Source organism: Schistocerca piceifrons, chromosome 3, assembly GCF_021461385.2.
Source record: "Schistocerca piceifrons isolate TAMUIC-IGC-003096 chromosome 3, iqSchPice1.1, whole genome shotgun sequence".
Classification (NCBI taxonomy): Eukaryota; Metazoa; Arthropoda; class Insecta; order Orthoptera; family Acrididae; genus Schistocerca; species Schistocerca piceifrons.
The window spans coordinates 500774295-500885597 of record NC_060140.1 but is presented as its reverse complement, the minus strand read 5'-3'; the positions used below and the strand labels follow the sequence as shown (position 1 = coordinate 500885597).

General features: G+C 42.4%; 1 protein-coding gene across 1 annotated transcript; it reads right to left on the bottom strand.

Annotated features, from left to right (window-relative positions):
- Window positions 1–10560: 10560 nt before the first annotated feature.
- Window positions 10561–85922, bottom strand: LOC124787787 (tetraspanin-33-like). Its single transcript, XM_047254690.1, has 7 exons — window positions 85440–85922; window positions 85128–85331; window positions 75028–75201; window positions 58771–58902; window positions 42124–42171; window positions 16854–16970; window positions 10561–15373 (listed from the first exon to the last, which is right to left on the bottom strand). Exons 1-7 carry the CDS (start codon window positions 85524–85526, stop codon window positions 15302–15304), a joined length of 834 nt encoding a protein of 277 aa, XP_047110646.1. The 5' UTR covers window positions 85527–85922; the 3' UTR covers window positions 10561–15301.
- Window positions 85923–111303: the final 25381 nt, after the last annotated feature.

Here is a 111303-nt window from a genome sequence, read left to right as displayed (position 1 = left end):
ACTGTTGAAATATTGTAAAATGGATGCTCGTCTTGGACTTGTAGAGGATAAGACGTGTATTCAGATTCAGGATGAGATTGGATTTGGTTTTTAAGCCAACTTTCTCTTATGTTTAAGTGAACTTTGTTTCTAACCTTTGGATATGTGAGGAGACTTACTTGACAGTGTTTATGAGGAGAACGAGATTCGTAAAAGTTTTGATGTTTGAATATACATTGTTAAGTGAAGCAAAAGAAACTGTATATGTCTGCTTATTTTTTTATAAGTAGAAAGAATCTTGAGAAATTCCTGTTCCTAGCAAATATACTTCGGAGAAGAAGAGAAAAGGAGGTTGCAGAAGCTAGCTAACCAGCAAGGAAAGTTGGCTGACAATCTCAAGTAAGTCTTATTGCTAAAGAAGTGGGAGTTTATGCACATGACACTTAAAGTCGTCCAAAGTGTTAGAACGTGACCCTCAGATAACCATTCTGAACATTTTCCCACTGCACCAATCACAACCTGGGAACTACAATAACATAAATGGCTCAAGCTTTGTGCAACTTGTGCCAACAAATTCAATTTTTTTCTGAATGTTTGGCCATCTGGAGCTCTTACTACTGTCACTTCATTTGTTACCAAGCACACCATATACAATAAATTTGGACGGAATTAGCCATGATGGGTAGGCACGGTCCCCATGTTAGTTCATATAGTAGAAAAATCATACACACCAGTTTACCATTCAGATATTTCACAGGCTCATCCCATGAGAGTCTTTTGTCTGTTATAAGTCCAACAATTTGACATGCTGATTCTTTTCTCTTTATATCTTTTGATTAAAATAAATTTGCTCTGTTTTTGTTTTATTTACACATAACTGGGCAGCTTTATACTACAGACTACATTTTTCATATATTTCCTTATTTATCTCTATCACTAACTACATTTTCCAATCAACTTCAGCATATGAGACATTTTTGCAGGCCATATAGTTGGAGAAGTCATTGACGTATAAAACAGAGGTCAGAATGGTCTAAGAACAGAGCCTTGTGTGATTCCTCTCTCTTATTTTCATTAGTCTTGACCTTTCCACGCTGACAGACACTAATTGTTGGCTGTTGCTCAGGTAAGGAGCAACTAAATTATAGCTTTTTGGCAAAAATATCACATGGCGGTGTACTTAAGACTGTAAATGTAGCACAGGTCATCAGTTTCCTTTCACAACTAGTGGGAACTGTAGTTAGCAGGATTTCAGTAGCTTTTATGGTTGATACATTTTTTATAAATCCAAACTCGGTTTCATTCAGTAATTTGTTACTATCAAAATACATGTAAAACTGTATACCCTGACAGTCGAAAATGTTTTGAGACTAGTTTCATAAAAAATAGAATAATATTAAGATGATGTTTTTAATGCTTCAGCTGTTCTTCATAGTCTCCCCCATTTGAGTAAAATGTGCAGAATGTTCATACAATCATGTGAAACAGTTGGAAAATTCCTTTTGCAGTACATTGTTCAGCCTGCATGTCACATTGACCTGAATGTTGGTTATGTTATCAAAACACTGACCCTTAATGAGAATTTATGCAGTCTGTCATTTTGTGGAAGATTTGTATTTATAATACCCAGTCTCATCTCCCATGAATATTTTTTACAGAAAATAATTTTCCGTATTTTACATTTCAATCAAGTTGCAGCACGCATCCACAAATTTCAAATAACTGAAATTCTGTAGTAGTGTTCTAACAATAAGCTGATCAGTCATAAACACAACTTTTCTATTTTCTGTGAAACCAATGGTGAAGAAATACTTTTTGGCTGAAATTATATAAGGAAAACGACTATATATGGAAGAAACAATTTCTTTGATGTTTTACATGCCCTCCTTTTGTAGTTGAAACTGACTCCATGAGCACTTCATTTGCATCCTTTTTGATACTGAGAAGGCCTATGCCACTGTTTGGGTGCAAAGTATTCTTAAACATATTCTGCATTTGCAGCTTCCAGAAATGTCTTCCCAGTTTTACATAGACCTCCCGTCACCTCAGTATTTCACATATCGAGATGATGAAACTGTCTCCCTAAAGGGAGTGCTTTAGAAATATGTCCCGTGCAGTCACTAACAGCACATTACTATGATTAGCATACAACCACAGGCCTCACTACTCGAGATTCCCCTCCAACAACAACAGTTACAGTTGATGAGCAACAGTTTCAAAGAGTGGATAGGGTATGTTGGTTTCAGGTTCCTACCAGAGTAAACGATGTATGTGTTTCCTTTGTTCAAAGAACATTTAAAATACACCAGCACTGCTTATGAGGGGCATTGCACTGGATGTGAATGATTTGGTGAGGTTCTTGGGATCCAGATTTGACAATAAGATGTATTGGTTTTCCCGTCTGAGGGATCTGAAAGCAAGAGGGTTATTTTGATCTCTTGAAATATAAGAGGAAAAATACCATTTTATGTTGGCACCATAATTATAAGTGAATTACATTAATACATCTAAGCAGTCCGATATCCAAGAAAACTGAATATATGGAACAATCACTTTCAGAAGTTTGGTCTCAAAGCCAGTGAATCCACAACTGTAATCATGAAGGTAAGCAGACAATGATAGCCCAAGTTAGAGACGAATAGCAACAGATTGCTGAAGAATGTGCTGCATGACGAATTTTAAAAATTTAACGCAAAGTGAAGTCCAAACCGTACACTCAAAGCCACCTAGGTTCAGAATCACGTAATGTGCCACCTTTGTGAGAAAACCAGATGCCACAAAAGGCAAAATAACCATCTTTAATACCTACTATATTCCTACCATTTTGACCTACTCTCTGGAGACCTGTGTTCAGAGAGAGAGAGAGAGAGAGAGAGAGAGAGAGAGAGAGAGAGAGCCAAATTTCTAGAAATGACTACAGATGCCAAAAGACATGTTAGACAGCCAAGGAGAAGATAGAGTGACTAAATTACAAGCAACATCACTGGAAGTGCTCTTCTTTGGGATAAAATCCATCAGACAGAGCTACACAAGAATAGAGGATACAAAGATAGAGGAAGTTGGAAGAGGCTCATCCCCATCAACCGCAAAATTGGAGGTGCGAAATGACAATGATGACATCAAAGCACGGGGAAAACCTTGCCTGCTAAGTGGTTTGCTATGATTGTGCCCTCCAAATCTGATGAATTCAGCACCTGTGATACATAGACCCCTGCAATTTCGAGGGCACTGGAAGCGGATTCAACATATCGGGACTACAAAACGCAACAGGACACCAATTCACCTACAACATTCAAAAAGGTGGTGATTTATCCTAGATACGACAACATATGGGAATTCTGGACACTGAGGTAGTGGATGAAGCAATCAAGGTGATTTGCAGAATGTCTACCATTGTGCAGTTCTCTTTGAAAGGACGAATGGTTGGAAGTGAAGGAAAAGAAGCTATGGATGATGAAATGTTTCACCCAGCATGTAGCTTCTACAACTTACTGAGGCAATGTGAGTTTCATCAAAAATTTGTAAATAACTGTTGTTGTTGCTGCTGCTGTTGTGGTTTTCAATCCAAAGACTGGTTTGTTGCATCTCGCCATGCCACTCTATCCTGTGCAAGCCTCTTCATCTCCAAGTAACTACTGCAACCTACATCCCTCTGAAACTGCTTACTACATTCATCTCTTGGTCTTCCTCTACGATTTTTCCCCCCAAACTTCCCTCCTATATTACATTGACGATCCTTGATGCCGCAGGATGTCTCTTACCAACCAAACCCTTCTTTTAGTCAGATTGTACCAAAAGTTATTCTTCTCCCCAGTTCTATTCAGTACCTCCTCATTAGTTACATGATCTATCCATCTAATATCCAGCATTCTTCTGTAGGACTAAATTTCAAAAGCTTCTATTCTCTTCTTGTCGAATTGGTTTATTGTCCATGTCTCACTTCCACACATGGCTACACTTCCAGAAAGGACTTCCTGACACTTAAATCTATACTCGATGTTCACAAATTTCTCTTCTTCAGAAATGCTTTTCTTGCCATTGCCAGTCTACATTTTATATTCTCCCTACTTCAACCACCATCAGTTATTTTGCTTCCCAAATAACAAAACTCCTTTAACACTTTAAGTGTCTCATTTCCTGATCTAATTTCCTTATCTAATTCCCTCAGCATCACCTCATTTGATTCAACTACATTCCATTATCCTCATTTTGCTTTTGTTGATGTTAATCTTATATCCTCCTTTCAAGACACTGCTCTTCCAAGTCCTTTGCTGTCTCTTACAGAATTACAATGACATCGGCAAATCTCAAAGTTTTCATTTCTTTTCCCTGGACTTTAATTCCTACTCCAAATTTTTCTTTAGTTTCTTTTACTGCTTGCTCAATATACAGATTGAATGACATTGGGGACAGGCTACAACCCTGTATCACTCCTTTCTCAACTACTGCTTTCCTTTCGTGCCCCTCGATTCATAACTGCCATCTGCTTTCTGTACAAATTGTAAATAGCCTTTTGCTCCCTGTGTTTTACCCCTTCCACCTTCAGAATTTGAAAGAGAATATTCCAGTCAACAGTGTCAAAAGCTTTCTCTAAGTCCACAAATGCTATAAATGTAGGTTTGCCTTTCCTCAACCTATCTTCTACGAGAAGTCATAGGGTCAGTATTGTTTTGCATGTTCCTACATTTCTCTGGAATACAAACTGATCTTCCCCAAGGTTGGCTTCTACCAGTTTTTCCATTCTTCCGTAAAGGATACGTGTTAGTATTTTCAACTATGACTTATTAAACTGATAGTTCGGTAATCTTCACAACTGTCAGCATTTTCCTTCTTTGGAATTGCAACTGTTATATTCTTCTTCAAGTCTGAAGGTATTTCACCTTTCTCATACAGCTTGCTCACCAGATGGAAGAATTTTGTCATGGCTGGCTCTCTGAAGGCTATCAGTAGCTCAAGCGGAATGGTATCTACTCCCAGGTGGTTGTTTTGATTTCAGACTAAGTGCTCTGTTAAATTCTTCACCCAGTATCACATCTCCCTTCTCATCTTTCTCTATGACATCTTCCATTTCCATAACATTGCCCTCAAGTACATCACCCTTGTATAGACACACTATATACTCCTTCCACCTGTCTGCCTTCACTTCTTTGCTTAGGACTGGTTTTACATCTGAGCTCTTGATATTCACACAGGTGGTTCTCTTTCTCCAAATGTCTCTATAATTTTCCTTTGGGCAGTATCTATCTTATCCCTAGTGACACATGCTTCTACCTTCTTACGTTTGTCCTCTAGCCATCCCTGCTTAGACATTTTGCACTTCCAGTCAATCACATTTTTAGACATTTGTATTCCTTTTCGTGTGCTTCATTTACTGCATTTTTATATGTTATCCTTTCATCAATTAAATTCAATATCTTGTGTGTTACCCAAGGACTGCTACTAGCCCTCATGTTTTTACCTACTCGATCCTCTGCTGCCTTCACTATTTCGTCTCTCAAAGCTACCCATTCTTCTTCTTCTGTATTCTTTTCCCCTGTTCTTGTCAATAGTTCCCTAATGCTCCCTCTTAAACCCTCTACAACCTCTGGTTCTTTCTGTTTATCCAGGTTCCATCTTCAATTCCTGCCTTTTGCAGTTTCTTCAGTTTTAATTTGTGGTTCACAATCAATAAATAGTGGTTAGAGTCCACATCTGTCCCTGGAAATGCCTTAATTTAAAATCTGGTTCCTAAATCTCTGCCTAACCATTACATAATCAATTTGGTGTCTCCAGGCCTCTTCCAGGTATGAAACCTACTGCCATGATTCTTAAACCAAGTGTTAGCCAGTGGCAGTTCATATGTATACATTCTGCATGTTCACAAATTTTTTAAATTCAGATAAATATGAGAGTGCAAAATTAATAGCGTCTGCTGTATAGTTACGCTAACAGTATATTTATACATCTTCAGCCCCTGTCAATAACAACAACAACAACAACAACAACAACAACAACAACAATAATAATAATAATAATATGCATAACATGTCTGAACAAAAGGAAGAATTGTTTGTGCGGATTTTTTTTTTGTTTTTTTGTTTTTTTGTACATAATTAAGTACAGTTTATGGTAAGGATGAAATAATGTTTATAGTTTTGCTACTCTCCGTTTTGCATTTTTGTGTAAGTGGGTGTTTTCATACCTTTCTATTTTTTCGGACAAATGTACAAGATTCCTAAATCCTGTATTATTTAACAAATTAACTTCTGGGCTGAAAATCAGACAACATTATGTTCCCCCACACAAAAACATATGCTTATTACTCACTTTTTTGTTAAATGTTTGCTTGTAATCATGCTTATTTCATTTCTTCACTTTCTCAGACAATGAATCTGGTCAGGAATGCCCTAGTTTCTTTGTGGCTAATTTTTCCTGGTAATTTTATTTTCTGGTGGTGCTTAATACAGATTCAACAGAGTTCATGTTGACACTCTACAGGATACCTGATTCCTGCACAGTAGACAACCAACTCAAAACACAAACTGCGTTTGCGGAAATGATTAAGTTCAAGTAGTACTATCCACCAACAAGGGCATTTGACTAGAGTACAGATGATGCACTGAGGGCCGTAAGGGCCAATAGCACACCATCTTTGACCCCTGTCCCCCATATTTAAGTAAATATAAGAGAAACTAGTGAGATAGCTTTTCATAAATGTTCAGATATATGTACAATGTGGGCTTACAGTAAAGATAAACCTCACTCTCTGTAAGTTTAACAGATGTCTGAAGCATGAATAAATGCTACACTCTCATAATCGACAATGTGCTTTACAACTCTTAGCACCTCAAATGGATTCCTCTATGATAAAATCCAAAGCTTGATGTACTATGTCTCATTCAGAATCCCACAAAATAAGTTTGTCTGTCAGTATAACTGTAGTGAATTCACACCTCTGTGGATTGTGCTGCCACCTGGTGGCATTGACATAAACTTTCAGTTGAGTGGTATGACACCATGACCCGTGCACATTGTTTTATCAAATCTATATGTATTTGGCCCGTAAGACAATTATGTCACACCAGTTGTGCATGTGCAAAAGCTCCTTAACATGTGCAATTAATGAAATGCTGCAGGTCTTTAGAGACTGCTGTGGATTTGTACAGTACATTCCAAATAAGCTTGCAAAGTATGCTATCAAAATATATGCACTTCATGATGCAAAGGCATTTTACACCCTAAATTTCAAAGTGTACTATGGCAAACCATTGGCTGGGCCATACTGAAACTCAGATAAACCTGAAGATGATGTCAGAAGACAGACAACTGTTATTGGAGGCACAAATAGGAATGTTACAACTGATAACTATTACACCAGCTACAGTCTAGCTCAGAATACAAGGGAAATCAAAGTGACACTCAACGGTTTTTGTACGATTTCTGCTTATCTCTCTACAATGCACAATACAAATGAAATTTGCAGCGAATGTGGAAAATTGTCAGTAAATTTAGATTACAGCAGAACTAAAGGAGGGTTGGATAGATAATGTGTATCTGATGTGTGCATCTTATAAAACAGCTGGAATAATCAGGAGACGGCTGCCCACATCTCACATCACAGTATTGCATGTTTTAATTCGATCATCATCATTGGACACTGCAATACAGATTATAAAGATAGGTGACAGCTTTTTCTAAAAAAGCTATTGTATAGTCTTATGAAAGCTGATCTAGAATGAAGAGCAAATTAATGAACCTTCTGAAAGACATACAAATATTTCTAAAAAGATTCAGAAAAGCGCAGGCCAGTTCACAATGAACTCAAACCTGGAATATGTCGCTTACATGGACGACTCAGAAATGTCAGAACAAAAACATTGTACAACAGCTGTGGAAAGAAGTGTCTGCAAAAAGCCATTCTCATCAGAATGTCGTGCTTCTCCTGTGATGCTAATGACCAGCAGACGGAAATTCGTTTTGATTGAAGATGTTTATTGATGTAAACTATTTTAATAATATGACTGATTTTTATTTTACCTCAAATAAGAAATTAATGAAATGACAAGCTATTTTATTTTGGTCTCTTGTTATCCTAAAAACAATAACTGCGTAATACAAAATCACAGTGTAAATGCCGCAACACGCCCACAAAAGTGTTAATTTCAAATCCCATTCAAAATAATTGCAAGAACTTAATGATTATTACTGCCAGTGTGGGAAAAATTTGGATTTACTTACTTATTTATTTTTATAAAAAATATTATTTTTATATTCTAAATCATTCTATAAGCTGGGGATACTTACTTGAAGACACAGTCTGACACGAGATTTGTTACTGACATGCATATTTGAAAGGGACATCTGCATTTATTTAGTGAACATAAGACACAAACTACTGAAAGCAGTGAGCCCATTTTTGCTTATCACTCAGACAAATGTGCATAGATTTCCAACACACTTCACCATGAATTTAACCTTTTAATGCCAAGGCCTTTTATAATATGGACCCAAGTGAGCATGCGCCTGCTGTGAATACTTTCATATAATGGACCAATGAAACAATGCCCTCACTACAAGATGAAATAACTTTTTTAAGCTATTCAGTATTATCAACATATCCAGTACTAAAAAATGTAACCCAACTAATCAAAGCCCATTTCTTCATTTTTGGATGATACATTTTCAGCGCAGCAATGTATAAAACACACTTTGATTGAAATGATCATCTCCTGACATACTTCTGATAGTTTTTCTTCTGTTTCTATACTGTCGATTAAGAATGAAATGAGAAATAATATATTTATAGCCATAACAGGTCATACAATGGTGATGTATACACAAAATAATTTCAACAATATAGAAAAATAGTAATTCAACTACTGACCATGTATGGAAAATCCTATATTATTCTTTAATAATGATGATGATGATGATTTTGTTGTTGTTGTGTCAGTAGTCAGTTGCATGTGTTTGTCATAAAAACAATGATAGTTAATTTGGGACATCATGATGCCATTCAGTTGAAACATGTGATGAAATGTTGGATTAATAACTCTGAAGAGACCAGATCTGCCCTCAAGCGGAAAGCAACAGGATGACCAAGAAGTGTATGTTCTCCAGCAAACCTTGATGTCGTATGCAAGTCTGCCTTATGGAGCCCACGGTGTTCACTTCATAAGCAAGCAGCAGTGGTTGGAATGTCCCAGGAGACTGTTCACAGTATTCATCTTGATTTAAAATTTCATTTGTACAAACTACAGGTGGTGCCAAAATTTAAGGACAACAATTACAGGTTACGATTAGGATTCTGTCAATAAATCGTAACAAAAATAAACATGATGAATTTCTAAACAAGTTATGCAAGTCACATGAGGCACATTTTCATCTCACAGGTTACGTGACATGGGATTATCAAAACTTATTTTTTTGCAACAATAACTGTCAATGCCGATTGTTGAGTGGAGATGTTATGAACTTTCCTTACACCTGCAACTTTCCAATTGTTCAAGAAGCCTGGTTTCAACAGGGCGGAGCAACTCCACGCAATGCACAGCAATTAATGGCATATGTGTGAGAATTGTTTGGCAAACGTGTGATCTCACCCTAGACTGCCAGATTTATCTGTTTGTGATTTTTTTCTTGTGGGACTACCTCATGAGCAAAGTCTACGCAACTCAACCAAGAACCCTGGATAAGCTAAAACAGAGAATTTGAGATGCAGTTCACAGTATCCCAGCTGAGATGTTGCAGCTGTCAATGAGGAATCTCAAAAGCAGATTTCATGAATGTATTTGTACAGGAGGACACCATCTAAAAGATGTAATTTTAAAAAAATGACAAATGCCATCAATATTTTGTAAATGGCAAAGTTGTAAGGTTTCAATTACTATGAATGCAATTTATTTCCTTTTTCACTTCTAGTTTTATCGGATTGTGGAAATGTTTCCATTGCTCTGTGTCACCCTGTACTTCTGGCATAGCTGCTGCTGATGTTCTGCCCATAGCACCAAAAACAATTTTCAGCATACAGCACACCCTTTTTCACCAGGTTAACTTAATGACTGAAGGAAAAATGCAAGCATGAGTTGATGACATATCACGACAAGAGGAGAAGAAGGTCGTTTTAAGCAGATACACAATGGCGCTTTGCTCCAATGCACAGAAGAAACTCATCCCACCCCCGGTCCCCGTTCATTCCTCTGTCCCTTGCCAATAAATGTAACAGTTGGAAGGTAAATTTGAAGAGGGGGGGAAGGGGAGGTGTGTTACCATGTGCACGATAAGATCTTGCATACAGCTTGTGCCAGATCATTATATAGCGCGAACACTGACTGGCAGTTCGCAAAAACTCCATGAATGCATCAGTGGGAAGTAAATCTTTGTAACATTTATGCATAACCAAACTCCCTCATAAATGAATACTTTCATCGGTGTTCATTGCTCTGTTGCTCCTGCCACAGCATAAATGGTACTCATTTACATTGACAAAAGTTCTTGCCTATAGGTAACAAAGTCACCGATGAGACAAAATCTCAGAAAAATGCCATGAAATATCATAGTGGAATAACATGAGTGGCACATTCTGGAAATAACTACACAACATTTTCAAAAGTTCCTTTATTGTACCAAAAATGATTATTCTTACAAATATTTGATGCATAAAATTTGGCACAAAGCTACTTGTAATAGTTCCAACTAATAAGGAATGTTAATTTACAACAAAAATGCCAAGGGCTTTACAGAGCCAAGAATATTTCAACAGATATTGTTTGTGCTTATCAGTATCCTGTTGCACTGTACTTGTATATTTTTATAAAATATCATCAAGAGATGAGTGTTATCACATCTACAAAACTTGCAAAAAGTTTTTACTACAACTATAAATAAAAATAAAATTATTTATTGAGCTCATAATCATCACTTTGTAAGTACTAACAAATATGATACTCAGTATGTGAAAAATTAGAACCTGGGAACAACTAAGTTTGGGCTGAACCTGTGTTATTTTCTACAAGTCAAATATGAGAATGTTTTGGGAATGTTCACAGTAGTTAGCAATAAACATTGTAATTTAATTTAAAAATCTGTATATATTGCAACTGCATCACTGTGAAATGATAGTACAGCAGTTAGAGGCAAATTGTATGTATTTTGAACTCCCCATGGAAAACTAAGTTTAAGAATTCGGCCTCATGATGTCAACTTGGTGCTCAAGTTGTGTGTTAGGAACCTCAAGTGTGGGGAAGACTAGTGTTGGGTGTGTCCAACTGCCTTATTTAGAGTGGTGTATGACGGAAGTGGAAACAAAAACTTATGTCCAGGCAGGGTTGAACCGAGCACTTCAGTTTCATAGCAGTAGATGTGCAGCACTTCTCTCAATGGAGTAAATCTCATTGGAGCTTCACAAAGTACTGCCATTCAACCTGCCTCAGTGTTAATGTGAAAAAAACACACACACACACACAAAATAACAAAATATCAGAGCTGCTTTTGACTCCAACCACCAGTCTTCTCATCACCTGAAAGCACTAGATGGTTCATAGACCAAGTAACTTGAAGGGAAATTTATTTTAAATCACAAAATATAGCAAAGCATCAAAATAAAAATTGATTTGGAGAAGACCAGAAAGAAGATATATTACACTCTTCATTGGTGGACAAAGACATCTTACATATAATAATGTCTCTAAGTAGGTAATCATACAAAGTTACAAAGCAGTCAGTGTGATTCTGAACGATCAGATTTCATAAATACAGAACAGTCCTACAGAATGCTGACCAATTTCAAGCATGAGCAAACACCCCAATAGAAATGGAGTGAAACTTTAGTAAGAGAACTGCTAACAACAATTACAGTATCAAATGTTCCACAAATAAGGAGTTCAAACAATGGAACAAATCCAATATTATGAAAAGGACAGACTGCTACTCATCATATAGAAGATATGTTGAGTCATAGACACAACAGAAAGACTTATATAAAAGTGAGCTTCTGGCCAAAAGGCTGACTTCTACTTTGAAAAACAAACAAACACACACACACACACAAACACACACACACACACACACACACACACACACACACACACACACACACTGTCTCTGGCCATCAAGGTCAGACCTGGTGGCCAGAGACAGTGGTCATGTGTGTGTGGATATGTGTGTTTTCTATGTTAGACAAAGCACTTTTGGGCAAACGCTCACTTTTGTAGCAGTCTTTTTTGTGCCTTTCTGTAACTCAACACCTCCTCTGTATGGTGAATAGCAATCTATCTTATTCACAAACAAGGAGCTGTCAAATGAAAGTTGTTTTTAGGAATCAAAGTGAACATATTTCTTTACCTGAAAAAAGAGGAGAAATTTACAATATATTTAGTACCTAAATTATTATATTTTGTACATGACTGTCCTAAAATTACCACTCCTCCTCTGTAATTACTGTTTGTCTTTAAAGCATCTCATTAAAAATAACTCTGCTCCCAATATAGCTAAGTTTGTTTCCTCCTCCATTTTCAGACCCCCTATTTTTCTTGTAATTTTGATGAGGGAGGAAGGGGGAGAGGGGGGGAGAGAGAGAGAGAGAGAGAGAGAGAGAGAGAGAGAGAGAGAGAGAGAGAGAGAGAGAGAGAGAGAGAGAGAGAGAGAGAAACATCGGCTGTATCTTCTCTATTGCAGCATTGAGCTGAGTCAGACATAGCCAGAATGAACTGCAAGAGACAAATCACCCAATGTGTTTCAGATAATATGGACCCTTAAAAATGTGTTTCAGATAATACAGAAAAAAGATCAATTTCAAGTGTTCAGAAACTTAAATCTGTTAGTTATGGAAACAAGCGGTGAAACGTAAGATCGACACATGAAGGATTATTACCCTAACAGATGTTAGTTGAAATGTTGTTTGAAGACTAATACTGCAGTTGGAGTAGTGCAGAAATTACTGTAACTGCTTAATGATGTTTGAATTTGTGCACTTTTTGTAGCAGAATATTTTCACACTCAACAGCGAAAGTTTTAATACTTTCGAGACTTGAAGCTATCTACTGGAATGTTAAGAGTGAAACTAGTAAAATATTCTGTAAATTAATCAGAATTTATTTACTAACACATATTGTTGCAGTCATGTACAAAAATGACACACAACATTTAACGGGGACAGTTAATTTTGACTCCAAATGCTTTTACCATGTGATATGTATCATCTTTATAGTAACAAGCCAACAGTCAATGATTTCCCAAGGATCTTAAAAGATTTTGAAAATTTGCAGTGAAAAGCCTCCAGCCAGATTGCTGGTTCCTTGACAACTTGAAAATGCACATGCCTTTATCAGAATGGCAAAGTATTACACATTTCACCGCAGTAAACTATTTGATGATATTCCAATTAAGAAATTAACAATGTTTTATTGATGACATGGTAGCCTATAATGAAGAACAAAAAAAGGACAATATTTCAATTTTTTTAAAAAATTTGGAAATAATTCACAGTAGAAACCAGAGAAAGACAGGTAGGGAGGAGACATTCACTTTCAGACAAAGAGAAAGTACAAGTAGATACTTCATTTAGTGTAATACTGTACTATTATTATTTATATTTCTGCAATGTGGGGACTTAAGGAACTATCACTTTTTTCTAATTTATTTGAAACAAACATTAAATTTTTCAGGGTTTTTGATGAGAATGCTGATACTAAAAGTGAGTCATTCAGCCAGACAACTTTTGAAATGAACTACTGAAGGGAAAAAAGTCATCTATTATGAAAACAAGTCAAGCAATATTTGTACATTACCACAATTAAACAGCAATAGGAAAACAATATTACCCTTTACTAAAGCTGGTTGTTCTTATCAAAACAAACAATTTTAGTAATAATTTAAATTGAAGTCTCCAACAGAAAATGCAAGACTTGCAATAACTAACACTCCATAATATTCAATAAATAGGAAGTTTTGGATAAAAGTTTAAAAATATATTACAAAAAGTGGCTGCAGAGCTCAGAGTTTGTATTTTTAATTTTTGTATTCTTTTATATGTGGTAAAGCAAAAACATACTGGAATGCTTCAAAACACATGAAATTTTATCCACAGCAGATACAAGTTTTCAAAAATAGATCTATTTAATTTTAAAAATTAATTGCAACATAGTTGAGATTCTACAGAACATGATTCTTAAAGTCAGTGACTAAAAACTATGTAACTGTTTAAGAGCATAGTTCTCGAAAACAGTTCTTCACAATCAGCAACTTCAACATTATCAGGATACAGATTCTTTCTTCAGACATGAATAAAACAAGTAAAATGTACTGAGATTCTAAACAACAACTGCCACTTAAAGCAAAAAATTTCGAAATTACACAATTTAAACTGACTTCCTCACTTTCATACTGACTATCTTGTCTTCCATTTGCAAGGATACAACATTTTTCAGGAAGACTGATAGTTTCTTAACATACAAAATGTGCAAATATAATACATTTCATGGTATACTTAAGTTCTTACATTTATGAAGCCAATCAACAAAATGGTATAGACAGAGTTTAAAAAAATGTTCAGTCAATAAGACAGTAACTGTCCGAGTCCCAACGAAATATTGAATAATTACCCAGCTGTCAGAAACATTAGGTGGCTATTTCTGAAATGCTAAAGAATCTGGGTTAGAGGCACATTATGTAGTTAACTTTTGAGTTTAACAGGGCAGTATGTCTTGCTATACGAGATATCAAGAAGTTCCACCATTTCATACCTTTCCCCTACAGGTCAATCACAAGGACGTTTTATCTTCTGTGCATTTCTAATAGTAAAATAATAAGACTTAGTTTTCATTTCCGTCCCATAAACACAAGCAAACACACACCCTTTCTCTTAAAAAAATTTAATATTGGAAATTTCTTGTGATCCTCTCGTTTCATTCTTCTTTCCTTTCTTTGTGTGCACTATCTTGTAAACAACTAATCTTAGTCATGCAAATCTCAAGTTTTGCTAAACTGGATTCAGTCAAGTCACTGTTTCAAACTTTGTTAACAAGGATTCTTCCATGGGTCTATGTGCTTATTAATAATACAATGCTTTTCAATGCAAACATAGTACTTGAAATTTTACAAGCTTGAAACAGTTTAGTCTATACACAAAAATGGATCATCATATTTACAAGCTTACTATTATTTTTCACTTTTCAGAAGAAGCACACAGCAGATGCTACGGCAATTAACTTCTTCCAGTATTGTCCACACAGTTACACAGGCAAAGTTTTATGGCCGGCATAAATGGTCCTTGCAAATAGATTTTTGGTGTTTTATAACAGAGATATACCTACCGAATATTTCATCCGAGGCGGTAGGCAATATTTCATGTATTCCACTGAGATTTCTGCATTTCTATTTGTCCTTCCAATGTTTTTGCCAGGTATATAACAAACAGCTGTATATGAAAAAATTTGAAACAATAAGTATATATCACACACACAAGCTATCACATCTCTACACTGTCATTCTATGCTATCATTATGCAACCAAACTTATTATAGTACCAACAACAGTAACAAATCATCAGAAAATATCACATTCTGCCAGTCAAGATTGACAAGTAAATTTCGAAAGCGCTAAATGGAAGAGTCATGTAGCTGGTGCTTGATGCCTGAATGTTTTCTGAGTAGTCCAAAGAGCCAAATCCGGTGCCAATCTGTATCCAATGACCTGGGAAATGTATCAGTACTTTTTAACTGCACCAGGTTTAAAAAAGGATTTTACCATGACATGTTGACAAGTTCATTATCCTCGATGGGTGGTGTTAAACATTAAAGTCCAGTTCATGCATGCTTATTAGATTCTCCAATATCTTGATAACATTTTATCCAATGTCCCACAATGAGCTCAGGAATACCATACCGTGTTCCAGGCTCTGATACCATCAAAGTGGTTACAAATAATCTGTTAAAAATGTTGCCTGCTTGTTTGGAAGCCATTTTTGATAGTGATGCACTTGTGCAAACTATGTAGTCTTTTTTGTTACCTGTAATTTATGGTGCCTTTAAGCATGCAGACATTCATGAAGGGTTATAATAAAAGGCAAAGCTGAAAATCATGCCTATGTCATAAATCTTCAGTTGAAGGATCATGATTGTTTCTATTATTAAACATATAATCAAGCTTAAGCTACATCTTGCCAAAAGTAACGCCATAAGCATTTCTATTTCCTTTTGCTTTCATCATTTCCTGGAATTAGACTTACATACACTGCATCAAATCAATGCTAGTATGCTTGCAAAGTTTTATTTTCATTGTATAACATATTCCAAAATAAACCAAAGCCTACCTCCCTCTACTTATATTTCAATTTTCAGACTGTCGTCTGGTGCAGTTAAACTTCAACTCGCCACTTATGTTTTACATGTAAGTTTAACAGAAATAGAACTATTACCTATATACAACTTGTAGTTTCTGCAGATTCAAAACTGGTAGAAAATATGTCTCTTCATCTGTTCAGACATTATATTCAATTTGCTGTCTGTCTTTACAACTGAGATTTCACTCGTCATCAAATGGACTTAAATGACAGACTATCAATGTAGACTCATTGTATTAAATTCATTCATTTGTACTTCAGTGATTTATGCTAATTGCATTATCCCTTTTAACTTGCATTATAAAAGCAGAAGAAGAAACTGGAAATGACTTCCACACTTGATAAATTGCCATTTATGAAGAGTACATTCCAGAACTGAATAGGGACCGACAACAGTAATAGTAATAGTAGTAGTAGTAGTAGTAGAAGACTGCTCTCACTGTCAAAATGGGAAAGACAGGGCAAGAAAGGCAACTAAGAAACTCCATGTAGTCTTTAACAATATACTGTTCTTGAATCAAACAGTTTCAGAACACTTAATTAGCGTAATACCAACCTGGGATAAAGCTATGCCCAAAGCAATGCCTGCGATGGTGTATAAATTTCTTTCTGCCCAGGAACGCACAATTTCTATGCAGCCACTTGTCCACACTTTCTTACTAGCTTCTGCAACCTGTAAATGAGTGAACCAGATTACAGTACAAACATTATTTTACACCCTTTACACTCTCTCTCTCTCTCTCTCTCTCTCTCTCTCTCTCTCTCTTTCTCTCTCTCTCTCCTCCTCCTCCCCTTTCGTGAAGATACTTATTTATCTGCTGGACCTTGCAGATGTACATGTGAAGTGTAGCAGTTCACAGAGCCAGACAGCAAAGTACTTACACAGGCATTCTACTTATTCAGTTTTGGACATACATCTTGGATAGTATTATTTCTTCTTCTGGTATTTCAGCTGATAACCTTACAGCCATCTTCAGGCGTGAAATTTCCTGGCAGATTAAAACTGTGTGCCAGGCCAAGACTCGAACTCGGGACCTTAGCCTTTCGTGGGCAAGTACTCTACCTTCTGAGCTACCCAAGCATGACTTCGAGAGCTTCTGTGGAGTTTGGAAGGTAGGAGACGAGGTACTGGCAGAAGTAAAGCTGTGAGGACAGGGCATGAGTCGTGCTTAGGTAGCTCAGATAGTAGAGCACTTGCCTGCGAAAGGCAAAGGTTCCAAGTTCGAGTCTCAGTCTGGCACACAGTTTTAATCTGTTAGGAAGTTTCATATCAGCGCACACTCCGCTGCAGAGTGAAAATTTCATCTTCAGGTGAGTTGCTAGCCTAATGTAAATCACTTGGTACAATGCTGTGCAGTAAATATGTGTGTGTGTGTGTGTGTGTGTGTGTGTGAGAGAGAGAGAGAGAGAGAGAGAGAGAGAGAGAGAGAGACAGTGTCCATCACAGATTAAACTTTGTGTGTTTAAGCGTAAAACAAAGCAAGTGCAAAGTCAGCAAATCCACAGCACTTACAAATCATATGTTCAATTATTATTACTAGTGATGCCGTGCTGTAATGCCAGACAGTGAAGACTGAACAATAATTCCTCTTAGAGCAGTGTGGTTCCCATGATTTGTCAAGCTGGAAATCCTAATCTCAGTTGAGTAGCCTGTGTGATAGTTGTTTTTACACAGCTGCCTTAACAACTAAATCCCAACAGGATGAGGCTGGGATCCTGAACACTATTCCCCAGGCCACTCCATGGATTATGGAAAGGTCAAGGTATTTGTGACAGCCTCATCCTACTGAGATTCACTGATCAAGGAAGCTATGGAAACACAATTAGCAGACAATGTGCTTAACCAAGATAAGAATTTTCAGCTTGACAAATGGTTTTCAGCTGGACAAATTGTGATGAACTTGTTTCATGTCTGCACTCTCAGAGAAATAATTGTTCCGAGTCTTCACTGTCTGGCAGTCCAGCACAGGAAACCAATTTTAACAATAAATCACATTAATTTTAAGGCACCATGGATTTGCTGACTCGGCACTTGTTTTATTTTAGTTTTACAAGCATAAATTTTTATCTAGGAGTGATACTTTTGTTACCAATTTCTCTGACGCATGCATGCTTATTCTACAGTATTGGGTGAAGTAGTTTAAATTCTGCTAGCAGACAACCTTGAAGATGACTAAGGTTTTCAGCTGAAATACCAGAAGCAGCAATAATACTTTCCCCAATGCATACCTGAAAGGTGACTGAATATTCTACCTTCTCTGCAGGCTTCAAAAAACACAGGCGTCATTATAAAAAAAATCATCACTGTGGTTAGAAACTTACAGGGAACTGGTCATAGACAGCAGACCACAATTCTAAACAAAGAATTGCTTGCACATACAATTTAAGGAGAGGATTTTAGATCGTATACAACAAATCTCATCAATAAACACGTGTCTAATTGTCTTGGAAATGTACCCTCCAAAGAATAAAGTAGGAAGTGTACTATCAGTGATACAAAATATTCAATCTTATCATTACTGGTCTTTCCAGCAGCAACAATGTAAGTCAAATTCCTATTTTAATGAAAGTGTTACTTATAATCTTCTGTTATTTACTTTGGATTATTCACATGTGACCACAAAAGATGTTAGTCTATTCTGATTCGTAAGCGGCACAACAAGAAATTGGCAGCGAGGGCAGTCTTCACATTCGAGAAAACAGTTAATGTGCTGGACACATTTTCAATCAAGTCGGCAGCCAGAAGGACGAAGATGATGTCAATAGTGTCAAATTCTTGCTACGCCTATTTTTTGTAACAACATTAAAAGAAATGAACATATAATTTGTATTACAAAAACTCCGAGTCAGTCTTGACATCTTGAAAAACCAAGGGTTGTATTCTGATCTTGTCATTATTGTACTCGAATCTGTACACATTGTGCACAAATAAAACATTTGGAAGTTGTTGAAATTAATTTGACAATAACAGTGTTTCGATTTATTTTGCAAATCCCGTGAACAGAATTTTTGGATGACATGACATTGGAAACAGTAATGGCATTTTATGAACACACTTTATTGAACACAAAATTCAATTTGTCGCTCATGAAAAGATAAAATTAATCTTTGTTCCTTAGTTTACACCAGCAAACAAATAGATTTTCTTAATATGTTTGGTGGAAAGAAATCAACCCCAATTGATAACTGAGGCTGAACTTTTGTTGAGTTGGACTGTTTTAAACTGTTCATTGAAGTGAATGATGGGATTTAAATACAATTTGCATTTTATATGGAAGCAAGATATTATGTACCAGAGACTATTTTATTCAGCTGAATGGAAGTAATGATGATATCTGGTGAAAACATAACTCACAAATTATAACTAAAAGGTGCAAATTCATGAAAATTTCATTAGGTTATAGGCCCATATCTCTTATAAGTGAATATTTAAAACTGAAGGGTCAATGTTTACAGACAAACAGGTGGTACACACTAATTAAATGTTTTTAAAGAACAAACACACTATGACTATCTGAATTTACAGATAGTACAGAATACAGCGGAACATAATCTTTGTTTTAGCCTAGTAATGAGAAATTCAACTATTCTGGTTGTAACTGGTTTCAGAATTGGTTACAGAAATAACAGAATTTAACTGGTATATAACAGATTTACACCCACTTTCAGGACACGAAAGCATACAAGAACTTGTCAAAAATAAACTATATTCTATATCTAAAAACAAAGATGATGTAACTTACCAAATGAAAGCATTGGTATATTGATAGACACAAAAACAAACACAAACACACACAAAATTCAAGCTTTCGCAACCCACAGTTGCTTCATCAGGAAAGAGGGAAGGAGAGGGAAAGACGAAAGGAAGTGGGTTTTAAGGGAGAGGGTAAGGAGTCATTCCAATCCCGGGAGCGGAAAGACTTACCTTAGGGGGAAAAAAGGACGGGTATACACTCGCACACACACACATATCCATCCACACATATACAGACACAAGCAGACATATTTAAAGACAAAGAGTTTGGGCAGAGATGTCAGTCGAGGCAGAAGTGCAGAGACAAAGATGATGTTGAGTGACAGGTGAGCTATGAGTGGCGGCAACTTGAAATTAGCGGAGATTGCGGCCTGGGGGGTAACGGGAAGAGAGGATATACTGAAGAGCAAATTCCCATCTCCGGAGTTTGGATAGGTTGGTGTTGGTGGGAAGTATCCAGATAACCCGGACGGTGTAACACTGTGCCAAGATGTGCTGGCCGTGCACCAAAGCATGTTTAGCCACAGGGTGATCCTCATTACCAACAAACACTGTCTGTCTGTGTCCGTTCATGTGAATGGACAGTTTGTTGGTGGTCATTCCCACATAGAAAGCTTCACAGTGTAGGCAGGTCAGTTGGTAAATCACGTGGGTGCTGTCACACGTGGCTCTGCCTTTGATCATGTACACCTTCCGGGTAACAGGACTGGAGTAGGTAGTGGTGGGAGGGTGCATGGGACAGGTTTTACACTGGGGGAAGTTAAAAAGGTAGGAGCCAGAGGGTAGGGAAGGTGGTTTGGGGATTTCATAGGGATGAACTAAGAGGTTACGAAGGTTAGGTGGACGGTGGAAAGACACTCTTGGTGGAGTGGGGGAGGATTTCATGAAGGATGGATCTCATTTCAGGGCAGGATTTGAGGAAGTCATATCCCTGCTGGAGAGCCACATTCCGAGTCTGATCCAGTCACGGAAAGTATCCTGTCACAAGTGGGGCACTTTCAGGATTCTTCTGTGGGAGGTTCAGGGTTTGGAGGGATGAGGAAGTGGCTCTGATTATTTGCTTCTGTACCAGGTCGGGAGGGTAGTTGCGGGATGCGAAAGGTGTTTTCAGGTTGTTGGTGTAATGGTTCAGGGATTCAGGACTGGAGCAGATTCGTTTGCCATGAAGACCTAGGCTGTAAGGAAGGGACTGTTTGATAAGGAATGGGTGGCAGCTGTCATAACGGAGGTACTGTTGCTTGTTGGTGGGTTTGATGTGGACGGATGTGTGAAGCTGGCCATTGGACAGATGGAGGTCAACGCCAAGGAAAGTGGCATGGGATTTGGAGTTCCGGAGATGGGAACTTGCCCTTCAATATATCCTCTCTTCCCGTTACCCACCAGGCCTCAACCTCCGCTAATTTCAAGTTGCCCCCGCTCATACCTCACCTGTCATTCAATAACATCTTTGCCTCTGTACTTCCGCCTCGACTGACATCTCTACCCAAACTCTTTGCCTTCACACGTCTGCTTGTGTGTGTGTGTGTGTGTGTGTGCGCTGGGTGTGTGTGTGCGCGGGTGTGTGTGCGCGCGGGTGTGTGTGTGTGTGTGTGCGTGTGCGTGTGCGTGTGCGTGTGCGTGTGCGTGTGCGTGTGCGTGTGGGTGTGGGTGTGCGTGTGTGTGTGTGTGTGTGTGTGTGTGTGTGTGTGTGTGTGTGTGTGTGTGGGTGTGTGGGTGTGTGGGTGGGGGTGGGTGGGTGTGTGGGTGGGGGTGGGTGGGGGTGGGGGTGTGTGTGTGTGGGTGTGTGTGGGTGGGGGTGGGTGTGTGTGGGTGGGGGGGTGGGTGTGGGTGTGTGGGGGGTGGGGGTGGGTGTGTGGGGGGGTGGGGGTGGGTGTGTGGGGGTGGGTGGGGGTGGGTGGGGGTGGGTGTGGGTGTGTGGGGGTGGGTGTGTGTGGGTGGGTGGGGGTGGGTGTGGGTGGGTGGGGGTGGGTGTGGGTGTGTGTGGGTGTGTGTGTGTGGGTGGGTGTGTGTGTGTGTGGGTGTGTGTGTGTGGGTGGGTGTGTGTGTGTGGGCGCGCGGCGCGCGAGCGAGTGTTTACCTGTCCCTTTTTCCCCCCCAAGGTAAGTCTTTCCGCACCCGGGATTGGAATGACTCCTTACCCTCTCCCTTAAAACCCACATCCTTTCGTCTTTCCCTCTCCTTCCCTCTTTCCTGATGAAGCAACCGTGGGTTGCGAAAGCTTGAATTTTGTGTGTGGGTTTGTGTTTGTTTGTTTGTCTATCAACATACAAACACTTTCAATTGGTAAGTTACATTATCTTTGTTTTTAGATATATTTTTCCCACGTGGAATGTTTCCCTCTATTATATTTATATCATTAATCCTTAACTACTATGGTCATTCACAGGAACACAATTACTATGGAGGGGTCTCTCAGACTGCATTTTTCTGTTTATATATCAAACCAGAATTTTGCTGAATATATATAGTTTCTTGAGTTCCAGTCATTCATTACGCTTCTTAGAGGTGGCTTTTGTAGAAATTTGATTTTTTTTTAACACTGCGGTATTTTAAACACTTCGACAATTAAAACAAAGCGAAATCTGGAGTATATTTTTATTTTATGAGTTATGAAAATAACAGCAAATAGTTAGCTCTCTACTCACACATAGATTTTCATGAGAGGTATTATATTACAAATTGGCAATGTCACTAGGTGGAAAAAATCCGACATGACTTACGATAAATTGTGTGCGAAGTCAGCTTTCAGTTTACAACTCACTTTGCAATGTACAGCGAATATTTCAGTCCATAAGTCTATGAACGGAGAAACTTTGCCACCATTTTACTTCTAAAATTACAAGTACAAACTAAATACTTGTTCTCATGTGCCACTGAATCATACTTAGTCAATTTCCACCTGCAAACACTTCACGCAGACCTTCCTGGAACACTCCACACAAATAGGAACACCACGCTGTTGACATGGATACCTTGTTTTCCTCTTCAGGTGAGGAGGGCAAAAGGTGAATGTTTTTCGATTTTCAAATTCTTCTTTCGGTGTCTGAGGCTCATCTTGCAAGGTGAAGATATCTGTCTCACATAACACACTTTGCACAGAAGGCCCAGCTTTCCCCGCCATGGAGAAACAGTGGTATGCAATAAAAATGCGGCACGCAAAGACTATGGTACGTCTGTGAGACCTCTCAAGGCTAATAATTACGAAACAAAGAGCAGCAACAATGCAAGAATACTGGCACGTGTAGCTTGACAGCCAATAGGAAGGTACATGGAAGAGACCATTTGGCTTTGCAGGGGTGTGAGAAATATCTCAACACAAAAATAGTAGTGGTCTGAGAGGACGGTCGATAGTAGTTAAGGGTTAATTTGAATCCAACAATTACGTTGTTATTGTCATTGTTGCATTTCGAAATCTTTTCTGTCATCTTACTTTCTGTTTGTGCAAGTAGTTTCACTTTGTATTCACCTTCTCCTTTTTTACCATAATCCACAATACAATTTTATCCTGCCTATATATACTCAATAATACGTAACTCACTTCCAACCACAACCAAAAAAATTTTTTTACACTTTCAACACTACCGCTGCTATAAAATCCACCGTTCCCAGTTCACAAACAGTTCCTTTCACCTATTAAACAACCATTTCGGCTAGTTCTAACAACTTTCGCTTTATTTCCATTTTTCCCACATCACTGATCATTTTTAGCCGCTTCCCACAGGTTTTAACGTCATTATTTCTTTGTCATACAATTGTTAGCCTCATTTTCATAATCTGCCACCACAAAACCACTCCTTTTAATACATTTACACGCAGTTTTTTTCGAAATTTTCCCAAATTTCTCCACCCTTTAACGAGCGGGGGCGTGAGCGGGTGCGGGTGCGGGGGGCGGGTGCGGGGGGCGGGTGCGGGGGCGGGTGCGGGGGCGGGTGCGGGGGCGGGTGCGGGGGCGGGTGCGGGGGCGGGGGGCGGGTGCGGGGGCGGGGGGCGGGGGCGGGGGGCGGGTGCGGGGGGCGGGTGCGGGGGCGGGTGCGGGGGCGGGTGCGGGTCGGGGGCGGGTCGGGGGCGGGTCGGGGGCGGGTCGGGGGCGGGTCGGGGGCGGGTCGGGGGCGGGTCGGGGGCGGGTCGGGGGCGGGTCGGGGGCGGGTCGGGGGCGGGTCGGGGGCGGGTCGGGGGCGGGTCGGGGGTGGGTGCGGGGGTGGGTGCGGGGGTGGGTGCGGGGGTGGGTGCGGGGGTGGGTGCGGGGGTGGGTGCGGGGGTGGGTGCGGGGGTGGGTGCGGGGGTGGGTGCGGGGGTGGGTGCGGGGGTGGGTGCGGGGGTGGGTGGGTAGGTGGGTGTGGGTGGGTAGGCAGGTGGGTGTGGGTGGGTAGGGCAGGTGGGTGTGGGTGGGTAGGCAGGTGGGTGTGGGTGGGTGGGTGGGCAGGTGGGTGTGGGTGGGTGGGTGGGCAGGTGGGTGGATGGGTAGGTGGGTGGATGGGTAGGTGGGTAGGTGGGTGGGGTGGGTTGGGTAGGTAGGTGGGTGGGTGGGTGGGTGGGTAGGGTGGGTGGGTGGGTAGGTAGGTGGGTGGGTGGGTGGGTAGGTAGGTGGGTGGGTGGGTAGGTAGGTGGGTGGGTGGGTGGGGGGGGTGGGGGTGGGTGGGTGTGGGCGCGCGCGGCGCGAGCGAGTGTATACCTGCCCCCCCCCCCAAGTTAAGTCTTTCCGCTCCCGGGATTGGAATGACTCCTTACCCTCTCCCTGAAAAACCCACATGCTTTCCCTCTCCTTCCCTCTTTCCTGATGAAGCAACTGTGGGTTGCGAAAGCTTGAATTTTGTGTGTATGTTTGTGTGCCTATCAACATATCAACGCTTTCATTTGGTAAGTTACATCATCCTTGTTTTTCGATATATTTTTCCCACATGGAATGTTTCCCTCTATTATGAACTATATTCTGACGAATTTGGGGTACAATCTTTGTGGGCGTACCTTCCTCACTGACGAAGATCAAGTAAGTCACCTTAGATGTGTACTGCTGGCTACATTATGAGATTATACCATATTAATAACGTCTTATCACTACATGGAGCAGCAACTGCATCCATACCATAAACAATGTATGTAAGCAATGGAGCCAAATGATTTTGAACCCAGAGTTCGATCCTGTCAATGGATGACATGCTGTAACACAGAGATTGGCAGTTGTTGCTTTGAACATCTGTTATGAAACCAAAGCATTGCTATCAGTAGAACAACAATAAAAAAATTTATTAACCATTTCTGACCATTAGTTTCCTCTCACAAAGTCAGATTAGTATCCTCTACCATTTGTACAATTCTGATGCCAAAACTTTAGGGTACACTGTGTACATGAACTTTCATCAATGTGATGGCACCCGAAGAATCAAACATATTACAGTGGTAAAGCCTAAGGACCAATTCATGTGAACTGGAAGTGGTCACTACTTTTAGCATCCCTCAAATTAGATTCACATGTATGTGCTTAAAATAGTTAAAAAACACACACAAATTATTTACTGTCAGTTAGTAGAAAGTGTGAACTACAAAACGACATTGCCTGTATGAAACAAGGAAAAAGAAAATGGCAAAAGAAACAATTGTTTGCACATGAAATGGGATATTCATGCAAATGGTAACAGTGTGTAAACATACGCTGTATACTGATGTATCCATCAGTAGTTCTACTCTCTATGATATCTGGTAAGATAATTTTGTAATTTATTTTGTGTTTGCTAATGAATTTATAGTAGTAATATGTTGTGACTTGGCAAGACAGCCAAGCCACTAGGAGGAAGCCGAAAGGCACGCGTTTAAGATCACACAGGCCGGCGTGAGGTCTGGAACAGTTAAAGGAGTTGAGTCTAGTAAAAAAAGTACATAGCCTCTGGAATACTTAACTTTAATCCATAATTGGTGAACATCGGTCTGACGGTACATACATCACAAGATAAATAGCAAATGATAATGGCGCCTTGCTAGGTTGTAGCAAATGACTTAGCTGAAGGCTATGCTAACTATCGTCTCAGCAAATGAGAGTATAATTTGCCAGGGAACCATCGCTAGCAAAGTCGGCTGTACAACTGGGGCGAGTGCTAGGAAGTCTCTCTAGACCTGCCGTGTGGCGGCGCTCGGTCTGCAATCCCTGACAGTGGCGACACACGGGTCCGACGTATACTACCAGACCGCGGCCGATTTAAAGGCTACCACCTAGCAAATGTGGTGTCTGGCGGTGACACCACATAACAACTTAAAATCTAAACACTAAATACGTTTTTTATATGTATGCACACTGTGTGAGCAATGCAGCAATGTAGTGGGTGCAAAAAGCAGTTCTTCGTGCTGCATAAGGTAGTTTTTTGTTGCTGGATGAAATTTTCACCAGGTCAATGACTATGTATTGCAAGAATACACCAGAGGCAGCACTCTGTTTCTTTGTTCATTACTTTAACAACGTAAAAAATAAATGAAACCCCCTATATAATGAACTATATTTAGTTCTCGTTCATGACACACTCGGGTTAACGTATGTATAACGCACTGACTAAGTTTTAAGTACGTGGTATACATTGTATTCTGTGTTAATAACAGATCTGCATGAAGCTGTGTGATGGTTGACGTATTTAGTGTTCAGATTTCTGAAAGTAGACAGAATTCAGAACCTTTGTTTTCCTTGTGGAATCTAAATACATGGCAAAATAGAATTAAAGAGTCATTTTTCAAACCTTCATTTTCCCCCACTGAGATCTAAAACTGTGAAATTTGGCTCAAAGGCGCCTACAACTTTCTTCTAATTTAGTGCTAAAGCAAGGTGCCCTGTCACGTCAACCTCAGGCTTGGTGATACTTCAAACAGCAAGGAATCTGAACATGTGAGGAAAGATCGTTCACAGAATTTCATGTAAGTGTACGGGGCTAAAGATGTCACATTGGTGCCAAATTTTACCACAATTCTGCCCAATGTCACTTTGGACATGCCACACAATAGGAAGGTTGTCACGCCCTTGTTACCCATATCTCAACCATACTCTTGATGCCTCTGAGGTCAGAACCACAATACACAACACTGAAATCGCACAGTTTTCTTATGGGTGGCCGAGGAAAACATTTCTGACATACGAGGAGGTATTGAATAGAACTGGGGAGACGAGGAGTTTGTGACACAACTTGACACGAAGAAGGGACCGGTTGGTAGGACATGTTCTGAGGCATCATCAAGGGACCACCAATTTAGTACTGGAGGTAGGCGTGGAGGGCAAAAATCTTAGAGGGAGAGCGAGAGATGAATACACCAAGCAGATTCAGAAGGATGTAGGTTGCAGTAAGTACTGGGAGATGAAGAAGCTTGCACAGGATGGAGTAGCATGGAGAGCTGCATCAAACCAGTCTCAGGACTGAAGACAACAACAACAACTCAAAATCAACATCAAAAGGATTTAGGATGTGGCATAAAGGGTGTCTATGGACCCACCCATTCCCTTAGGGCATTCATTTACGCACATTTCGTGATCTAAATGCCAGTTTGCAGTGTGATGTGCAACATAACATTTTTGACAGTCTTGCCAATGCTCACACCATCCACATGATTCAAACCTCCTCTAAAGACATCATGGCCTGAAACCCCACTGAACATGATCTGACCCCTTTGGAGCATAGTGCAACTGCAATTTTCATTCTGGTATACAAGGCGGAACCACAAGTGACCATTCAAAACTATATGATGAAATTTTAATGGGATGTGAAGCAGCAAAGAGTGTGTATGCTTTTTCAGCCTTCTTATTTTGTCCCTCCTGTTGCGATATCACTGGTGGGGGGTGACCCTGACAGATGCATTAACAAAACAGCAAAGTGTCCCTGTAAAACCTGGAGTTCGGCAACCCCACTGTGCCATTTGCATGCACACTTTGTTGAGAACTTTAAAAATGTACCTTTACAGAGAGAACACTTGCCCGATTCTTAAGTGCCTGTGAGCAGGCAACCCCTTTGACACACTACAGAAGAGTAGCACTGCACTGCTGCTCTAGAGCCTGGTTGTAGGCATGTGGAATGTGAAGAATGTTTAAAGGGTTGCCTGCTTAGGAAAGTGCTCAGGTGGTACAGAAGGTGCTGACAAACTGAGGGGAGGGGGTCTTTAAGGGAATCTTTGCCATTTTATTCAAGCATGACCCCCCCCTCCCCACAGGGTGATCATGTCACAGATGGCTGCAACAAAACAGGAGGGTTAAAAAGGCATAAATACACTTTACTGCTTTGGATCATGTTCAGTTTTCATTGAATGGATTTGAACAGTCCCTAATTGTTCCAACCTGTACACCAGTGCAAAAATTGCAGCTCCACTCTCCTCCAAAGAGGTCAGGTCCCATCACATTCAGTGTGGTTGCAGTCCCACGATGTCATTAGTGCAGGGTTGAATCATCTGGTCAGTGTCAGCAGTATCAAAGACTGTCAAGAACATTGTACTGTTGCATGTCACTGCAAACTGTCATCCTGAGCGTTAATTGTGTGTGAATGAATGCCTGAACAATGGGATGGTTTCCCAGGTGCTCTACATGCTTCCTCAAGAGGCCTTTTCATGTCAATTGTGAGCAGCAGTGTGCCTGAAATGTTTTCCTCAGCTGCCATAAGAAAACTGTGCGATTTCAATGTGAGTCCCGCATTATCTCTGACACATCCACAATAGCACTGAGCACAACTGTGGTGAAATTTGGGATCAATATGACATCACCAACCCATCTCACATGAACTTCTGAGTTCTGACTTTTTTTTAAGTGACGACAGTTAGTCGTTTGAAGCAACACTGAGCCCACGGGTGATATTGCAGCACGCAATGCTTTTGCACCATTGCAGAAATAGGTTGTGGACACCATTGAGCCAAATGTGTGTAACAATGGGGAAAAATGACACAGTTTAAAAAAGTGACCCTCTAATTCTTGTGTGTAGTGTATTTAAAATGACAACCGCTGATATGAAGTAATGGGAAATAAAGCTATTGTGAATATTATGGAAAATGGAAGTTAATAGTATCTCCAGCTCTGATTCTGTAATATTAACTCAAAATTGTGGCAGATAGGTACTTTCTGAATGGATAAGACATATGTAATCCAACACTGAAAAGTATAAATACTATTACTGAAAGTGATCAGAGTGAAAACAAAATCTTTACAGTACAATATCTATCTATCTCATTAAAGAGTTTTTATAAATTCTGATTTCATGAGATTACTACAAAATATGTATTGTTTGTTTCATGTTCTCACATACGGGGACCGGAGCAACTCTGCCACAAATACTTTGTGGAGGCAACCTCCACACTGGTCAGAGCAACGGTGTTAGTCGACAGCCACCTGCTGGTAGAATATATTGCCATTTTGTTTAGAGGACATGCTTAACTTTTTTTTTAATTGCCAGAAATGAATACTTCAAACATGTCAGTCTGTATGCTGTACATCATAATGAGTGGTTGTCTGTTAGAAAGACTGTATACTGTGATTTTAATTGCCGGCTGGAGTGGCCGAGCGATTCTAGGCGCTACAGTCCTGAACCATGTGACCGCTACGGTTGCAGGTTCGAATCCTGCCTCGGGCATGGATGTGTGTGATGTCCTTAGGTTAGTTAGGTTTAAGTAGTTCTAAGTTCTAGGGGACTGATGGGCCTCAGAAGTTAAGTCCCATAGTGCTCAGAGCCATTTGAACCATTTTTTGTGATTTTAATTATGAAATACTTCAGTTATTTGCAGTTTCTGATTACTATGATTACTGTGGAAAGTGAAGATCAATATTTTGTTGGTGGAGTGTTCAGTTAAACTACGCTGGCTGAATAGTTCATTTGATAAACGATTACCCTGTCTTACTGGAAACTTGAAGGAAGGTTTAATGAAAAAGACATATTTTGTATAATTATGAAAAGTGAAGCAGCCAATGATAATACAATTTACCACTATTGGTAAATGAAATATAATCAACCTGAACAAGAATTACTAGTTTCAAAATATTACAGTTTTGTTAACTGACATATTTGAAAGCCATGAAAGTTACAGAAACACTTTAACGGATCTTTAGTGAGAGAAAATCACGATGAATTAGTAAACAGTAATGCAATCTTGTTGATAGTACAGACATGAAAATAAATAATACTCTCAGGTGTTTATTGTATGTCATCCAAAACACAAAGACTATCTTGAGTGTATGTGGGGGTGGGGGGGATGTGTGGGGGGGAGAGAGTGCGAGGCGGGGAGAGAGAGAGAGTGCGAGGCGGGGAGAGAGAGAGAGTGCGAGGCGGGGAGAGAGAGAGAGTGCGAGGCGGGGAGAGAGAGAGAGTGCGAGGCGGGGAGAGAGAGAGAGTGCGAGGCGGGGAGAGAGAGAGAGTGCGAGGCGGGGAGAGAGAGAGAGTGCGAGGCGGGGAGAGAGAGAGAGTGCGAGGCGGGGAGAGAGAGAGAGTGCGAGGGGAGGACAGAGCGTGGGGGGGGGGAGCGCGGGGATGGGGGGGAGAGCGTGAGAGCGGGTGGGGGGGAGAGCGGGGGGGGAGAGCGTGAGAGCGGGCGGGGGGGGAGAGCGGGCGGGGGGGGAGAGCGGGCGGGGGGGGGAGAGCGGGCGGGGGGGGAGAGCGGGCGGGGGGGGAGAGCGGGCGGGGGGGGGAGAGCGGGCGGGGGGGGGGGGAGAGCGGGCGGGGGGGGGGAGAGCGGGCGGGGGGGGGGGAGAGCGGGCGGGGGGGGGGGGAGAGCGGGCGGGGGGGGGAGAGCGGGCGGGGGGGAGAGCGGGCGGGGGGGGAGAGCGGGCGGGGGGGGAGAGCGGGCGAAGGGGGAGAGCGGGCGAAGGGGGAGAGCGGGCGAAGGGGGAGAGCGGGCGGGGGGGGAGAGCGGGCGGGGGGGGAGAGCGGGCGGGGGGGCGGAGAGCGGGCGGGGGGGGGAGAGCGGGCGGGGGGGGGGAGAGCGGGCGGGGGGGGGTGGGGAGAGCGGGCGGGGGGGGGTGGGGAGAGCGGGCGGGGGGGGGGGGAGAGCGGGCGGGGGGGAGGGAGAGCGGGCGGGGGGGGGGGGAGAGCGGGCGGGGGGGGGGGAGCGGGCGGGGGGGAGAGCGGGCGGGGGGGGAGAGCGGGCGGGGGGGGGGAGAGCGGGCGGGGGGGGAGAGCGGGCGGGGGGGGAGAGCGGGCGGGGGGGGAGAGCGGGCGGGGGGGGAGAGCGGGCGGGGGGGGAGAGCGGGCGGGGGGGGGGGGGGGGAGAGGGGGCGGGGGGGGGGGAGAGCGGGCGGGGGGGGGGAGAGCGGGCGGGGGGGGGAGAGCGGGCGGGGGGGGGGAGAGCGGGCGGGGGGGGGGGAGAGCGGGCGGGGGGGGGAGAGCGGGCGGGGGGGGGAGAGCGGGCGGGGGGGGGGAGAGCGGGCGGGGGGGGGGGGAGCGGGCGGGGGGGGAGAGCGGGCGGGGGGGGAGAGCGGGCGGGGGGGGAGAGCGGGCGGGGGGGGAGAGCGGGCGGGGGGGGAGAGCGGGCGGGGGGGGAGAGCGGGCGGGGGGGGAGAGCGGTCGGGGGGGGAGAGCGGGCGGGGGGGGGGGGAGCGGGCGGGGGGGAGAGCGGGCGGGGGGGGAGAGCGGGCGGGGGGGGAGAGCGGGGGGGGAGAGCGGGCGGGGGGGGGGAGAGCGGGCGGGGGGGGGGAGAGCGGGCGGGGGGGGGGGGAGAGCGGGCGGGGGGGGGAGAGCGGGCGGGGGGGGGGAGAGCGGGCGGGGGGGGGAGAGCGGGCGGGGGGGGGAGAGCGGGCGGGGGGGGGGGAGAGCGGGCGGGGGGGGAGAGCGGGCGGGGGGGGGAGAGCGGGCGGGGGGGGAGAGCGGGCGTGGGGGGGAGAGCGGGCGTGGGGGGGAGAGCGGGCGTGGGGGGGAGAGCGGGCGTGGGGGGGAGAGCGGGGGGGGGTGAGCGGGCGGGGGGGGGGAGAGCGGGCGGGGGGGGGGAGAGCGGGCGGGGGGGAGAGCGGGCGGGGGGGGAGAGCGGGCGGGGGGGGAGAGCGGGCGGGGGGGGAGAGCGGGCGGGGGGGGAGAGCGGGCGGGGGGGAGAGCGGGCGGGGGGGAGAGCGGGCGGGGGGGAGAGCGGGCGGGGGGGAGAGCGGGCGGGGGGGAGAGCGGGCGGGGGGGAGAGCGGGCGGGGGGGGAGAGCGGGCGGGGGGGGGAGAGCGGGCGGGGGGGGGAGAGCGGGCGGGGGGGGGAGAGCGGGCGGGGGGGGGAGAGCGGGCGGGGGGGGGAGAGCGGGCGGGGGGGGGAGAGCGGGCGGGGGGGGGGAGCGGGCGGGGGGGGGAGAGCGGGCGGGGGGGGGAGAGCGGGCGGGGGGGGGAGAGCGGGCGGGGGGGGAGAGCGGGCGGGGGGGGGGAGAGCGGGCGGGGGGGGGGGAGAGCGGGCGGGGGGGAGAGCGGGCGGCGGGCGGGGGGGGGAGAGCGGGCGGAGGGGGAGAGCGGGCGGGGGGGGGGGGTGAGCGGGCCGGGGGGGGGAGAGCGGGCGGGGGGGGGAGAGCGGGCGGGGGGGGAGAGCGGGCGGGGGGGGAGAGCGGGCGGGGGGGGAGAGCGGGCGGGGGGGAGAGCGGGCGGGGGGGGGAGAGCGGGGGGGGGGGGAGAGCGGGCGGGGGGGGTGAGCGGGCGGGGGGGGTGAGCGGGCGGGGGGGGAGAGCGGGCGGGGGGGGAGAGCGGGCGGGGGGGGAGAGCGGGCGGGGGGGGAGAGCGGGCGGGGGGGGAGAGCGGGCGGGGGGGGAGAGCGGGCGGGGGGGGAGAGCGGGCGGGGGGGGAGAGCGGGCGGGGGGGGAGAGCGGGCGGGGGGGAGAGCGGGCGGGGGGGAGAGCGGGCGGGGGGGGAGAGCGGGCGGGGGGGGAGAGCGGGCGGGGGGGAGAGCGGGCTGGGGGGGAGAGCGGGCGGGGGTGGAGAGCGGGCGGGGGGGGAGAGCGGGCGGGGGGGGAGAGCGGGCGGGGGGGGAGAGCGGGCGGGGGGGGAGAGCGGGCGGGGGGGGAGAGCGGGCGGGGGGGGAGAGCGGGCGGGAGAGCGGGGGGGGAGAGCGGGCGGGAGAGCGGGCGGGAGAGCGGGCGGGAGAGCGGGCGGGAGAGCGGGCGGGAGAGCGGGCGGGAGAGCGGGCGGGAGAGCGGGCGGGAGAGCGGGCGGGAGAGCGGGTGGTTGTACCTATAATATGGCTATATATATCACCAAGGCGGTCAAATCATCATACCATGGCAATGTCAAAGTCTGATGTGAGCATAAGAAATGAGACCTTAAAATTTCAGGTATTTGTCTTTTGAAACATTAAAAAACATGAATTTCATTTGTGTAGCCAACAAGGAGAAGTCCCCCGCAGGACCAACTTTTTGAAACTATCTATACGGTGATGTAGGATAAGATCCTAGGCATCCCACACTGTAGCCACTGGGCCCTTGTTTGCAAGCAATTGTTGAAAAATAAAAATAAATGAATTCAGATTTTTTGCGAACTATCTATACGGTGATGTAGGATAAGATCCTAGGCATCCCACACTGTAGCCACTGGGCCCTTGTTTGCAAGCAATTGTTGAAAAATAAAAATAAATGAATTCAGATTTTTTGCGATACTCAATAGCATTAAAATGGTTGTATAATATAGTCTGGTTGTGTGACTAAATGGATAGTATAATAGTTTCACCTTTATGACGTGTGTTCAAATCTCATCAGGTGCACAAACTTTATTTTTATATCTTTATCAAAATTACTTTGATCATTATTTTTATTTAATTAGATACGTGGACAAGGAAAAAAAAAAATTCCCGGATTTTTCCCGGTTGAAAACACGTTCTCCCGGATGAAAATGCACTTTTTCCATGTTAAATGACAGTATACTTTTCCTCGGTACTGTAAAACTTATCAATCCTTAGAATGTTTATGGTTTTCTACACAGACGTAGAATTTGCCGACACTTTAGAAAATGAAACGCAGGGGGGAAAAAAAAAACACGTTTTGGAAAGATCTTTGATGTGCAGCAAAATGTACACTGCATTTCTTCATTTTACCGAGGTATAAATTCAAATTCCACCAAACACAGCATGTTACTTTCTGAAGCAGTGAAATCGAGATTGTGACGCGCTTTTGTGAGTCAGCTCATGTCGCGTGATCTCATGTGATCTTAAGTAGCGCGAACACACAAAAAAAAGTTAATGGTTTAAATTAATATACATAGTTTTGCTAGAAGAAAAACAAACCTTTCACAAACAACACTGATCTCTAAGATTAATAAACTGCAAGAGAAGCTAAGCTTCCACATATAATGCTGATCATTTTGCGCGGGTTACGCTTTAAGATACATCACACAAATGTGCCAGTAAAATTTTTAATAACGACGTAAATGTCTGATCTTCTGGGCTCGAAATTCTTCTAGATGGTCATCCTCAAAGAGTTGATTTTTAAATGAGAGTCAAACGCTCTGATTTAAGAAATTCATCGTACGTTCTCGCACATAGTTCATCTTGCGTACAAGGAAATTTACTTTGAAAGTAACACTTTTCAAACCACCATTCGCAGTATTTTCCCGTGACCTGTTAGAAATTTGTTCGTTTCAGCAGTTGCTAAATAACAGGCGTCACTGCGCCCGCGCAGCTACGATGACACAGGAAGCCCGCATGTTCGTACGTGTAAAATATTAAAAGATCTTGCTCTATGTCATAAAAGAAACAAGGTATCAGAGGATACTTCAGCAGCATCGGAATTTCGTGAACCATACTAAAATGCATAATTTGGCTTAAAGTGAGCAATCGTATGTCCAGTTTCGGATGTAAATTTTCTCGAGTAGTCGTACTGTATTATCTCATGTTTGGTTATTTATTATGGCATAATGTCATAAGAGCTAGAAGATGGAAAACGTGCACTTGAAATGCAGCGAACAGTTGAAACTAGCAAACAGTGTGAAATTAAACCCTTCGTTCGAAATAAATTGACTGCCTCAGTGCAAAATATTAATAAAAGCCAAATCTCTTTAGCAAACTGACAAAAATAACTTAATTGTTCTGCAAGGTGATTAATGCTTGACTGTCAGAAAGGTGGAAATAAAACCTGAAACTAACAACATATTTTAGCCTTCCGTAATTATGCGAACGTATTTTAATTGATTTGGTAGCTCCCGGCCACATAAATCCGTTTTGTTTTCATTTAATGTGAGAGCAATAACCGAAAAGGAAACAGCAAAATCACTAAATGTAAACACAGGTCACGTGGAGACTACCCACCTCCCCACTACAACTCAGACTGCTCTGTGCATCAGCCCCGGATCTACGATATTTCCGAACCGGAGCAATTTAGATAGTGGCGCCCAGCGACACATCTGTAGCCAGAAGCGGGAAAAGGTACCACTCATAGGCGACTCAACTGCGCATGCGCAAGAGCACACCCGCAACTGCTCAAATAAATCAAATGTAAACAGCTGTCATGTCACGCTCATCGGAGGCAATTTGTTGTTAGGAAGCACTGCATGTTCTTCCTAAAGCCTTTGACATACTTTGGTTGGCAGACACTTGTATGAGCACTGTGTTTTGTTGTTGTACATGACCCATTTCCTTTGCAATTTATGTTTTATTTTCGTTATTTTTTCTCTCGTTCATGTTTCTTTGCTGCAGCATTATTCTGCAGAAGTGGGATACATTAATATTCTTCGTTAGAGTATTGGTTCTTACCAGTCAAAATCACAAAAATTTAACTGGTAACTAAAACAAGGGAAAGTTCCCGGAATTCTAAAAAATTCCTGGGTTTTTCCCGGTTTTCTCCCGGACGAAAAAATTCCCGGTTTTTTCCCGGATTCCGGGTCGTATACACCCTGTTATATCATTCTTATTTCAAACAGAATTTTTGTGAATATGAATTTAATTATATTTATTTATCATAATATTCAATTATTTGAATATTCCATTCTATCAGTTAAAAAAAGAAGAAATCTATTTATATTTGTGATATGGCATGAAAAATGTATTTTTGTTACCAGATGTGCAATTTTTTTTGCACAGTGAACATTTAAAACATACCTCAATGCTTATTACATTATGGACAAAACAATGCAAATGAAAACTTCAATGAAAGATGGGTTCATAAGTAAAATGAAATTCAAGCAAAATGAGAAATACATATAATGAAAGCAATAATGCAGACGGATAAACAAATAAATAAATCTAAATAAATACATAACATTTTAATTAAAAACACATGAACAAAGATTCAAAGAGAAAGAATGATAGGCAGAAAAATGGGACCGATCAAAGAAGTGATACTATGATTAAAATTATGTGACAAAGTAATGGAATTAAAAAATTACATTTAAATCAACTAACTGAATGAAAATGATGATCAAAGTCATTTCGATATAAGGGAAAGAAACCTGAGGAGATCTGAATCCCCAACCTTCTACACATGAAGCTGTTATTCTATCCCATTACACAGATAATGAAACTTTTTAATGCTATTGAGCACCACACAAAAGTCAATTACTTGCAAATGAGGGCCTGCCAGGATAAATAGCTGCAATATGTCATACTTGGGATCTTAATTTACATCACCGTACAGAGTGTTTCAAAAAGTCTATCACACCGTTGAGGATCTCTCCCTGTCAGTACTATCTTACAGGCAGTAAAATTTGCTAACACACACTACCAATTCACTGTATTATTGATTAGGTTTACAGAATTAGACGATTTTCCAGGTCCTATGTAATAGGACCTGAAGGCATTAGCCTGGTCAGATTAAATGAAGTAACAACTAACTAAATTTCGTCTGAACAGGCCTTGCAAAGCCCAATGGCTGACTGGCCGCCCTATCATCCTCAGCCCATGGGCATCATTGGATGCAGATACAGAGGGGCATGGGGTCAGCACACCGCTCTCCCGGCCATGTCAGTTTAAGAGACCAGAGCTGCTACTTCTTAATCAAGTAGCTCCTCAGTTTGCTTCACAAGGGCTGAGTGCATCCCGCTTGCCAACAGCGAACAGCGCTCGGTAGACCGGATGGTCACCCATCACAAAGTTAGCCCAGCATGACAACGCTTAACTTTGGTGATCTGACGGGAATCCGTGTTACCACTGCGGCAAGACCATTGGAAAAATGAAATAATAAATAAATAAAATTGAAATGTATGAAAAGATTTAGTTTTTTATTATTACTTTCTCCTTGTAACAAAAGTAACTTTTTCCATGAAGTTATTTTACATCACTTGAATGTTCCAAATATCTCAATTCTTTTAGGACACAACAAAAAAATGACCTATATGGAAAAATTTCGCTTATGCATTTTCCCTGAAGAATGCTGCACAAGATACTGACTTACACAGAGACAATGAGTAAGTGCAAAATACTAGACAAAATAACAATATAAGGAAAGGGACTATAGACTGCAGGCCTAGCGGCGGAAGGTGGGGAGTGGAGGATGGGGGCAAATAAAAAGAAAGGGTAGCAGAAAAGGCGGGGGAGCAGAAAAGGAGAAAGGATGTACAGGTACATTGGCAGAGAGCAGCACACAACAAGGATGTGGGAATGTGAGAGGGAAGACGGTGATGGGGCAAGGGGGCAGAAATTGTTGGGTGGAAGGTGTGGAGGCAGTAGGTTACTGTAGGTTGAGTCTGGTATAATTTTGGAAGTGGAGAATGTACTGTAAGGGTAACTATCATCTGTGCAGTTCAGGAAGACCGGGAGTTGAGGGTAGGATCCACGTCACATGGATTGTGAAGCAGCCACTAAAATCAAGCATGTTATGTTCTGCGGCTTGATGTGCAACAGTGTGGTCAACTTTGTTTCTGGCCACAGTTTGACGGCGGCAGTTCATTCTGATGGGAAGCTGTTTGGTAGTCATACCAATCTAAAAAGCTGTGCAATGGTTGCAGTAGAGATGGTAAACAACATAGCTGCTTTCACAGGTGGCCAGGCCTTTGATGGGGTACGACAAGCCTGTGACAGGACTGGAATAGGAAGTGCTGGGTGGGTGGATTGGACAGGTCTTGCACCTAGGTTGATCATCCCTGTGGGAAGGGGTTGGAATTGGGAGTGGCACAGGAATGGACTAGGATGTTGTGGAGGTTGGGTGTGTGATGGAACGCTACTTTAGGAGTGATGGGAAGGATCTTGGGTAGGATGTTCCTCACTTCAGGGCATGATGATAGATAATCAAAGCCCTGACAAAGGATGTGGTTCAGTCATTCCAATCCAAGACAGTACTGGGTGACAAAGGAGTCACACTTCTGTAGCTGGCTCATGGGGGCTGGTGGGAGGATTGGGGAGGGGGGGGGGGGGAATAGGTCTGATGAGTAGTACCTGTCTGTGAAGGACATGGTTAGATCTTCAATATATTGGGAAAGGGGATTCTTGTCACTGTAGATACACCATCCCTGGGTAGCAAGGCTGTCAGGAGGGAGTGACATTTTGATGTGGAATGTATGGCAGCTGCCAAAATGTAGGTTCTACTGGTAGTTGGTGGGTTTAATGTGGACAGAGTTGTGGATGCAGTCACCAGAGAGTAGGAGATCACAATCTAGGAAAGTGGCATGCTGGGTTGAGGAGGACCAGGTGAAGTGGATGGGAGAGAAGGTGTTGTTGTTGTTGTTGTTGTTAAGGAATGAGGATAGGGTCTCTTATCCTGAAGTCCAGATCACGAAGATACCATCAATGAACCTGAACCAGGTCAGGGGTTTAGCATTCTGGGAGACTAGGAAGGGTTCCTCTTGATGGCCCACAAACAGGCTGGCATAGGGGGGTGACATGCGAGTGCCCATTGCTGTGCCATGGATTTGTTTGTATAGTTTCCTTTCAAAGGAGAAGTAGTTATAAGTTAGGATAAAGTTAGTTAGGTGAATGAGAAATGAGGTAGTGTGTTTGGAGTCTGAAGGACATTGGGAGAGGTGGTGTTCAATTGCGTAAAGACCATGGGCACGAGGGATGTTGGCATATAGGGAAGTGGCATCAACAGTGACCAGTAGGGAACAAGGAAGAAAAGGGAGTGGGGATAGTGGATAGTCGTTGAAGGAAGGAGTTTGTATCTTTGATGTGGGAGGCTAGATTACAAGCAATTGGTTGGAGGTGGTGGTGGTCAATGAAGGCTGAAACCCTTTCTGTGGAGGTACAATAACGAGCTACAATGGGGCATCCAGGGTTGTTGGGTTTGTGAATTTTGGGGAGCATGTAGAAAGTGGGGTATGGATGGAATGACTGGCAGAGTTTACAGCTGGGGAAAATCATACAATTGACGGAGGCCTTCTGCCTGGCAGTCACTGTGTACTCAACACAGCAGTGGTGGAACCTTTGTCAGCAGGGATGATTAGGTCCGAATCTGTTTTGAGACAGTGTATGGCTGTTCTTTCCTCTGCTGAAAGGGTGGGATTCTTAGAAAGGGAACTAGGGAAGGGTGGTGAGGCCATGTTGAGGGTAAGGAATTCCTGGAAGGTGATCGGAGTGTGGTTAGGTGGGAGTGGAGGAGGATTATAATTGGATGGTGATACGAACTAGGAGAGGCAGGATTCAGTGTTGGAATTTGGTCAGCTTTGGTTGAAATTTCGACTGCTGGGATCGGGAGAAGGGGAGAAGGTCTCCAACACATCCAGCATGGTTAAATTTGGAAGTAGGGCTAAAGGTGAGGCTTTGGACAGGACTAAAATTTCTGTGGGGCTAAGAATTTTGGTGGAAAGGTTAACAAAAATATTCTAGGGTTGTTTGGGCTCTGGATTTGAAGTGTTGGTAGGGAGTTTTAGAGGATGTGGTGAGTAGAAATGGTCCACTAGGCAGGGTCTGATGGCTATAAGGGTGATGATCAGGGAGGAGCACTATGAGTACGATAGGGGTTGGACAGTGGTGACCCAAGACGGCAGTAGGACATCAGCAGGTTGGATAATTTATAGAGGTGCTGTCTGGAATGTTCTTCCAGGTGCTGGAGAGCAAGGGATTTAATTTCAGAAATGTGACGTATGTGGTAGCGATTGTACAGCAGCAGTATATTGCGGAGCGAGCAGAGGTGGCTCTGGGATGCCTGTGCAATGGAAACGAGCTTTTGCAATACCAGGTTTGTGAGGGACAGTGACTGGCAGAATCTGAAAAGGTGGAAGCCACTGTGAAAGGAGGGGTGGGACCCACACAAAGGAAGTTTTATGTTTAGACCATTAGGGGAGGAGAGTCCATGGTTTAGGTAGCATTTAAGGACTATGATGTGGGACTGGGTTTTAGTCAAGGAAAGGGATACTTTTCTGAACTGGTGCAGAAGCATACAGCAGTGGTCCACTGTGGCAGGGATGGCATTGGAAAAATATGAAATGATGTACAAAATGGATAAAAGAGCACTGAGTGATTGGGAGCAGCTGGATAACAGAAAAAGGTCAGTAAAATTGCATAACAGGTGTGCAAAGACACACACAGATTGGGGGGGGGGGGGGGGGAGGAAAATAATTTATATAGATGTGGGAGTTCATGTGGTACAGGTATGTGAGGAAAATAAAATGTGAAAATACATGAGGATGAAGGAGGTAGTAGTATGATCAATGTGAATAATTATAATTATCGGTGGGACGAATTTGGGGCATGAGATGCTGCACCAACAATCTGAGTGGTCACACAGCTATTTGTGGTGTTTGGACAAGATCATTGACACAGTGTGGCTCTGAAGTCAGCACATGTGCAGTTTGTAAGGTGATGAAAATATACATGAAGGAAGAGAAAGAACGCACAATGAGAAGAGTGGTGCTTTACACGTAGTAACAAAGGAAAATAACACAAGGTTGTGGGATGGAAGAAAAGCTGTTAGGCAAAATCAAACAATGGAAATTCCACGTTGGAATACCAACAATGTAAGGAATAGGACAGATTGCTACTCATCTTACAGAGGACCTGCTGAGTTGCAGACAGGCATAACAGAAAGACTGTTGTTACACATGCAGGTATCAGCTAAAGCCTTCCTCAGCAAAGGGAACATACTCACATTCACAGAAACACACCTAATGCACATTCGGCTGCCACTGCTGGCAGCTCCAACCAGGATGAGACTGTCACATGAATAGTAATCCGGAGAGGGATGGGCAAGGGAGAGGAATAGCTTGGTATGGCTGTGTGGAGAGAAGAGTACTCTTTGACAGGGTGTGCAGGGATTACAGACGCCAGGTGCAGGGGGAGGGAGGGGGGGGGGGGGGGGGAGGAACAGTTACTGCATGTGCAAGTCTACCAATTTGAAGAAAATCTTCAGACTAGTTCTAAAGGCAGCAAACCAACCTGAGTGGTTTGTGGCCACTGTATAAACACCTTACCGCTACTAACAGAAGTAGTCAGAAGTTAACGTGTATATAAAGAGAATACCAGGAAAAGATTTACTTGTCTGTGCAATTACAATGTCGTGAGGAAAAGTGACACTTAACTCACTGCTACACAACCTTGTGCAAGAAAGGTACACATTATGCAGAAACAAAAATGTTCATTTGTTTACCTACACATCAACTCTGTTTCTGAACTTAGCTTTGGGCAAAATTTGTAACATTATACTTACTGCACAATCTTACAGTAAGTCATGTGTCCTAATGTATGACTAGATTATTTACGAACACAGTTAACTTTTTTAAGTGTATGTTAACCAATCTGTTTTAAAACATACAAGTTGTTAAATGAACATGTAAATAAATTTTATGTCCAAACAACAAATTTACTGAAAAAGATCTATATAAACAGCCTTACACAAAATTACTTTTGTTGAAAAAATGTTACATTTCATGAAATTGGAATATTCTTCTGCAAGTTGAATTTACAAAAATTAAGCTGAATGATTTATTAATAACTGCAGTTAACACAAAATAAACAGCCCTGTCTCTGAAAATGTGTATTTCATGAAACAGGTAGCAAATCCACTTTAAAAATGTTCACTGTCTGGAACTGGTCCAAAACAAATACAAGGCGAATGAAATCTAAACTGTCAACACATTTGTAATAAACAAATAACTATCAAATGTGTCCATTATTTTGTTCATCACTTAAATTTCAGACCAGGAAATTTTGTCCACTTGCCTTCTCCTCTACACAACTTCACATCATCTTTTGAAATCCTTCTGATAGATTAAAATGACAAGTGATCATAACCTACAACAAATGATATGATAAATGAAACTCACCGAGAGTTCTTGGACGCCATAGCCACACATTATGTTAATAAGCCCACTCTGAAATAAACATAAAACAAAATCCTATTAGTCTTAATGTTATAATTAATATACTAAAATATGCAAGCAAAATTTCTAGACAATGAAATAAGATCCCTACAAAAGATGTTAGTTTACTTTTAACCTGATAGCTATCACAAAATTTCTCCTTTGTGCCACATAACACTGTAATTTTATTTTATTAAATTGCCTTTTTTTGGGAAGAAGTGATTTCAGTTTAAATATCTAATCCACATGCTTAAACTAAAATATGTGAATTCTGCTTTTAGCATGCAACAAAGGGGACATTTAGTATCATTTTCATCTGTGTCACAAATATGAAGAGAAATTTCATTTTTATGGCACTGATTATTGGAGGAAGGACAGCACAATCAAAACTGAAGGGTGGAAATTTAAATTACTGTTACTTTTAATTTTTTGGGAAGTATTGTAAACACACAATTTTTACCCACGTCCTTCCTTCCAAAGGGGAAATTCCGGCAAGCAGCTGATCATAGAATAGCATAAAGAAATTAACTCCAATCGAGTTGAACTCTGAAATCGTTTTGTATAAAGAAAGATCACACATTAATTTTACTGTGATATGGAATCAACTTTGACTAGCAAAATTTTGTGCATCAAATCAAGTTCAGTTGCAGTGGTCAGTTCATAATTTAGTGGCATTACAAAATGGATTTCATTTTGCACAAATAAAAATAGAAAATAAGTTGTGCCATGTTCAAACACCTTAACTGTATTTCAGTTTGGCCATACTCCCCATTAATGCTGCCTGTGACCTCTCTAACATTGAGATTTATCTACAGGATCACAGGGGCGAAAGAGGTGGTGACAGCAACAGAATTGGAATCTGTAATGCAAGCAAACAGAAAGTCATCACTTACTGAAAGAACACCCGACACGGATAGACTGTGTGTTTACTCGGCTGTGTCTAAGCGGAAGGGACCATGGTCTATCAGCCAAAGGACTACCTTTGTGTATGCCTGGCACAAACACACTGGACACTTATGGAATGCCAATAAGCTGGATGCATAGAAACTGTGTCATTAACGTGCTGGACATTCAGTTCATTCAGGTACTGTGTACTTATGGTTATGTCACCATTTCACATTTCATAAGCTACATGAGCTGTAGAGATTCAACACTTCTGTGTACATTTATTACAGAGGCATTTGCCAATTTAAATTGTTCAGTGTTATCCGCTTTCTGTATGTCTTTCAGACATTTCATTTAAACATGTACAGTCTTTGCTTGGTTATTCCTTAGTTCATAGAACACTTGTGCAGGGCGCATATGGCAGTGAAAATTTGTAGTGCCTGTTTCAGGTACACTATAAGATACTGTATTCTATTTGTCATATGAAGGAACTCTAAGGTTATCGATATTAATGCTGTATGTAACGGCACAGCATCATGAACCTAATCAAGCTGCACTCTATGCGACAAGATGTGATATGACCATGGAAGTCACCATACATTGCTCCAATATTCTTGGACCACAAGCTAATGGCGGACATTGACTAGTTGTGGACTACAGGGACTTAAATAAGGTGGTGATATTATCTATATCTATGATGGATGGTTTAAGAAGGCAAAGATATTTACCACAGTAGATCTTAATCAGGCATACTATCAAATGCCATTAGAAGGAGAGTCTAAGCATGTAACAGCATTTCTGACACAGATTAGAACCTGTTTGAATTTAATCATTTACCATTTGGGTTGACTACAGGCACAGCTGTGCTCTCATAGTTAATGGCTGCAGCATTTTCCGATATAAAGTTTCAGTATGTCTCTCATTATCTTGATGAACTGGTCCTACATATTGATTCAACACATAAGAGAAGTTTTTCGTAGATTGAGGGGGGGGGGGGCAGAGCATAGCATTAAGTCACAAAAGGTGACTTCACCTGTCCTACCATGAAGTTTTTAGGCCGTATGGTCTCCAACAGAGATTTCCATCAATCTGGAAAGAGTTGAAGCAATCAGACGGTATCCCATCTTACGAAATGTGAAGGAAGCACCCATATTTGCCAGGATACCCATTTTTTCAGAACACTTATTTGCGAGTCTGCAGAGAAAGAACATACGCTTGAAGGGGTTTGAATGATTTACAGAAATTTTATTAAATCTCTTAATTATAAACTCTGGACATACTGCACATGTGGTAAGGAGAAAATTAAGTACTACATTGAGCATAGGCAATTCACCCTAGAAACTGACAAGCAGGTGCTCAGCTGTAAGCTGGTCATGCCCAGAAAGATCAGTCATGTAGCCAGATGGGTGACCTCAATATTAATGCTCAAGTGCATGACACAAGTCTTGGCAGCTGAAAACTGAAAGCCATGGGCGAGAGCCAATGACTGAGCCTTTCATATGGCATCCTGTAGGTGATGCTCAGCAACATCCACATTAGAGGAGCAATAATAAAAGCAAAAATTGTCAGCATATAAGGAGGGCGATGCCAAAGACTCCACAGCTGCAACTAGACCATTGATGGCCATCAGAAAGAGGGGGATGCTCAGTACAGATCCCTGCAGTACGCCATTCTCTTGGCTGCTGGGGGTACTGAATGAAGCACCCAGCTGAACCTGGAATAAATGGTGCAACAAGAAGTTCTTGACAAAAATCAGGAGTGAACCTGGAGATCCCACTCATTTAACATAGTAAGGATGTGGTGACCATGTTGTGTCATAAGCCTTCTGTAGGTTGAAAAAGAAGTTATGAGGTCCTGAGGACATGCAGAGGCCATCCGGAGGGTGGAGTCCAGATGAACCAAATTATCAGCAGTAGAGTGGCCTTTGCAAAAATCACCCTTAGATGCAGCCAAAAGGCCCCGAGACTCAAGCAGCCAACACAGCCGCTTGCTCACCATGCGTTTGAGCAACTTACACAGAATGTTGGTACAGCTGGCTGGGTGATAACTGCCCATCTTTAGGGGGTTCTGACCCTGTTTTAGCACCGGAACTATGCACTTTCCTGCCACTGGGAACTTGTCCTAGTTTCAGATACGATTAAAGAGGGCAAGGACGTGACACTGACAATCCACTAAGAGACATTTCAGCATTTGGTTGTAGATGCGGTCTAGCCCTGGAGCAATATTAGGGCAATGGGCTATGGCACTGGAGAGTTCCCATTCAATGAAGTGGGTAGTGAAAGATAAGCGCATCTGCTCCACCTACAGTTTAATTAGCCGAAAGGTGGGGTGGTGGTTCTCAGACATAGGTGCACAAGCATAGCCCTCAGCAAAATGGTTGGTGACTGTGTCTGGATCAGTATAAATGGAACCATCTAAGGAAGTATTTGGTACACCTGCAGCAGACTGGAAGCTATAGAGACATCTAATCTTTACTCATACTTGCAGTGGAAAAACACGTGGTGGAAACACACTGTTCCCAAGATTCTTGCTTTCAACGGTGGTATCCTGAAAAAGACATGATGCCTCAGTTAGCTGTCAAAAGAGTTGCCATTGTATGCTGAACAGCTGCATTGATACTGCCTTGCAGCTTACGACAACAGCAGAAGTGAACCTATCCCAATCAGCATTGCAGAGAAGCCATCTGGGAGGATGTCCTGGGGAGAAACACTGAAGGAGTGGCAGAAGATCATGGACTCTCCAGTGGATAGATGGTGAAAGTCCAGGGCTGCAAAAGGAAGATCAATGGGTGAATAAGTTCTGTGTGCCACACTGAAGTGTGTGTGTGTGGGGGGGGGGGGGGGAGGGGGGGGGCACAAGTTCATATGGAAGAGATCGAGCTGTGCCAGGAAAGTTTCAATGTCTTTACCATGGCCAGTGATTACTGCTCCACCCCACAAATGATTATAGGCTTCGGAGTTGCCCAACACTAGGAAAGGTGGGGGGAGCCAAGAAAGTAATTGAGACAGTACATTCTTGGACACAAGATCATCGGGAGGCAGATAAACATTACAGATGGTAAAATCCTGATGTGTCCTTACCTGAACAGCCACAGCCTTCAAAGGCATATCAAGAGGCACAAGGTAACTATATATGAGTCCAGAATACACATACAAACTCCACCCAATGCCCCCCTCATAGTCAGTATGATTCTTAAAATAACCTCAGTAGCCATAGAGGGCAGGGGTCCGAGTTCCTGGAAATGCATGTTTCTTGGATGGCAATACAGAATGAAGGGTAAGTTCTTAAAAGCTGCCATAGCTCAGTCAGGTGGTGGAAAAATCTGTTACTATTCCACTGGAGGATCAGACTGCATACTATGGGGGCACGAAGGGGCCTGGAGACTGGGGTTGGTCAGGTTACGACCACAGATCACGTGCTGCCGCCACTTGAGACATCAGGAGATCCACTGACATATGTTCTGCAGCACATTGCCTGAGGAGATATGGTGCCTCAGTGGCCATTGGGATCTCCACCTTGGGCATAGGAGGAGTGCATGCAGAGTTTGGTAGTGTGAGGACCACCAGTGTTTTCTTCTTCTTACAGAACTTCCTTTTGTCCGCCTCCGCAGAAAATGAGAACTGAGAAGGTTTTCCTGAATTGGTTGCAGGGATAGAGGAAGAACTAGGAGTCCAACGGCCAGCAGCCTGTGGTTCCTTCAGCCATGATCTGGCATCTAGTTGTGGACCAGCAGAAACCGTAGGAGGGAGAGCCTTGAGGGACCTTTTACTAGCCAGAGAAGCCACAGGAAGATGAGGCACTTCCAGCTGGGGGATGGGGATCAGTGTCCCCAGCAGGCAGGGAGCCAATGCTCCCGAACTGGGTGCAGTGGAAGCACCAGGAGGGCCCCCAACTGCCTCAATGGGAGGGGAAGGAGAGGCAGTCATTAGCAGGTGGCTCCGAGAGCCCACTGTAATAGGCACAAAGCAGGAAAGTACCAACAGACAAGGCAACAACACTGAGGATGTAGCATAAGATTGTGTCATTTGTATGGTATTAAGACACTCACACCTTTCCCGACCTTTTCTGAGCTTGTTGAGAGTCTTGTACTTGTGGATTTTCTCCTCATGCTTAAAAACTGAGTCATTTGGTGAGCAGGGGGGATGGAGCATGCCAGCAGCTTACATAGATGGGGGAAGGGGCACAAAGAACATTTGCATGCAACGGATGTCTACATCCCCACAGAAAGGGGTAGTAGTGGTGCAATGGGAATACATCTGTCTGAACTTCATACACTTGAAGCATCTCGTAGGAGGAGGAAGATAAGGTTTCACATCACACTGGTAAACCATCACCTTGACCTTCTCAGGTAAAGTATCATCCTCAGAAGCCAAGATGAAGGCCCCAGTAACAACTCTGTTTTCCCTTGGTTCCTTGTGGACACGACAGATGAAATGCGTACCCCATCGCTCTAAGTTGGCCCAGAGCTCATTGTCATGTTGTAAAATAAGATCACGACAAAAATGGTGCCCTGGACCTCATTGAGACTCTTGTGGGGAGTGACAGTCACAGGAATGTCACCCAACTTTTCACAAGAGAGCAGTGCTTGTGACAGGCTAGGAGATGACGTTTTAATCCAGAGAGAACTGCTTGTGACCTTAGAGATGCCTGCAACTTCCCCATATCTGTCTTCAATGTGTTCAACAGAAAATAAGGGCTTTGTGGCCAAAAAGGTGTCCCCTTCAGTCCTGGTACGGATCAGGTATCAGAGGGAGTATTTTTCTCCTTGTCATTTCATCCTATGTTCCTCCCACAGTATGGCCGAAGAAGGGAACACGTTGGGACTATATTTAGTTGCACAGTACGAGGTCTTTCCATTCAAAGAGACTGCTGGGGCCACGTGATGAGGAGCGGTAGAAAGCGTTAAGTCGCTTCATGTGTGAACTATCCATCACAGTGCCACCTACTTCAAATGGGGGCTCTCCCCATGGGTGTCACCCAGCCTCAGCAATGGCTACCTGGCCAGTAATCAATTGCTGGGAGCCTTCGTACCCCAAACATGATGGACACAATCTCCATGGCATACATGGGCAGTGTAAAGTGCATGCACCAACAGTGTGGTTCCTGTGTGGTCAGGCGGTTACCTCTGCACAAGTACTTGACAACCGCTCCACGCTGGGATGGCTACCATGCTGGGCCAAAGTGGTGAGGCCCCAGAGGGTAGGGGTGTTGAGATAGTTGTGCTTGGGTAACTGGTCCCATTACCACTCAAATATTTTCAGGAGCCTCCGGTGGGGTATATAAGACAAGTAGGAAGGGTGGCAGGGTAAAGACATTGAGCATACAATGCAGTGCGCAACCTTCCCTGCACAATACGCACTTATGTAAAATTTGGAAAAGATGGCAGGTCAAACCCAATAATGGACCATATAATTGTTAATGGAAGACACTATGGCACTATGGCCAAACCAAGGCAGGGTCTGCACCAAAAGGACTATTTGAGAGAAAGTCAGAGGAAGTAAGAGATAAAGTGTAGATTTGCACCACAGAAAGAGGAAGTAGTGCTGTAAAGGCTAGTGCCCCGTGTAGCCAAGCATGTACTCACCACAAAGTGGTGAGGCCCCAGAGGGTAGGGGTGTTGAGATAGTTGTGCTTGGGTAACTGGTCCCATTACCACTCAAATAGTTTCAGGAGCCTCCGGTGGGGTATATAAGACAAGAGGATAGATCGTACAATAATTTATATGGCCAGATGTGGATAACAAGAACTGAAATGTTCGTCCCACACATCTGTGTGTGGGACGAGCAAACCCAACCAATAAAATAAGGTTGGATATTTAGCTTCCAAGATGGTGGACAGACACTTCCAACAGGTGTAAATTGATTTGGTTAGGTCTACCTACATCTAAGGCCAGCAACAAGTTCATTTTGGTGTGTGTGGACACGTTTACCTGGTTTGTCTAGTTGTTACCAACTGGAAGAGCAACCACACAAGATGTCATTCAGAAACTGCAAGATATATTTGGTACCTTTCTCCCACCACAGTCCACATTACTGACAGTGCAACTGCATTCACAGCACAATAATTCAAGCAATTCTGTGGTGCAGTGGGTGTACGATATAACACCACCATGCCATATTGTACCAACCCCTCATACATGGAAGGGATTGAGCGTAAGATCTGTGCCCTTCAGGTGCAGTTGAAAAACGCACAGGAGGAGCTAGATAGAATGAGGAGGGACAAGGGGGTTGGGGAATGGGAGCTGGCTGTTGGAAAGAGATCTGCTAGGAGAAGATGATTTTCAGATAGTTTTACTATTGGTGTTTACAATAGATATGACCAACTGTCAGAGTCTAGTGGAGAGGAATCTCTTGTAGCTGTAGATGTAGGAAGTATGCAGCAGACCTCAGTAGTTACGGTGGCTAGAACAGTTGCAAAGTCGAAGAGGAAGAAGAAGGTTCTGCTGTTAGGCAGTTCTCATGGCAGAGGTGTTGGCCAGCAGTTGCAGGAAGTGCTGGGGAGTGAGTACCAGGTCACCAGCATTGTGAAGCCTAATGCAGGATTGGCTCAGGTGACTGTTATGTAGGGATTTTACTAAAGAGGATCAGGTAGTGATTGTGGGTGGGGCTGGTAATAGTATTGATAGGGATGGGGAGTATGACATAAATGGTGACCTGGAAAAGATAGCCACTCAGACTGGCAACACGAATGTGGGACTGTTTCAGCGTCACGATCGGCCTCATTTTAATACAGCCGTCAAGCGTAATAACATGAGATTTGGGGGTACGCTGATGACAGAAAGCATGGGTCACATTTCAGTGGCATCGGTGGACTATCAGCAGGACGGGTTTCACTAGACATGGCCTGCACCTCAACAGGTATGGGAAGGGGAGGTTGGAAAAGCTTATAGGTGACAGCATAGGTGGGGTTGGTGGGATCACTCATGGGAAAATTGCTGCAGTAGTGGGTGTTAGAGCTGCACCTTTTTTAGATTGAAGTCAGCTGATAGAGAGACTTCCCTTAAGCAGGAATACCTAACACAGGAACCACTTTTGAAAAAGCTTAGGTATCCGAGTAATGAGGGAATTAGTATATTTCATCAAAATATACAAGGTATTAAAGATAAAGTTAGTGAACTGCTTATAGATGCTGACTCTGAAATTATTGGTATATCTGAACACTTCTTAAATAAGGAGATAATTCAGAGGCTTCCTTTACCAGGATACAGGTTGGCTGGCAGCTTTTCGAGGAGCTCTTTGCGGTGTGGGGGAGTAGCCATGTATGTGAAAAACGGCATCCCATTTGAGTCAATTCATGTTTCAAAGTACTGCACTGAAAAGGTGTTTGAATGTTGTGCAGGTGTGGTTAAATTTAATGGAGCTAAACTTCTAACTGTTGTTATTTATAGATCCCCAGACTCTGATTTCACAACATTTTTGCTAAAGCTAGAGGAGGTTCTTGGTTCACTTTATAGGAAATACAAAAAGTTAGTTATATGTGGTGACTTCAATATTAATTGCATAAGTGATTGTGCAAGGAAGAGGATGCTGGTAGACCTCCTTAATTCATATAATCTTATGCAAACCGTTTTCTTTCCAACGAGAGTGCAAGGGAACAGTAAAACAACCATAGACAACATTTTTATTCATTCCTCATTACTAGAAGGGCATACTGTTGGCAAAAAGGTGAATGGCCTTTCAGATCATGATGCACAAATTTTAACTCTAAAAGATTTTTGTGCTGCAACACATGTTAAATATAGTCATCAGCTGTTAAGGAAAACTGATCCAGTTGCTGTAGAGACATTTGTAAACCTTATCAAGGAACAAGAGTGGCAAGATGTTTATAGCGGTGATACAGCAGATGATAAACATATAATGCTTTTCTCAAGACTTTTCTCGTGCTCTTTGAAAGTTGCTTTCCGTTAGAACGTTCAAAACAGGGTACTAGCACAAACAGGCAGCCTGGGTGGCTGACTAGAGGGATAAGAATATCTTTTAGAACACAGTGGCAATTATATCAAAACGTTAGAAACAGTCAAAATCTAAATGCAGCAGCCCATTACAAACAGTATTGTAAGGTGCTTAAAAGCGTTATTAGGAAGGCAAAAAGTATGTGGTATGCAGATAGAATAGCTAAGTCTCAGGATAAAATTAAAACCATATGGTCAGTCGTAAAGGAAGTGGCTGTTCTGCAGAGACAGGTCGAGGATATAGAATCAGTGCATTGTGGGAATGTCCGTGTTACTGATAAGTCGCATATATGTACAGTATTTAATAATCACTTTCTGAATATAGCAGGTGAACTAAATAGAAACCTAGTCCCAACAGGGAATCATAAAGCGCTCTTAGAAAAAAGTGTTCCGAGACTGTTACCTGAAATGCTCCTCCATGATACTGACAAGAGGGAGATTTAATTATTAACTCAATCACTAAAGACCAAAAACTCTCATGGATATGACGGGGTATCTAGCAGAATACTGAAGTATTGTTCTATGTATGTTAGCCCAGTACTTAGCCATATCTGTAACTTTTCCTTTAGGAGTGGTCGGTTTCCTGCCCGATTAAAGTACTCAGTAGTGAAGCCACTTTACAAAATGGGAGACATTGATAATGTTGACAATTTTAGACCTATTTCTATGCCATTGGTGTTTGCTAAATTTGTTGAGAAGGTTGTATATACAAGGTTCAAAATGGCTCTGAGCACTATGGGACTTAACAGCTGTGGTCATCAGTCCCCTAGAACTTAGAACTACTTAAACCTAACTAACCTAAGGACATCACACACATCCATGCCCGAGGCAGGATTCGAACCTGCGACCGTAGCAGTCTATACAAGGTTACTGGAGCATTTAAATTCACATAATTTGCTGTCAAATGTTCAGTTTGGTTTTAGAAATGGTTTAGCAACTGAAAATGCTATATTCTCTTTTCTCTGTGAGGTTTTGGACAGATTAAATAAAAGTTGCGAACACTAGGTGTTTTCTTTGATTTAACGAAGGCTTTTGACTGTGCTGACCACAAAATATTACTGCAGAAGTTGGACCATTATGGAGTAAGGGGAGCAGCTTACAATTGGTTTGCCTCTTACTTTAAGAACAGAAAGCAGAAGGTAATTCTCCGCAATATTGAGAGTGGTAGTGATGTTCAGTCCCAATGGGGCACTGTTAAGTGGGGCGTTCCCCAAGGGCCGGTGCTGGGGCCACTGCTGTTTCTTATTTATATAAATGATATGCCTTCTAGTATTGCAGGTGATTCAAAAATATTTCTGTTTGCTGATGACACCAGCTTGGTAGTGAAGGATCTTGTGTGTAATATTGAAACAGTATCAAATAACGTAGTTCGTGAAATACACTCCTGGAAATGGAAAAAAGAACACATTGACACCGGTGTGTCAGACCCACCATACTTGCTCCGGACACTGTGAGAGGGCTGTACAAGCAATGATCACACGCACGGCACAGCGGACATACCAGGAACCGCGGTGTTGGCCGTCGAATGGCGCTAGCTGCGCAGCATTTGTGAACCGCCGCCGTCAGTGTCAGCCAGTTTGCCGTGGCATACGGAGCTCCATCGCAGTCTTTAACACTGGTAGCATGCCGCGACAGCGTGGACGTGAACCGTATGTGCAGTTGATGGACTTTGAGCGAGGGCGTATAGTGGGCATGCGGGAGGCCGGGTGGACGTACCGCCGAATTGCTCAACACGTGGGGCGTGAGGTCTCCACAGTACATCGATGTTGTCGCCAGTGGTCGGCGGAAGGTGCACGTGCCCGTCGACCTGGGACCGGACCGCAGCGACGCACGGATGCACGCCAAGACCGTAGGATCCTACGCAGTGCCGTAGGGGACCGCACCGCCACTTCCCAGCAAATTAGGGACACTGTTGCTCCTGGGGTATCGGCGAGGACCATTCGCAACCGTCTCCATGAAGCTGGGCTATGGTCCCGCACACCGTTAGGCCGTCTTCCGCTCACGCCCCAACATCGTGCAGCCCGCCTCCAGTGGTGTCGCGACAGGCGTGAATGGAGGGACGAATGGAGACGTGTCGTCTTCAGCGATGAGATTCGCTTCTGCCTTGGTGCCAATGATGGTCGTATGCGTGTTTGGCGCCGTGCAGGTGAGCGCCACAATCAGGACTGCATACGACCGAGGCACACAGGGCCAACACCCGGCATTATGGTGTGGGGAGCGATCTCCTACACTGGCCGTACACCACTGGTGATCGTCGAGGGGACACTGAATAGTGCACGGTACATCCAAACCGTCATCGAACCCAGCGTTCTACCATTCCTATACCGGCAAGGGAACTTGCTGTTCCAACAGGACAATGCACGTCCGCATGTATCCCGTGCCACCCAACGTGCTCTAGAAGGTGTAAGTCAACTACCCTGGCCAGCAAGATCTCCGGATCTGTCCCCCATTGAGCATGTTTGGGACTGGATGAAGCGTCGTCTCACGCGGTCTGCACGTCCAGCACGAACGCTGGTCCAACTGAGGCGCCAGGTGGAAATGGCATGGCAAGCCGTTCCACAGGACTACATCCAGCATCTCTACGATCGTCTCCATGGGAGAATAGCAGCCTGCATTGCTGCGAAAGGTGGATATACACTGTACTAGTGCCGACATTGTGCACACTCTGTTGCCTGTGTCTATGTGCCTGTGGTTCTGTCAGTGTGATCATGTGATGTATCTGACCCCAGGAATGTGTCAATAAAGTTTCCCCTTCCTGGGACAATGAATTCACGGTGTTCTTATTTCAATTTCCAGGAGTGTAAGTTCGTGGCTTGTGGAAAATAATTTGATGCTGAATCACAGTAAGACTCAGTTTTTACAGTTTCTAACTCACAATTGAACAAGAACCGATATTTTGATCAGACAGAATGGGCATATTATAAGCGTGACGGAACAGTTCGAGTTCCTAGGCGTTCGGATAGATAGTAAGCTGTTGTGGAAAGCCCATGTCCAGGATCTTGTTCAGAAACTAAATGCTGCTTTATTTAACATTAGAACAGTATCTGAAATAAGTGACACTTCAACACGAAAAGTAGTCTACTTCGCATATTTTCATACGCTTATGTCATATGGTATTACGTTTTGGGGTAATTCTTATGATTCAAAAAGGTATTTTTGGCTCAAAAGCGGGCTGTTCGAGCTATATGTGGTGTAAGTTCGAGAACCTCTTGTCGACCCCTATTCAATAGTCTGGGAATTCTGACATTGCCCTCACAGTATATATTTTCTTTAATGTCGTTTGTTGTTAGCAATATTAGCCCATTCCCAAGAGTTAGCAGCTTTCACTCAGTTAATACTAGGCAGAAATCCAATCTGCATGTGAAATGCACTTCCTTTACTCTTGTGCAGAAAGGAGTGCAGTATTCTGCTGCATCCATTTTCAATATGCTACCACAAGAACTCAAAAATCTTAGCAGTAGCCCAAACACTTTTAAGTCTAAACTGAAGAGTTTCCTCATGGCTCACTCCTCCTATTCTGTCGAGGAGCTCCTGGAAGAGCTAAAAAAATTAAGCAAATTCCAGTGTTACATTGTTGATTTTCTTTATTTAAACTTACGACTTGTCATCTGAATATGTTTTTTTATATTTCATTTTATCTGTTTCTAATATCGTGTTATAATTTCATGTATTGACTTGTTCCATGACCATGGAGACTTCTTAATTTGGTCCCACGGAACAATAAATAAATAAACAAATAAATAAAAAAAATGAGAGAACCTCGCATCTGCCCTTGTAGCACACCACACCAAAGACCAAAGTCAATGAGATCATTCGTTGCTTTGCTTAACCATGAAATTTAACACTGTGCGCCACCAGAACTACCAGACCACAGTCAGAAATTTGCTTCTATGTTACCAAATCTCATCTCCAGTGAAAACTTTAAGGTCCATGAGTACTTATTGCCTGAAAGAAAAAGTGCTCAGCAGGTGGCTGTACAGTGGAGGAAAGTCAAGAGGAATATTCAGAAGGGTTATATGAGGGCAGCCACATAATACAATGAGGGGGCGACAGCCGAACAGCTACCAAATTGGGGACAAGGTATTTGCCCAGAATTTCAAAAGAGTGAGCAAAGCTTCAGAAAAAATAAGCTAAAATTGTTGCCCAGATTCTATGGACCCTTTGGAATTCAAGAATTTTTAACACACTCATTTGAAGACACTCCAAACAGGGAAGGAGATCTGGCCACAACTAACTCCGGTAAAGCCAGGTCTGTAAGGGCTGATTCTGGAGTTTGCTCAGCAGGGAGTGCAAGAGGGAAGAGGGGTGGTGGTGGTGGTGGTGGTGGTGGTGGTGGTGGTGGGTGTGTGTGTTGGGGGGGGGGGGGGGGGAGTACGAGCTGTGTTCAGCACTATGGCCAAGGTCGGCAACACCAGAACTGTAATTCAATGTTGTTCATACTCCCTATCAATGCTGCTTGTGACCTCTCTCACACAGGGAAGGGTTTATCTGCACGAGCACGGTGTGGAAAGTGATGGTGACAATGATGGCGAGTTGAAATCCGTAATGCCAGTAAGCAGGAAGTTGTTGCTGACTGACGGAATGCCCCACTCAGACAACCAAAGTGGAAGAGACCATGGTCTGCCACACAGAAATTGTGTGTTGTCATTCAGTTCTTTCAGGTACTGTGTACTGAAGGTTTTGATGCCATTTCATGGTTTCCATTTTTATGATGTACTATTATTTGCTCACGAAAATGCCTGTATATATTTCATGTGTTAGGTGACATGTAGAGATTAAGCACTTTTTTTTCCATATACACACTATTACAGAGGCCTGATTTAAACTGTTCAGTGGTATCTGCCTTCTGTATTTGGTATTACAGACATTTCATTTAAACATGTACAGTCTACGCTTGGTTATTCCTTAGTTCATACCACACTTGTGCAGGGCGCATTCAGCAATGATACTTTGTAGTAACTGTTTCTTATATGCTTGGCTTTTATACGCCCATCTTCAGATGTTGTAACTTGGTGCTGTGACCCCAGAGCGACATGTATGAGGCGCGGTGTGCTACCTGTGAGCACAAAGCATGCTTTGCTATGTAGGTAGCACACTGTGCCTCGTACACGTCCACTGTGGCACTCTGGGGTCACAGCATCAAGTTACAACACCTGAAGATGGGCGTATAAGAACCTGAAACTGGTCATTTGATAGTAAAAGAACTTTACAACTGTAGCGGTGTTTTCAACCTCTGGTATAATGCTCGGTTGCGGATGTTCCTCCAACAGGATTGTTTGAAAAAGAAAAAAAAAAAAAAGGATATTTCGTTCATAGTAGAAATCATTTTATTGTTTCTCATAACACTCCTCATTAAAATTTTACAATTTTTCCATGCATTGATAGCAATCCTAAAAAAAATTTTTTTCCATTCTATTTTGGTATCTCTAAACAGTTTTGGAAGGATTCAACAACTTCTTAGCAATGAAAATCATGGTCCACACATCTGACATAAGGAAACAAAACTAAAGCGTTAGGCGCTTACTTAATCAGGCAAATATAGTCAATGATACATTAGTTCAATGTTTTCTTCCATCAAATAATCAACCATTTAATCTAGCATGTGATAGATGGTAATGTCAGAATGAAGAAAGATGCAATGTTTTCGATTATCTTTCCCAATTTTGTCAATGATCTGAAGCCTACAAACTGCTGCATACCATTCAGCATTAACCGTATTATGATCTACTAAAACAACTGTCACGGCATGTCCAGTGGACTCAAAGAAACAAGTAATAATGCTTTTGGAACTGCTTCATGAATGAACCACTGTTGTCAGTCTTTGTTCACGAAAAGACACCTAAACATTTGACTGCTGCTTAAATTCCTGCCTGTAAGAACATATCTAAGTTTTGTTCCCAATTGCAATGTAGTATACACATTTTGCATTTCTTAGTCAATTTTTTTTTTAGCATTTCCTTACAACCAACTGACCCAACTGACTGATAAAGCCAATTTTCACCTTCAAAGAAATTGCACAAAATCTTCCACAAACATTTATTTATAGCCAAGTGTTTATGCAAAATCAAACTTGCTTTCTATCTGATGGCTACCTCTGTGATCACATCACACTTGGCGTTTTGGAATAACACCCAATTTTGGGTGACCTTCACAAACTTCCTTGCTGCCAGAAGCATGACCATGGTGAGACTTTCAGACTGTAAACAAACTTTCCTGAAGGTGATCGACTGGCAAAATCTGAATGAAACAATGTGAGCTGCTGTTTTTCACAACACTGTAAACAATCTTCTTTGACAATTTCTGAGCTCCCATTGATCTAACAATACCAAACAAAAAGTTTAAAAATAATAGTTATGTCACATCTCAACAGCACTGTCTAGTCCTCGCATGTCAAAACTCACAGTGTGACCCTTGTATACTCATCTACAGATACTTAGGTAGTGTTGAGTCCACAAATGTGACACCTAGCTCATTATCTGGCAATGCACTGTCTCCTACTTACCACAGTCATTCATGCACATAAGGTTTTATCAAATATTTTGCAGCATGTCTATTGTGATAGTTAATGGGCACAGTTTGTAAACAGCAGAGGCAATAAGTGGCTGGAGACGGCTTTATTTAATCACTGGCTGTCATAAACATAGCTCTCAACAATGTTATGGATGTAGCCACTGAAATCCATATTCAGGTATTAACCAACTAGACATTACATGCAACATTGATCTGATTTGAATGTGCAGCAAGACACTGGTAGCCTTCCATGAAGCTACTGCCTTGAATAGGAGGATATTTTACAAAATATAACTGATTTTCCTTAAAGAAATAACTTACATAAAAAGTTAATTCCTCAACTAATAAAACAGAATTGGAAAGACAGGAACTAGCAAAATGGAAATTTTTAAAGGAAGCGTTCTGCCCTACTTCTACCACCATTTTATTTAGGTGTCCTACAAGGCAAGATAAGTGGGATGCTACCTAAGAACAAAAAAATTTCAGACTACAAATACTTTTCAATGCTACGAATTTTGTGGCAACTCAGAACAAAAAATCATCTCCATTGTCAATAAAATTGATCTGTACTGAAAGACCCCAGTCGAGTTACATGAGTAGAGTAAAATTAAGAAAAGAAGTATAATTCCCTTACAACGTCTTAAGTGTTTTTTTTTTTTTTTTTAATATCCAGCACTATAGCCACCAGTACACTTAATATTATTTAATGTGCAAATGATAGCTGGATGTTGGTTATGAAATAGAGATGGCAAACAGACTGTCCTCAATTGTGACCGAGTCCCTTTCAGTATGCACCACTTCAGTTGATGTGAGATTAAAGCAACTGATTGGCATTGATATCAAATAAAAAAGGTAATTCCAATGAACATAAAAGTTAAGTAACTTAGTAATTTTGGCAGCAGGGAGATCTGATACTAGACTGATTCAGATACCAGAAAGCATTTTTAATTACAATAGTAAAATGTGTTTAGACTCAGGCTCCGATAGTCACTAAGCAAAAATTTCATTTTTTAATAATTTGGTTACATGTTGAAGGTTAATTATATGATGTGGGGAAAATAATTAGTGTAATTCTGCATACTGTATTACTGTTGATTAAAAGTATTTGTTCTGAGTTTGTTCTGGACTTTAACTCTATTCCATACACTGTCAATCCTCACAGTCTCTTGCACACATGTATGAGCATAAAAAGGAAAATTCAAAAACATTTTTACAAAAACGAAGGAGAGAGGTTCATTAGAAATTTAACATACAAAAGAACTTACACTGATATCTGTAGCATTCATGCAGCAGGAGAATGGCACACCACAGCGTTCAACACTGGGCGAGGAACAGTTAAAATATTCATTTTTTGACCAATCCATGTAGCCTTCTGAGCTGAGACCACAACATTTAAACTGAAAAAGGCACATATTTATGTAATTTTCAGTAATAAGTAAATAATTTTACGCGAAGTATTACAAATAATTCAGCACAACTTTAACAACGTAGGAAAAGACATTGCTACTTACCGCAAAGAAGACACATCAAGTTGCGGAAAGGCACAATTAAAAGACCCTTACATAAAGCTTGAGCCACAGCCTTCATTTATAAAAGAGAGACACAAACCATTCACACACACAAGCAAGCACACACGCGCGCACACACACACACACACACACACACACAACCACCAACTCTAGCACCTTGGCCCAAGATGTTGGAGTTGGCAGTTGTGTGTGCCTGACGTGTGCTTGCTTGTGTGAATGGTGCGTGTCTCTCTTTTACTGACAAAGGCTGTGGCTGAAAGCTTTTCGTAAGTGTATTAACTGTGCCTGTCTGCAATCTTTATGGTAAGTACAACTTTGTAACATTCATGAGAACAGAAATATTTCACTTATGACATAGCTTTATATCTTTAGCAATCCATTACTACTGACCTGTGTTTTGCTTATTAATATCATATATAAAGACAAAACTTCAGTCACGAGAACTGGAATAAATGGATGAACACTGACATTAATGACGTGGGAAAACATGCTATGCGAAGTTTTCATCATTCTTCCAAATTTCTTTGAATTTGGGCTGCTTCGATTTTGCTTTCACTCTACATATTTCACTGAAATTATTTGTTACAGAATGAACACATTGCAGTCATGTTCAAGGTACACACTCAGCAATCACCTATGGTGATTTTAGATGGAAGATTAAGATTTAATGACATGCTGATGAGATCATTAGAGGTTGAAATTTTGACAGGACACGGGTAATAGAAGCACCTTAACCACTTCACCACTTAATTTGAGTGATTTTGGGAAACAAACTTGATACGTATGGTGGGTGTTTGATCTTTCTAAATGTGGGTCCAATGATTTAAATACTGCATTGCCTTGTTCAGTATGATGTGGACCAGTTGATACAGTTCAGAAAATATCATGGCATCTTCTCACTCTCAATGAGAAGCTTCTGAGCTTGAGCCTTTTCCCTCTCTGTACAAGGATGTTAGTACTTCTTGAACAATGTATGAACTAAAACTTCACAGTACCACTTAATTTTGTTCATTGCACATATCAATGTTAGCATTGTTGAAAACCAGCTGAAACTGCTAAAATGCAACAATTTAACATGATTAAGAATATCATTAACACCCAGTAAAAGAGGTACAGTCTGGTTTGTACCTGTATAAAAGGCTTCTTGACGGACATAACGTACCACAAAGCAATTCTCGGTACGTGTGATGGCCCACTATAGCTCATGTTTTATGTTAGTGACTTAGCAGATAATGTTATCTATGAGGAAGTATTATCTGATAAAAGGTGTAATAATATTCAATTATATAAAAATTTTATTGACTATATCTAATGATAAACAAATAGCACCTAACATAGGAAAATTTAAAGTCATGGATTTCATTGTATATGAAACAGTAGTAACTTATGACTCTACAGTTCATAATTACAGCTGGTATCAATCATATACAGTGACCCGGATTGGTTATACAAACACCTGGAATGAACAATGTATGGGTATATGAAGTGGGACAATCATGTAGAATCAATGATCAATTAAATGACTGGCAGACTGATTTATAGGCAAGATTATATGAAATGGATTGCTTATAACATAATTTTATAATCTGCAAGCAAGTGTATGGGATTCATTTATAGGTTGTATTAACACATGCACCAGAAAGTTATAAACAGAAGTGCAGGGCAAATGTTAACATATTTTTATGGGTTAGCAAGGTTTAAGGAAATACAACAAAATATGAATTGCCAGACACTTCAAGAATGACACACATTTTCCCAACACTGGGTGGAAAATTCCATGAAGCAGTTTTCAAGACAGAATCTGAATATTCTTCAGCTTCTCAGATAATACTCTTATATGGACTGCAAATGTAAAATTAGATTAAGAACAGCATGTCCAACACTCGGTCTATGATGGGGAGAGAAAGAAAATTGTCTACTGAACGAATAAAATTATCTTCGTCATGCATTTACAGTGATTTGTGGAGTACAACTGTAGCCTGTCAATCACAATACCAAATAGGAATTAATGTCAACAACACGCACCCACCTTGACAATCAGTTTGCTTTCATGTTTTTTTCTTTTTCTTTTATTTTCAGTACTTTTGAACTGTTACTCCTTCAACAGAAGTCCAAACAGGGATATAATCACTGGAAGTTTTCAACAGAATTCAAAGGCAGGTTTATAACAACAATACAGTGTCAGTGTTTCGAAGGAGAAATAGCTGAAAGTTGTTTCTGATGTCTATATAGCCTGAACATTGAAACACACATGAAATTGTTGTCGAAGGAGCTTACAAACCTGTTTTCATGTACCTGAGTGCTGATGGTGAGGAGTGATAAGAGGTTAAAAATAAACACTGCTACTCAAAAACTTATATCAAAATGAAGATATGCCACCAACAAACCACTTAGTCCAAACAAATATGAGATCTTAAGAAGTAACACTCAAACACACACTACTAAAGCTTTTACAGCAACAGAATTTTTAACTTCGTTATACGAGCTCAGAAACCAGCCAAGTTCCACTCAAATGTATATACAACATTTCAATTATGGGGTGGGGGGTGTTTTCTTCAGCTTTCCTCTGTAATGTTGTGAGCTTGTGCTAGACAGAGAAAGGAGTAGGTGAAGAATGGTTCTAGCAATAAGACTAACTTCATTTTCTCACACATGTACCAGAGGTTTCAATCATTTTCTAATACGTCAACTTTAATTTCCCTTTCTTCTCAAGCACTGCACTTTTTTTAGATCTAGATGTGAAGTTTCACTACTCATTTACTATTACATAACACTATTTTAAACGTACAGTTATTGTCGAACATGCTGCCTGAATTATGTAGCCTGGCTCTGCATTGAGACAATGGTATTTAGGGCTCCCACCACATAACGCAGGACTACACTACACACAGCAGTGATACGGTAATGACTCAAATACTGAACACAAGATCTCCCAATGCATGCAACAGGAGTGAGGCACACACACAATAGTTGTAGGTTCCCATAGTACAGTCAGCCAAACCTCTACAACTTTAATACTAAATTTAGCACTGTTGTACTGGGGTGCCATCTACTCTTTGTCTTAAAGCTGTTTTTTGGTCTGTGACACCTAGTCACAATGCTTTTTGCAGTTTTTCTATATCTGCATTCAGTACAATACAACATGTCACTGTACAACTGCTAAAATTGAGTCAAGTACAAAACTGCTGTAAATGCTTAACGCGCCCGCGCCCGCACCCCAGCCCCCCCCCCCCCCCCCTCCCCCCGAGATTCTTATCCATAACTGCATTTGGTACGGGAAGAAATTTCACCATTTCAACAACAACAAAAGAGAACACAAACTGTGCCACTATAGGATCAACCGGCAACTTTCAGTGCAGTAACTAAAGAGGGATATACTTGGGGAAGAGCTAAACAAACAACATAGTCCAGTCAAGGGGAAGGAAAAAAGAGGTAAAAGAAACATTGGGGCAGCAGGTAGAGTAAATAACAGGAGAGGGGGTGGGGGAACAGTGAGAGCAGAGGCACCCTAGTGACACTACATTTGTTGGGGCACCAAGCACTGCTGCCGACCCTTCCCAATCCCCATACCACACCATACCATACCAAGATCATGACCCAATTAGGACAACACCAAGGGAAGAAGACACAATAAAAGGGGAAACAAAAGATTAGACAAAATGTTGGGAAAAAGGGGGAGGGGGGAGATAACCAGTCCATGCGGAGGCAAGTCCAATACGCCCATTAACCACTGCCAACTCTAACCGAGGGACTCCAATTACAGACAGAAATTCAGGTACTTAAACCTGGGAGGAAAAGCCACTTTCACAAAGAAAACCAAGGACAACTGTAACAGTGCGAGGGTCATACGCTAACATCTGGGACAAGAAAGGTGAGAGGACACATTTAGTGTGAAGGGCCAAAAAGTGGGAATAATCCAGCAAAATATCGATCACCGTGAGGTGGGCCTGCAACTACAAGAGGGAAGGGGGGGAGGGGGCCTCACTGCAGACTAAAAAACCGTGGGTCAAATTAGTATGGCCAATACAAAGATAACAGAGGATGGATGATTTCCACTGGGAGAGGCAGAGGGAAGAATGCCATGTGGTGGGAGTCTCCTTGATTGCACAAAATTTTTATTAGACACGGGGTTAGCCCCACAAGAGTCAGCCAAAGATTGAGCAAAAAGGGATTTGACATAAAGCTGCAAATCTGCCTCCAGAGGGGTCATGGAGGACATTGGTAGGTGGCCACCCCCACCCCTACCCAGACGATCGGCAAGATCATTACCTGAGATGCTCATGTGGCAGGGGACCCAAAGGAAATCAATCGAACAAGCAGCAGTGCCACGATTGGTGAGAAGAGACCAAGGAGTGGTGGGAAAAACAGTGAGTGATAGTTTGAAGACCACTAATTGAATTCTTACATAAAAAACTCAGTTGAGGGAGTACTGTTTTTAATAAAGCAGGTGGCCCGATAGATGGCCATCAGCCCCGTGGTAAACACCCCACAAACAACAAGGCAAGAGATGGTGCTCTTTGACAACAGAAGACGTGAAATAATGTCCTACATGATCAGAGGATTCAAAGCCATTGGTGTAAAAAAAACTGAAGAGCCAGCAGAACAAACAATCAGACACCATTGCCACAATGGAGGCTTTCACATCCTGGAAAAGATCCATCCAAATCCAGAGCTGAGGAACTAACCGAGGAGGAGGAGATTAATATTTAACGTCCCGTCGACAATGAAGTCATTATAGAGAGAGCAGCAGCTCGGATTAGGGAAGGATGTAGAAGGAAATCAGCCATGCTCTTTCAAAGAAACCATCTTGGCATTTGCCTGAAGTTATCTAGGGAAATAACGGAAAACCTAAATCAGAATGGGCAGATGCAGGTTCGAACCATTGTTGTCCTGAATGTGAGTCCAGTGTGCTAACTGTTGCATAACTTCACTCGGTAACTAACCAAGGATGGGTGATTTGGATAGAACATGCAGAAGAGGACAAGGACACTAGACAGAAATGGTGGCAGAGAGAAGGGAGGCAGAGCTTAAAAGGTAAACCCACACAAGGTTAGACAGTGGGCAGGTGACATCCCGAAGCCATGAAAATAACAGAATAGGAGGGGTGAGCAGGGGAAGAGCAGACAGTGATGGCATAGGACACCACAAGTGGGACCACAGAACTGACCAGCATCAGCCAGAAGACTGTCAACATGGCTAATGTTAAAGGCACTTGTGGCTAAACTGATACCATGATGATGAACCAGGTCCAAGAGGAGCAGCGTGGAAAGGGCAAGCTGATCCATAAACATGACAACCTGAGTCCAGGCGAGACAGAAATAATGCCCGATAAAGATGAAGAATGATCTGTGTGTCAAGACGTATGGGGAAGGAAGTGAAGGACAATGAGTTTACGAAAATAGTCAACCTTCAGAAGGTGGATACAAGGCAACCAAGTAATGTTGTTGTCAAAAAGAAGACCCAAGAAATGGAACTGGGGTCAAGGTCAGTCATTGGACATCAAGGTACAGTTCCAGATCAGTGTGGATTACAATGCTGAGGCAGAAATGCACCACCCTCGAACTAAGTGGAGAGAATTCAAAACCATGTGAGAGTGTCCATGCAAAAGTGCACTGGATGGCACCCTGAAGCTGTTTCTCTGCAGAGGCCAGTAAGTGGGAGCTAGCCTAGATAAAAAATCATCCACATACAGAGCAGAGATGACCAGTGGTCTGGCACAGGCTCGAAGTCCACTAATAGTGATGAGAAAAAGGACACTTAATATGGAGCCCTGTGAAACGTCATTCTCCTGGGTCTGCAGAGAACTGAGAGCTGTGCCAACCTGAACTCTGAACGATCACTGGGACAGGAACTGACAAATAAAAATAGAGGTGGGGCCCAAAGACCCCACTCAAGGAGAGTAAATAGGGTGTGATAGCAATAATTGTGTCATAGGCCTTACAGAGATTGAAGAAAACCAACAAGAGGGCGGCACTGAGGAAAGTCCTCCCGAAATGCAGTTTCAAATCAAAGCAGATGATTGACTGGAAACCATCCATCTCAAAATTACAAATCAAGGAAAATATCAGGTTAAGCAACTCAGGAGACTGTATTTCCCTGTCTGGTCCTCTGCGTGGGACACCACCTTGGGGAGGCACTGTCCATGCGCGTGGAAAGGCTTGCATATCTCAGTGACGCTGAGGGCTATGCCGAAGGTGAAGGGCCTACTGCCGGAAAGGCCTTACCTGATGGAGCAGCCTAAGAGTGTCCCACAACATCACGTCTTCCTTATCCACCCCTAGTCCTTACCTAATTTCCTTTCCCAACCCAAGTTGAGATGTGATCTGTGCTGAGGGGTGTCTGGCACATGGGAAGATGTGTTGCAAATGGAGCGTCAGGGATACCAGGTGACCTCCCTGAGTAAGCAGCCTTACACTAGGCAGGGTTTCCATGGTGTGGACCGCGTAGATCCCCAAATCTCATGGGACCAAGATGAACATGACAAACGAAAATAAATTAAACAAACTGAGGGGCAAACTGAGACCTCAGACACCCACACATCGGGGTCAGGACCGATGGAATCCACTCTCACTACTGAATCAGGATCTAGACCTGAGCAAGAAGTGGGAACTTTAACTGCGAAGTTGGACCAGATCAAGATTAAAGCCTTGTCTGGGGCCCAGAGAAGGAAACTTCTCAGGGAACAGAAACAAAAGGAAGGAAAAGAATGGCTTCCCAAACATAAGTGGAGGGAATTAAAAGGGCTAGAGCCCAAGACCCCCAAGAAAAAACTGTCTCAGATTGAAGGGGATATGCAGACTCCCACAATGTCAAAGATAAGTAACAAGAGGATAAGGGAGGAATCTAAGACTCCGTCCTCTCTGGGTAAGTGAGCCCAGGAAAAGCAGAGGCAAGAAACAGGGAAACAGACATGTGGTACTGCTGTCTCAGTTTTTAAGTTGGCAGTTATCTAGTAAGGCTATCCACTGGTAGGCATCACCTTGCAGCAGGAGCAGCATGTACAGATGGCCCTCTTTGAAAAGATTGGGGGATTATATCCCTGTAGGTGGATGGTGGTGGTGGTTAGTGTTTAACATCCCGTCGACAACGAGGTCATTAGAGACGGAGCGCAAGCTCGGGTTAGGGAAGGATTGGGAAGGATATCGGCCGTGCCCTTTCACAGGAACCATCCCGGCATTTGCCTGAAACTATTTAGGGAAATCACGGAAAACCTAAATCAGGATGGCCGGAGACGGGATTGAACCGTCGTCCTCCCGAATGCGAGTCCAGTGTGCCTGTAGGTGGATGCGAAGCTCCTAGTCAAGATGGCAGCTGAGCTCCTTAAGATCGCAAAGGTATCAATATGGGTACCAGATCCTTAAGGATGTCTCACCATAGATTCTGTCCAAGAAATCAGGGGTCCAGAACCCAAAAGTCTCGACAGAGGACTGGAGAGTAATCAACCAGAAGGCTGTACCAGAAGTATGAACGTTGGTGGTGGGGGTTGGAGATAAGTCCCTGAAGGCGATGCAAGAGCAAGACCTGAAATTGTTTTTAGGGTTCTTGCAGATCGCCATCAGGGTAATAAAAGACCTCAAAGGTCAAGGCAGAGATTGGAGGTGCTGCAGATTGTAAAGGGGCCACTGCTGCCCTGAGCTGTTGCCTGAGGAGACAGGAAGTGGAAGTGGCCCTGATATAAGAATCCTACTTATATAAAGGGGGCGTATTGGGCCTTGGTGGCACTGGAGGTAAGCTGATTTATGCTAGAAATCTAAGAAACTCCAGAACATGCATCTATGTACGAAATGGAATTTCTTTCATGCCAATGATGGATTTCTGCTCCAGGGGCCTGGTGACCATCAGGATGCAGCAACATGAGGGAAATTGTTTTGGCCTCAGTGCACTTTCCTTACGAAGACAGCTCTCCTCCTCCTTTGGAGAAGAGACTGACAGAAATTCGCCATCAGCAAGGCGACCAACTGTTGGTTGGATGTGATGCCAGTGTCTACAACCTAGTGTGGGGCAGGAAGGACACCAACAGGTGAGTATCTTCTTGAATTTCTCTTGTCTAACAACTTGGAGGTCCTGAATAGGGGTGATGAACCTACATTCAGGAATAGTAGAAGGGAAGAAGTAATTGACATAACCTTTGGTTCCATGATGATGGGCAGCTATGTCAAACAATGGCATGTGGTGTTAGAGCAATCTTCATCGGACCATGTGTATATTAAATTCATGGTTGAAATGGGAATCAGACAGACAATGGCCTATAAGAATCCCAGGAAAACAGACTGGGAGGCATATTGGAGGGATCTTGACTTAGGCTTATCGAAAGTTAAAACCTCGATAAGGAATCCAGTAGAGTTTGAGGAAGTAGCAGAGGCTGTCACCTAGTAAACACAAAACAGATACAAATACTGCTTAACCTTACAAGACATAAAGGACAATGGAAAAAATATCGCGAGGCCCTTGTCAACTTAAAACTTGCAATGAAGACAAGCAAAGGAGGCATCCTGGAACACATTCTGTGAGGAAGTGGAGGGCACCACTGCTCAAGCCACACTTCACAAAATCGTCACTAGAGTCCAACTAATCCAGGAGGTATGTTGAGGAAGGAGGATGGGGAATATACAAAGACATCACATGAGACGCTGGAACTGCTCCTCAAAAGTCACTTTCCTCAATATGCTCTGGCAGATAAAATAGGGCAGAATGCAATCCCTGAGAGACAATGGTTCTCAGGCACTTGAAGAGAGGACTGGGAATCAGCCACAGAGTGTGTCAACTTCAATAAAATCCAATGGGCGGTGGGAACATTCCAATTGTTCAAGTCACCTGGCCCAGATGGAATCTTTCCAGTTCTCCTGCAACAAGCAGGAGAGAATCTCATATGAGTCCTATGCAGGTTATTCAGGGTTAGCCTAGCAGCAGAAATCATTCCCGAATCCTGGAGGGCAGTGAAGGTTGTTTTTATTCCAAAGCCAGGGAGAATTGATCGTACCAAGGCCAAGGATATGAAACCAATCAGTCTGTCCTCCTCCATTCTTAAAACATTGAAAAAACTGGTTAATGTACATGTTGGGGAGAGGAGGCTAATTAGGGCTCCTCTACATTCAAAGCAACACATATTAACCAGGTAAATCACGCGAGGCAGCTCTCCAATTCGGGAGGGTGGAGAAAGCACTTCACTTTCCAGAAACAGCCCTTTGCACCTTCCTGGACGTCGAGGAGGCCTTCAGTAACACAACCTTCGATTCCACGGTTAGGGCAGCAGAGGTGCATGACCTATGGACCACAAGATGTAGGTGGGCTAGGGCCATGATCAGTGGAAGGAAGGTAGAGGCTACCATGATGAATGAAAAGATGGCAGTTAACATCACTAGAGGTTGTCCACAAGGAGTTTTGTCCCCTTTATTGTGGAATCTAGTGGGAAACAAACTCATTGAGGAACTAAGTTCCAGACAATGCTTTCGTCAAGTATACGCAGGTGACCTTGTCATAGTAATACTTGGCAAATTTACTGACACAGTTAGGAATATGGCACAAGGGCATTGGACATTGTGCAAGACTGGTGCATTAATCAGGATATAAGGGTTAATCCCAAGAAGACTGTTGTGGTACCATTCACGAAGAAGCATATCCAACATTCACGTTGGTATCTAAAGCTCTTCGATGAAACTAACGGTGAAGGGGATAGTGAAATACCTAGGGGTAACCTTAGATGACAAACAAAAATGGACCCCTCATATTACAAACATCTTGCTCATGCCATAATTACTGAGGGTTGGAGTGAGGAAGGCGATATGCATAACAGAACTAAGGAAGTGATTGATGCAGTCAAGGGTATATCAGAAGGGGGAAAGAAAGATTGTGTGGGTTGTTGTACCACTACTAGGATTTATTCTCTGATCGACCTGGTAAACTTACCGATTTCAAGTACTCTATGAAGGTGAAACCTCACGAACCAATAAAGTGCAAACCGTATGTAATACCTTTAGCTGATTGGGATGCCATCAGAGGTCGATTAAAACAAATGTTGGATTGGGGTATAGTCAAACAATGTAGGAGTGATTACTGCACTCCTATCGTTATTGTTAAAAACATGATAACTCGGTCAGAATTGTATTAGATGCAAGAAAAATTAAGTAATTATAAGGGAATTACACCAGCCTGGCGATATGGAGGAACTGCTGCAGAATTTTAAAAATATCAATTTAATGTCCAGTGTTGATCTGACATCGGGATTTTGGCAGAACCCGTTGGTAGAGGAAAGCAGGCTGTACACTTCTTTCCTTTTAGAGTAGCACCATTCGGACTTACAATTTCTGTGGCAGTTTTTGTAAGAGCGTTGAGTTCTGTCCTGGAGGAGAGTCTAATGAGCAAACTCGTGATATACGTAGATGATATATTGATCTCTACAGAAACATGGAATAGCATTGTCGAATTTTGGAGGAGGTACTCACGGCTCTGAGATGATGTGGAATGACTTTAAAGGTAACGAAATGTGAGTTTGTTTGAGCAGAAATTCAATTTCTGAGGCATATCCTTACTTCGGAAGAAATTTTACCTAGTTCTGAAAAATTAAAGTCCATTGCCGAATGTAATAGACCCAAAAGTAGGAAACAACTGAAGTCATACTTGGGCTTGTGTGGTTTCTACAGAAAATTCTTGGGGAAAGAAGGAATGAATATTCCAAATTTAGGCAAACTGTTGAAGAAAAATGCAGCTTGGAGGTGGACCGAGGAATGTGAAACGGAATTCCAGGGTATGAAGGATAACTTTTGCAATAGTAAGGTATTGTAGTACCCAGATACAAATCTCCCTTTCTGTTTAGCGTCGGACAGTTTGGACTATGGAATAGGTTGTGAGCTATTTCAGGAAAAGCTAGTCAATGGAAAAATTGTACACCATAGTGTGGCATTCTCCAGCAGCATGCTAAATAAACACAAACGGGGATGCAGCATATTGGAGAAGGAGATGTTCGTGATTGTGCACAGATTTAACATATTCCACATGTATTTAGAGGGCAGAAAAGTGACAGTGTTGTCAGACTACAAGGCACTGAGTTACCTGCAGGACTGCAGGATACTGAACGACCGCTTCATGCGTTGGTCAATGTACATGCAGCAATCTGAATACGAAATCCACTACATCAAGGGTACAGAAAATTGTGTTGCCAATGCTCTGTCCAGATTACCAGCGGGAGCAGAAGACAATGGAAAGGAGGAGCCGAACGAATTTAAGCTACTGTACATGAAGGGGGTAGCGGAGCAGAAAGAAATTTGTGCAATGTGCAAAGATATGCGGCAAGCACAAAGCGGCGATCCTGAACGGAAACACATTAAGGTGAATTTCGACAGCAAGGGATACGAGAAAGTACTCAAATGTTTTAAGATACACAAGGGAGTGTTATTCCGGTGGAAAGATGAAGAGACGGACAAATAGAGACTGTTTTCCCAATAGGTATGTGGAACAGTTAATAGACTACGTCCATTTAAGTCATGGCTGTTACAGGACCGAAAAGTGCACTGAAATCGTCGAGGAATAAATAACCTGGCCAGATGGGTCCGCGTGCAGCTGATGGCGTGCGACTGTTGGCAACGGGTCAAACACTGCACGACTGCTCAACAAGGGGAAATGCAAAACATTGTACCCACTAAAGTCAGTGAGTTACTGGCTGTGGACAATTTTGACCCACTACCCACAGGATGTGGCAGCATGAAGTATATCTTTGTTGTGGTGGACATGTTCTCTAAGTTCATTAAACTATATCCGATATGGAGAGCGAATACTAAAACTCTGATCTCCAAAATGGAGAAGGATTTTTTCAAGAATATTGTAAACCAGTAAGGCTGTTGTCTGACAACAGCTCACAGTTTACTTTGAATGATTGGAACACGTTCTTTAATGACCAGGGTGTGCAACATATCCATGTATCCGGCTACCACCTGGTGAGCAACCCACGTGAACACTATATGCGGGAAGTGGGACATTTATATAGGATGTATGTCAGCAATTGTCATTCCAAGGGGGTGCAGTACGTGAGCGCGTTTGAGGATGTACTCAACAGCATAAAAAGTAAGGATACGGGGTACTCACCTTTGGAAGTCATGACTGGGGTGAAACCAAAGTTCTTACCCACAGAAACAGTAAAATTCCCGCCACGAAGAGCTGAACTGGCTGCTGAAAGAGAGCAGGTAGTAACGGCCCACATTAAAAAGTTAGCCGCTCAAAGGAAAAGGACACGATGGGTGATACAATCCGATGAAGTGCAAAGTGGGGGACAAAGTGCTTGTAAGCACCAAAGAGCATTCCAATGAAGTGGACGGAGAGATTAAGAAATTATTTGAGTTATACTATGGACCATTTGTTGTGCAGAGTGCCCTCACCCAAATGCATACCGTTTAAAATACCCTGTCTCAGGAAAACCTTTGGGTCTAAGAAACGTGGCAGAGTTGAGGCTGTACATAGAGAAAGGGGAGAAATGAAAAGCTGTTATTTGTAATTAGTGGTAGTAATTTTGGAGGGACGATTTTGTATGTTTTACTTGGGGATTCACTGGTAATTTGTTAGTTTATTGTGGCACTGTACATGTGCAAGAGGGGGAAGTTTAGGCACTGAGGGTGCGTGGAGGTCGGGGACCTTGTGGATTAAGTAAAATACGTGTTGATTTACATGCTTTGTATAAGAGTGTGGCAAAGAATTTAGTGGTCAATTTGAAGGATTTTAAAATTGTAATTGTTTGTGGATGCAGTTTTTGGTGCGGGGAAGTAGGAAGGTTTCATTAAAGTCAATTAAATAGAACTTGTGGGAATTTGAGCTTACTGTGATTCAATCATTTGCCTTTTGACTTTATTCCTAAAGTATTGTTTTCCGCTGGTGGGAATCTTTAGCAAGGGTTTGGGAAATGGTTTGTTGACATGTTTCTACTTTTGGTTTTCGTTGTAGACAGATATGTCACGATCAACGGTGGGGCGCGGAATTCAGAGGCAGACACAATTTCTGCGAGGCACTTGGTCAAAAGACTGATGCGAGTTGATCAATCCTTCGTGCTAAAATCGTGTGAGCGTGTGTTGTGCGACGGAAGAATTAGTGCAAGAAGGTGCCTTGTCCAAAAGATTGTTTAAGCATAACTGAAATGCAGGCATTATTTAATATGCAGTTTCGTTCATAATTTGTGTTAGTTTAAGTTTATTTCAAAATTCATGCTGCTCCCATACCACTACAAAAATTTTGTAAACACCATTGGCCTGGTGTTTTAACCATTTAATTCTGTCCTTTGTAATTTGTTTTATATGTACTTGTATGAACTGAAGGGTGTTACTTCTGAACAATCTGGCAAGTCAGAATGTTAATATAAGTGGAGGTGAGTGAGATAACAGGTGAGTTGTGGCACCCTGCAAATATTCTAAGTTCAGAGTTGGCATGGCCGGACGGGCAGCTCTGCAAGCCGGGGCTCGTCAGCAACCACATGGTGCTGAACAGTAGCGGGAGCAAGTGGGGTAGCACCAGCACGTGATCCAGACTGACCGCGTGGCTGGGAATTGCATGTTCGTGCTGTGACGAGGACTGTTCTTTGTGTCAATGAAAGAGACTTGTATGCCGGGAGTGCCAAAGATGGCGGACTTTGTGAAACCATAATGACAGACATTTCACAGCTCATGTAGAAATTAATAATAGCCAGAGGAATCATGATACCTTAAAAAGAAACCTGTACATTGCCATTATTTGCATGATGATTCTGATGGTGTAATCAGATTTTCAATATCTTTATTAGTTTAAATTTAGTATCTGACTGTAAATTATACAAGTAACACCTAGCAATGAGTTTCCAAAATCTAAATGGTTCATCTGATTTTGCTGATCGACATGTCTTTAGAAAGCTATTAGTGTGAACCTAAACTGGTATGAATTACAGGCATGTAACTTTAATAGTACACGAGTTATTGGAGGTCAAAGTGGACGATTACTATTGATCACGTCAGGCAATAAGTACTCCACAGTTACACAAAAAAACGGTAGCAGCGTGCTTATAAATATATTTATTCATCAATGTCTTTGTTTATATCCGATATATACTATTCATGAAGAAAGCAGAGAGGCATTAGGCTGCTGGCCTACTTTTGTTTATATTCCTGTGATATATGTTTTTTAAATCTGTATATGTATTTAATTACGTGTGTTAGAGCGTGTTTAAGGTTCAGCTGTAGGAATATTTATTTAATTTCAAGTTATTTAAATGTAAATGCAGTATTTTGCATTTGTTTCAATATGTTTATGAGTGTGCACTGGCTTGGTGACATTGTGGGAGTGCTCGAGCCAATCACAGCGCTCGTTACTACAATAGGCGACTACCAAAGTCAATGGAGAGACTGGATGGAAAGTGGGGGAGGAGGATTGGGTGCACACAGGACACGAGGAGTACTGGACAGGAACGCACTACAGACGGGCACAGGAAATTCTTCGAGAGTGTTGAGCAGTTTGCAAATGGCCGCGGGAGATAGAAATATTTCATAGTGGCAACTTGTGCACTTGTGACATTTCCATGGTTTCTGCAGTGAAGACATAGTATGTATTTAGAAGTGAATATCTCACGAGCTATGTTGTTGCTCGTAACTAATTATGTGAATTAGGAATATATTGTATCCCTGTTGTTCAACTTATATTTTAATTGCTGGACCATCGACACCAATAAGTGTTTTGCAGTAATAAATGGCATTCTTAAAGGTACTTCTGCTACCATACTCATCATTTAAAGTCGTTAAAATAGTTCCTGCAGATTTCATTTAATTGTAGTCTTTCTTTTATAAATTTCTATGTTACATTCAAAATTCACATTTGTTGAGTGATATGAACCTTCGACCATTTGATTCATGTGTTTATTCATTTGTATACTGTAGACTCAGCAGTATTTGGCACGTAATGCGGCAACTATGAATCCCAGCTCCTAGACAATGAAACCAGCCACAACTTTTAATATTTCTACTCTAAGTCTGAGAGTAGATAGTTGAGAGCCACATTTTTTTATTTGAAAGCCCGCAATTGGGGGCTCGTCCAGGATTTTTGTCTTGCAAAGTGGTAATTCCTTTCCTCTCTGTTGTTCAGCATACTATGCAAAGTATAAAAACCTTTGCAAAACCAGTGAAGATTTCTGTAGAGTGTGTCTCTCACAAAACACAGTGAGAGATCTCCCCCCCCCCCCCCCCTTCCTAAATAGCAGTTCAGTGTATCACCACTGCCACCCGGCACAATAAAAAATTTATGAAGCTAATACAAAGCACATACTGTTTCATGAATCATTGGGGTTCTTGGAAGCTTCTGTTGTACAGTTAACACTATGTTTGATATCAATATAATGGAAGGAAACATTCCAAGTGGGAAAAATTATATATAAAAACAAAGATGAGGTGACTTACCGAACAAAAGCGCTGGCAGGTCGATAGACACACAAACAAACACAAACATACACACAAAGTTCAAGCTTTCGCAACAAACTGTTGCCTCATCAGGAAAGAGGAAAGGAGAGGGGAAGACGAAAGGAAGTGGGTTTTAAGGGAGAGGGTAAGGAGTCATTCCAATCCCGGGAGCGGACATATTTAAATATGTCTGCTTGTGTCTGTATGTGTGGATGGATATGTGCGTGTGTGCGAGTGTATACCTGTCCTTTTTTCCCCCTAAGGTAAGTCTTTCCGCTCCCGGGATTGGAATGACTCCTTACCCTCTCCCTTAAAACCCACTTCCTTTCGTCTTCCCCTCTCCTTCCCTCTTTCCTGATGAGGCAACAGTTTGTTGCGAAAGCTTGAACTTTGTGTGTATGTTTGTGTTTGTTTGTGTGTCTATCGACCTGCCAGCGCTTTTGTTCGGTAAGTCACCTCATCTTTGTTTTTATATATAACACTATGTTTGTATATTCACTGTTCCTTTTTCCCGTCTACTTGTCTACTAGCTTCTTCTAAAGCACTGCTAAAAAAATAAAAATAAAAAGATAAGAAAGTACAAACTAACGTCACTCACCTCCTGTTGTGCAAAGTCAATTAAATTCTGTAGATCTGCATCCTCCCTGTAGGTGTGAATTATTTTATCTGTAAAAGATTCTTCCAAAACAGACTGCATGGTGTGAGGGAACACAAAACCCATAATAGCAATCGCCATTTCTAGAAGGAAAAAGACGAGTAGACACAGGGAGTACTGGAAAATGAATAACAAGAAAATATTAACTTCTCGTCTGTGTAACTCAGCAGTAAGACATGATTCAAATATTCTGACATTCATGCTATGCAAGTCTTCAATAATCTTAAGAAAGTATGCATCAAATATAATTTTCAATATTTTAAACTTTATTCTTCTTTATCTTTATATCAATGACATGATCATATTACACAAGATGTGCCCCGTATTTTTTGTAGAAAATATAGGACTAACTAGATATTCAACTGAGGTACGAAAAAGTGAGAAACAACTACTGTACAAGAATAACTATTGTCATCTTGGCATTCACTGGAATTATACAGAAAAAACAATGGAAACACAAATCAGAATGGCTGAATTAGCTAACAAACTGAAATCCTTTTTATGTTGAGCCACAGCAGCTTTAATTTTGGCGGCACAGCATGCTGCTCACGCAACTAACTACTTAGGTTGCCAATCGAACGTCACGAGCTAGGGTTTTTGGTTGAAGCATGTGTTTAGCGGGTCATGGTACAGTCAGTTGGCTCGAGGACAGGTGGCAAGCCTGGCTTGCTTACTTACTTAAGGACTGGTAGTGGCGAGTTGTGGTAAGAGCTGCCGACATCACATGCAACCTGATCAACAAGCTCCCAGCCTACTTAAATTTTACAGCACCTCGAAGACTGTCTGTATGGGTTGGAGGCAATAACAACCAGGGCTGGAATCCTGGAAGTCATGGCTGCTTCACATCTGAGTGGAGTTAAATGTTGTTTTCTATTTGTTTGGGGTGCTTGATATTGCTAGAAGTAACCTCTTGAGGTTTAAAGTGCGTTCTGCAAGCCTTAAGTTCTTCCTCACTATACCAGCTCTAACTACTCATTTAAACCTTGCACCCTTATTGTTATTTATGGAGCTCATTAACTTTTAAGGCCTTTTACGTATCAATATAAACTGTTGAACCTTTACTTTGATCCACAGTCATTAGCTACCTCCACACATTGTGAAATTTGCCTGCTTATTCCTTGTTGGCTGTGATGGCCATCTGCTGTACTTTTCAGCTTACCCTGTATTTTGGGCAATTGTATATTTATTAAAAGTCTCTGCTGGCATGTACTTGTTGGGAGTCACATCTGAATTGCACACTCCCCCCAACTTATTTTGTATTTGGGCAACGGTACTTTTATTATCGGTTATTATAAATGTTTCTGCTGATGTGTACCAGTTGGGAGCCCCATTTAAATTGAATGCTTTCCCTGCTTTGCCTGTAGTTTGGGGGATTGTGTATTTTATTGCTTAACTTTTGTTTTTATTAAGGTTTATACAGTGTTGAAGGCTTTCCAACAGCCACAATCAGTGGCATGACTTGTTACCCTTCCTATATTTTGGGTGGGCGTTGTCTACTTGTGTAACATGTTACCCATGCTTGGAAATTGTTAGTACATTTTATGTCTGTCATTGTAATTCATTTTATTGATAAAATTGTTCGTTGAACATGTTTGCAGCCTTCTTGTACTTGGTAATTGTATGTCCCTGGTTTCAAGTCCTGCAGTCCACCTTCCGTGGGTTTCCTTAAAATTATCCCAACTAGTCATGAGCTATCACATGAACACTTGTTCCTACTTCTCTCTAAAACACACACACACACACACACACACACACACACACACACACACACAAACACACACACTAGACAGCAAACAAATAGTGAGAGAGAATTACACACACAATTCATAAATACATAATGAGATGCTCATTTAAAAATTATATGTTAGTCCAAATTAGCTGATTGCTCATTGCAATTAAGATACAGCCATAAAAAAAATCTTAAATAATTTATTATGGATTCAGAAACATACACCAAACCAATGTGTCAGTCAATCAATTACAACTACGGTAACATCATAAAAAGGATAAAGCTGTCATCACCTGGAGGTTGATTTGAACACCACATTAATTTAGAAAGCACAGTCCTACTGGAAACTGTATTTTCTTATCTTCCTTCAACATCTGAACTGTATAGTTTAATATGGACTCTGACCGAAAGAGTAACATAGCATGCTACACATCAACATATCACTGGCCAGGGAGAAGAAAGTGATAAAAATTTGGAACCGACCAGGGATCGCACCCCAGAAAATCAAATCTATAGCACTTAACCCCACTGAATCACTCAAGTGCACACAAACTACTCTTATATAAGGGTAATACAGAAAGTGCTAGAATCTCTCTCACCAAAATTAAAATTTCATGTACAGCAACATTAAGTTACCTTATTTTGCTAGGCAATAGCCATTCTTACAGAGGTATTTATTTCAAGGAGGCACAAGTTTCTACGTGATGATTCTACACTCATTCATTCTCTTCAACTGTTGTCATGAATTACTAAAAAACTACAATTAAACTCCGTCTGAACAGGTCTTGGAAGGCCCAACGGTACTGGCCAGCTGCCGTGTCATCTTCAGCCAACAGGCATCACTGGATGCCGATATGAAGGGGCATGTGGTCAGCACACTGCCCTCCCAGCCATATGTCAGTTCATGAGACCAGAGCCCCTACTTCTCAATCAACTAGCTCCTCAGTTTGCCTCACGATGGTTGAGTGCACTCGTCAAGTAGCCTCTTCCATAGTATTGTGTTTTCAGCATCTTCTTTCCTTGCTTTCCTTTACTTTTGGCTGCCATGTGGAGAGGAAGACTGAAGAAAGTTACACAACATCCTCCTGACAAGTTCATTGGAGATGGAGCAGAAGACTGATTTGTCAAGGGTAAAGGAAGGTTATTTGCCTTTTTTTTAAAAGGGTGTGGGTGGGGTGGGATAGGAGGTGGGAGAGGGGCTAGACCTGGGTATATGGTATATTCTTAATATTTTGGAAAATGACTGACAGCTTGTCAGTAGCCATAAAAAATCATATTTGACAATGTTAAAAACCAATGTAATACTGACTTTTAAATCATTTTCTTGAAAGAAAAACATCCGAATACCCTGCATTTCTGTATTTTTTTCCTTTCCCTGAGAGCTGGGGAGGGGCAGTGTTGGTAGCGTGCCCAGCTTTGTCTGTGATAGCTCACTTTTTCAGGGTAGTATAAATGTTGCTCCACAGTGCATACTATTTGCCCAGCATAAGAGCATCCGCAGTGACAGTGTATCTTGTACACTCCAGGCATTTGAACCTTAGATCAGTCTCATGAGCTGTTGTATTTTTGCTGGGGGCCTTTACACACACGAAATGTTGTATCTGTTCAAGAGCTGGCTAATCTTTCCCAACACTGCCACAGAAAGGCAAAAACACAAGTTCCTTGCTCCCTTTTTCAATAGTGTTTTTCCATTGCGTCTTATGAGAAGATACCTGTGGTATGTTGTAATGATTGCAGTCCTTTTCCAGGAAGATTCTCCAGTGGTAGCTTAGTTCTAGTGGCACGTTTTTGGCATCTGAGACAACTTTAGCATGATGTATGTGGGTGTTCAGAATGGCACATTTTTGTTCCAGATAGTAGTGGCTAAGAGCATGCTGTAATATTACATTTTATTGTGACAATAACTGTATCAGATACTGTACTGCATTGTAGGAACCAAAGACATTACTCCTTGCATAAGAAAAGTGAACATTATCATTGTGTTATCTCTGTTGTTGAATGTAATAAGGACTCTGATTTTGTTCTTACTCTGATAAAGATAGAGGGAACTTATAATTGTGAATATAATGTACTACAACTCAATAGTAAGAGTAAAAGTTGTATTCAAGCAAAAAATAAATGGGTGCTCATCTTTGATAAATAACTAAGTGAGACTCAAACATAAATATTACTCTCTCTAGTCATTCTAATTACTATAGAAAGTTTCAGCTACATTACATCAACATGGAGCTGGAGAGACACTGGTGAGATAGGTGGTGAATTACCCTGCAAATAAGCAACTTTCAATATACTCAAAGAGCACGCAACAAGAAATCTGCCACAGATCTTTACAGACATATGACAAAACACGCACAAGGTGATTTTAGTTTCAATGGGCATTTCAATATATCATTTGAAAACCAAGAATTTATGATAATCTTGTCTACAAAACCATAAAATACACTAAAAATAACAATATAACGTAGATATACCAAGAATAATGAGAAAGACAACAGTGCTCCTAAAACAGTCATCACTGGAAGAGGCTGTTATTACCAACTTGCTCCTGCAGGTGCTGAGACCACCTATGCTTCATGGGCTACCTAAGCTCTACAAAACCTGTTCACATCTTCATACCATTGTAAATCCCACTGGATCACCAACTTCAACACTGGCAAAACATCTGGCCAGCCTCCTTACACAGTATGTGTGTTGCTGTGTGCATCTCATGAGAAACACCTACAATTTTATCAACAGAATTTAGTACTTACATCTTGAGGAAGGTAATATAATGGTCAACTTTGATGTGTTCTCCCTATTTACGTGTGTTCCTGGAATACTGTGTAGATCTCCTCTCCCAATTCCTTGACAGTACAATTGTGGGACTGTTTAAGCACACACTGACATCATTGTATTTTCTTTATGGTGAACTAGTATTTCAGTGTGGCAATGGGAGTCTGTTAGCTCCATGCGTAGCTAACCTTTTCATGAATAAATCTGACGACATCATCTTCAACCTAGCTCCAACAAAGCCAAATTGCTTTCATTGATATGTTGACTACACATTTATCATCTCATGTAAAGAACTATAACTCATAACACCTGAATAGCATTCAAAACTACATCATTTCACTAAAAAACCAACGGCACCTAGCCATGGAGTCTACAGGAACATATACACATGGATCAGTATTTGCATGCTCTCAGCCACCACCATCCAGCACAAAAATGTGGTGTTCTGAACACCCTCATCCATCATGCCAAAGTCATCTCAGATGCCAAAAACCTGTCAACAGAACTGACACACTTCTGAAGAGTCATTTGTGAAAATGGCAAACTTCAACGCCCAGTATCACAGGCTACGCCTGCCAAGATGTGCAAGAAAACTGCCACTGAAAAAGACAGCAAGAAACTTGCAATTTTTGCCTTTCTGTGGCAGAATGTTGGGAAGAGTAGCTGTCTCCTGAAGGAACGCAACATTTCATCAGTGTTCAGGCCCCCAGCAAAAACACAACAGCTCATGAAGCCTGTGAAGGATGATCCAGGGCTCAGAATGCCTGGAGTTCACAAGATACCAAATCAATGTGGCTGCTACTATGTCAAGAAAACAGTATGCACTATGGAGCAACAATTATGCTATGCTGAAAAATGAGTCCTTGTATAGCGTGTTGTAGAAAATGTACACTGCATTATATTCATCTGTCATTATGGGGGCAAATGGATTTGGAAATAGTATTATAAAAGAATCTACAGAAACAAAAATATCTGAGAACATCTCCACCCACGTCAGTAGTTTGCATCTTAGCACAACCCGGGACCCAGCCATTGCAACATTGAAGCAGCCACATTGGACATGGGATGAAGCATTACAACATTGGGCAAAGAAGCGAGCACCAATAATGTCACAGCCTGCAGCATGACTACATAATGGAAAGACCACAGTGACACAGCAGTCATTTACCAACTATATTCAAGGAGAGCTCAGTCAAAAGCTTGTCACATTTCAACCACTTGATGTGGCTGGAAGCTCAAGAAGATTTTATTAATATTGTTTCCTATGTTATCTCCCCCCTCCCCTTCTCCTTCATCCAGCTATCTTGGGACAATTCTGACCTATATCTATGAGCTATTGAAAGATCACAGAGAAAAATGGTTCCCAATGCTTTTTGTGCTATGTGAAGGCCATGGCAGAATGTGTTACCAACTCACTCAAGATGTTTGAGGGTATATTTGGTAGGTTTGTGTAATTCAATTGCTCACAAGTATAATTAGCATAACACCTCCACTGGATCTATTACCATCACAAGATTAAGAGACAGAACTGCAGATAGAAACTGTTTCTAAATATTGTTGACAATGGTTGGAATATTAGAATACTTATCAAATGCACATACAGTAAAAAAATTAAATAAATAAAAAAATTTAAAAAAAAGCAGATGCACTGCAATGCAATTATCCAAATGGGAAAGAAATACGTAAATGCAATGTACATGTACAGGCAAACAAATGAGTGCAGTTTCAGAAAAATTGGATGACTTATTCAAGAGAGAGAGCTTCACAAATCAGTAACGCATTGCTCCAACTCTGGCCTTTATGCAAGCAGTTATTCGACTTGGCAATGACTGATGGATTTGTTGGATGTCCTTTTGAGGGATATTGTGCCAAATTCTGTCCAAATGGCACATTAGATCATCAAAATCACAAGCTGTTTGGAGAATCCTGCGCATAATGCTCCAAATGTTCTATGAAGACAATTTCACTCCAGTCAATGAGACACCAGGCTGAATGTGCCCAACACCACTGTCAACAGGTTTGTTGGTGCACAGATGTCAATGGCAGTCAGCGTACGGGGTGCCGTGAGGTCAGCCCTCTTCTGTGAGGTGCATATTAATGGTTCTTGTGGTCACTGAAGCACCAGTTGCATGTGAGATCAACGGTGATGATGAATCTGGTGCTCCAAGTGCTTTTGTAATGACTTCTCAGTCCTCACATTCTGTCGTCTCTCTAGGTTGCCACTTTCTTCTTGATACTGTGTTCAACAGTGGGACACCCATTCCAGTCAACTTTGTCGAAGAATGGCATTACTCCTATTCAATTGTCAAGCAATTTGCTGATTCCTCCAATCAGCATTTCTGAGTATAGCTACATCATGTCCCAAATACTGACATCAGCATATATTGTCCATGTGCCTGTCTGTGAGGCATAGTTACTGTCTAACAGAATGAAATTCACAAAGACTATGCCCTGGTATCGACATGTCCACTGTTTACTATCCTTGCCAGCTACATGGCGGAATTGCGCTGCAGCGTCACACATTCATCTATCGAACATCAAAGTTTATAATTTTGCTTTTCTTGTCAATATCTGTAAAAATATAAATTCGTGACCAATTTGCATAACTCCTTCATAATGTCACTTTTTTTGCCATTTATTGTGCCAATATTCATTTGCCAATAAAACTAAGTGACCACTGCAGTGAAAATCTGCATTTGGTACACCATATTGAGCCCCGTGTACACTGTTACTCTCAGTATATTTCTTCACCTCTCATCAACCTGCTATACCCATCCCCTCCCCTTGCACCTTCAGTTTTGTTTAGGTAATTATCAATGCTACTAACATTTAGAAATTTTCCTTTGTGTGAGACTTTGTGCACAAGACAATGTGCTGATTTAATGTTCTAGATTTGCATATTTTACTGTTCTCATCGCTTCTGTGTAATCTTTCATCAATTGTAAAAATACCTGTTTGTATTGTGAAATCTCGAACACTCGTGAGTGCTGTGATAAACTAGTACTGTTATCGTTAATTGTAGTCAAACTAAACAGTACTGTTTTAAAACACTTTCAGGACAGTAGGCCTATCTTAGTTCAAAACAATCTTTCTCTTATTTCATTGTACAATTACATGAGGAATCAGACAGTTTTGAAAATTTTCAGACACTTATAAAACTACATTATGTAATTTATTTCGTAGCTTTGGTAGCCCATGAAGGGTTGGTGGTGTCGGCACCTGCTGGAGGAGGTTCTTACTAACAGAGTCTTCTAATGATGACTGTTGTTGGAGCCCTGTGGTCCTCCCCATTATTCTTCATGTATCTGCATGATCTTAGTCACACCATCTGGTACAAAAATATGATGTTCTGAACATCTTCGGCCATTGTGCCAAAAGTCACCGCAGACACCAAAAACCTACCACCAAAACTAAGAAACCTTTGACGAGTCTTCCTGGAAAATTGCTACAATAAGTGGTACAATAAACATATAAAGAAAGTTGCCCATCTTTGCACCACCTTCAAATTTTTTAGCCGACTGATAAATTTGTGCAGCTCTTTTTTATTTTATAAGACAACTGCACCATCTGCAGAAAGTCTGTGGTTACCATGAATATTGTCTAGTAGGTCCTTAACACACAAAACACACTGCGTGGGTCCCAACACTTCCCTGAGCTGCAACTGAAGTTACTTCATTATACATCAATTAACCTGTCTGAGATAACACATGTATTGTGTCCTCCCCATCAAGAAATTCTCAATCCAGTCAAGTCACAAATCTCACTTGGTACCCTACAAGATCATACTTTTGTAATAAACGTTGTGTAGTAATGAATCTAATCCCTTTTAGAAGTCAAGAAAGACTGCATCCATCTGACTGCTTTGATCCACTATTTTCAAGATGTCATGTGAGAAAAACGTGAGTTGGGATTCACATGATCAACATTTTCGGAATCCATACTGGTTGGCACGAAGGAGGTCATTCTGTTCGATATATCTCGTCACACTGTTGGGGACAAAAGACTATATCAGATGAACTTTGTACTCAAAGAAATTATGTTGTGGACTGTCACATGTATTTAAGTGAAGTGATTGAAAACTCACAAAATTTTTAATACAGAAGGCAGGATGGGTATTTGATCCCATCTCTCCAGAATGCAAGTTTCTTGTTAACCTCATTCAGATAAATGGTAATAACACATACAGAAACATTTATCTTTCATCTTTAAACAATGAAACATTTCCACCTTGACACATGAAACTACATTTTCTCTCATGTTAATTTGTCATACTAACGAGTAACCCTTGGGACCAACTTATTCACATCCCCAATACGTGAGAAGGAAACTGAACACAGCCTGTACTAATTATAAATATTAACATACGAGTTCTTAACATTTGGGCACTCCAAATTACATGCCACAAAACGGAAAGAAAAAATTGCAACAAATAGGCCTATAAGTGGGAGTTCTTGCTATAACAGCAAGTGAAAAGTTTAATGACTGACCAATACGTTAAAAATTAAAGAACCAATCCTGTTGCAGAAATACTTGTCCTACATTTATAAACTAATGGAGATTCCTACCTTCACGTGTTTTGTTGAATACTTCATGTATTCATTCTGTGTTTAATTTTCTTCCTCTCTAAGACAATAGATCAGGGTCTCACATCCAACTAACAACCAAATTAGAAACAAAAACATAACACTGGAATGGTGAAGGCAGGGGAAGGGCCTAGCAATCACTGTAATTGATTTAAGAAACCACATCTAACATGTTGATGGGGGTTTTAGATCCACTTCTCCCATATATGACTCCAGTGTGCTAATATCATTACACTCAGTGCTAAACCTGTCTAGTTAAAAAGAAGTGATTTCATTGATAGACTCAAATAGGGTGCAACAACAACGCAGGAAGGAATTTGTAACAGTCTTCAATCCAAAGACTGGTCTAAAAAAGCTCTTCACACTAGGCTATCCCGTAGACACCTGTTCATCTCTGAATTAATACTGCAGCCTATAGCCATTTCAAACTGCTTGCTGTATTCATCTCTTGTTATACCTCTACAATTTTTAACTTCCATACTTCCCTCTACTACTAAACTGATGAGTCCTTTATGTATTTATAAAATCTAGCCGGTTGTAACTTCAGTGTTTTCAAGGAAATCAGATTCAGAATCTCCATAATTACTGCATGCTGCTATGTAGAAACGAGTACCCTTCTCACGATGATTACCACGAACAAGGGCTTCAGTGACAGTTAAGTGAATTCTGGCAGATCATGCACGATACTTCTGCATAATTTCAAAAATAAACTGAGGCTCTATACAGAAACAAAAAGATATGTTGCCATCTCTGCTTATATTCGTAATACACCCCCCCCCCCTATTTGATGCTTTATGCTGGATGTAAAGGTACAATTAAGACAGTACATTCTAGTGTATGTTGCCATGTTTACAGCTACACAAAACCTTCCAAGTGAACAAAATTTTTGGTTGTATGTAACACAGACACACGCAGATACACCGTCGAAGAAACAAATTTATACACTGTAGTGTACTTACGAATTTTAAAAGGCAAGTGTTCTCCCGTAGAGCTCCAACACACCCAGCAAAGCTCACTATGAAAATGACTCCGCCAGCGATGACCATAACAAGAGATATATTTAAAACAACATCGTATATTGTTTCAACTTTAATAAGACCTGTTGCTTGCCATTTATCAACAAAGGCGTACAGACCAACTCCAATCAAAAGACCTCCAAAAAGCTGAAAAAAATGATACTGGTGTACAAATTGCATTTTTGAAATTTCCATGCAAGCAGAAAAAAAACATTATCGAAAATGCAGCTGAATTTTATTTGTTAACTGCCTTACCCAAAAAACGAAATTCAGTAAGAATATCATGTACTTCACGCACGAACTAACGTAAGTGAAGTTGTTTCTCGTCCTGCGTCTGTGCATTTTGTTAGATTAGATGAAACCTACTTGCGTTTAGGAATGACACATAATGAGTGAGTCAAACAATTTTCCAGCATTTAACGAGAACAAACAAATCAAGACACACTCTTCTATCTTGACAGGATGTTGCCTCCCACTGTTCCGATGACACATAACAAAACCAGCGATACTAACATTAGTAGTGGTGATTTAGAAGCTGTTGCTATCGTAGACATGGAAGCACCTCCATGATCGTAGAGTTTTCGAACTCCGTGGTTACTGTCAAAGACAACTCGCGGCAACAGTACAGCTTACTTTTTGGAGTTCGATAAGCGCGAACTGGATATCCATTCAGGGACGATGAAAGATGATCCGCCTACTCGTTTTATAATGTCAAAGATGGCCTGTCCCATGCCATTGTTTTCGGTGTAGTATCGTCAGTCGTAATTCACGAGAATTAACTTCATTAACAATGGTGTCTCATGGGGGCAGTGATAATGAACTCTGTTCCAGTGTGGTAGTCAGTGCTAGCAACAGATTAAGGATAAACAACTGAATGTTGATTGTCAATTATCATGGAATTAATATTCTGCATAAGCATACTGGCAAAACGAATGTCATCAGAATATTATAATCTTAGGGTTCTATCCTTCGACCATAGATACTAATAGACTGGGCAAGCAGTGCAGCGGCTATACATCTGGCGTGGCTGCAACATAGAATCACGTGACTGTTGGCAGAGCGTCGGCGGGAGTTCAAGGCAGCATTCTGATTCCTGATTTCACTTCCAGTATTTCTCAGTGGATTTCCTGCTAACTTCACCACATTAAATGTAGCTTATGTAAACACAGCTAGAAGTGATAAATTATTGCGTAACCACTGTACAAATTTAGTTTTACAGCCATTACTTCACAATGAACTTTGTGAACTGCTGAAACACTTTCGATGTTCGGCAATATATTCGCCGCGAATATTTCAGTGTTACCAATTATGAGATGCATTCTCTACTAACAATACGCATTATGCACTGCATAAAATGTTAATATTGCGTGTGTGTGTTTTAGTGCCTTGGTTTTTGAAAGTGTTATAGACTTCATAAATCGGCATAAACAACGAAACCTGTAACGTAAACACACGTGTTCACATCGAATGTAACGAACTCAATTGTGTCGTTCACCCACTAAACGTAAAGCAGTTTCATTTGAAAGCTCTTTTTTGGTTTAAACAGTTTGTTTCGTAGATGTATCAAATAAGATATCTACAAAATCAGTACCTACTTACATGAATACTTGTACCACAGATCATGAACACGATACTTCACAATGATGTGTCAGTTTAATGAAAGGTAGACCTATCATTACATGACAATTCTTCCAATCACTTATTTATATCTAAAAAATCGTCTACTGAGTAGGAGCTGTCATTCATACATTCTTTTAGTTTGATTTTAAATGCTGGTTGGCTATCTGTCAGACTTTTAATGCTTTTTGGTAAATGACCAAAGATTTTTGTAGCAGCATATTATTTATCCCATACATTACAGCTTATTATCTGGAAACTAACATAGGCCATACAACTACCTTTTTGCAAATGGTATTCAGTATTTGTTTCTGATATTCGTATGTTTTGTAACTGAGAAGTACAAAATAAAACTAAACCCTGATGAGAAATCAAACCCCTAACTTGTTTTTGCAAATTATTCTTTAAAATAATACCAGTGTAATTCACCCCTTTTTGTACCAAAGTCAGATTTAATCCAGGATAGTAAAAATCATCCTTTCTTCTTATGTAGTAGCAATGCACATTGCCATTGCTTTTGGAGTGGGAAGGGTTATTGGTAATAAATCTGTCTCTCTCTCTCTCACACACAATATATATATATATATATATATATATATAGGTGTGTATCTGCGGATGGATATGTGTGTGCGAGTGTATACCTGTCCTTTTTTCCCCCCTAAGGTAAGTCTTTCCACTCCCGGGATTGGAATGACTCCTTACCCTCTCCCTTAAAACCCACATCCTTTCGTCTTTTCCTCTCTTTCCCTCTTTCGTGACGAAGCAACCGTTGGTTGCGAAAGCTTGAATTATGTGTGTCTATCGACATGCCAGCGCTTTCGTTTGGTAAGTCACATCATCTTTGTTTATATATATATATATATATATATATATTCTTCAAAGTGCTTCGAACAGATGCATGTGTGCGCAGAAGGCTTGAAATCTTTTCGTTTCACTGCCTGTATCCACATCTGCCTGCGCCCATCATCCTTTGGAAACCTATACAAAAGAGAAAAAGCAGCTTTGTAGATTACCATTTCAAGAAATATATACAATTGCAATGTGCGCCTGGAAACACACACACCACTTCAATCCGCCAATTTACGTAACTGTGGCGTTCTGGGTAAGGATATGATACACACAATAGTTTATCAGTATTCAAGAAATGCCGCTAAATTATACTAATAATACTTACACGTGAAATTTAATGTTACTTCCCTTCACAAAACGCTCGGTACAACCATAAGCACAACAGGATACCACCATTGTTTTGCCAATAGTCACGTGGTATAGCAGTAGAGATGTTGGTGCCACGAAATATACGTCATGACCAGTCTACCAATATCTATGGTCGAAGGTTCTATCATACCAGTGTCTTAACAGTGACATGCTGTTGCTACACACACCCAATTCTTACATATGGGATTGCTTTCTAGGTATCAGAGTTACAATACGTGGACACAGTTTCCAAACTGCAGAAAAATGGCATGAGAATAACAGGTAGAATTAATAGGCCGTCTCACTGTTCTTCTTGAAAGAACTGGGTATCCTTACTGCACCCAAGTTCACTAACATGCTGTGCATATCAGGGTAAATTTATTGACTAGGTATTCACATGCAGTTTTTTACATAATCGTGGACAAGAGCTAGTTTGATGATATATTTATCAAGGAAAAACAGCGTTTTCTATCATGTAAGAGCACCCATACTAAGGGGCCATGAGGGACCGCACCCCACACCTCTTAGGCATGTGGGAACTCAGCTAATAACATCGCTGCTGTGAAGTAAAACTACCTCTTTGGTTCCCACAGCAGTGTTCTGTGTGGACTCTTTTTGGTGTTCTCTGACTTGGTACGTGCCCTATAGCTCGGTAATAAATCGTTATTTATACCAGCTGTATGTGTATTAATTACGTTGTTTAACAACCACTGTGGAAAAGAACCACGTTGGTGACCTGCGACGACCATGTCTGACTGCATTTTCTCGCTGTAACACCGCGCCAATAAATAAACAGTAATAATGCAGCCATTTTTGTGCAATTATCGTGAATAGACAGCGACTTCCCTGTTACTTCATGTTACACGCCATGCTACAACACCACGGAACAGCGTGCCTCTCATCAGACTGTGCCTAAAATCGAGGATGGAATGCAGCAGTGCCATGTCTCGATGGTGAACAATGTCGACCTCATACCTAAACAATGGCGTCAAACAAACTGATTGTCAGTTGTGCATGGTGCATCTACTGTACCCCTGACATTTTCGGTATTTCCACACCTCAGGCTGTGGAATGTTCTGATCCATTTTCTGCACGTGAGTGTGTCACACCTACAAAGTCGCATATTTCTACACTCCCACCTGAACAAAGGCGTCAGACACATGTTTTGTCGAGTGTGCATGGTGTTCCTACCGCCTCGTGACTTTTCTAGTGTTTTCTGCATAACAGACTGCACTGTCCTGATCTGTTTTTCTCGCCTGCGTATCCTGCACCTAATGCTTTGAGCATGTCTACAATTCCACTGCCCACATCACAACAGACTGTACAGCCAAGCAAACTTTAGCTAACAACACTGCTGCTGTGCCTACCATGCCGGTTTTTCACATGCTTCTTCTGCTCGGACTCTGGGCTACACCATACCTACAAGATTGGGATTACTCATCTACTTTTTATTCGACATTGAAGCATCCACCGTTTTGTGCTGATTCACTACACAGTGTGCTGCCACTGAATGCATCATGGCCACGTATGGAATAACAGATGACACTGCTAAACTGATCACTCTCCTAAGCCACATATGTGAGGAGGTTGATTTGATTAGTTACTTATTTTTCACATTGCAAAAAATTAGTATGACATGGCCAAACTCTGCATCTCCAGCACCTGTCACAGACACTGGAACAACAACTCAAACGGTTTATTCACGAGGAAACCATTGGTAACAGTACTAGTTCACAGCAATGACCCACCTCCAAATCCTGGTGGATCCAAATCAAATGCCAGACTGGACTCTGTGTGTTGCGAAACAGCCATCGCAGGTAGAACTTGCAATGATTTTCCGTTAACAGTGGAAGGTTACAAGACGTCTAGCTTGCCTTACTCCAATTATACTAAATTTATCTGGCTCTTGTCACGACTGACGATAGGCAGGACACTTTAGCTGCATCTACTTAAAGTCTCATTAAGTTCATTTATTATGGAGAAATGTATCTTATAAAATTTCAGTGGTCATAGGTAAAAAGGGTAACAGTTCTAGTTTGCAAATACGTGAGATAAGCACGGTCTGAAAACTGCTATGAATGCAGCAGTATGTCATGGTCACTCAAAGGTTTGTGCTGCCTTGCGAATGTCAAGTGGCTACTGACAGAAGCTCATAGAACCTATTAGTCCTTTTCACTAAGTTGGGGTTAGAGTCCTATGGCACGAATTGCCTCTTAAGATGGTCGAGAGTAACAGTTTCAAGTACTTGTTGGGACACCACAATTTATGTCGGAAAAGTACAAGTCTTGGTAATGAGGTAAACTACACTCTGATTCTCCCACTGCTGGCTGATGTCAGATGGGAATTTCCAGAACAAACTAATGAGGAAGATGTACTCTGATTGACCCGTGACTGATGGCATTCTGGTGTGGGGATTTGTTAAATGTGGTATTGACATGCTATTGGCAGAAAAGAGTAACATTTCTCTTGATCGGCGTTTGTGGCCAGATTGGCGCAAACTGCTGAGTGGGGAGCTAGTGAAGTAAAAATCGACACTCTTGGTTCGATTGTGGATGGAGACAGGTCATTGGTTCGAGGTGTCCAAGTACTAATGAGTGAGATTCTGGTTCTGCACTATGATTACAGTCTTCTAACTTACCTTCACAGCAAACTGGTAAGAGCATGCAGCAGCATGGCTCACTAGATGGGTGTTAATGTTTCGATAGGAACCGTACAAATGCCACAGTTCCGCTAAACTCAATTCATTCCTCAGTATCGTTTGATGTTCAGTCAACCTCTGGAGTTTCCAAATTAATCTTTGGAATATATAGGATTAATGATTGAATGTGCAGCTGGCATGCAGTAGCCATCCCTCCACAAAGTAATTAACTTTGTTTTTCACAGAATGTTGAAGCTAATTCTTTGTAATTGTTTAATATAATAAATGTTTGATTTACATTTTATTTGCATTTTTATTTGAAGCACAAATAGTTCCTTCAATTCACGCATTTATTATGTTGACTGACGGATATTTATACACTAGGATCATTGCAATTTTCCACCTAATGATTCTAGGTTAGGGCATTTCAAGATAGCGATTCTGTTGCGAAATTTAAAGTTAACATGGTGTCTTAAGGGGGGGGGGGGGGTGGACTGTGGGTAGGTCCAGTCTCTGATAAGTGTCACAGTCTCGTGCACTGCACGATATTGCATAATTTGGCAGACACTGTTCAGTCTTTGTTCCTTGGGAGATTCTGTGGGCAGACTAACATTTTCTCTTATAATACACTCCTGGAAATGGAAAAAAGAACACATTGACACCGGTGTGTCAGACCCACCATACTTGCTCCGGACACTGCGAGAGGGCTGTACAAGCAATGATCACACGCACGGCACAGCGGACACACCAGGAACCGCGGTGTTGGCCGTCGAATGGCGCTAGCTGCGCAGCATTTGTGCACCGCCGCCGTCAGTGTCCCCCAGTTTGCCGTGGCATACGGAGCTCCATCGCAGTCTTTAACACTGGTAGCATGCCGCGACAGCGTGGACGTGAACCGTATGTGCAGTTGACGGACTTTGAGCGAGGGCGTATAGTGGGCATGCGGGAGGCCGGGTGGACGTACTGCCGAATTGCTCAACACGTGGGGCGTGAGGTCTCCACAGTACATCGATGTTGTCGCCAGTGGTCGGCGGAAGGTGCACGTGCCCGTCGACCTGGGACCGGACCGCAGCGACGCACGGATGCACGTCAAGACCGTAGGATCCTACGCAGTGCCGTAGGGGACCGCACCGCCACTTCCCAGCAAATTAGGGACACTGTTGCTCCTGGGGTATCGGCGAGGACCATTCGCAACCGTCTCCATGAAGCTGGGCTACGGTCCCGCACACCGTTAGGCCGTCTTCCGCTCACGCCCCAACATCGTGCAGCCCGCCTCCAGTGGTGTCGCGACAGGCGTGAATGGAGGGACGAATGGAGACGTGTCGTCTTCAGCGATGAGAGTCGCTTCTGCCTTGGTGCCAATGATGGTCGTATGCGTGTTTGGCGCCGTGCAGGTGAGCGCCACAATCAGGACTGCATACGACCAAGGCACACAGGGCCAACACCCGGCATCATGGTGTGGGGAGCGATCTCCTACACTGGCCGTACACCACTGGTGATCGTCGAGGGGACACTGAATAGTGCACGGTACATCCAAACCGTCATCGAACCCATCGTTCTACCATTCCTAGACCGGCAAGGGAACTTGCTGTTCCAACAGGACAATGCACGTCCGCATGTATCCCGTGCCACCCAACGTGCTCTAGAAGGTGTAAGTCAACTACCCTGGCCAGCAAGATCTCCGGATCTGTCCCCCATTGAGCATGTTTGGGACTGGATGAAGCGTCGTCTCACTCGGTCTGCACGTCCAGCACGAACGCTGGTCCAACTGAGGCGCCAGGTGGAAATGGCATGGCAAGCCGTTCCACAGGACTACATCCAGCATCTCTACGATCGTCTCCATGGGAGAATAGCAGCCTGCATTGCTGCGAAAGGTGGATATACACTGTACTAGTGCCGACATTGTACATGCTCTGTTGCCTGTGTCTACGTGCCTGTGGTTCTGTCAGTGTGATCATGTGATGTATCTGACCCCAGGAATGTGTCAATAAAGTTTCCCCTTCCTGGGACAATGAATTCACGGTGTTCTTATTTCAATTTCCAGGAGTGTATATCACATAGTAAGTACATCAAGTGTATTTTGTTATTTCTATTCTGCGAATATTTTAGGCAAACTGTATTAGATCCGTGCAAGTATTAGACTAGCCTTAATTTGCTGGTGCCTATTTTTCATTTATTAGTGCATGCTATGTATTTTGGTTCTGAAGATTCTGCATCACGTCTCTATGTCGTTTGATGGCTTTTTTTATCAACGTTTTGATGTGTAAGGATATTGTCATTGTTCTCTAGTCATTAATGGTATCCAGGTACCTTTAAGGTTATCAGTGATTGAGCTATTCTGTTGTGTCTTACAGTGAAATTTGTAAGCAGTGTGTGATTGCGGTTAGTAAGGCAAAAGTACAGAAAGATTTAGTAGAAGTTGACAATAGCGAATATGGAGTACAGTAAGACAGACATGAAACACTTAAGAGCACTCATGCATGCTGAGGCAGACTTTTGCATGGAGGATTCAGTCATGGTTGAAGTGTCAGTACAGATAGACGTGGTAGAGAAGGCGTTGAGTAAGCCGAAGGGGATGTCAAAAGAAGAGGAACAGATGTGTAATTCTTTGTGCACATAATTTGGTTTGTTTGCTTAAATTTTTGGGGGGACCACGGATTTTTTAAGTCTGAGTGACGTAAAAGATGAGACAATATAATGTGGTCCACAGTAATTGTGAAAACGATTGGAGGCAATGAGGCACTCCTTTCTTACATGGTATATTTTCTCTCGTTAAATGGCGGCGTGAGCATCAATGTGCAGTACCATGTGTTTCTACTTTTTGGAAACCTTATTTATGAGATTTGCATATGCCCAATTTGACGCCATCTCCTGAAGGAAGTTAACTACTTTTTTGCACCTAATATTACTATTCATATGTAATGGATGCTCAGTGCATGTGAAATGAGGGGGTCGATCACACATTTGAGTGGAATCAGATCTAAGGCCCATCACATCTATGATAATGTAGATGAGGACGATGATGAAGTCGCATCACGACCTGAGAATGATCTAGAAGACAGACGAGATAGTGAGGCATTTCTGGCCAGCCAATCTCATGATAAAATTCTTGCATATCCTCATGTGGCAGCAGGGTGGCAAACGAACAGAGCAGGGATGATTTGTTCATGTTCTTAAAAAAATGGAAACAAGGGCAACAGAGAGGAACAAGAATTCAAGTAAATACTAAACGATGAGGTAAAAGATGCAGACAAGAGGGCAAAACAGATGGAAAATGAAATGGAAGCATGTGCAGTGCAAAGGTGAAAAGAAGTGGAGGGCTTGGCAGTGCAGAGAGCAGAACAGAGGGCACAAGTCGTGATCGAGAAGATTAAATTGAAGGTGAAAGAAGAAGAGGGTTGGGGTTGGGTTGTTTGGGGGAGAGACCAAACAGCGAGGTCATCGGTCTCATCGGATTAGGGAAGGACAGGGAAGGAAGTCGGCTGCGTCCTTTCAAAGGAACCATCTAATGTGCTAACCACTGTGCCACCTCGTCACAATACGACAGAAAGACAAGTGGTACAGACAACTGCATACCACTATGCAGAACTGACGAGCACATCAACAATGTGGCGAGTCATGTTGTAAGCGTCACTGGCATTATGAGTCTGTAGTTAGTACCAGACAGTCTGCTAAGAACACCATTACACAAACGTATGGACGACACATTCGATTTTAAACACTTTGTGTCCGTCAGAACATTCCAGAACTACAGAGGCAACAGGAATACCCTACAATCGAAGTCCATCATTTCTCAGTTTGACCCCTCGCTACCTCCATAGTGGCCACTCGACGGCAAATTAAATTTTGTCTGTGGACACCCCGAGGGCAGTGTGGGAGAAAGAATGTGTACAATTGTTGCAACATGTCTTGGCGAACTACTGGTCGACCAAGACGCAGGAACGCATCAAATACGAAATCCTGTTTTGCAAGGATCTGGTCGCCTCAGGATTTAAAAGTCCTGCCAAATTCTTCAAGGCTCTGATCAAACAGAAACAGTTCCCTGACAACCATGTAGCAATTTCGAAATAATCTGCTTCTGCCGTATGAAGCTCCCACCACACCACCAACAAATATTGATTGCAAATGTGGTAACGATGTTGAAGCCTTTAAAAATACCACTTGAGAATCAGAATTCACGTTGGATGAACAGAGCAGGACTGAAAGAAGACATGAGCTTGATCACCAATACAACACCTGGCAGAAGGGAAACAATTGGAAAGTAGGGCGTGCAGAGATGGAACCACATGTGTTAACAGACACGACAGCAACCACCCACGCCAAACAGGAGTCTATAACAACCAACACTAACGTCAAAATGATAATAGGAGATAGTTCAGGCACAGTGAGTTTGCTCCTGAACAAGACAGAGTACAAGGCGAGATCATTGAATGTCGACCACCTAACCCTAACAGCAGTCATCAACAGGGAAATCCGTGGGCATTCACCACGTCAGCCATCTGAACCCTTCATTGATTGGCATAGTATTAGATCGTAGGAATCCGTGGTACAGAGTAAAATTATATTAAACAGGTAATTTTGTGATATTTTTTCCCCCAACCTCTATTATAAAACTTGTGTCAGTTGACTACTGATATACGTTTACAACCTGTGTCAATAGAGGTGTGTGGCAATGGAAAAAATAATGAAGATGCTCAATCATCTCTCTGGGTGCCAGAGCATGACAGAAGGTAATTGAAATTTTGACGACTAAATATAAGGAGGAGTAGACGTGCTGGCTGTCGTCCATTACCTTTATAGTGGTAGTTCAGCAGTTGTAAAACATGTAACATTTAGTTGGCTGTGATAGAGGGATGAACCATCTGATTCTGGTAGAATACTGAAGAAGCTTTTGTGCCTACTTTGGTTTTAAGAAATTTCATTATCGGAAGTGTTGTGTCTAGGAATCCTGCATACTCGGTTCGCTAGACAAATAATCAAACAATTCATATTAATGAGTTTTATTACAATAAGACAAGATACAATACTTAACTTTGATATGCATATCACAAGCAAAGGGCGACATATAAAATAATCAGTCTTCTTCAGAATAGACAAATGCAAGTCTGTGCTACATAGAGATTCCTAACGAAGTGGACATTGACTCTGCTATAAAAGTGGCTGCTATCGAAGTGGTCTCCCACCAGCGAGGTGCGGCGCTTATGTCGTCGTCACGTAGACACCATTGCTGTCGCGTTGTTGTCCTGGAGGGAGGTCGTTCAGAGTGTGATTGGCTGACTTCTTCTCATAGCCTTCTCCTCCCTGTCGTTACTGACTGGCGAGCTGGCGCTGACGTTACGCCATAACATCCCCCCCCCCCCAAAAGCAACCGACAGACTTCATATATGGAGGTAGACAACAGGGGGGAAGGCAGGAGTGTGGATGCTCTGATGGAGTGGAAGTAGTGACTGCAGGGGCGGCAGACTAGTTAGTTAGTTAGTTGGTTGCATGTTCCATTGATCAATCACACGGTACATTAGCCATTATGATGTGGAACGTGTCAAGTGAACAAGAAATGCACATATGATATATATTACAATACAGGGTTAAAGATTAATATTTCTATTATTTACCCCATTCCCTCAAGTGGTTGTTGTTGTTGTTGTTGTTGTTGTGGTCTTCAGTCCTGAGACTGGTTTGATGCAGCTCTCCATGCTAATCTATCCTGTGCAAGCTTCTTCATCTCCCAGTACCTACTGCAACCTACATCCTTCTGAATCTGCTTAGTGTAATCATCTCTTGGTCTCACTCTACGATTTTTACCCTCCACGCTGCCCTCCAATACTAAATTGGTGATCCCTTGATGCCTCAGGACATGTCCTCCCAACCGATCCCTTCTTCTAGTCAAGTTGTGCAACAAACTTCTCTTCTTCCCAATCCTATTCAATACCTCCTCATTAGTTACGTGATCTACCCACCTAATCTTCAACATTCTTCTGTAGCACCACATTTCGAAAGCTTCTATTCTCTTCTTGTCCAAACTATTTATTGTCCATGTTTCACTTCCATACATGGCTACACTCCATACAAATACTTTCAGAAACGACTTCCTAACACTTAAATCTATACTCGATGTTAAAAAATTTCTCTTCTTCAGAAACGCTTTCCTTGCCATTGCCAGTCTACATTTTATATCCTCTCTACTTCGACCATCATCAGTTATTTTGCTCCCCAAATAGCAAAACTCCTTTACTACTTTAAGTGTCTCATTTCCTAATCTAATTCCATCAGCATCACCCAACTTAATTCGACTACATTTCATTATCCTCGTTTTGCTTTTGTTGATGTTCATCTTATATCCTCCTTTCAAGACACTGTCCATTCCGTTCAACTGCTCTTCCAAGTCCTTTGCTGTCTCTGACAGAATTACAATGTCATCGGTGAACCTCAAAGTTTTTATTTCTTCTCCCTGGATTTTAACACCTAATCCAAATTTTTCTTTTGTTTCCTTTACTGCTTGCTAAATATACAGATTGAATAACATCGGGGACAGGCTACAACCCTGTCTCACTCCCTTCCCAACCACTGCTTCCCTTTCATGTCCCTCGACTCTTATAACTGCCATCTGGTTTCTGTACAAATTGCAAATAGCCTTTCGCTCCCTGTATTTTACCCCTGCCACCTTTAGAATTTGAAAGAGAGTATTCCAGTCAACATTGTCAAAAGCTTTCTCTAAGTCTACAAATGCTAGAAACGTAGGTTTGCGTTTCCTTAATCTTTCTTCTAAGATAAGTCGTAAGGTCAGTATTGCCTCACGTGTTCCGACATTTCTACGGAATCCAAACTGATCTTCCCCGAGGTCGGCTTCTACCAGTTTTCCATTCGTCTGTAAAGAATTCGCGTTAGTATTTTGCAGCCGTGACTTATTAAACTGATAGTTCGGTAATTTTCACATCTGTCAACACCTGATTTCTTTGGGATTGGAATTATTATATTCTTCTTGAAGTCTGAGGGTATTTCGCCTGTCTCGAACATCTTGCTCACCAGATGGTAGAGTTTTGTCAGGACTGGCTCTCCCAAGGCCGTCAGTAGTTCTAATGGAATGTTGTCTACTCCTGGGGCCTTGTTTCGACTTAGGTCTTTCAGTGCTCTGTCAAACTCTTCACGCAGTATCGTATCTCCCATTTCATCTTCATCTACATCCTCTTCCATTTCTATAATATTGTCCTCAAGTACATCGCCCTTGTATAGACCCTCTATATACTCCGTCCGACTTTCTGCTTTCCCCTCTTTGCTTAGAACTGGGTTTCCATCTGAGCTCTTGATATTCATACAAGTGGCTCTCTTTTCTCCATAGGTCTCTTTAATTTTCCTGTAGGCTGTATCTATCTTACCCCTAGTGAGATAAGCCTCTATATCCTTACTTTTGTCCTCTAGCCATGGCTGCTTAGCCATTTTGCACTTCCTGTCGATCTCATTTTTGTGACGTTTGTATTCCTTTTTGCCTGCTTCGTTTACTGCATTTTTATATTTTCTCCTTTCATCAATTAAATTCAATATTTCTTCTGTTACCCAAGGATTTCTAATAGCCCTCGTCTTTTTACCTACTTGATCCTCTGCTGCCTTCACTACTTCATCTCTCTCTTCGTCTTCTAGTGTATTTCTTTCCCCCATTCCTGTCAATTGTTCCCTTATGCTGTCTCTGAAACTCTGTACAACCTCTGGTTCTTTCAGTTTATCCAGGTCCCATCTTAAATTCCCAACTTTTTGCAATTTCTTCAGTTTTAATCTACAGTTCATAACCAATAGATTGTGGTCAGAGTCCCCATCTGCCCCTGGAAACGTCCTACAATTTAAAACCTGGTTCCTAAATCTCTGTCTTACCATTATATAATCTATCTGATACCTTTTAGTATCTCCAGGATTCTTCCATGCATACAACCTTCTTTTAGGGTTCTTGAACAAAGTGTTAGCTATGATTAAGTTATGCTCTGTGCAAAATTCTAACAGACGGCTTCCACTTTCATTTCTTAGCCTCAATCCATATTCACCTACTATGTTTCCTTCTCTCCCTTTTCCTACTGTCGAATTCCAGTCACCAATGACTACTAAATTTTCGTCTCCCTTCACTACCGAATAATTTCTTTTATCTCATCGTACATTTGTTCAATTTCTTCGTCATCTGCAGAGCTTGTTGGCATATAAACTTGTACTACTGTAGTAGGCATGGGCTTCGTGTCTATCTTGGTCACTATAATACGTTCACTATGCTGTTTGTAGTAGCGTACCCGCACTCCTATTTTTTTATTCATTATTAAACCTACTCCTGCATTACCCCTATTTGATTTTGTATTTATAACCCTGTATTCACCTGACCAGAAGTCTTGTTCCTCCTGTCACCGAACTTCACTAATTCCCACTATATCTAACTTTAACCTATCCATTTCCCTTTTTAAATTTTCTAACCTACCTGCCCGATTAAGGGATCTGACAGTCTATGCTCCGATCTGTAGAATGCCAGTTTTCTTTCTCCTGGTAACGACATCCTCCTGAGTAGTCCCCGCCCGGAGATCCGAATGGGGGACTATTTTACCTCCAGAATATTTTACCCAAGAGGACCCCATCATCATTTAACCATATAGTAAAGCTGCATGCCCTCCGGAGAAATTATAGCTGTAGTTTCCCCTTGCTTTCAGCCGTTTGCAGTGCCACAACAGCAAGGCCGTTTTGGTTAATGTTACAAAGCCAGATCAGTCAATCATCCAGACTGTTGCCCCTGCAACTACTGAAAAGGTTGCTGCCCCTCTTCAGGAACCACACGTTTGTCTGGCCTCTCAACAGATACGCCCCCATTGTGGTTGCACCTACAGTACGGCTATCTGTATCGTTGAGGCACGCAAGCCTCCCCACCAATGACAAGGTCCATGGGTCATGGGGGGAGGCCTCAAATGGTACAAAATGCATATACTATATTTATAGATTTATTTATTCCTATTCAAGAATTCATCTATGGTATAGAAGGAGTTGTCAAGGAGATATGATTTCAATTTATTTTTGAAGCTATTACTGCTTCCGGTTGTACCCACTATCCGGCCTTCGTTCTGGTGGTAACACCCACCGGAAAAGGCCCAGAAGGGTACATCTGCAGCTCGTGGTCTAGTGTCAAGTGTTGCTGCCTTTGGGTCTCAGGGTCCTGGGTCCTGGGTTCATATGGCTCTGAGCACTATGAGACTCAACATCTGTGGTCATCAGTCCCCTAGAACTTAGAACTACTTAAACCTAACTAACCTAAGGACATCACACACATCCATGCCCGAGGCAGGATTCGAACCTGCAACCGTAGCAGTCACGCGGCTCCAGTCTGACCCACCTAGAACCGCACGGCCACACCGGCCGGCGATTCCCGGCCAGGTTGGGGATATTTTCTGCCCGGGGATTTGGTGGTTGTGTTGTCATTTCATCATCATCATCATCATCATCATTCGTGGCGGTGGCTAGATTGGACTGTGTAGAAATTGGAACTTTTTGTGGGCGCTGATGACTGCGCAATTCAATGCCCACAAACCAAACATCACATCACCATCAGTAGGGTATGTATCCACATCCTGAGATACTATGATGTAGAAGGTGTTGGCCGTTGTGGTGTGGGCGGGTCCAGGTCCATCGGTAGGACGAGAGGAAGCATAGGAGGCGAAGGTTCCATCTCTATAGGGTCGCCCCGCGGTGTCGTGATGACACCCTTTGGCGGTTGCTGTGGCCGCGTTGTCCTCGGGATCCGTGAGTCTGGGGGAAGAGATACAGAAGGATCACCGTGCACATGACAGTGGCGAATTTGATTGTGATGTTAGCGCTGCAATCCGTCTGGGCCTGAAATGAGATGCATGCATGCGCCAAGTTGACGAAGGATCTTGCCTCGCGCCCACCGTCTGCTGCCACTAAAAGACCTGAAAAACACAATATCATGCGGCGCGATGCGATACTTGCGGCCTCACTTCGGCACCAGATGCTGAGGAGAGTAAAGTACGTGGAGCACTGTCCAATGGCGGCGGCCGTGAGGCAATTCTGTCGGCGATGGTCCATCTCGTGGATACGAATGATAGGAGGCAAAAAAAAGCTGCAGTGCTTGATCCCTGGTGTGTGCAGTGCAAAGTTTGACAACCTGCTGTTTGAAGGTTTTGACAAAACGTTTCGCTTCGCCTTTTAACTGTGGATGGAACGGCGCACTAGTTAAGTGCTGTGTGCCATTTCGTTCACAGAATGTTTCAAATTCATTTGAAATGAACTGATGGCCGTTGTCCGACACTATGACTTGAGGCAAACCTTCGAGGCAAAAGATAGAGGACAACGCCTGAACTGCGCTACGTGACGTTGTCGAGTTCATTGGCACAGCAGATGGAAACTTGCTATAAGGGTCCACCACAATCAACCAATGGATGTTCCAAAAAGGTCCTGCAAAGTCTATGTGTACATATTGCCATGGAGATTACGACTTAGGCCAGGCAAAAAATTTCTGTGGCGAAGCGGACTGATTTTCCGCACATGCGTGGCACTGTAACGTCATCTGTTCTATTTGGGTGTGCATACCCTGCAAAGCACTGTGTCGACGCGCTAACTGTTTCGTATGAACAGTGCTCCAGTGTCCTTGGTGAAGTAACTGCAACACTTCTTTCTGCAAAGCTTTGGCGATCAACACACATGACTGTCCACTGTCATTTTGAAGAAGAATCACACCTTTCTGTAGGGCGAGGCTATGCCGACGTGCAAAAGTAACGGGGCACTACAGAGTTCTTTATGCTTTGCAGTGAGCGAGGCCAAGATGTGCGAATGTATTTTAGCAAAATGTTCAAATCTGAATCAGCTTCTGTGGCCTGTGAAATGTTCCTATAGTTCAGAGGAAAGGAATGAAGCAATTCAGAATCCTGAGCATCGATGTGACAAGACGCAGCAGAAGCGTGAAAGTCTCTATCAGGGCCAATCGGAAGACATGAAAGTGCATCTGCAGTACTATGTTGAGCTGTCGGACGACACAAAATCTCGTACTGGTATTGAGACAACAACAAAGCCCATCTTTGCTATTTTTGGGCAGTTAGTACAGCAATCGGCTTCATCGGATGAAACATGTACTGCAACGGCTTGTGATCCATTACTAAGTAGAATTTTCTGCCATACAAAAGTGGTGGAATTTGGTGACACCATACACAGTAACCAATGCCTCTTTCTCTATTTGTGAATGGTTAAACTGAGCTTTGGGCTACACTTCCCGATGCCAAAGCAATAGGACTGCCTTTATCACCAATTCTGTGTGAAAGCACTTCACCGATTCCGTAAGAAGAAGCGCCAATTGCAACACACCTGGTTTGTCGGGATCAAATTGAACCAAGCATCGATCACTGAGCAATGAATCTTTAAGTTTTTGAAAATCTTCTTGGCACTCATTTGTCCAAACAAAGGGGACGTTCTTGCGACGAAAGTGATGCAATGGAGCTGCGATTTGTGCAGCATTCGGTATGAACGGAATATAATAGTTAATTTTCCCTAAGGCTGACTGCAATTCTCTAACATTACGAGGATCTGGCAGATTACGTATGGCTAACAAATGTGACTGAAGAGGATGTACACCTCGACTGTTTATGACATGACCATGATACGGAAATGCAGGTTTAAAAACATCACACTTGTGCAGTATACACTTAAGTCCTGCATCAGATAACACACAAAACAAAGCACGCAAATTTGCAATGTGTTCTTCAGGTGTATGACCTACTACAACAGTATCGTCGAAATAGTTTGAACAGTTTGGTACTTGAGTTGAAAAATGGCGGGTGTGGAAGCACTGCCAAAAGACAAACGCAAATGAGTATTGACAACACACACGGTTTGAGATTCTTCATCTAGTGGTATTTGAAGATATGCATCACACAAATGAATTTTTGAAAAGTAGCGACCAGCACCTAATCTGTCCATGAGATCCCCTGGGTGTGGCAATGAATAAGTATCAAGCACAGTTTGTGTGTTGACTGTAGACTTAAAGTCGACACAGAGGCAAATGCGACCTAAGGGTTTGGGGAGCAAAACCAGTGGACTTGCACACTGACTAGCTTGTATGGACGCAATAGCTCTACTATCTTGCAGTTCTTTAAGTTCAGCAGACGCTTTGTCCCGTAATGCAATGGGAACAGTTCTAGCCCAGCAAAATTTCGGCTAAGCATTTTGTTTCATAGTAATATGTACAGCAAAATTGTTAGCCTTGACTAAACCTTCCGAAAAGAGTTCAGGGAATTCTTTCAGCAAGCTAGGTACACTGTCTTTGGTATTGAATGCAGTCATTGACAGCACATTGTCCTGAATTTGAAAGCCAAACAAATCAAACGAATCAAGGCCAAATACACTCCTGGAAATTGAAATAAGAACACCGTGAATTCATTGTCCCAGGAAGGGGAAACTTTATTGACACATTCCTGGGGTCAGATACATCACATGATCACACTGACAGAACCACAGGCACATAGACACAGGCAACAGAGCATGCATAATGTCGGCACTAGTACAGTGTATATCCACCTTTCGCAGCAATGCAGGCTGCTATTCTCCCATGGAGACGATCGTAGAGATGCTGGATGTAGTCCTGTGGAACGGCTTGCCATGCCATTTCCACCTGGCGCCTCAGTTGGACCAGCGTTCGTGCTGGACGTGCAGACCGCGTGAGACGACGCTTCATCCAGTCCCAAACATGCTCAACGGGGGACAGATCCGGAGATCTTGCTGGCCAGGCTAGTTGACTTACACCTTCTAGAGCACGTTGGGTGGCACGGGATACATGCGGACGTGCATTGTCCTGTTGGAACAGCAAGTTCCCTTGCCGGTCTAGGAATGGTAGAACGATGGGTTCGATGACGGTTTGGATGTACCGTGCACTATTCAGTGTCCCCTCGACGATCACCAGTGGTGTACGGCCAGTGTAGGAGATCGCTCCCCACACCATGATGCCGGGTGTTGGCCCTGTGTGCCTCGGTCGTAAGCAGTCCTGATTGTGGCGCTCACCTGCACGGCGCCAAACACGCATACGACCATCATTGGCACCAAGGCAGAAGCGACTCTCATCGCTGAAGACGACACGTCTCCATTCGTCCCTTCATTCACGCATGTCGCGACACCACTGGAGGCGGGCTGCACGATGTTGGGGCGTGAGCGGAAGACGGCCTAACGGTGTGCGGGACCGTAGCCCAGCTTCATGGAGACGGTTGCGAATGGTCCTCGCCGATACCCCAGGAGCAACAGTGTCCCTAATTTGCTGGGAAGTGGCGGTGCGGTCCCCTACGGCACTGCGTAGGATCCTACGGTCTTGGCGTGCATCCGTGCGTCGCTGCGGTCCGGTCCCAGGTCGACGGGCACGTGCACCTTCCGCCGACCACTGGCGACAACATCGATGTACTGTGGAGACCTCACGCCCCACGTGTTGAGCAATTCGGCGGTACGTCTACCCGGCCTCCCGCATGCCCACTATACGCCCTCACTCAAAGTCCGTCAACTGCACATACGGTTCACGTCCACGCTGTCGCGGCATGCTACCAGTGTTAAAGACTGCGATGGAGCTCCGTATGCCACGGCAAACTGGCTGACACTGACGGCGGCGGTGCACAAAAGCTGCGCAGCTAGCGCCATTTGACGGCCAACACCGCGGTTCGTGGTGTGTCCGCTGTGCCGTGCGTGTGATCATTGCTTGTACAGCCCTCTCGCAGTGTCCGGAGCAAGTATGGTGGGTCTGACACACCGGTGTCAATGTGTTCTTTTTTCCATTTCCAGGAGTGTATTTTCTCACAAGTGTGTGATTGTAGTGCAGCGAAAGTCACAGTTCACGTATACACGCAGGCAAAGTACGTTTTCTGAGAGTGGGAATGTCTTGTCCATTATAAGCCGTCAGGTGTATGCTAGCTTTAGACAGGCGTGGGGAGCGTAACAGTTCATATGTGCTACGATTCAGCAATGTATCAGAGGCACCCATGTCCAATTGAAACTTCACATGTTTTCCATTAAGATGCAAATGAACACAAAGTTTGTTGGACTGGCGTAGCATTGAAGAAACTGTTTGCTTGCTAGCTTTGCTAATGCCTGCAGCAGACTTTGAATACACTGCACTGATTACAGGGGCCTTGTGACTAGATTTTTGTGAGTGGGCAGAATTCTTATTGTACGTGACCGTTCTTGCCACAAGGATAACAATGTGCGTGTCTGGACAGTCAATCTTGGCGTTTGTGCTGAGTATGCACTGAGGGCATGACTTCACTGTATTCGCCGATGTAGCTGCCCGTTTAGAGAACTGTTTACGTGACTTGACGCACATGTGCTGTTGCTGTCTACTGGGCCTATCGTGAGCAAGGGACGACTCAACCAGACAAATTGGTGGCTGCTCAAATTTGTTGGCTGTTATGGCACCTGTATCATAATGATCTAGAATTTGCACTAAGTGATGAAATGATGGATCTGACTGTTTCAGAATCTGTTCTCTAAGTTTGACATCAGTTACATTGTACATGATGGCACCACGCAACATAACATTGGAATATAAAGCACCACCATCACATCTGAATTTGCATTTCCTCGTCATACCCACTCACGATAAGTTTGTTCTGACCTTTTATTGCACCGAAAGACTTGGTACCTAGCTGCCATGACATTCACTTGTTGGTCATAATAGTTAGTTAGAGTTCAAAATGGTTCAAATGGCTCTGAGCACTATGGGACTTAACATCTGTGATCATCAGTCCCCGAGAACTTAGAACTACTTAAACCTAACTAACCTAAGGACATCACACACATCCATGCCCGAGGCAGGATTCGAACCTGCGACCGTAGCAGTCGCGCGGTTCCGGACTGCGCGCCTGGAACCGCTAGACCACCGCGGCCGGCTGTTAGAGAACCTACAACCTGCTCATAGGAAAGTTCACTCAGAGAGGCATTAGAGAACAATTTCTGAATGAGGCAAAAGATTGCACGTCCTACCGTTGACAAAAAGTAATGCAGTTTCACAGTAGCTGATACGTTGTCACCAATGATGTGGGCTTCATACTGCTGCAACCACTCGAGCCATTACTCTTCTTTTTCGTTAAACTGACGAAAAGGCGGTATGGCACTCAGGGCACAGTTGTTGCATGTTGCGCTTTGTTAGTTGTTTGGTTTGCCTGTAACTCCAGTACTATGTTTAAAAGAGTTGCAATGTGCTGAATTTGAAACTGAAACATCTGTGATAGCTACATTGCATCTGTTGCTTGCAGGCGAGGCGCCTGAACAGGTGGTGGGAGAGTTGGGTTGCTCGATTTGGAATAGGCACATGCGTTAAACAGACAAAGCAAGCAAGAAAAATAAGCACACAAGCAAAAAAAAATTTCTACAACGCCCACCTGAAATCACTGAATAGAAAAAACACTATAAGAGACACTGTTATAACATGTAAACACACCCCTGCAAAGAAAAGACAAGGTAGGATTAAGGAGCCAGCAAAACACAAAGTCCACGACAAAACAAAACAGACAAAATCAGCGGCAGCTGACGACTCTGGGTTCGAACGTTAATAGGCCGTTGCTATGTTATTCGGGCATCTTCGTCGCCATATTATTCATTCACCTCATCGCCAATGTTGTTGTATCGAGGAATCCTGCATACTCAGTTCTAGACAACCAATCAAAAACTCTTATTAATGAGTTTTATTACAATAAGACAGGATACAATACTTAACTTTGATAAATGTATCGCAAGCAAAGGGCTACATCAAAATAATCAGTTTTCTTCAGAACAGACAAATAGAAATCTGTGCTACATAGAGATTCCTAACGAAGTGGCTATTGTTGACGCTGCTATCGAAGTGGGCTCCCACAAATCGGATGCGGTGCTTATGTCGTCGTCACGTAGGCGCCGCTGTTGTTGCATTGCCATCCTGGAGGGATGTCGTTCAGGGTGTGATTGGCTGACTTCTTCTCATAGCCTTTTCTTCCCTGCCATCCCCGACTGGCGTGCTGGCGCTGACTTTACACCGTAAGTGGAAGATTTTTTGCTTGTTGTTTTTTGTTTTTCTTATTTGTAGTTTTCGTCTGTGCCCGCTGAGTGTTCTCATGATGCCACTTTGATTTGGAACAAATTCACGGCACTGTTGCATGGACCAATATCTAAAGAGTGGAGCTTCAGGTTTTGTATTGTAGTGTGATGTCAGGAAGTATCAGCACTTGTCTTGCATAAATAATGAGGTGAACAGAGTCTGCCGAATTGTATGTAAGAAGATGCGACCTTCGACAAGAAACAAGACACTACCTTTTTCATCTGCTTTCATTCCCGGAACAAGTCTCCCATGTGCACAATAGCTTAGGTTAAGAATTTTCTAACACTGTTTCCAAGAATGTTCCAAATAGGTTTCTGCTTAGTGATGTCTGAACTAAAACCAGGTGCCAACAAGGTAGAAGAAGAAGACATGCATTTTTCTGTCTTCAACCACGTAACTTTCATTTACAAGCTCAAGTTACAGTTTTAATTTCACTGGTAGATAAATAGTTTCAGTTTTAATTCGACTGGTAGCCTGTATAGGCTCGATCAGACAGCACCGCGAGAAGGGCAGCAGTCTGAAAGGTGTGCTAATCTGGATTTTTACACGGAGGTGGCGACTAGGCAGTGGACGGATGCACGCCAACACCGCCCTGGCATAAACACAAGTGGCAAAAAGGACAACTCCTTCAGCAGCTAAGTAATCCAGGCCACTCAGTAAGCTGCTTATTGTCAAGGGCAGCACATCTCAGTTGCAGGTGTTGAGGCATGTTGCTGGGATTGCACCACTGTCTCTCTGCCTTTGAGCATCAGGCTGCAGCTTTGCAACTTCTAGCTTTCCTGGGAATCCACTTATTTTGCTGTATGAGACCCTCTCCCCCGGCAATGGTTACTTCCAATGACAGTTCCTTCGATAGGGTACACAGATGTGGAACCTACTCTTCTTCATTTCATAAGTTATTGCTCTCAGCTGTATAAAACGTATCTATGAATTAGTTTGACTTAAGGTCATGTACTCATTGTTGCAGATGATCTGTCACAGCCGTAGTCCTGGATTCTTAGACATTACTGTAACATTTATCTATTTCAAAAATGACTCTGAGCACTATGCGACTTAACTTCTGAGGTCAACAGTCGCCTAGTACTTTGAACTAATTAAACCTAACTAACCTAAGAACATCACACACATCCATGTCCAAGGCAGGATTCGAACCTGCAACCGTAGCAGTCGCTCAGCTCCAGACTGTAGTGCCTCGAACCGCACGGCCACACCGGCCAGCATTTAACTATTTGATTAAATGAATACTTAAACCTGTATTATGTTTCAATGCATGGTTTAATTTATTCACAACATATCAAAGTATGTTTACAAAACTGAAATAAGTAGTAATATACTTACAATAATGAAATGAATCTTACTCAACAAGCTACATGCTTTCTGTCCAAATACACACAAAGTACTGACTCTGACTGCCAATATGGCAATATTGTTATAAAGGGTTTTTTAATAAGAATTACAATTAAAACTTTCATCCTAAGACCAATAACACATTTCAGTAATTACCTTGACTCTTATATATTAAACACATGAGTGAATTCTAGCATGTACATTAATTTAAGCATGTATAAACGCTTAGGTATCAAATGTTAACAATACACTTGTTATATTTACTAATTACAGAAGATTCATATCATATAAAATGTTCCTACCAATTAACTGACTTCTACACATTACTGTAATTTAGATTCCATAATTATTTTCTTCATAACTTTTCCACAAGTACATATTTGCATACACCTCTACATCAGAAATTACTGTTTATGGTTAAAATTTATGTGTTTAAATAGGTTTCAACTAGACTGTTATGTCTCAACAACCCCTCAAAAGGATTTGTCCAACTAAAAATTGAACAAAACCTTATCTGACAGATCTACATAGCAGTACACATTTTACAATAAATTGGAAGAACAGGCATTTTACTTATGCTATGAGATAAAATGTGTTCAAATATGTGTGAAATCTTATGGGACTTAACTGCTAAGGTCATCAGTCCCTAAGCTTACACACTACTTAACCTAAAGTATCCTAAGGACAAACACACACACCCACGCCTGAGGAAGGACTCGAACCTCTGCCGGAACCAGCTGCACAGTCCATGACTGCAGTGCCTTAGACCGCTCGGCTAATCCCGAGCGGCAGGTATGAGATAAACCCTGTGTTTGATTAAATATGTAAATTAATATGAAGCATTATGCAGAAATTATTACTAAATAGTACAAAGAAAGAACAAGTTATTTCTTAACTGTATGGGCTAAAATGTAACTCTGGGTCTCAAAACTATTACAAAATTCCTAAGTGTAAATGCACTAACCTTTGTACTTTCTATAAAATATTCAGAATACAATACACTGACCGTTTTGTAGATAGTCCTGAAGTTTGCAGTATGCAGACTGCTTAACAGAAAATCTTGAGGTTTGCAGTACGCAGACTGCTTTGTTGAATGAAATGTCTGACCAATGACCAGTCTTACTATTTTTCATTTGCCCAGACACTTACAATGCTTCCTTCCCACCTTTACAATCATCCAAACATTAATTAATGTATTTTTTCAGGAACATATGCGCAACTCAGTTGTTGCTTTCCCCTTCACAGTAAGTGCTAGCATATAATGGGATGATATGTAAGAGTCCAGTTACATATTAGTCTGAGTGACAATATACAATCACTTGAATAAGTGACTAATACATCATATTGGTTGCGTTTTATAAGTGATTGAAACATCACAACAATGATGTGGTTGGGCCTTATACATAAGTCAGTGTTCATCACTTGGGTGTGAATACACAATAAATGAATCATAAGTGACTGGTACATCATGACAAAAATATGAATAGGTTTTATGCATTGGTAAGTTGCTTTGAGCATTATATATATATATATATATATATATATATATATATATATATATATATATGTGTGTGTGTGTGTGTGTGTGTGTGTATGTAAGTAAATTCAGTATCTTCAATAGTGCAGAAATGCTAGCTTGTTTCTCGGATCCCCCTATATAATAGGCTTTAGTCGACAATGACAGGTGTTGACACGGTAAATGAGAAGGGTCTCAGCAATGGAGACATATGCATGTGAACAGAAGGAAGGATAGCTTGGTACTCTGATGAGAAGTAAGAAATGAAATAGATGATTTTGAGTGTTGGAATTGAAGAAGGAAAGATGATAGACCTCACAGACAGGAAACCCCCTACCCCATCCCCAGGACCCCTACTGTTCCAGTACTTCACTGTGGTGCCAGAGGGAGAAGTGTGTTTGGCATTCCCTACAAAATGGACTTGATACAGCTTCACCTTCCCAGTCCCCAAAAATTGACACCAACACTCCCTATTGACTGATCAATGAAGGGTAAACAATTAGCATTCTGCAAAACAGAGTAATTGACATATTTAACAAACACTATGTTGGTTAATTCAAGTAAAAAATTCTAAACACAACCAGCTGACCTACTAGCAGTCCCTCTAATATCTGGTTTTGATCAAACATATTTAATTACATACACATGAAAATATTGAAACTTCTGACATAACTGATACATAAACATGGAAAAACTAAAACGAGGTACATAATTACTGTGTTCCCCTGATATCTGTTGCAGCTCAAACATAATTAGTACATCAACGTGAAAATATAGAAATAAGGTACACAAATATCATATCGAGTTATGCATATCCCATGTCGATAAATAAACAAAGTGAGATGCCTCTTTGGGTGGATCATTCAAGTGTTATAATGTTCACAGTATGAGACGTACTTCTCATGCATCAGTATATTTGCTAAACATCATGAAGTCAAGTGTGAAAATAAAACAAAATATGTCACATTTTCAAAATTAAGCAGGAGACAGGTCTAAGACACAAAATTTAATTTTTTGGATTCTTATCCAAACATCATATATGTTCTCTTCTCAACTGACAAACCATATCAAAGTCCAAGGACAATTTCATAAAGTACATGTAACAAAATTATTTCAAGTGGCAGCTCATATAAGCAAACAGAAATAAGTTTGAGAATATCTTGACAATGCATGATTACAGAGAATTAGGTCGCATGTGACATTATATCATGGTATAAAATATGTTGATACATTGCCAGTTCTAATTCTGTGCCTGTAAGTTGTAGATCTAATTAAAGTAAATATATTTCTTTTGAAAGGAAAAGAGCATTGATAATGAGTGGTTACTGAGAATCATGTTGCAAGTTACAGTATATCATTGTGTTAAGTAGAGGAAGAAGATATTCAAGCAGCAGCACATATGAATAAACACTTGTAAGTTTGAGACTACATTGGCAATGGGTGATTATAAAGAATTGTATTGCATGTAACAGTATATCATTGTATTAAGTCTAGATAGGCCAGATTAAACAGATGACAATAGTGTGCATCGTAACATGTAAAGGTAGTTGTCAAGCAACTTACAAGAAACAATAATTGTTAACCTTTCAAACATATATTTTCATGGAAAAATTGTCAGTTTTCAACTGTTGAAATGCACCAAGACATAATGACTATACTACTTGTAGGACCAAACGTTCTTATTTCTTTACAAGTCAAACTCAGACTTAAGAATAACTAAACCAACATGAACATT

Coding starts and splice junctions, on each gene's coding strand:
- LOC124787787 (XM_047254690.1), bottom strand. CDS start 85,526: ATGCACAGACGCAGGACGAGAAACAACTTCACTTACGTTAGTTCGTGC. Junction 85,332..85,439: donor TACTGAATTTCGTTTTTTGG/GTAAGGCAGTTA, acceptor CATTTTTTTCAG/CTTTTTGGAGGTCTTTTGAT. Junction 16,971..42,123: donor ATGGCGTCCAAGAACTCTCG/GTGAGTTTCATT, acceptor ACTCATTTACAG/GTTGCAGAAGCTAGTAAGAA.